At 40.3% G+C, this 123,611-nt stretch overlaps 5 protein-coding genes and 1 non-coding gene across 9 annotated transcripts; 4 read left to right on the plus strand and 2 right to left on the minus strand.

The window, feature by feature from the left end:
• Positions 1–20,663: 20,663 nt before the first annotated feature.
• On the minus strand, positions 20,664–33,269 carry cndp1 (carnosine dipeptidase 1). The gene is made up of 12 exons (XM_044033327.1): positions 33,018–33,269; positions 31,839–31,949; positions 30,758–30,901; positions 29,824–29,986; positions 29,503–29,591; positions 27,239–27,436; positions 27,083–27,167; positions 25,312–25,472; positions 24,987–25,151; positions 23,503–23,644; positions 22,677–22,824; positions 20,664–21,079 (listed from the first exon to the last, which is right to left on the minus strand). The coding sequence occupies exons 1-12, from the start codon at positions 33,156–33,158 to the stop codon at positions 21,001–21,003; spliced, it is 1,626 nt and encodes a 541-aa protein (XP_043889262.1). The 5' UTR covers positions 33,159–33,269; the 3' UTR covers positions 20,664–21,000.
• Positions 33,270–34,791: 1,522 nt separating this feature from the next.
• Positions 34,792–59,634, plus strand: taf2 (TAF2 RNA polymerase II, TATA box binding protein (TBP)-associated factor). Of its 2 annotated transcripts, none has more exons than XM_044033323.1 (27): positions 34,792–35,228; positions 35,979–36,033; positions 36,693–36,853; positions 37,074–37,192; positions 37,304–37,445; positions 37,799–38,030; positions 38,317–38,501; positions 38,658–38,771; positions 41,996–42,095; positions 42,450–42,535; positions 42,627–42,762; positions 42,856–43,010; positions 43,752–43,866; positions 44,109–44,218; positions 44,405–44,470; positions 44,605–44,731; positions 45,407–45,532; positions 48,049–48,189; positions 48,426–48,536; positions 48,694–48,887; positions 49,292–49,431; positions 49,559–49,628; positions 50,959–51,068; positions 54,124–54,353; positions 54,576–54,749; positions 54,911–55,013; positions 56,747–59,634. In XM_044033323.1, exons 1-27 carry the CDS (start codon positions 35,179–35,181, stop codon positions 57,037–57,039), a joined length of 3,645 nt encoding a protein of 1,214 aa, XP_043889258.1. In that variant the 5' UTR covers positions 34,792–35,178; the 3' UTR covers positions 57,040–59,634. The 2 variants fall into 2 exon arrangements, with proteins under 2 accessions (XP_043889258.1, XP_043889259.1); XM_044033324.1 differs by having other exon boundaries at positions 54,576–54,743.
• Positions 59,635–59,669: 35 nt separating this feature from the next.
• Positions 59,670–91,883, plus strand: enpp2 (ectonucleotide pyrophosphatase/phosphodiesterase 2). 2 transcript variants are annotated; one of them, XM_044033325.1, is made up of 27 exons: positions 59,688–59,714; positions 59,794–59,815; positions 59,906–60,177; positions 61,283–61,388; positions 68,125–68,274; positions 69,679–69,804; positions 70,408–70,468; positions 70,587–70,684; positions 70,850–70,929; positions 72,158–72,277; positions 72,422–72,477; positions 74,774–74,839; positions 76,101–76,173; positions 76,308–76,416; positions 77,160–77,285; positions 77,695–77,726; positions 77,832–77,959; positions 80,196–80,271; positions 80,368–80,455; positions 81,446–81,615; positions 84,873–85,008; positions 85,855–85,994; positions 86,857–86,992; positions 88,255–88,332; positions 88,499–88,631; positions 88,980–89,133; positions 91,232–91,883. In XM_044033325.1, exons 3-27 carry the CDS (start codon positions 60,160–60,162, stop codon positions 91,400–91,402), a joined length of 2,631 nt encoding a protein of 876 aa, XP_043889260.1. In that variant the 5' UTR covers positions 59,688–59,714; positions 59,794–59,815; positions 59,906–60,159; the 3' UTR covers positions 91,403–91,883. The 2 variants fall into 2 exon arrangements, with proteins under 2 accessions (XP_043889261.1, XP_043889260.1); XM_044033326.1 differs by having other exon boundaries at positions 59,670–60,177; positions 84,963–85,008.
• A 2,121-nt stretch (positions 91,884–94,004) lies between these two features.
• Positions 94,005–106,107, plus strand: nod1 (nucleotide-binding oligomerization domain containing 1). The gene is made up of 12 exons (XM_044033500.1): positions 94,005–94,216; positions 95,895–96,090; positions 96,270–96,444; positions 97,418–99,230; positions 99,305–99,388; positions 100,338–100,421; positions 100,518–100,601; positions 101,943–102,026; positions 102,105–102,188; positions 102,284–102,367; positions 102,463–102,546; positions 103,607–106,107. The coding sequence occupies exons 2-12, from the start codon at positions 95,920–95,922 to the stop codon at positions 103,677–103,679; spliced, it is 2,820 nt and encodes a 939-aa protein (XP_043889435.1). The 5' UTR covers positions 94,005–94,216; positions 95,895–95,919; the 3' UTR covers positions 103,680–106,107.
• trnar-ccu lies at positions 105,464–105,536 on the plus strand. Its single transcript has one exon. It is a non-coding gene; the product is annotated as a tRNA-Arg (tRNA).
• Positions 106,108–110,488: 4,381 nt separating the features above from the next.
• On the minus strand, positions 110,489–121,261 carry znrf2b (zinc and ring finger 2b). 2 transcript variants are annotated; one of them, XM_044033502.1, is made up of 5 exons: positions 120,324–121,261; positions 114,689–114,784; positions 111,744–111,849; positions 111,281–111,354; positions 110,489–111,183 (listed from the first exon to the last, which is right to left on the minus strand). In XM_044033502.1, exons 1-4 carry the CDS (start codon positions 120,745–120,747, stop codon positions 111,297–111,299), a joined length of 684 nt encoding a protein of 227 aa, XP_043889437.1. In that variant the 5' UTR covers positions 120,748–121,261; the 3' UTR covers positions 110,489–111,183; positions 111,281–111,296. The 2 variants fall into 2 exon arrangements, with proteins under 2 accessions (XP_043889437.1, XP_043889436.1); XM_044033501.1 differs by having other exon boundaries at positions 110,489–111,186; positions 120,324–121,259.
• Between the last annotated feature and the right edge of the window lie 2,350 nt (positions 121,262–123,611).

Genomic DNA, 123,611 nt, shown 5'->3' on the forward strand with positions numbered 1-123,611 from the left:
TCAGTGCCTCCTCCTCCTCCTCCTCCTCAGCTAAATGCAGATTCAATGTATGTAATTCCTTATCATGTGCAGCCGTAAAATGCCTTTGCATATAGGATAGAGGATGGATAGAGAGGGTCCACCTGCTGTGGATCATGCACCTAAAAACACATAATGCCTGGACTTTAAGGTGTAAAAGCTGCAAGCCTTGTTGAACTTTTTCAGGGAACAGAAATAGTGAAATAGTAACAGAAAGTGTTGTGTTCACAGCATAATGGACAGATACAGACCACTATTATGCAGTTAAATGCACAAAATAAGTCAAGAGCTCAACTCCGAAAAGCAGCATCTCATGCGAGGTTTGTGGCAGCTCTAATCCGATCATGCTGATGCCTAAAAAAAACATTTCTCACATATCGTGGGCCATCACAAATATTAGTCAGAACATCAGGACTGTAAACTGTATGACTCTACCTAATAGAATCAAACCTCTAAGTGGTTTAAAAAGTGTTGTGCAGGGGCCTCAAACTCAAATGAGCTGGGGGTCAATCAAGGCCAGAACATTGGGGGGAAAAGATATTGCACACTATTTCAAAATAAAATTATATTTGTTTCTATATGAAACAATAAATAGTTCTTAGAAACATTTATTGTGCAAAATGTATCTATCAATAAAGATATTAAATTGAACCAAAAATAAAATTAATAATAAAAATTGTATATGAAATCCTTTTTGAATTTTATATCTCATAAATGGCCGTAAACCCACATGATAATAATGATGACGATAATGATAATAATCTGAAGGAAAACAATTGGTTCCTCGCACTTTGTGACACTTTTGTCCTCGGGGCCTAATAATGTGATAATATTATATGCATATTGCACCTTTAACTTAAGTGCCCAATCTGATGCCAACAAGCACACCTGCAGCTAGTCACACTGAAATATCATGTTAGTGCTGTCCCCCCCGACACCGTTTTACAGATTACCCCACGCTGTGACGGAGCAGCCATCTCTGTTTGTCACAGGAAACTGCACACGGACAAAGAAACACACGGCTTTTTTACACCTACAGTGTAGGTTCATCTTTTCAAAGAGATGACAAGTTTCTGCAAGATTTTGCGCTAAATAGATTTCACACCACATTTCCTGCAACAGGGGATTTAGGGGCGCTGGCAGGCAAGAGAGCAATATCCGCCACCGGAATGTCAGCACTTTCCAATCCACCGTTTGAGCCACAAAACACCGTAAAACACTGTGCCAGACAGTTGATGGTATTAACCCCCACTCTGCATCATCAAATCCAAAAAAAAAAAGGAGTTTGTAAACCCCTCTGCAGCAGAGGGTTTACACAGAAAAACAACCATGGTGCTAATGTTTGATAAAAGTGGAAATGAGACATAAATGTGGAGTTATATATGAGGTCTCGGGCAATTCTGCTCATAAAAGCTGCAGCCTTTGTGAATTTAAGGAAGTTATTACCACAGCGTCTAATCCCACACACTGTGCCGAGCTACTTAGTAGACGATGAGAGGGACAGAGACAGAGCCGAGGACGGCAGGTACTGTATGTTTAACGCAGATAAAACCAGACGTTCACTGAGTGACGGGTGAATGATGCGGCCCCGCAGTGAGTTCTCCTCCCCCTGTCTCTGCTCAACCCCCTCATTCCTCTAACGAGAATTCCCGCACAATTAAACCACTCTTTTGACTTGTGTACGGCCACGGTTCTCAAACTGTGGTGCGCGAGCTTCCCCTAGTAGTACTTGGAGGAAAATCAGAAATACTGTTCTACACAACAGGAGTTCTACATTATGACAGGAGGAATAATACCATTTAAACTCAGAGAGGCAAAACCATTGACACTTTTTCCATTATACGGTTCTTGCACGGCTCGACTCCACTCACTTTAGTAGATAGTACCTGATACCTGGTGCTTTTTTTGGTACGTGCTCTGGCGATGTTCCAAGTAAGCTGAGCCGATGCTAAAATGGGACGTCAACAAACTGCCGGTCACTGATTGGTCCGAATGTGTCATCACTGGAAGAGCGCGTTTACATGCGTTAATCTCCAACATTTAGCAAAGGAAATGTCTATAATCTCGATATTTAACAGAGGAGTCTGGTGTCAACCTGGCGTCAACCTTATTTCTGTCAAAAGCACCATAAGAATTGACGACTGTGGACGTTTAAATAAATAGAATCATTTAGGTTCAAACCTTTTTTGCCTCTTACTGGTGACAGTTCCAACAAGCCACTTGCAATGCAATGGAGTCACAGTTGAAACATGACTGGACTTTTTCATACCTATGAATTTTGTCAGCACTAATCGACATCATCTATATGCAGATCGAGAAATGAAAAAGCTGCATTTCGGGACATTTCTTTTTCTCTCTACACAGACCGTTTCCATGCAAAAAATGCGATTCATCAAAGTAGTAAAAGAATCCAGAAGGCTTATAGCCTCAAAAACCCAGTCCTTATTCAGCATATTCACGCAAAATCGTGTCTACGGTGGAAATGTTGTTTTACAGGGAAATGTAAGTGTTAGGAGACGGGGTTGCTTTTGCTAAATGTTGGTTCTGTTTGCTGAATTTCATTGAGCCACTGAAGGCTGGAAGGTGAGATGAGGAGAAGCAGGTGTTCACAGTTACATCACAAGCATCAGCTCTGGCTTTCTGAAAACAACATCCTCAGATTCTCAGTTAAAACTGTCTCCTTAAATAGGAAAAAAATAAGATCAGTTATCTTGTGTTAGGCACAGATCAGATAGTAACCAATTAATTCTCACAGAGTCCAGTCAGTTCATCTGGAAACAACTGTGTGTGTGTGTTTGTGTGCAGACTCACTGCTCCTCTTTCTCTTCCAGTCTTTTTTAGGCCACCTGCCCTAATTCCATATCCTCATTTCTTCTTCTGGAGAAGGTGAAGAATTAACACAAAGTACAGCAGTCAGCGTGACTTCACCGTGCACCTTTGAATTACCATCCACCTTAAAGGGACAGTTTAGCTTCACGTCCAACCTGACACACAGACTCTATGCCTTTACTTGAAAACATTGCCGCCAGACACAGCAATTCAACAACAGACTCACCTATAATGAAATCTACACCTGCTTAGGAACATGTTTGCTGCTTCATGTCGCCGTCGGACAGCCTTTTCCAGCTGGAAACCGAAGTTAGTGCTGCTTTGTGAACGAGTCGCTCTCTGTGCCAAAGTCCATAAAGAAAATCAGCGATTTTACATCACAGCACAGAGCGGGTATTGATCCGCTGCTGCCTCCGCCAGTGAGTTAAAATGTGTTATTTGGTGACTTCTGTGTCTGAAGATCTTTGTGGGGATTTATCTGAGTGACTTCAACCTACCAGAACCAGGCAGCAGTGGACCAGCAGCTCCCGTCACTGTCAGCTAAAAACACTGATTTTCTCAATGGAATTTGGTCCATGAGAGGGAGCAGTTTACTAACTTCAGTTTAGCATCTAAAATAAAAAAAAGGGTTAAATCAATTGAAAGTAAACATACAGAACATTCTTAAACATTATTCCTCTCTAACGTCTCCTCCGGTGCCACAGACACCACCGTCCCATCACAGAAGCACAAACATTTAGTGTCCTGTCATGCCCGGATCAATAGTCATCGTCTCTGTTACACACCAACAACCTCTGCCTCCATTGGTCCATGAGGCGGCGGCTGCTTCCTCCTCAGCAAATCAATGCTGATAATCATAGATGAGGGGGATATAGAGCAGGAGCCTCAGGCTGTGAGGCTGCATGATTAATGAGCTTATTATCAACGCAGAGCGGACCTCATCACAGCCACGCGGCTGCGAGACACACCGTCGATAAGGAGGCAGCACAAACACACAAACACACACACACCAGTACTTCTGTCTGTCTGTGTGTAATCACTGACTACACTTATGTGATTTATTACCTTGAATTAAACGAGCCACAATATGCATATATATGTGTGTTTTTGTGAGGAGTCGCCAACTTGTGAAACACGTGGCAATAAGCATTTACTAAAACAAACTCGTCACATGGTGACATGTGCTTCTTCTTCCTGCAGGCGAGTCATCAGAGCTGCAGCCTGGAGTCAGGCGGAGAGGTTTTTGGACCTGTTCACTCACTGTCAACACCAACACCACCTGAAGGAGAACAGGTCAGTTTTATTTCGCTTGTGTCGAGTTCAACACACTCACATGTGGTTTGCTCCTCACATTAGTTAATAAAATAAAATCAAAATCAGTAACTTGATCTGAATCAACTAAACTGCCCAAAAGTGAAAGAATGGACCAAGTATATGATAAAAAGAGAAGCCAGTTTGTGTTGATCTTTTGAAATCTACTGCAACGTCCACTGAGATTAAATTATTACTTCACCATTGCTTTATTTATTTCACCCATTAATTCATAGATTTACTTTTTTATTTTTGCTTAAAATCACTGCCTATCACCCTATGTCAACTGAGATTGGCACAGTTCCCCCCCGTGACCCTCCTGTGGAGGATAAAGCGGTAGAAAATGGATGGATGGATCACTAATATGTTCACCGGGTGTGAAGTAAACCTCTGACATGACCTCTCTCTGCTCTGTAGCCATTGTTATAACCCCAAAAGACCTCAAAGGTTCAGTGTGAAAAATTAGGTAAAACAAGTTTTTCACGTCATGTTTCTATGAATTTTTGTTCATTATTATATACAATTACACTGTAAAAAACATCCTCCAGGCTCTCCTTTGCAAATCTGTGACTGAGCCTTTCCGAATTATTTATAACAAGATGTATCCTCAAGGTTCTTAATTTATTGGCTAAAGTCTAAACACATACATTAAACTTGTTCATAAAGATAAACCTCTGATATCAGATTTTTGTTTCACAGTCATTAGTTTTAGTTCAGGTTTTGATCCAATCTAAAAAATCCTGCCTCTACCTGTTTTTTTGGTTTTTTTTTTTGAGTAGATGACATAATTGCCTAAATTCATTTTTATAATTCCTCTTCTACACTTTGCACATGCAGCCATCTCCCTGCAGATAATCACTTAATCACCGTCTGACTTCATTTTCCCTCCATCATTTTCACGTTAGGATTAAAAGAAATCAAGCTCCGTCCTCTTCACTCGGCTCAAATCGGCTTGGCTACATTTCACTCTTATTACTAGATGCTATCATTTAATGTGTCCAGCCACAGCGCAGCCTAAAGCTACTGTACTTCCCTCTGATTTAAATCATTCTGTAGGGAGGGGGATTAAAAACAGAGACATACTGCGTTCACAGGGACGCTAATTAGAAATAGCAGTAGTTTTATAGGTGCGTGTAATTCTGTCAAAACTCTGGTCTCTCCGACTGGTGCTCATCACGTCCAAAAAATACTTTTATTTTTCATTTTAAATTACATTTAGGCCTCTTTCCACTTCACACAGGCTACAAGGCAAGATAGAGTTGGAACCATACTATGAATTAAATCAGAGAAAATCTGCATTATTCTGATTCTATATAAACTATTTGATGGTTGTAGCTTCCCCCCCGCCCCCACAAAGGCAATAATATTTAAACATACACAGTCAACCAGAGAAATGTATAATAAATGAAACACTGGAAATATGGGTACTACACTGAACCACTGGTTATTTTTTGATTGGTATAGTATAAATTCAAGTTGTTAAACTGAGAAAATCCACAATCCAATTTATAATCCCTTAATTTTGATTTTTAAAACAAGTTAAAGGGTTAAAAAGAGTACAGTACTAAAATGTAAATACATGAAATAATAAAATAGACAAGAAAATAATCACATAACAGCAATCAAATACAGGTTTCCTATACACATAAAGTAACACTCTGGAATAGAAAATAAGAAAGAAAATTATCAAAACAAAATATTTAGAATATCAAAGACAATATAATATGCACATCATAAATAAAAGGACATTATCACACAGACAAATTCACATAGAAGCCATTATTTATCAAAGGCAAATGCGATCATCTTTTATGTAACAGATAAATGTAACATCAGCGCTACGATAAGAACCATTAACACTTCAATTAACATCACCAAAAGAGCAAAAGCATTCAACACTCCATAATCATCATAATCTATATTTAGTCCATAAAATGACACTGGGCGTCACTGCATATTTTAACAGCCCATGATAATCTCAACCGAGAATTTCCCTCTGCATATTTATATACATGTTTAGGAAAGAAGATGATCCGCTCGCTGCAAGTTGACCAGGAGTGAACCAGTGAGTTTGATTTAAAATAACCCTTAAACTGCTCGGGTATACTCCCTTAACTTGAAAATGTTTTGTAATTATGGCTTTGTTGAAAATCTGTGCTTAGCTGTTTGTGAACAAAACCCAGTGAACAGATTTAAGGTGAATTCCCCACTGCAGCGTGTGTTTGTTCATGTATTTTTATCTTTGTGAGGTCCAAAAACTTGCAAACCTCAGATGAATAGCTCCACAAACCCGTGTGTGTTTTTGTATTAGTGGCTTTGTGAGAAAATTGTATTAACCATAAGGAGTGAGGACTTTTTGACTGGTCCTCACATCTATATAGGGCTTTTGGGGGGTTTAAGACCTGGTTCTTGTCAGGACCAGTTAACCTCATGGAGACCAAAACCTGGTCCTAATGAGGCAGAACCTCAATTCTGAGGAACTGATTAAGTTTAGGACTAAAGTGTGGTTCGTTTAAGGTTAGGGTAAGACATTGAGTGGTGATGGTTAAGTGTAAGAATAAGGCATTGTTTAGGCAGTGTCCTCAGAAGAATAGCTGCACAAACCTGTGTGTCTCTGTGTGTTTTTGTATTTGTGGCCTTGTGAGAAAATTGTATAAACCATACAGAGTGAGGACATGTGGGCAAAGTGAGGACATTTTGACTGGTCCCCTCATCTTTAAAGTTCTTTTGGGGGGTTAAGGCCTAGTTTTAGGGTTAGGGTAAAGGTTAGAGTCGTGATGGTTATGGTTAAGGTAAGGGGCTCAGAAATGCATTATGTCTAAGAGGGTCCACACGATGAATGAAGTGCAAAATTGTGTGTGTGTAAAGAGTGATTGCCTCAGTTTTTCTTCCTATTTTTTCTTCTCTTAGATCCATCTTTATCTTGCCCTGAGCCTTTCTCATCTGTCACTCTGCTTTCCCCTGTCATCCTCATTTTCCTCCCTCTCTCTGTCTATCAGTGGTTGCCAGCTGGTTCAGTGGTGCTGCTGCAGTGTGCAGCGCCTGCCAAACATTCAGTCAAAAAGGGGGAAACCAGACTCGAGTCCCTGCCTCACACTTTGTCTCTCTCCTTCCTCCCTCTGCAGCTGTGACACCACATCACTGCATCATTTGCTACTTCCACCGCCTCATCTCACCATTCACTAACACGGCATTTAGTGATATTGTGCGTCTGATTTGCACTCATTTAACTATACAGACACTGTTCATAGACAAATATGTGGTAGCAACAGGCGGTATCATGTCAAGATCTACTGACACAAGTTCACTTCTCTGTCTTGTCCCAGTCAGCTCCAGGTCCACTGCTACAAATCACAGTGTATTTACTATGTAGTGTTACTTTTTATTGTTTAAATTAGATTCAAAACAATTTTTCAATTTAAATGTTTTTATATCGGTGGTTGTCAACCTTTTTTTTTCTTTTCCATGGTTCATGTCGGAAAACAGCTCTGCTCCACTCTCAACCAGATTAGATGTTATCTTGGATTTCATGGTCATGTCGAGTCAAAAATGTAATTATTGATTGTTTCAAGAATAGAATGATGTATAAAATCTAATTAGTTGTGTTCCAAAACTCTATGACAGTGGTTCAACAACTTTTTAAACCAATTACCACCTGAGAGAATATTATTCAGTTCTTGAAGTAACACCATTATCACCATTATTAATCTCTATTCAATAGATAATTTGCTCTCTCATCATCCCCCTCTTCCTCACATATACTTCACACACTGGTATAGTGAAATTAGATTAAGCTGGAGCGAGAGATAAGGTGACTCTAATTATTATTATTTAATTTTTTGTTTTATTTTCTATGCACTCAAGTCAAAATTCCTCAGCTCTACTCCAAAGCAGACAATTCTTGGTTTTTATCATATATCTGATGCATTTTGTTACATTATTACAACAAAAATATTAAACTTTCAACATAGTGAATCAGTGATCTGAGAGACTTGTGTGTTTCTACTCCTGGATCTGTTTAATTATGAGGAAACGTGGCCCACGACGGGAGACATTGACCAATCACAGAGCAGTTCAGAGATAGACCCCGCCTCCTTTTGAATTTATTGGTAACAACTGCCTACACTGCAAAGAAACTTGAATAAAAAAGTATATTCAACAGAATACATGTCAAAGTGGGCGGGTCTATTTGAAGATAGAGAAATAAGGAGGAGCTCAGGATGGAGATGAGACTCAACGATCGACTGTTTTTAAGATCCTACGTACACCAGCTTTAATATATGACTACACTTTTTGTCTACCCTGAAATTCCATTAAATAACGGTCCTTAGTCATTGAGAGTAATTTCAAATATTTTGCAATTGAAAGAGCAAAGACCGACGTGTGTGTGTGTGTCTTCATTTTTGAAGGATTAGTTCTGTGTTCAAACAGCTAGTTAATTTGTTGGGGACTTTTTCAGCAGCAGATTAACACACGCGTTTGGTTCAAGTATGTCTTTGAGGACAGAGACACAGTGTTTGTGTGTGTGTGTGTGTATGTGTGTGTGTTACTCCAGTGGCTCATTGATGTTTTTTTGGAAACAGTAGAGCTCCATGACTTAGAAGAATAAAACACATGAGACCACACAATTCCTCATAGTAGATCAGATCTTTTTTTGGTTTGGTCTTTTTACTGGATTTATGTGTGTGTGTGTGTGTGTGCGTCTGCGTCCTCTAAGCCGCAGAGACTGTGATATTAGCCCATGCAGAGCGCACAGACACAGACCAGTAGCTTCTCCTAATGAGCAGACTGTTGACGTGTTGCCGTGGGGACCCTGCTTCAGGGCCGACACACCCCGCGTGATTTTATGAACTAATTAAGCTCTTAAAAGTTGCCTCCTTCAACTACAAAGTCAAAAATTAAACGCAGCTCTAAGAAAATTACTGTGTGAGGGAAGAAGACCAAAAAAAGAAAAATACTATCATCCCTATCTTTTGTTTGCATTTGGACACAGTTTGTTGTGCAAGTCTCAGACTGGCTCAAGTTTCCACTGTGCAACAGGGAAGAAGAAGAAGAAGAAGAAGTAGAAGTCTTCTATTTATAGACATGAATTACTTGTCTTATTGCTTTTCCACTCTCCTGATGGAACTGAAGATACTGTCATCTTCACTTTAGACAGGAAATGTGGATCAATCCCCTGCTCATTTACAGATATTCCATCTGGAGACACAGCCTGACAAATCAATACCGTTCAAAAAACATGGTTAGGGAACTATACTTTTCAGGTTATTTTCCTCAATTAATCTGGAAATTGTGTACTATTTATGTTTGTCTGAGGAGTAAAATGACATCTTTAAATATTTAATCTCACAAAAAAACAAAGGTATAAAAGATACAATCAATGTATGCTGTTTATGTTCACTGTGTTTCTGCGAACAACATGCTAGCTGTGGTTTTCCTTATTTAAACATTAGTTTTAACCCTTATTTTAGTCATTTTGGCAGAAACTTAATGAGGATAACGATCATGATTTATTGGTTAGGGCTATAGGAAAAAAATGATGTCTCTTCCTGTGCAATGGCATCCCTTCTTTATGTCAAAAAACCACTAAGTTATTAGAATGACAGTAGATGAGATTCTAATTTAATTAACTTATTAAATTCTCACATTGTGGCTCTCACACTGTGGTCTGTTGCTTGGCACATCGACCTCCTCCTACTCCCCCGAGTCAAGTCAGTTTAAAAACTGTACTGTACTAAATTCAAACTTTATTTTTCTGGACAGAAGGTCAAATATATTGCATAATATACCATATCGCACCACATGATTGAATATACCAAGTTCCACTTCTAATCTCTCCCGGTATATGCAGTATAAATGTAGCTGCTTCCTGCTGATATACAGTGCAGTTCTTTGACTTTATGGCGACTTTATTCCACTTGAGCTGCACAGCACTCTTTAAATGAAGCCAGAGAGATGCAGGATTGGCAGGTAGGGCGGCTGTCAGCGTCATCTCTGTCAGCTGCAGCTGCTCCTCCTGTGATAACACTCCAGTTTATTCTGGGGCTGAATGTACTGGACTCAGTGTGGCTGTCGTCAGCCCCATCACTCAGCCTTTTCTGTCTCTCTTTACAAACTCGAGCCCCTTATTCCTCACTGTCACTCAGGCAGGTCACGACCTTGCTTGTAAATGTCCTTTATTAAGTCATCTTTATTTTTTTAACTCATTTTCTTTTGATAATAATATTTTTTGTGCCATTTTCTCCCCCTTGTGTAGCCATGTGCAAATACACATAAATATATAGAATAGAGTTTATCCTAAAGATACTTACAAGTGCAACAGAAAAAATGCCAAGTCAGAATCTGTTTTGCACGTTTCTGTGTTCTTCACTTCTCCGCCATCCGATTTACTCGTGTGTTTCCTCTTCCTCACTTCCTCCGATAATGGATTTCTCTGCGTCTTTTTCATCGGCTGTGCCATGATCAACGTCTAAAATAATATGATTGCTGCCTATAGTGCCGTAAAGCAATTCAGTCCTGATATTGCAAGCCTGGTTTTCCCCCAAAATACACTTTAGTGGGAGTGGAGACAGCCCCCAATCTCCCCACAACAAGATACCATCACAAAGACTCCGAAGTTGTTAAATCAGGGTAAAAATCCTGCATTGTTCCGCTTTAAAGTTGCTATATGTAAGAACTGTATCATGGTAAGACATAAAATGACTCTGATGTGTCATTAGAGATTAAGGAAACATTTTCATTTGTAGGCTGCAAACTTAGCTCATTTTTCGGTTTTCCGTAACACACAAAATGTCAGCAGAGCGAGCAAAGAGCAAATTCTAAACCTAAAAAGCCACGGCGTCCCTCTCAAAAATGTCTCAACCAGAGGAGAAGGACAATGAATGTCTGCACTGGAAACATGTTAAAAGGTAGATCAAGTAGAGAGGAGGTTGATAAGAGACCGCAACAAACGTACCAGGGCGGAAACTTTTACGTATGTCACCTTTAATTCCATTCTACAACGGTGGCACAATATAGAATCAGCTGCGTGAGACAGAAATTATTTCCATGAAAAAATGGTATAAAACATCTGCCAAAGCCATGAAAAGAACTTTAAATAGTGACACACTTTAATCAAAAGAGTCTGATTACACATCGTGCTCTCATTTCACAGACTGATAAAAAAAAATAATGACTTAATGAACGACTGACTGCACAGCTCAGCCACCTTCACCTCCTCGTTTTCCTCCTCCTTACAAAATGAAGAATGCTAAATCAATGATGCCAGTGATGGCGCCATCTGAGTGACTGATCTAAATAAAATGGGCAGAGCTCAGCGAGGAGACAAAAAGGCTTGTGTTTATCCAGCCGTGCACAGACGCGAGCTCGCTCTCTCTCGCCCTCCCTGACTGTGAAGTGCAGAGTAAGCACAGCTGTCTGGAAGCAGCATGACGGATGGACGGCAGGCGATGCGAGATGGAGAGGCGGGGCAGTGCTCACTGGGTGTGGCATCGCCAGCTTCTTCTTCCAGACAAACGTTGCTGTTTTACATTTCTGCAAACAACGGGGAAACGTTTCATTTTGTATCCATCCATCCATCCACCGTGTACCGCTTTATCCTCCACATGAAAGTTGAGGGATTGCTGGTGCCAATAGGGTGAAAGGCGGGTCGCCAGTCAACACGGGTCAAACTTATAGAGACAAACAACCATTCCCTCACACACTTACACCTACTGGCAGTCTAGAGCATTGGTTCTTAAAACGCTGTGTTTCCACCATGTGGTAAATTTTACACACTCGGTCTTGAACATCAAATCACACACTTTGTTATAACCGAGTAAAGTACTCAATCACCCATTGGTTCCCAAGCTCCTTCCTCAAGTTTAATAGTTAATTTTTCGGCTAACTGGAAACTCCAAATTACCCATAAGTGTTGTGTTTGCCCTGCGCTGGACTGGCGAAGCATTAGAGAAAAGATGGATGGATATTTGAAAGCATGGTAGTGGGCCTGATTGTGTACGTCCACCTACACCTGCAACCCTGCACCTATTGCATGGTACTAGCTGTCAACACAGGCCCCAATAAATACTGTACTTAATCTAATTTTCGACTCTATATGGCCATAATTTATTGCGGTAGGCCTGGTGGAACTAGTGGATCAGGACCACAAACCCCCCAGTTTCACCAATGTTATAAATCAAATAAAAAGTAGGCTTTTAGTTTTTCATACACCCCGCAGCAGTTGTCCCTTGATGGCCATTAAAGAGATTACAGGTTTAAAACATTTGCACATTTTGCTTAAGCAGGAAACCACTTTTAAATACAGTATATATTTTATACAGTAAAATAATAACAATAAAGAAAACTGAATCAAGGTTTAAGGTGGTTTAATTCAAGACATTTGTTGTCAGCAATTGACTTGGTTATGTAGAGTAGTTGGTTGAATTTGCTGAAATTACATTAGCTGCCCCCATGTGTCTATACAGTCTTTCAACAAATCACCCAATGTTGCATTTGCAGATGCAAATAAGGGACATATTTTCAAATAAATATCAAATTTAAAAATATAATCAAAGATAACAGAACGCGGTGACATGCAAATAAAGACATACTGGCTGTAGATACAGTATGTAAGACTATAGAAACAAAACAACAAATAAATAAAAGATATAGAGGAATTATGCATGTCGCATGTCACCGGCGTTTTGCAGTGAATATATAAGATAAGCATCGTCGTCACCTTGAGGGAACATGGCCATTCCTCTCCACTGATAAATGAATTCATCCTGAGTGTGTTGTTTTGTGGAGGCATCGTTGCAAAGATGTCTGCTAAGCAAAATATCCTGATGAATGGAAGTGAGATAAAAACCAGCACGGGAGCTGTCAGCTCTGTCTCTCTCACACACAAACACACACATGCACACATTTTATTTTTCCTATTTTAGGAGACAATTTTCACAGAGTGAGAATCTCAGGATTTACCACTTTGTTTGTGCTTTATTCATAGTGGGGATTTACCCCCTTACCCTAACCTTAGCCATCACAACTACATGCTGAACCTTAACCTTTAACCGAACCTTAACCTTAACCTTAACCTAATCACAACTAAAATCTTAAGTGGTTCTTCAGAAATGAGGTTCTGCCTCTTTAGGACCAGGTTTACTGGTCAGTGTTTGTGCCAGAAAAGTACTATCATCAAGTACACACTTTGTGAGTTTCTTAGTCCCTTACCTTAACCTTAACCATCACAACTAAATGTTTAACCTAATCTTGAACTTCAACCCAATTCTAAAAAACAAACAAACCTAAAACTAAATTGTAACCCTTTAAAATGTTCTTTAAAGGTGTGAGGACCGGCCAAAAATGTCCTCACAGGAGCAAAATGTCCAACAGACACTTACACACACAGAGAGAGAGGGGAGTTCAGGCCGAGCAGACTCAAAGTGAGGTTACGTCAGACAATACGAATCATTTCACTGATAAATGTTTGAAAACAATGCGGCTCACTCTGAGAATGGGTTTTCCTCTTTGTAAAACTCCCAAGCTGTTGCGAACACAGTTGTGCCGGTGCCACAAGCAGCAGCCATTTCAAAGACATAAAGTTCCAGCTGTGTCGTGAGTAATCTGCTCCCACAGAGGAGGAAACAAACAGGCAACACTGTGACTCAGTAAAAAATGCTGCAGCAATTTTTTCTTTTCTCTCCACACAAACAAATTTATTCATTTTTTTCTTCTTTTACCTTAAAACAAGTCCACACAGCTGTTAGCTTGTGGCACATTTACTTAGAGATAGAATCAAATTTTACTTTTTTTTCTCCCAATATCTGATTCCCCAGTGATATTGACCATATACTCATAGTGCAGGGGTCTCGATCTCAAAATGAGCATTGAGTCTGGTCTGAAAAGAAAATGAAAATAAAGTCATATTTTGTCAGTTTTAATAATTTATTTGTTACATGCAGCAAAAAATGATTAATAGATTATCAAAACATTTTAAATAAAATAAATATTTAGTAATTATTATCGATTATTAATAATCGAATATTGTTGCAGCCCTACTTGATAGTAGTATAGGGCTGCATGAAATCGACTGGAGGGCCACAAGCCTCAAGTTTAAGACCTCTCGCTCCAGTCATGTTGTTCTCCACAGGTAGCTCTGAGAGTCTGGGTCTGTGATTGCAGGACTCCGACTGCCCCACTTTCCTTCCCGCGGCACCTGCTGCTGTAATTGACTCTCTCTCTCCCTCTTTCTCTCATCTCATTCCATCTCATCGTCTCTGATTCGCTCTCTTAACTGTTCCAGACAGGTGATTCCCCCTGGTTCTGCTCCAGGTTTCTTCTCTGCCAGTGTCCCCAAATGACCTTTTAGTGAATGTCTGTCTTTCTAAATAACAAAAATCCACTCATCTGCTCAGTTTATTAGGCACACCTGTTCAACTATGTGCCGCACAACCTTGCTGAATAAAGGAAGCACGGTGGTTTACGAGACATTGAGTGTGCCATGGTTGTTGGCGCCAGATGGGCTGGTCTGAGTACTGGCATTTTCATGCACAATCATACCAAGGTTTTTAAAGACAATGGTCTGAAAGAGAGAAGATATCAAGTGAGCAGCATTTCTCTGGGCATAAAAAATGCCTTGTTGATGCCGGAGGTTAGAGGAGGAGCATGCCCAGCCTGGTTCCAAATGTCATAGAGAATGTTGAACATTAACACAAAAGACACACACCAATCACTTTATTAGGTACACATATTAGAAGTGGACGAGATAAACCTAGGTGGCAGTCGATAATCCCCCGGGCTCGTTTTGAATAGCACTGACTAAAAACGTCCTTTGCCTCTGACACGAGCTAAATCGCAAGGCCGCCGTTTGGATGGGTTTCCTTCTTTTTTCTTCCCCCAGCCCTCACACTGTGTATTTCTTTCCCTCTTCCCCTCGCTGAAGTGTTTCTATCCTTTATGCGCCGTGACATTCTTTGTCTGAAGGGCACTGGCGTTCAGCCAAGGGCGTCGCTGGTCCGTCCCAACCGTTTAAGTGAAACCGTAAAAGAACTTTCTCTTGGCACAAAAGCCCTCATGTGGGCTTTGTTGCAATTAGATTGACCAGAAAGGCCGGCAGACCTGATAAAAGGGGATTGGGGGAGTAGTGGGATATTATGTGTGACACAGCAACTTGAGGGGGAATTAGTGAGATTCTGACCGGCCGTGGATTGGTCGGGCAGAAGGACAAAGCACTGATTAATGGAGTGGTCAAAGGCTACACTTAAAACCCAATTTCACAAGAGGAGACAACTTGGCAGCAAAGTGGTCCAGTGAACTCCCTCACACAGCCACAGTTCAACACAGCGCTGTGAAACAGCTGGACGCACCTCCATCATAGAAGCCCAGAGGATTGACATGACTTTAAAAACGTGGGAGACCACGATACAATGAATTATGTCGCCGATTTTCAGACTAGACTAGACCAGTGTTGGCCAACCCTGGTACTTGGGGAATACTGCCCCGCATGTTTTAGATTTAGCCCTGCTCCAACACACCTGATTCCGATGAACACCTCGTTATCAGGCTTCTGCAGAGCTTGATGACGAGCTGACCGTTTAAATAAGGTGTGTTGGAGCAGGGCAGTGTTCCCTGAGGACCGGGGATGGCAAACACTGGACTAGAAGGTCTTGTCAACACTTGGGGTTTCATCCCACGATACCAGGGAGGAGATTCCACAGATGCTTTGCACAGGTATAGTTTGTGTTAGCTCAACATAAGGGGACCAGAAACTGTTACTGAAGTCCAGACTTGTTAGGGTTGTGCACATGTCCATAAAAGCTGCTTCAGTCTCCTAAAAAGACCCTGCCCACTTCTGGACAGTGTCAGAGGACAGAGGACGAACAAGTGTCCTGCCTCTACAGGTTCTGGACATTTCCTTGCTCTTGTGAACGTGTTTGACCCCCAGAAATTGTCTCGCTTCTCTCTCTTAATATGAGCGAAAAACATTTCTTTCCATGGTTCACGTCAGAAAACAGCTCAAGTAAAATGTCTCTGCTCGACTCCACTCTCAACCAGATTAGATGTTATCTTGAATTTCATGGTCATGGCAAGTCAGAAATACAATTATTGATTGTTTTGAGAATAGAATAATGGACAGAGTGTATTTGGGTTATGCACAAAAACTCTATGACACTGGTTCTCAAACTTTTTATACCAAGTACCACCTGAGAAAATACTGAACTCTCAAAGTAACACCATTATCGCCAACGTTAAAATACAGTGGTGTAAATAGGTCGAGCAAAGTACCACCAGAGGAACCTCGCGTACCACTGGTGGAACACGTACCACACTTTGAAAACCATGGTTCTACTGTATATGCTAAACTGGACACACAAAAACCTCCTGATGTTCTCCTGTAAAGCCACGTTACTGTGATGTGCTGCTGCTTCAAGGTGGATGAAAAGCTCGAGTTATTCTGAGCCTCATCACGGCTCTGTCCTCAATATCACACTACTTTATAAATAGTATAATGAAATGGAGCAGTGTAACATTAGTAGAGTAGTGTTGAGTCACATTGAGGTTGTGTGAGACGTTAAAGAGAGACAATGATTTACCGTGTTGGGCATAATTGAGCACTTTACAGTGATGTCACAGAGTTTAATGTCGTCTTTTTTTATCACTGAATAGATTTTTGTTTCTGTTTGTCTTCTCTGCTGCAGATTCAGTCGCGGTTCTTTCTCGAGTGGAACGAGAAGAAAGGCCTACACCGGTGGACACATGATGAATTGCACTTCTGCTGCTTTGTCCCAGTTTAACCCAATTTCTTTTTCTTTTTTTTTAAATACACTTTATTTTACTACCATAGCAGTCAGCTTTATGCGAGGGAATAAAGGTTTACTGCAGCAAAGGTGAGTAATATTAGGCCATAATACAAAAAAACTGCTTTTAAATGTAATTTTTTTTGTGTGTGTTGTTGTTGATTTCTGTTTTTAAAAACTTGTGTAACCAGTGGAAGTTCATTTTTCAGTAGATAGTGAAATATTACATTATAATTTTAGTCATGTAGAACCTGGAATTCTTCGATTTGTCTCTGTCTGTACTACTTGTATTACGTTAAAGCTGCAGTGCGTAACTTTTGGTGTCTTCGTGAACAGACACTTTTGTCCATATAGTGTATAAACATCACTAAACATCACCGTGTAGCTGAGATTACATTTTAAATTTAAATTTGTGTCACTTTTGGTGTTTGAAATCCTTCATCCAGATTTACCACAGTGACACAAACTGACCACATGAGGCAGCAGTGGACCAGCAGCAACCGTGTCCCCGCAAGCTAAAATCACACATTTTCCAACAGTTTCCTGTCGGAAAAATCTGTTCACTGCTGTAAACTGTATATTATTGTATAAATTGAATTAACAAAATTGCAGTTATAATCATATGCCCGTTGCCTTTGTTGTCAGGATTGAACTTCGAGCTTTTCATGTTTGAACCCATATTAGTGAACTCAACTACCCTGAGAACAATGACAGTAACGTGTGCCGTCTGAGCCGTGACTGAGTCACTGAAGATGAAGCACTCACCTGCAGCGCCACACTCATCTATGTGTGTGTGTGTGTGTGTGTGGAGGTGAGGAGGGTCAGCTGGTGTTGTGAATCAGGCCGCTGAAGTGTCAGACACGGCTTTTTCACAACACCAGGGTTCCTCCTCACCACTTCCTGCTGGAATACACCACTGCAACATTTCCACTGAGCCTGAAGATTAAAATACGATTAAAATTTGTTCATTTTTACAAGGTGGGATAAGTTTGTCCTTCTGTTTTGTTTTGCATTAAGACACTGGAGTTCATTTTTAAAGATTCCCTAAAACCTAATAAAACTTCATAAGGAAAAAAGTGGAGTTAGAGTTATTTTTTATTCTTCCTTATAATATTATAAGCTTTTAATTCAAACTTTGGTAGAAGTTGAAGTCACTTTTTTTATAATATTAAGTAAATGTCTTAAAGTGTACGACATTTACTGTACTTAAGTATCAAAATGTATTTTTTGATATAAAATGTACTTAAGCTTCAGAAGTGGGGAGTAAGGATTGAGCCATGGTGGCTCGGTGGTAGGGCGAGCTGTCTTTCAATTGGAAGTTTGTGGGTTAAATTCCTGGCTCTGCAAGTCTATATGTGTCCTTGAGCAAGAAGACACTTAGTGTAAAAAAGTAGTGTAAAGCAGCTCTATTAATACAGACCATCACCAACTCTTCCTCTGATTTTATTTGGTAGTAACAAGATAGAAGTATTTGTACTTTGTTGCGTTTCAACACTGGATCCAAATACTGTGTATAAGCTGGAGGCACTATACATATGAGACTGTATTACTTGTTTATCTTCACTGCAACATTCTCACTGAACAATAACGAGCGTATGTCAGATGAACGGTAAAGATTATGCGTTTGCATGAATAGGACTTTGTCTCGGCTGGAGATTTGAGACAATGGCTGGATGCAGTCCAGGAACGGCAGCAGTGCATTTGTGTACGTCTGTATAGTCTAAGCTCTGAAGAGGAGAGACACACAGTGAAAGGTTGACAGCTAAATAAATGTCTCATGACTGAAGCAACAATACGCTTGAGTGTTTGTCACGTTGTTGACGCTCATGCAGCTCCAGGAAGTTGGAAGCAAGAAGTGGCAGTGATGTCACCACCGAGTTGCTACCAATACCAGTCGATAACAATGCTCTTGGTTCTCAAACTGTGGGTACGGGAGCTTCCTCTGGTGGTACTTGGAGGAAAATCTAGAAATACTCTTCAGGGTTTGTGAGAGACCAAACATTGCAGTGTCATCCTGCAGTATTTTAACACGGAATGATCCCGTGTGCTTACGAAGTGATGTGGGGGTTTTTTCTGAAAGGAAAACCAGAAGATTAATCCTGACCACGTTTACCATCATCTTCATTTCAGCTAAAACCACCACATGTGGTTAAAACAGTATCATGTTGATATGCACGTCTGCAGCTCCCGTGCTTTCTTTTACTTTATTTTGGCAAGCCTTGTCTTGTTTTCTTTTTCACTTCCTGTCAAGTTTCCCGCCTCTGTGATTGTCTCCTCCCTCTCTAATGCGATTCACCTGTTTCTCGTTGTCTTCCCGCCTCCCTGTGCTTATAAAGTCAGAGTCTCCTCCTTGTCCTTTGGCAGATCTTTGTTGTTTGTGTGCTTTTATTTCCAAGTGTTTTCCTTGCAACTGTTTTGGCTGTTACCTGTATTTTGAGCTGCTGATACTGGGATGTTTTTTTCTGGGAATTGTCTGATTGTGGAGAAAAATCATTGAACTGTTTTCTTGCCTCAAGTCTGCTGAGAGTCCTTAAACCTACCTTGCCTTCTGAGTCTGAGCTTCATAACATGAGCTCGCACCTAAATGACAACCTGTCACTTTGTTAGCCTTCAGAATCTGAACTCCATTTTGAAGTGTCCAGAAAATGCCATTTGGCTGGCGCCAAACATTATCTGCCATCAGTCACATACTATATGTTAGTGATGGTGAGATGAAGCCTCATGAGGCATTGAACCACTTGAGCCAATTGGTTCGAGAAAGGGTTCATTTCTCGACGCTTCATGTGCACACGAAACCACCTACTGGCCAAGTGTATAATCACAGGCAGCTGTATCTGAACCACATAATGTGTGATGCATTGAATTTTTGTGTCTGTTAGAAATGACTATGAATTACAAAAAATGTATGACCAAATCATTTCTGTACATATGTGTTTAATACATTTTTTTAATGTATTCTGTGTGTGTAAATCTTCCCAAAATGGTAATATCATAATATGGCAGGTTGTGCAATGTTTTTCTGAAAATGGCATGGGCATAATCAGGCAGAGGACAGTGAAAGTGCTTGTGGAACTAGGAAAAGGGCACAGATTATGCTTGTGTAACTTGGACAATGATGAGCCTCGCTGGCTCCATCCTATATCACCTATCCTACTCTCCTCACTCTCCTAAATCTCTCTCTCTCCCTAAACTCTCCAAACTATCTCCAAACTATATAAACGCTATCCAAACTCTAGTATCCAAACTCTCCAAACTCTCCAAACTATCCAAACTCTCTGACAGCAACTCTCCTTCAAAAACCCACATTTTGAATGGAGCCTGAGGGGTCTATATAGCTGTAAAACCTCGCGACAAAATCTGAACCACTTCCCGAAGCAATCACGTGGTACAGCCGGGCAGCGAGGCTTCGGACGCCATCATTTTTGGCTCCTCCCCTAAATGAAGCAAGCCTCGATACGCGCATCACGGAAACGCCCCCTCCCCTACTCGGCATGCGCTTTGAAGCCTTGATACGGGACGTCACATCACTACTATATGTGCTTTACTTCATCATCTATTTGTTCTCTAAATAATGTGCTGTTAAAGAAGACTTCCCTTTAAACAAACATATTTTTTTAACATTCGTCCCTGATGGCTATTAAAAATATTCTTATTTCCTAAATGACGTCACCAGGGAAATCGAAAGACTCTTCACTGTGGTTTGCAGAAACAGCACTGGTGACAAACAGATCTGATCGTGGAGATCTTTATACTGTATAAGTTCTTACATGACACAAAAACAAATACATGCATTGTTGCACTGTAAAGCTTTTACTACATGACACTTAAACACACAGGATTACTGTGGATTACCGTCTGATATTATTATATCCAGAATAAACAAATTCCACATATTCAGTTTGAGCAACTGAAACAGCAACGTGATCCGACTCCGGACATTTTACTCGTATTATCAGCAGACGCACAGATTGAGATTTAGATAAATAAAAACACATGAGTGTTAATATAAAACCAAACGGGGGGGGACCAGGAGAGAACGTTGTCCCTGGAATGTCACAGTGTGTCATCACACAGTCGTCTTCTTAATCTGGGACACTTCGTTCAGGAAGGCGATGAATAACTTGGTTCCCTCAATGTAGTTGTACCTGGAAGAGGAAAACAAGGATGATATAATAATAAAGTACAAATACAGGTTAATGAATCAAACAGCTCTTATAAATACTGTATTTTTCCTTTTAAAAAAGCCCACAATGTCTTGTACTGTTAGTGTGTATATGTCGTTGTACATAATATTACCACAAATTTTCTTTGTTTATTCTATTTCTTTTCTATAGTGTATTTTTTTAACTTTAAATTTCCAATTTAAAAATTTTGCATTTTGCTTCTAACTGTGCTGTATCAATGTGAATTTCATCCGTACGTGTGTACTGTATATATATATAAGTGATGATTAAAGCTAACGTATCCGTCTTGTGTACGAAGACGAGTCTCCTTCACAGATTCAATCACAATTTATGTTCACCACCACAGCAATAGATGGGAGTAATAATAGTACAATTTAAAATTAAATAAATAAATAAATCCGTCCGTCTTCTACCGTTTTATCCTCCACATTAGAGTCATAAGTGAAATATGACAACCTTTCATACATACAGCTACACAGCTCAAAGCAATTCAAAACAGTAACTTTACAAAAACAACATACAAATAACTCATTATAAGCAAAATAAAGAATTTAAATAATGAGTCCATTGAGGAAAGTGCAAGCCTGAGCTGAACTGAATATGAATTAAATACAAACAAGACAAATAGTGCACGTTAGGTACTAAATTATTGTAAACAAATATTGACTGTGCTCATAGGCTGCTTCCCTGCTTTAGTTTGGTGCCGTTAGTGGCAGCAATCAATAAACCGACAGCAGATGATTGCAGTGTCTGTGACGGCAAAGAGTGAACGAGTGAGTCAGCAATGTTAGCCTGGTGCAATTCCAATTAAAGTGCCGTGAATAGAAGAAGGAGAAGCTTAAAATCAATCCTAAATGATACAGGATGTTGTTGTTGTTAACGGCTGAACTGCAGAGTTTTTAAATGATGAGTTTCTCTGTGTTTTTATTTTGTTTTTTCCCCTGGAGGCCAGTAAAGGGTCAATGACAGTAATCAAATCTGCATTAACGAACAGCACTCCTGTGTTTTTTGGCACATTTTTGCATTATAAATTGTACTTAGGTGGCAAACTTTTGCAGAACTGAAACAATTAATCGATTACTAAAGGAATCGTCAATTGATTAATTGGTTTGAAGCTTTTTTCATGATTAAAACAAGATTTCTGATTGTCTTAAATGGGATTATTTTATTTGTTTCTTTGCTCCATATAACATAATTTGTGGACATAATCATTTCCAGGTGTGACAAACGTTGACCGACATTTTTTAACATTACGATAAACACCAAGATTTGTAGCCTCAGATTTAATCCACTGGGTTCATTTTCTTAAATCACACAGTTGAATTTCTCTTTTTTTGTTTTAGCACCGATTAGTGCTGTTTTTTCCTTACTGTAAATTCAATTGATTTATTGCTGAAAGACAGCTCGTAATTGAGTACAGTATTTCATTATTTCAACATCTATTTGTTGTCCAGCTACTGCCACTTCCAGTGGTGTCGTATGTTCATCGTTATTAAAGGCTTCATTTAAAACTAAAAATGTAAAATGAAATAGGACAAAATGACCAGTGGAGTCAAACCTGCTCATTTTTTCATTCTGGGAGTGCAGTCCGTCGTCGAAGCCTCCGATGGGCAGCATGATGAGGCTTTTCCCCGTCACATCCTGGAAGGTTTTAGCGATGGGGATAGTCCCGCCCTCACGGATCAGATCTGGATCCATGTCAAAAACTAAGAGAGAGTGGGGGGGACATTTTGTTTTCCAGAGTCATGGGCATGAACAGAATGAACCAGCAGGATTATTTATATTAATTATGCGTCAGTTAAAGCTAACTGCAAGATTTACAGAAGTGCTGATACATGACTGAGTTGAAAAACAACAGTAGAGGATGACAAATGAAATTAGAGTCATGTAGACACAGGAACACTCTTCACAAAACCCCCTAAATAATTCACTTAAACGTGAGAAGAACACATGGTATTTTCAAATATACTGTGAAAGTATAACGTTGGTCATATAGATTCATATTGTTTGGTTTTGTGTCTTTTAATTGACCCGTATCACCTCCCTGAGGTCAAAAGGTCAAGCCGGTGAAGGCCACTGGGGGTGAGAAGAGTCTGAGATGATGTTATATGATGACAGGTCTAAAAAACATCAGTTTTGTAAGTGTCCGTGAAAGTGTATGACCTTGTTTAAGAGCATTTCATCACTCAGTTGATATATCAGCAGCTATATGAAAACCATGAATTCTCCCACACACATACTGTATATAAAAATTCCATATAATATATAAGACTTGACACTGCTAGTATACTTTTATTGTTTCTTTTACAGTGTGTTCATGATTTTTACAGTTACACTCTGTGCCGTGTGTCTGAGTAAAGTGCGCTGACAGAATGATGGCGTACCTCTCTTGACGGCAGCTTTCCCGGCCTCGTAAAGAGGATGCTGAGTGTTCGCCAGCCAAGGCTTCGCTCCAATCACCATAGTAACTTTGAGTCTGTTAGGACTTTTCCTCTTGGCAAACACTGAGTGAAGGTAATCCGTCACCTAAAGCGTCAAAAACGTGGAGACAAAGAGCAGAGGTAGTGGAAGAGGAAGCCATTTATTTAACACGGAGAAGGAAAAATCAATGTGTTATTTTATAGGTCGAGTGTGAGTAACATCGAGGAGCGTTCTAGCGCTATCCGACCTGACTCGACTCTGACTCTTTTCCATGATAACACCTGGTGCTTTTTTTGGTACCTGATGCTAAAATGTGACGTTGACAGACTGTTGGCCACTGATTGGTCAGCGAGCATCGTCAGTGGAAGAGTCACGAGCACGCACGACGTCCGACACAAGAATCAAATCGAACAATGCCGAACTGTAGATCAGTTAAAAAGTCTTAAAAATCCTGAAAACATGCGTTAATCTCAAACATTTAGCAAGTCACCGCTAAATACCGGCGATCGTGAGCCAAATCACAACCCGTTGCGCTGTATTTCAGTTCAGTGACTGTGTCAGATGGAGTCTGCTGTGCTCAACTAATCTTTTTAATTGACTGATTCTAGTGATTCAGTACATCGAAAATAACTGCTTCGCCCATCACTAGTTCTTGTGTTTGTGTCGCGTATAAAACGACGTCACGGCAGTTTCATGCAGTCGCGCCATGACGACCCCACCCACGCCGAGGAGGTTCTATAGTAATGGAAAATGACGAGGCTAATACCAAACCAGGTAGAGTAGAGCTGAGTCGTGCTGGAACTGTATAATGGAAAAGCGCCATAAGGCCACCTTCATCTTCTGCCTGTCGTCTTAACAGCAAACTGAGCATGTTTTAAAGTGGCCAATTTTTAAGCGACTGACACATTTCCAGTGACGGACCAAATTATGCGAACGACGATTGGACGTGTAGTGTGACATAATTGAAGAACAGAGAATTTGGCTTCTGTGAAACTCCACAACAACGAGTCTGTCTAGTCTGACGTCTCCTACGACGTTGACCAACAGGATAACAGAGTGCTCTGATGTGCACTGTAACGCACAGACATAAACGTGGTGAAGAGGAAGAGGGATGCTGATGCTGCTGCTGTAATGGTGGGATAATGACGCGTCAAACTTTTCTGCCTCTTTGACGTCTACTCAAGGGACGACCGTGACAAAGTGGAAAAACAAAAACGATCCACCGCCCCACCTCCCTGGTGACCTATGAACTTGCGCAGTGTCGTGAATGATGATGTCACAAATGATGATTGGTCTGGGACAACAAAAGAAGAAAAACAACATCCTTCATGGCCACTGTAGTTCCCTGACGCACTTCTTCTCCTCAGTTACGATCTACTGTCTCACCATTAGAGGTCACTAATTCTCACACACTGGACGTTTTAAAGTGCTCGCATCCCCGTTTTACCTGTTTCTTGACTACTGCAGGGTCCATGTCGGGAACTTGTCTGATGGAGAATTTGCCAATAACCTTAGCCGGGATGACGGTCTTTGTGCCAGGGTCAGAGAAAGCCCCCTCAATGCCGTGGATGGTGACTGTGGGGTAGCGCCACAAGTGGGCCAACAAGTCCACCTACACGGGAAACACAGAGTGGACGATCAGCTTTTTGTATCTTTCTACAAAATAACCCTTGTCTGTTTTGCTTTTTCTTCATTTGTATCCCTCACTCACATTCCAGTCACATGACGTTACTCTTGCGTGACCCCAAATGAATGTCACTTTTGAATCTCACCTTGTTGCTGTACATGAGCTGGTCGATGCCGATCTTGTTCTTGTAGTTGTCCATGTCAAACTGGATGTCTTGGTACATCCTCCATTCATCGTCAGAGAGAGGAGCCACAGCCTCCCTGATCCCAGGAACCAGGATCTTACCACTGGGGCTGATCAGTGAGTCTGAAGAGCGGAAATACAACAGAATGTACGAAGTCGGCACAAGATAGAAACAGAGTTCACTTCATCAATTAAACAGAATATACGGCACTTTTCAAACAAATCAAATGTCTTTTTTTCATGTCTTTTAGACATTTTAATGGTACCTGTCATTATATTTAATGCTGTCTTTTAATTTTAGTATTTCTCTCTTCTTTTTAATATTGTTCTGCATGTTAGATGAGTGTAAAATGTACTTTGTGTTTTTTATTCTGTCTTCAGTATGACTATAACATCTGTCCACATGGAAAACAGCCTATTGTCTAATTCTGCCGCATTCACAAGAACGTTTATTAATGTGCACTGTCCCTATTAATGAAACTAATAAGAAAGAAGGCACTGACAATAACATGGGATGTTAAAATCTGATATTAGAGTTTGATATTACTGGTATATTAGGAAATATAACCAATCATTCAAGTAACATACTTTGATTTGATTAAAATAAGTAATAAGGTCAAAATAACATTTGTAATAAAACCAGATTAATATGTGTATGTGTGTGAGTGTCTAGGGCTGCAACAATTATTTGATTAATCGATTATTAATGATTACTAAATCAATTGTCAACTATTTTCATAATTAATTATTCAATTTTAGAGCGTTTTTTAATGATTCCAACAAAAGTTTCAGATTTTCAGCCTCCTAAATGATCATTGTTTTTTGTAGTTTTTCTACTCCATATTAAATCATTAAAACTAAAACCAAAACAAGGTTTTTTTCAGTTTCAGTTCCTTTATAAGCATAAGAATTATACCTGCAGCACTCCTGAATGTTTTTGTACTAATAAAACCTTGAGTAATCTGCAGACGAGCCAGCAAGTTTTCCATCTTTATCATAAAAAAGAAGAAACTTTGTGCACTTTGTATTCACAGTGTCAAAGGAAACTGTGTGAAAACAGGAACTAAAGAGACTCACTCTTTGGCATCTACTCTACTACGCTGAAGTAGAAGTCCATAAAACTGGTATAATATACTGTCAACATGGTGAACCAGGCCTCGCGCGCTGCTCCAAAACAAGGCTGCGTTCATTAGTGTCTGTAACTGCAATAAAATGAATAGATCACATAAATATCATTTAGTAATGTCTGTCTGGCTTTGCATATTCAGTGGCTGTCATTGTGTAATCTGGTTGTTCCCACATATTCATTCATTCATTCATTCATTCATTATGTGGAAATAAAGTAAAAAAAGAAAATGCTGACAGGATCGCATCATTAATGCAGAGCCTTCACCCTGAGAGTAATTGTGTACAAATGCTATATTTATGTATAAACAAGATTCAAATTACGATATATACATATTTACACAAGGTTAAAGTCAAGGAGACGAGCTTGAAGTCAGAGTCAAACTAGAGGATAATTTACGACGGTTTATGCGATGTGAAGTTCCTTCATTCTTGCACTTTTACCCTGGTATGTTTTCTGACATTTTTATGTGCTAAATCTATGGTTCACAATCTGTGGTACGTGTCCCACCAGCGGTACGCGAGCCAGTGTAGATGTAAGGAAGAACATAACGTGTTAGATAAAGGCAAAATAAGAGCAGAATGAATGACTGATGTTCCACGCTTACCAAGAACGCCAATGAGGTCAATCATTGGTTCAATCACGGCGCCCCCATACACTCCAGAGTGTAAATCCTGTTTGGGTCCATCCACCTGCAAACAAACACACCACATGACACAGCAGAACACAGGTGCGTATGAGCTGAGTGTCAAAGTTCATGAACCTCGGCAAAGAAGTAGCAGTTGCCTCTGGTGCCGTAGGTGAGGGCCGGCCGTCTGCTGAGCCAGCCACAGTCTGAGATGATGATGTAATCCACGTCAGAGAAGAAGGTGTCTCGCTGGGCCAGGATCATGGCGTCCAGGCCGTTGGAGCCCGTCTCCTCCATGCCCTCGATGACGAACTTCACATTCACCGGCAGCTCCTGGTGGACAAAAGTGCAAGCAGTGCCGTGTGAAAAGCAACGGTCGGAGAAATGTGTCAACGGAAAGCAGCGGATTTGTGGACGAAAAACAACAACAACAACGACAAGAAAAAAGGCTTTTTGAAGTTGAAATGGTGTTCTCTGCAGGTTGTGCAGACCGTCAAGTGGAGCCATTAGCTTTCTTTTTAAAAGCAGTCAAATCCTACACAGACCCGTTTGATGTGCACTGCATATTCAGCTGCGTCGCTTTCTCTTGCGAGACAAAGTCACGGACGAGGCCGATGGCAACTATAGGAAGAAAGACTGCTGCAGTGACTTTGCAGAAAAAGAGCAGTGACTTTGCAATCAGTTTTCTTTCTCGCCAGGCCCGAGGCTACTCCTCCGTTTGTTCCCACTAAATGTGTGGAGTATTTTACTCAACTGAAAACAGTCCACTCAAATAAATGGGTGTTATCTTCTGAGTCTGTCTTGCCTGAGGCGCCAATCTCTCTCTCTGCTTCCCTCTCTTTATATTCTAAGTGTTTTCCAAGACAAAGATGAGCTGCAAATATGAGCTGTAATTTGTCCTTTGGCTGCCTCGGCTCCCATTACCTTGCACATTTCATTCTGCTCATCTTTGGCAAGGGAAATGGTGAATGCTCTGCATTTATATAGCATTTATCCAGACTTCCTGACCAAAGAAAGCACTTTACCCGACAGCCATGGTTCTTTAACTGTGATACGTGTACCACCAGTGGTGCGCAGGAGGAAAATTAGAAATAGCAGGCTAATGAAATATACTAATCAATAAAAACATGCAATACATCAGCTGCAGTGTATGCAATCCTCTACATCCTTGGTGGTACATTTAGCACCAGTGGTAGACAAGCTTTCTCTGGTGGTACTTAGCCCTTTAACACCAAGCGCATCGCGGATGACTACCGCAATTACGCAACGGTTTGTGCTATCGGAGAAATTCCAACTGTTTCTGAAGGCTTAGAAGTTGCACGTCAAAGCAAAGCCGGTAATTTCACTCATGCTCTTGCATTTTTTGCATATTTTTGGACATTGAGACAAAAACTAAAATTTTTTTCATTTAAATATTTTTTTTTAACATGCAAAATCTGGTGTTCAGATGGTGTACAGACTTTTTTTTAAATAAATAATAATTAATATATATAATATATATATATTAACAGTATTACAATTGCAAATAACTGCCAGATATTGAACGTTATTCTGGAATAATGGGCAAAAGCACTTAGTTGCATTTTTCTGGCCCTTTTATGGTTAAAATAAGTAAAAATCAGGAAATACCAGAGTATGTGATCGGAGCGAAGATGAGGTAGTCGAGAAATGTAGACGCACCCTAGCGGTGAGGAATTAGAGTAGAAAATGAAACAAATCAAAATGAATTAAACAATAATACCTTATCTCTCGCTCCATGTGTATGTGTTTATATAGCTTATGATTTACACTGCTGTATTTTAACGTTGGATTAACTTTGTACGGTTTAAAACCATGGTTTAAAAATGTTAATAAAACACTGCTCTACGGTCACAATCTACACTCACACCCTGCCAGCACAGCCACTTGGGGAATCTTGGGGGTAAGTGTCTTGCTCTTGTTGAGCTACGACCACCCCCCAAAAAATAAACCCTATCCAATATGAGGGCCTTTGCGCACTGGGTGTGTTTTTCTTGCAATTTTCTATTTGCACGTTAAAGCTGCTGTCAGTGAAATATTATAGTTATTCCACCAAACTTTGCCTAATTAGGAGCCAAGTGGTTTGTCAGTGAATAATGACAAAAAGATGCTAAATATGGAATATTTCAAAACTGTATCCAGTAAATCCGAGTTTTTATATCAGCGACAGGATTTAATTGAGTAAGTTAGCCATTTTTTCCCCCACACACATCTCACAAATGTGAGTTATTGACAACTTGGAATTTAGAATATTCCAATGAAAGAATGAACAATTTTAAGTTTTTAGGGAAGTCCTGTTTGTTTGTCAACCAGTCCAGTTGTGTGCATGTAAATAGCGCCCTGCCTTTCCCATTATGTGATGTACAGTGGAGTCCTATTACCATGTTGAGAGCTTGATAAGCCTCCACAGCATGAATCCAGGCTAAAACTGGCGCTTTGTTATCTGATGCTCCTCTTCCATACAGGTTACCTAAAGGTGAAAAATTACAGGAAGATGCATTTTTAGAAATGATTACATGTACATAAGGTGACATAAGGAAGAGGGAGGGGAATGCCAACTGCAGAAAACACACAAGGTACCATTAGATAGAAATAACCCAGAGATCTTGCACAGAATTGTATACACAAATCCGGCCTTGAAAACCACTAACACAATTTAAACAGAGTCTGGCCGCACAACAGTTTAATATAAAGGCTTTTACCATTAATGTCAGTCAGGTTGTAGGGGTCGGTTGCCCAGCCGTCTTCTCGCTTCGCCGGCTGCACGTCCACGTGACCGTACACACACACGGTGTGTTTGTCGGCGTCACTGCCGAACCGAGCTGTCACCACTTTAGGCAACGCCAACATCTGGCCATTAGGAAGCTGCGAACATTAGCATGCACTGTGACACATGCTTCGTTTTCTAACCATCAGCCATAAGGTGTTGGGACTTTGTAGTGCATGGTGTACTTTAGTTATGTGGGTTGCCACAGGGATGTCTGTCACACTCGCGGATGATCCAGGGGCCCAAAAGCTCAGGGGGCCCCAAAGCCCAAGCTACTATCCTGATATCTTATACATCCCGATACACTGATGTCTTTTAGGGGCCCCTTAGGCTATGTTCTCCACTCCTGACGTCTTGACAGGGCCCTCTGTCAAATAACAAAGCTAAAGCTATGGGATAAGTCTAATAGGAGTCAAGGATTCAAGGTGCTTTATTGTCATCCCAACATGCAGACGTGAAAGAATGAAATTTAGAACTCAAGGACCCAGAGAAACACAATAAATGAATAAATAAACAGAATAAATGGAGACAAAACAAAAGAAGATTCACAGGGAGCTCAGGGCCCCTCAATCATATTGTTATTTTTATTATTATTAACTAGGTGTTGCCTGACAAAAAAAGCATATTTAACTAGAAGTAGGCCTTAACTGTGAGATACTGGGATTCCTTACATGACAACCAAACAGTATAGCTATGGATAAGTGTGTGAGTGTGGGTTAGGGTCACACTAACTGAATTAGCTACACATTGTGTGCAACTTAAATTTGTGTGTATATAATAAACATTAAATTTAACATTTAACACTGACCTCCCTCATGAGCCCAAACTAATCATTAGCTATGCTTATCAGTGCTGTCTTTGTCACTGACCTCTTGTTCTCCGACGTCCACCAGCTCCACAGCTCCTCCCATCAGCCTCAGCTTCTGGGCCACCAGCTCCATCATGCGGTGCAGGTCGGGTCTTTTCTGGACATTGCTGGAGTCGCTTTCAATGGCAACCCAGTCCCGCAGAGCCTGGAACACACACACACACACACACATACACACGTAATATAAAAGGACCACAAGCAACACAGATTTATTTGCTCTTAAATAAAACAAATTATGTCGCAAAATGTTTTAATTATGTTGCCATACTGCCATCTTTCAGTCAAGACTGGCTTTGCTTTCCCTGAGAAGTCAGCAATAAAACATTCTGTATGTAGAAAGTATCAACTCTGATGATTTAAGAGCTGTATATCTTCAAAATTCTGATCTGCCATATTTTACAGCTTTTCTTTATGTGTGTACATTTTACTGTAAGCAGTGCCGGCCCAAGTCTTTATAGGGCCCTAGGCTTCCACCACCTTTACCTGTACTGGACTATTATTAAATGTAACACTTTAAATTGTGTTAATTATAGTTGTGTTATTTTCACCAAACCAGTGTCACTCTTGTTTTTTTAACTTTAGAGGGCAGTAAAAATCACAAAAGTGGTCTATTATTAATTTGCACTTTCCTATTCAAAGAGAAGCACTAAAGTGTGGTGATACTGAACTTGAATTAAACATGTAACTTTGAACAGATGTGCAAATGTACACGAAAGGAGCAAATCTTCAAGTCCAAAATAAAACCAAACAACTTCAGCTCAACACTTTTAAGATATCTAAATATATCTAAAAAAAATCTACATTTCTTTAATATGAAGACAGGTGGCTTATTGGTGGCTCTGACTTTATGTCTTTGGATTTTCAAAATAATTTATGCCCAGCTATGCAGAATTAATGAAGAGCAATAGCACCACCTAGTGTCTAAAACGTTTAGGCCCCCTCTCTCCTGCCACAGTTTCCCAGACTGTGAACACGTCAACTGTAACACTGAGTCTGGCATAGTATGTTCATATTATTTGTTTTTTCTTCAACGATTATATCTGCTATTTTTTTACATAGTCATGTTAAAAGAAGTTCTTTACCTCGACATATTCTTCTTGGTGATTGTCAATATGTTGCGCCAGCTCCGTGTACTGGAAAGCATGTGCCGTCGATGAGAGCAGCAGGACAAAGAGCACAAATGGAAAAGTCATCTGTTGGCACAGGAAATCACGCAGAAGAATAAAAGGAGAGCACTTCATCAAGGGAGAGCTGGAAGAATTAACAACAACTATTTTTTTTACTAATCTAATCATTTCAGCTTCTTAAATGTAAATATATTCTGGTTTACTTGCCCCTCTCTGTTAAATGAAACATACTTTGTTACTCAATGACATTTAAGGTCATTTCTGCCATTTTGGTAAAGACGGATCGACATTTTCTGCCATTTTCGGACAACAAATAGGAACTACTTAACTGATTCATCGTAAAAAAAACATGCAGACCATGTCTTGGAAACACTCGTTATATGCTGGGGCATAAATGTGGTGGTTGAAATATGTCCAAAAATGCCCCCCCCCCAAAAAAAGGGTTAGGGTTATTGCATACAATTTTTTCATCATCATATATCAATTAAGTTTGCAGCATTTTTCCCAGCTTTTAACCAAACATGTACATGCATATGTTTTGAATAACATTCTTAAAATTGAAATATCAAATCTCTTGGAAATGAGAGCACCAGCTGAGGGAGTCACACACTAACAGATTCATTGCAGAGCAGCAGTGGGTATGCCATTTTGAGTTAATGAGCTGGTTAAGGGGTGTAAGTTGCAATGTTTGAAGTTGCGTTTGTTAAATTAAATGCGTTTAAAGCCATTTGAGTACACAATTGAACACAATGTTATGGATTGTAAAGACTTGCCTTGATGAATTAATTGCAATTGTGCTAATTGTGAAATTGTTAGACTTTACTTTAAAATTGTATTTACTTATGCACTTAAAGTGATGTTTGTGTGTGTGTTTACAGGTTTTTCACCTGACCAGTTTTCACAAAGAAAAAAAACATGCACCTTGCAACAGTGAGGGACCACTTGACAGTTATTGAATTGGCTAGGAAAAAAAATAGTCTGAAACCTAATATTATGCACAGAATTGTGCCAGTTTATATGCATTTATGTTGTGAACTGGGTCACAATAGTGTAACACAAAATAAGGCTTATTATATTGTTATTAATAAGTAAATAAAACAGTGAATAATTTGTAATAAGTGAAACTAGTCTTACCTTCCCTCTGCTTGCTCTCTGTGTGTGTGTGACAGTCTCTTCAGGCAGGCAGGCAGACTTTAGCACTGTGTGGTTGTCCTGATATTTATACACCCCCCCTAACATCACACTAATGGACCCTGGGGTCAAATAGTCAAACATTTCCTAAAACACAGCCAAGACAGCTGACAAATTACATTTTTTTTTTCCAGCTGACAGGTACAAGAATTACACTCAATCTATTGATCTTGCTCCAAGAATGCACACAGCAGGCGCAAAAGCAGCATGTTGAAATGAACTAACTCCTGGTGCTTGGTGCTTTGAAATCTCAGACAAAAGCAGCTGTTCTTGATCTGCATTGTAGGCCGGTGGGCTGCTGAGCTGAGCGCTGAGCTACTTGTGAGCATTCTTAATGTTAGATAATCACGCTTAACAGTTGGCCTGAGCATAGTAAATTCCCCATTACCTCTTGATGTTAATTGGATAAATTGTACACGGTCAAAACTTCCTGAGTTTTTTCTGAGTGTCCCAGTGTGAGTCTGAGCCTTCAACACGCTCATTTTTCATTTTCCATTAAGGCTTACATCAATTCAAATATATCATTCCAAATCCATCATGTCCATGTCCTTATGTTTTATAATCCAGTTGCACAGTGTAATGACCTTGTACTTTATGGAAAAATGACAACTCCATTTATGGTACAAAGGGAGAAAACAACAAGAGAAAAATAACGTGATACACAAAAAAAGAAAAACAAAGATAAAACCTTGGACAGGACACCACTTTGTAGAGAGAGATCTTAGACTCAAGAGGCTGAGAAAACAACATACACTTTTCCTTCCATGTACTAGATCAGTTTGTAACTCTAGCTCTTCTCTCTAACTCTCTAAACGAGATGTTCTTAATATCTTGGGGGCCTTAGATGAGGTTATTGCATTCTCTAATCCTAAATGTTTCCTTCCTGCTGTGGCACATGGAAGGGGTTGTTCATGTGATATTATACTGTACAATGTTCAAACACAAAGTGACAGAGGCCTATAAAATGATTCATGTGAATATTAAACTATGAAACTATAACAGGTCACTCATCCCATGTGCAATAAGTACAATATGCATATACAATATATCATGTTCAATCCTTCTTCAAGCCCCTACTGTATGTATTCTGTGTTGGTCCTTTTGTTTTTCTATAAATGTAAAGAATAAGAATTGAAATATTTTGGTATGTGTTCATATGATGCAATACAATAGGATTGAACATGATATTGAACATGATATATTGTATATGTATAATCATATATGAATTAATTCATGTTATGATTAATTATATACGATATATGTTGTTATTATTATGCCTTTATGTGTCGGTTTCTTTTGCCTTTTACATGTTCAACTTTCAAATCAAATCAATAGTTTATGCAATAACGTTTTTTTTAAAAAAAACCCATAGATTTAAATGTCAATTTTTAATACACATTTGCAGATTCCAGTATATTCCAGATTTTATTCTATTTCTAGGACACTTGATTCATGCTGTTCCTGTGCGCGCTCCCGTGGAACGTACACGCGCGGAAGTCCGTTCAGCTAGTACCCGCCCCCTCTGACGTAGCCAAAACGTATTTTCAATTTTTGGAGATATTAATAAATTATATTATTCTACTTTAACATGTAAACTATTGTGTGTTGCTTGTAATGGGTGCGCTACGGAATTTAGTGAATTCCCTGTGTATATTTAAATATATCAGTGACTTTTTTGTTGTCTTTTTTACGCGGGAGGTCAGAGGTTAATAGAAAACAAAATGGCGGAACCCATACAGAGCGCAATGTTTTGATACGCGTTAACTGCTGCATTAAGTCAACCCGTGGACGTGGACGCGTTGTCTTCTCCGCGACACCGGCTGCTAATCGCGAACAAATCGCGTGTCCTGTCACGTCCACAGTGGGTGCAGTGAAAACGCCGCACGGCGTCTGTGACGAAACAACGTGCCGCTGCAACAGCCGTCAAAGAGAAGCCATCCTTTCTTTTACACGTAACGTGTTTCACGGTACTTGACAGGACACGTTAAAGCTCTCCTGCATGGGAAGTTAGCAGCAGCAACAGCTCGGCTGTGAAGAGCGAACAGACCTGCAGCAGCGGTACAGCATGTTCTAACTGACTGTGAATACATAACCAGGAACGAAGATGAACAGGAAGAAGGATAAAGGATTCGAGAGCCCGCGCCCTTTCAAATTATAAGTCCCTCTTCTTATCACTATCACTGTTCATAGCTAGGTTATAATGCATCTACACTGTTTGCAGACACGCTTTGTTATGCTAAATGTACGCTAACCTAGCTAACGTGTTGTTAGCAAACATACAGTAACCTTTGCTATCACATCATGCTGTCTCTGCCCAGGGTTATCAAACTGTGGTACGTGTACCACCAGTGAGTGCTACGCAAACTTCCTCTGGTGGTGCTTAAAGGGAAATTAGAAATATACTGTAATACTGTATGTATTTACTAGGGATGCACAATATCCGTATAGGCAGATATTGGCTTTAAAATGTAATGTAATGTAAAATGTATTACAGTATATGTCGCAAACATGTCTGCCGTTGTGACTGTTGTCGTTGACATTAGGCTAAATAGATTGTTACCTCCTTGACGTCTATGCTGGCTTACGTTTGTTTAGTTTGCTACGAGGAATTTGTATTTTTTCTACATCTGCTGCAACAGGAGTGTGAACAATACTCTGTTAATTTCACTACAGAAGATGCTGTTTGAATGAGGGAGATTATAGTTTATAACAGGGTTGGCAATAATGCACTTGCTACTAACAAGAATGTAACACATTATTAGAATTGTAATCACAGTTTTACTTAAAGACATATTTTCGTATTCATATTTTATAGTATAGTCCTCTCCCAAACAAAGTATATATATGTGTCAGTGTTTTTGAGGTTTTACTTCATATATTGAATTTTTTTTTGTCTACCTTTACGACCCACCAGGTGGTGTGCATCAACAACGTCAACTTCCAGAGGAAGTCTGTCATTGTAAGTACAGCATAAAATATACTGTACAGTTGTGCAACAGATTCCAAAACGTTTATAGCACAGTTTAGTTACACACATCAGTGGTGGTGGTAATTTGATGTCCTATAAGCTTATATAACTGTGGTACCTTGGGAACAGTAAAGTTAGTTTTATAATTAATAATTTATATTTGTTAGATATAATGTTAATACCACGTAACAGACTTAGACCTGTTATATTTTCCAGCCTTGAATACTTTTGTTAAACGTATGAGGACATGGAACTACTATTCATAATGTGAACTGCATTTAAATACAGTCTAGCATTTAAAATAATAGCACAAACTCATGCATGGAAGTCACACCTTTTGGTTGTTGTGATTTAGACACTGACATTTTTGCTTTTACTTGGTCAGATCTTGGACAAAGAAAATGTAAAATCATGTGTGATGTTTATGCAGATGTGGGAAAACAGCAGAGTGTAATGTTGATAATCTAATGCTGGCTAGTCTAGGTGTTAACCTATAACATTGCAGTTAACGTTGTAGTTGGAGCTGTATTGGACTGATTTTGTGTAGGACATGAAAAAGTGACATTGTGACATATCGTACTGAAACATCATGTCAACTAATGATTACGATTTTTACCAACTTCTTTGTGTTTTTCTGTCTTTTTTTTCAGGGCTTTGTTGAGCTGACCATTTTCCCCACAGTGGTGAACCTGAACAGGATCAAGCTTAACAGCAAACAGTGTCGCATTTACAGGGTTCGAGTCAATGAACTCGAAGCCCCATTCATTTACAATGACCCCACACTGGAGGTTTGCCACAATGAGTCGAAACAGTGAGTACATCAGTTGTGCTGTTCTTATCTATTATTTGCTGAACGGGATGTTTGGAAACCTGGTTATACTGTACATCCAGTTCTGATGGGGTTAGGGGGAGAAAAGAGAAATATTATTATTTATCATCAAATGCTGGAAATATATCGCTTCTGATGCGTGTCTTCTTTTAAATGTATGCCCAGATTATTTTGTGTAAATGGTTTATGTGTCTATTTATAGGAGGAACCTCAACTATTTCTCTAGTGCCTATGCAGCAGCAGTGAGTGCTGTGGACCCTGATGCAGGACATGGAGAGCTGATCATCAAAGTTCCTTCTGAACTTTGGAAACAAGGGGATGGTAAGAGGCAAATTAATAAAGTGTAAAGGCCAGTGTAGTCTTTTCGTTATTACAAAAGTCTACATTTTAACCATAACTATGTGCTAATGTTCATGTGTTTTTCCTCTCCAGATTTAAAAGTTCTAAAGGTTTACATAGAATTTTCCCTGGACCAGCCGAAAGGGGGTCTCCACTTTGTTGTTCCTGATGTGGAGGGCAGCATGGCAGAGAGAGGAGCTCATGTGTTTTCCTTTGGATACCAGAACTCCACCAGGTAACAGGAAATGTGCTTATGTAATTGCACCCCTTTATTGTAGAAGATTTCAAATACATGGACAATGGAAGATTTGAACTGTTCATTTGTATTATTGACTTCCAAAAAAAATTAATATTAGGACCCGGATAAATGGTCAGAATTTGTTTGATACTGTTTAAAATATTTTTCTGTCTACATTAGGGCGTAGTGCTTACTCCCAAATGTTACACACATAAATACAGGAAAAGTAACATACAAACTAAGTATATGTGAGGATACTCAGACATACAGCTGGATATACAGTTATATAAAGCTGTAATCATTCCATTTTTTATGTGTGAAGCTTCTATTAAGTTTAACTTCTCTTCCAGATTCTGGTTCCCCTGCGTGGATTCTTACTCCGAGCTCTGTACGTGGAAGCTTGAGTTCACCGTCGATGCTTCCATGGTGGCAGTGTCCTGTGGTGATCTCGTGGAGACCATCTATACTCATGACATGAGGAAGAAGACTTTCCACTATGTCCTCCCCATTCCCACTGCAGCCCCTAACATCTCACTGTCTGTGGGTCCCTTTGAAATCCTTGTGGACCCCTACATGCATGAGGTGGGTTTCTAGTCACTTTACAATACAAAAAAACCAGGGGTGTAAATCATGGCACATCTGATTTTTTACTGGCTGCAAATCTGTTGTAACCTGGTAATATTTGTTGTAATCTTTGCATGTAATGACTACTAAATGTTCATAAACAGAAGGTGGCAGTATTGACTAAAAGCCTTCTGGTACTCCACATATTGCATACATGTCATTTTGGTGCACTATACAGATGGCATACATACTAACAAAAATATATAATATATAAGTAATGTTTTCTGCTCTTGTTCCCTTTCAGGTGACCCACTTCTGTCTGCCCCAGCTCTTACCGCTGCTCAAACACACAATGTCTTACCTGCATGAGATTTTTGAGTTCTATGAAGAGATCCTGACATGCCGCTACCCTTACTCCTGCTTCAAGACTGTGTTTGTAGACGAAGCCTATGTAGAAGTATCCTCCTATGCTTCTATGAGCATCTTTAGGTAATCATGAAAATGTGTAAAAGCAGTGTTTTCCCTGCTATTCTTTCCTTTTCAGTCATGATTAGTTTGGTACTTTTCTGGCCTCATACACTTAATCAGCTATAGAAATTATAGTTGAACTGTAGTCAAACTTCAACTGTCGCCTTTGTCTTTCAGCACCAACCTGCTTCACAGTGCTATGATCATAGACCAGACACCACAGACTCGTCGCTGTTTGGCTCAGGCCTTGGCTCAGCAGTTCTTTGGCTGTTTCATCTCCAGGATGACATGGTAAGTAGTGAAGCAAACTTTTAGGATGAGTGGAGTCATCACATGTGTCTGATACACAGGTTTCTTTGCTAGTTTCAGATTGACAGAGTTTTTTTTTCCCTCCAGCACCAACGCTGTTTAAATTGCAAATGTATTTTTTTTTGGAAAATGAGGTGTGGTCAGGTACTGTTGTATTCATATTTTGTGACCACAGAAAGCTGCATGTTACATTTGTCTGTTAATTTATGGGTTCATTATCAAGAGGGTAGACTAATAAGCAGCAGTTAGAGCCTTCAGGTTGGTTATGAAGGTTCCTGTGTCAGACTGAGATGCCATGCAGAACAATGAGTGAGTCACATCTAGCAAGAGAGAGAACAAATTATGTAATGGCTGGGAAATGCCAATTCCAACATCTCTGGCTCACCAAAGAAAATTACAAAGACTGGCTTTGACCAAGATCCCAAGGACAATCACTTGTCCAGATGCAGAGTCTGCTGTGGCTCTTACAAGTTTCCCTCCTATCTTAAGCTGTGTCAACATTCGGTCCTTGAATTTTTGGGAATTGGTCCTTGAAAGTCATTGAAAAGTCATTGAATTTGGTGTCAACCATGGTGTGGCAATCCTGGCTTGTGTGGGAGAGTGTGTGCGTGAATCAGTGCAACACCGTTTGTGTAATCCATCACATCCATTTCACTCTCCATGACAGCAGACTTCCTTTGAATGTAGTAACACAGAACAGGTACACTGACTCGTTTGAAGCGGTCTCTGTCTTTGAGTATCACACGAAGAGGTGATATGAGTTCAGCCGTGCACAGACCACTGTGAGACTCAAAGGCCAGATATGTATGTAATGGAAAAGTGCTGTCATTACTGTTTGGAAGCGTACTCGCATTTTCAGAGCGCCGGCCTTACTCGTCATTGTATTCAGGGTCTTTTTGAGAAGTGTGGTATCACTTAGCCTCAGACCTTTTATTATAATGCTGGTGATGAGAGATTTACTGCAGAGCTCTGCTGCTCTGTCAGTCCTAGGTCACAAGATGGGCCAGCACTGTGTGATGGATCGCTGTGTTACTGCCTGGATACTCGGCCAGTGCGGTTGGTGTGTGAGAGACTGATGGAATAACTCAGTGGGACACGCTCGTGTTTAAACTGCAGTAGGCAGGATCATTTTGAAAAATTGTTGAGTTTTTGAGAAAAAAATTAAACCCTAAATAATGCTGTAAAATGCTTCACTGCACATACATAGGGGCGGGAATCACCAGAGATACCACTGTATGATGACGTCATGTGATTTAATTCGCAATATACTATCACGATATTGCGATATACTGAGTATTTGCGAATGTAATTGCAATGTACTCGCTACAGCTCAAGTAAGAGTGAGCACTTGGCACCATCTAGTGGACTGAAATGTCAATTGATGTTATTTTTAATGCTAATCCATCAAACGATTAATGTTTGTTTGTAACCTCAGTTAAAAAAAAAAAGTCTCCCTTAAGTGTCATTGATCAAAGTCTCCTGGCAGATAGAGGAGTTTTTAAAGCCTGTACAATTTAAATGCAAGGACTGTATTGCATCTTTATTTCTGGGAGAATTGCATGGGAAATATTACTTAAAGAGATGCTTTCACTCTCTCTCACATTGCATTGCCTCTAGTACTGTTGAAAAATAATTTGATTTGTTGATTGAGAAACATAAACATCTTCACATTCTGACGCTCTCCTCCGTTATCCTCTCTGACCTCTAAACACACATCAGATGTGGGTCCTTGGTTTGCTTTTGTTGTTGAGCTGAGCTGGCTGGTGTGTAAGAAAAGACCTCAGGAAGGCTGGTCACATCTCTTTGATTTTAGCAAAGCGTGGCGAAGCCTGCTAGCAATTAATCAGCGAGGGGGTTAACTGTTGGCGGTAATTGAAACCAGGCAGTGCTCGGTAGACTGTCAGACATTTAAAAGAGTAGCCGCTCTCTTGACAAATGCATGAAACTGAAAGGAGGTTTGTGTTTGAATTGTGAAGTTGACACCTTGGTGTGTTTCATGCGCCTAACGGTAAAAATAACAAGTTTGCTTCTTGAAGCTCCGCTTGTGTAAAGAAAGACTTACAGCTTCTGAAGTGTGCATCCTGTCATATGTGTTGCAATTTGCATCTGTCCAAACCTTGAAACGTTTCTGTGAAATGGAGATCAAGACGGAAAGGAAATTGAGCGCTGCAGAGTTTACGGTCCTCATAGTAACATAAGGATAACACAATCAATATCCCTACGTCAGTGGTTCTCAAACTTTTCATACCAAGTACCACCTGAGAAAATAGTGAGCTCTTGAAGTAACGGCATGACCAACGTTAAAATACAGTGGTGTAAATAGTATTATAGTATAGTATATACTATTGGTCTAAGAGTGGCAGACTTTTCACAGGAGTTAGAATTATTCCCAATAAGATAATTTACTTTCTTATCATCCTTCTCTTCCTCACACACTGGTATAGTGAAATTAGATTAAGATGGAGCGAGAGAAAAGGTGACTCTAATTGTTATTATTTAATTTATTCTACATTATATTATACCGTACAGTATAATTTCCTCCAAGTACCACCACACGTACCACAGTTTGAGAACCCTGTTGAGACCCAAGAGTGTATCATATTTTTTAAAATAGTATGCTTGTATTGACAATGATGACGAGACACATATAAAATCATTAAATAAACCAGAATGGAGTCCGTTCAGCATCAAACCACCAGTGTTGAATCAGCGTGCTCCATCTCCTTATTTTCTTTTTTCTTCTTATTACAAGCTTTTAAATCCAGGTTGGTAAATTTACGGAGGTTGTGATTACGTTGTCAAGTTTCTTCCAAGCAATCTTGAGGTCAAAAATCATGACACACTGATGAGGCAACTCCAGTGTGGCCTTCGCTGCCTTCATCGAGGTTTTCCACTTTGAAAGAGCCCCTGGACAATATGGGCAAAAATTTACTATAGCTCATAAAGGGGTTTGAGTGTGGAGCTCTGTTTCAGTGTCATTTATCATGGAAGTTGCTTGGTTAGATTCACATTTCCAGGTTGCCATAAATCTCATGTTAAACAGAGCCTTCACAAGGATGAATCTAATGATTATGAATCTGAGTTGCAGTTTATTTGCTACTGATCATTCTGGATCATTTCTGGAAAGTCAGTTGTCCTCAGAATTTTGTAATATGTTGTGTTTTTGTGAGCTTTCATTGCAGTGATGGGTGTTGTTGCTTCTGTAGGGCTGATGAGTGGGTGTTGAAGGGGATCTCGGGTTACATCTATGGCCTCTACCTGAAGAAAACCTTTGGCGTCAATGAGTATCGGCACTGGATAAAAGAGGTAAAGCCTTTATCTTTAGATGTTTATCCACAGTTTACTTCTTTAGTCAGAGCTGATACGAGCAGCTTGACTGCTGCAGTCAGGTGAAAGAGCTTTGTTTTTCAACTGACATTTTAAGCTCTGCACATTAACTCACAAGTAACGACACTGTAATCAAGTGTTGAATCCACTAGGGTTTTTTTCAATAAGATATTGTCCTCTTACTTGGCAATACAGTGTGCCTGCTTACTTTCTCTGAATCTAATAATAATAATAATGATTGCTATCCTCTGGTACTACTAAATGAATCATCACCTACTTTGATAATCAATTAATCAGTTTGAGTTCTTCTAATGTTCTTCTGTTGTTACGCAGGAGCTGGATACGATTGTGGACTATGAGCTGAAGATGGGAGGCGTTCTCCTGCACCCAATCTTCAGTGGAGTCAAAGAAAAAGACAAGTAATTCACTGCTGTGTCTCGTTTTATTGATTTAACTTCATTTTTTAAAATTTCATTTAATTACAGTGAGCTTTTTTTTTTCTCTTCTCAGTCCAACCCCCCATCTTCACTTCTCAGTCAAGCACCCACACACGTTGTCCTGGGAGTACTACAAGATGTTCCAGTGCAAGGCCCACCTGGTGATGAGGTTGATCGAGAACAGGATCAGCATGGAGTTCATGTTGCAGGTTAGTCACAGCCACAAGTTATCATTTGTCCATGTTAAAAGTGATTTGAGTAAATGTCTTCACTTCTTTTCTTGCTGTTTTGCCCTCTTTTAGGTTTTCAACAAGCTCTTGAGTTTGGCCAGTACAGCGTCATCGCAGAAATATCAGAGTCACATGTGGAGTCAGATGCTCGTGTCTACTCACGCTTTCCTCAAATCCATCTCCAATGTGTCTGGCAAAGACATTGGCCCGGTCATCAAGCAATGGGTGTATCCTTTTTTTTTTCTGGAAAGGTTCACAGTTTGAAAACAAGCTGTTGGTGTGACCGAGTCCTCAGTCACAGACAGACAGACAGACAGACGACTTTATTGATCCCTTTGGGAGGTTCCCTCGGGGAAATTAACAGTCACCTCCCTGACCAGGACCTTAGGTTTAAACTCAAAGTTTTACTGAAGGTTTTATTTATTATGAGTTGTGCAGTCCATAAAGAGTCTGAAAATGGTGAACAATTACAGAATCCTGAAGTTTAAATTGTCAGACAAGCAAAGAAGACGTAATATATTCACATTTATGTAGCTGAAATGTAATAAAATAGAGGTAAAAGGAATTGTGAATTGTTGAGAAACTCTACAATTAATTCTTATATACACACACTTACAGGGTCAATGTGCTCATTGAAATAAAATAAACACGGTGTGTGGTGATAATAATATAGAAAGCACCTAAATGTTTGATGAATAATGACAAATCTGCTACTATTATCAATGATTCTTACTGATTTGACAAGACATTAATCAAAATGTAATATTTTACAACTAAAAACATCAAGGAAAATGTTTAACAATCTTTTAAAGACACTTTAGACATTGGAATTAAGCTTCTTTAGATAAAAGAGACTTTTGTATTGTACTATTGTAAATTAAGCATCTCTGCACCACCTGTACCTGTAACTCTCTCTCTGCTGGTATTGCTCTTGGCTGTCTGCTTATGCCTTAACGTTGGCTATCCAGAGACCAGAGTGCGGTGGTGAAGTTCTTTGGAAGTTTTGCCTTCAACAGGAAGAGGAACGTGCTGGAGCTGGAGATCCGTCAGGACTATACATCATCTGGAACTCAGAAATATGTGGTGAGCCTTATGATGCAGTATGTGGAATGAGGCTGTTTATGTTCAGAGCAAAATCCAGGACTTAGAAGGTGTGTAACGCCAGCAATGTGCCCGAATTCAAGTCTGAAAGGTGCTAAAAGACCTGTAGAATGTATATTTTATTTAGGCTGACCCACTATATTGCCTCACAGCATGGGATATCATTTTTGTTTTTTGTTAAATTGTAGCGAATGTTTAACAGAAATGGGAATATTTCATTGCAGGGTCCTATCAAGGTGACTGTGCAGGAGCTGGACGGGTCCTTTAACCACACACTGCAGATAGAGGAAAACAGCCTCAAACACGACATTCCCTGCCATTCCAAGAGCAGACGGCAAGTAGTTGATTCTCTCAACATGGCTGCAAGTGGGGAAAAAATAAAAAACAAATTTTAGCCACTTAACAGAAGGCTGACCTGATAAAATCCACCCCTGCTTACATGTAAAATAGAATAACAGCCAAACTATGTCCAACTTACTGATCATCTAATTTTCTTGCTTATCTTGTTTTCTATCCCCAGAAACAAGAAAAAGAAGATCCCTCTGATGAATGGAGAGGAGGTTGACATGGACTTGTCTGCCATGGAGTAAGACAACATTTGTTGGTTGTGATAGAGGGTTAAGATGTATTCGTTTTATCCACTTGATTCATTACTGGTATGTATGAAAACCTTGTTACAGGAACCAAAGTCTTTCTTTTGTTTTCTGTTTTCCTCTGCAGTGCTGACTCTCCCCTGCTCTGGATCCGGATCGACCCGGACATGTCCATTCTGAGGAAGGTGGAGTTTGAGCAGGCTGATTTCATGTGGCAGTATCAACTGCGCTATGAGAGGGATGTCGTTGCACAGGTGGGCTGTTGGAAAGAGCGCCGTTTTCTACAGTGGCTTATGGTTTTTACATAATTAAAATGGACTCAACTAACTGGCCTTTGTCTACATACACTCTATATTACATCAATATTATTTGTCTAGCCCAAATCCACGTATCAGTTTACCTCAATGAGCTTTACATTTTCCACACTGTAACATACTCTGTCCTTAGAGCTTTGGGAAAGGAAATATCTACCTTTATAAACCCCTTTAACAGGGGACAAAAACAAAAGAAACTTAAGTGTGTGGTCATACGTTTATTCAGTTTCATTCAGTCCAGTAAAGTTTAAATCTTCCCACCAGTTAATGAAACCCTGGTGTTCTACTATCTGATGGCAGCACTGGTGTACTGGTGTCTGCGTAACCTCAGACTTTCCACTTTAATGCTGCATGTAACAAGGGTACAGTTTTTCTCATTTTTGCTCGGTTGTGTCTCTCTCGTGCTTTATTCTCTGCCTCCATGGTCGAAAATGAATCCATTCAATTTTATAGTCAAAATATCGTGTGATACTGTGACAACCCTACATCTGTTTTATTACTTTGTTTGTCATGTGCAGGAATGGGTTCAAAAAGCTGGTTCCATTATAGGCCCAATTATGTGTTAGTCTGATTCTTCGATCAATGAAAGCTGAAAAAATGTTACTTCTCCATTAGGAGGAGTCCATCTCAGCACTGGAAAAGTTTCCAACGCCAGCCTCCAGACTGGCTTTGACTGACATCCTGGAGCAAGAACAGTGTTTCTACAAAGTCCGCATGCAGGCCTGCTTCTGTTTATCCAGGGTAAGTGTACATGTGTGTGTCAGTGTGACGTAGCTGTACAAACTTTAATGCTGCAACTACACTTCAAACGATTGGGCCATTCACTCACTTAGTTACACAGAAATATGAGTGAAATATTGTATCCAAATGCTGGCTCGTGTCCTTTTACTTAACCAGGTAAAGTCTCATTGAGATTAAAACCTCTTTTTGCAAGAGATACATGACCAAGAATTACAATTTTTAATATGATAATCATGAAAACAAACAAAAACAAGTATCACACACCATGAAAGTATTTTATCCCAAGATGCTGGAGAGCAGCGAAGTTAATAAATCCTGTGAAAATGTTTTTGTTATATGGAGCAAAGAAACCTGAAAATATTCACATTTAAGAAGCTGAAAAATCAGAAACACTTGTTTTAATTCTTTAAAAAACACTCAAACTAATTAATGGATGATCAAAATAGTTTAACAATTAACTTTTTAATCAATTAATAATCAATTGCAGTCCCCAGTTTCAAACCACCAATTTTGCTGTTAGTGGATCACGCACCAATAGTGTTGGTTATTGCCTATTGCTCATATCTTAGGTGTAAATTCAGGCTCAAACATTTCAATATCTGCTTTAAATGCGTGTGATATAATCTGAAATTTAGTGAACACAGTTTATACTGTGTAAAAGATAGGGGAGATGGAAGAAAATGGTGGTTAAGTAGAAGAATGACTCGTAGTAAAAAAGATATAAAGAGAAACACACCGTCATTATACAACATAACACTCAAACTAGTGTAAGTCAACTCTGATTTTAGTTTGTCCAAATTTTTTCCACAAAATATTAAGTGCAAACTGTATTGTGAAAAGGCTACACTATGATATCGACGTATAACTTCCCAGATTGCAGGGCCACCCACTAGTGGAGTTGACTGAATAATCCTATTCTGTGGCTGCAGGAAATACTCCATTCTCTGGATTTGGTCTGTTCCAACTTTAACCCCACTGGATTTCTGCCATTCAAGTTCCACCTGAACCAATATTTTCCCAACATGATAAACTGAGTGGAGGCTGAAATTGCAGCACTTCACTTCTTTCATTGGCCTTTGGTATAAACGACTACTACTACTACTGCTGCTACACACACAGTCACCCACACGCTCTTAACATGCACATAAATACATGCACTCACAGACTTACATACCCACAATAACCACAAAGTGCAATATGACTGACTTTAACTCAAAGATGAATTTGGCTGCATCGTGATTGGCTGGAATGACATTTACTTGCATGTTTTTGTTAGGGAAAATGTGGTTGGTAATAAGAAACAGTCCGGGGCTGAAATTCCGACAAGAAAACACACGAAAACAGACAAATGCATGGACGTGATGTGCAAAAAAAATGCATGCACGCTTACAGGAACATTCGGGTGTTCATTCCATCCTTTATTTATCTAGCCAAATGAAAACATCCTGTGCTGGTGACCCTTAGCCCCTTTATTACCACATTAACATAAATTCCCAAATATCCTGTTAGAACTCAAAGACCACTGGAGCCACTGGTCTTCATACCTGTGGAAACCCCTTGATCTGTTTATGTGTGTGCTCACATTTGCCTTTGAGGTTGTAGTTCACTTATTATCATAGCAATTCTCATTTTTGTCCCATTCATCATTTCACAAATAACTGCTTTAACTTTTATTCATCTTCTATGATTAGCAGAAGTCTCAAAACAACCTTATTGCAATAATATTTGTCCAAACATATGCTTCTTTTTTTTTGTCACTGCAAAATATGAGTAAAATGGAAACCGATACATTTTTTTAACTGTTAATGAAATGGTGTTTACCAACTGTAATATTCCTGTTGGTACATTGGTTCCTGTACTTTGGTACATTTATACCTATATTTGTATGTATGTTTACCAGACACACCAACATCTAGTAATGGTTTAAGGCCACCTGAGAAAATATTGAGCCCTCAAAGTGACACAATTATCACTAACATTAAAATATAGTGGCGTAAATAGGTCGAGCAAAGCCAGCTACAGACTTTTTACAGGAGGTAGGTTTATTCCCAATAAGATAATATGCTCTCTCATCATGCTCCTCTTCCTCACATACGCTTCAGACACTGGTATGGTGACATTAGGTTAAGATGGAGAGAGAGATACGGTGACTATAATTATTAATATTTAATTAGATGTATTATTATTTGTTTTCTACGCACTCTGATCAAAATTCCTCAGCTCCACTCTGATCACATACCCTGGTATACAGCAATTATATGATTTTCCTTATACTCGTGGTTCGTGTACCACCAGTGGGACGTAAGCTTCCTCTGGTGGTACATGAACCACGAGTATAAGGTGAACAGAAAAGGTTAAAAATCAGTTATAGGCAGACTGAGCAACCCAGTTGCTTGGATTACATGTGGCAACATTTTCCAGATACTGTATGTGTGATACAAATACATACATACTAGTTAATGTAATTGATCAAGGTGAATTGACTGTTCAAACTGTGTCATACAATCAATTTGCAGATAGCAAATTCGATGGTGAGCACGTGGCAGGGCCCACCAGCCATGAAGTCACTGTTTACCCGAATGTTCTGCTGTAAGAGCTGCCCCAACATTGTCAAGACGAACAACTTCATCAACTTCCAGAGCTACTTTCTACAAAAGGTACAGCAAACAGAATTCACTCATAGACGTACAGCTGAACATACACTTGTTATGATAAAGGTTTCAAGACTACACCCACACTATTTGGTTTTAATTTTAAAATGAAAACATAATAGTGTGGGTGTAGCTTTGAACCTTTTATCGCTATTGCTGCATCTTGAACATTCTGCTCTATAGTATATTGTAGTAGATGGACAGTTGCATTAATGTTGTTTCATGCTTGCTTTCTCTGTCAGACGATGCCGGTTGCCATGGCGTTACTCAGAGATGTCCAGAACCTCTGTCCCAAAGATGTCCTCAACTTTATACTTGACCTCATCAAGTATAATGACAACAGAAAAAACAAAGTAAAATTTCACATGTTGTTTTTTAATCTTAAGGCACATTTTACAGATGCCAGCAATAACTGTTTGACTCCATCGTGAAACAAAGATGAATTTTTAAGTTCTCCTCTCATTCTTTGTCTCTTCCTTCTGTTCTCTTCTCCTTCTTCTCCACCTTTAGTTTTCAGATAACTATTATCGTGCGGATCTGATCGAAGCGCTGACCAACTCCCTGACCCCGGCCATCAGCATCAACAACGAGGTGCGCACAGTGGACAATTTAAATGCTGACGTCCGTCTCATCTTAGAGGAGATCACCCGATATCTCAACATGGAGAAACTGCTGCCAAGCTTCAGGAACACCATCACTGTTAGGTACAAAACAAACTGTGCACTGTTTTCTAATTATTTTCATAATCGATTAATCCGGCAATTATTTTCCCGATTAATCAAGTACTTGTTTAGTCCATAATACGTCAGAAAATGTTGAAAAATGTTGATCAAACCTAGAAATGTTAACGCACAAACAAGCATTATTCAGTTTTAATGATTTCTTTATGATAGAGAGCTGAACACTTGTTCTGATTCTTTAAAAAGCACTCAAACTTGATTAATTGATTATCAAAATAGTTACGATTAATTCAGTAGTTCATAAAGTAGTTGTTTCAGCCCTAATTTAGATATGGTCTGTGTCAAGCAGACCTTCTCTCTGTATTATATTGATCTAGGAAAATACCCATCGAGCATTGATTTGTCTTTTTTTCTGAATATCTACATAGTTGCCTGAAAGCTATTCGTCACCTCCAGAAGAACGGTCATATTCCCAGTGACCCATCACTGTTCAAGTCCTACGCCGAGTACGGACACTTTGTAGACGTTCGCGTTGCTGCTCTGGAAGCGCTGGTGGACTACACAAGAGGTATGGCTCATGTGGAGTGATAGATGCTGTATTTTTTGTTTTTTCCAGGTTCTTCTACTGAGGCAGATTGTGTTTTCTTTGTCCTCCGTGCTTGATGTTATTTTATCTTTATTCTTTTGTCCAACAGTGGAGAGAAGTGCAACAGAGCTGCAGTGGCTGCTCATGATGGTCCAGGAAGACCCGTCTCATTATGTCAGGTCAGCTAACACTTAGCACATGCATGTAGCTAGCGCAAATCTACACTCTGTTAGAAACACACATTTATTCTATACATTGCGTACGTACGGAAGAGGATTAAGGCCACATGTATGGAAATAAAAAAATTTAAAAAGTAAAGGATAAAAGATTAATTCTGACTTTTATCTCAGAATTGACTTCAGTCTCAGAATTTTGGCTGTTTTCTCAGAATTATTTTCAGTAATGAGTTAAAAACCTAATATAATTGAATACAGCTTCAAATGGGCTAAACATGTTGCCACTATTATCACAGTATAAAACTGTACAGAGAGATAAAGCATAGCCCTCATTATTAAACTTTGTTTTTATGAGCCTCTTGATCCAAATACTGGAGCATATTCTACAGATACTTGGATCAATAATGAGATGACTGTCAGTTCAGTGTGGTGGTGACAGAGAGAAAAGGTCTCTCAGCCTTTTTAGTGTTGAAGAAACACTGGTTGTACAGCATCGCTAAAGATTTGTTTTTGTGTTTTTTTTTTTTTACCAAATAATGACAACACTGAGGAGACACACAAACCCAGAGCAGCTTAGCTTAATTAATGGCAGCTGAAATGATGGACTGCTGACGTTTGTTATTTCAATGACGACAACGGCGTTCAATAACCGGCTTGAATGAGAGGCTGCAACTGAAGGTTTTTCTTCAGTGATCTGGTTATGGTTATTATTATGGTTGGAGCTCAGTTAATGTGTCTTTCCAACCTCGGTTTATGAACTCAGTCACTCAGCACTGAGACATTAAAATATTTCACGTACACATGCTTTCACCAGTTATTGCAGAAAGATACTGCACTGCAGATTATAAAATAAATGAAAACAAATGTAAAAAAGCCAAATAACTCATATTCTGACTCACATGAGGTTCAGTGGTGATTATTGATGTTCATGATGGACATTCATTTGTTTGTAGGCACAAAGCAAATATTACAAGTTAAAGCAGGGATTGTTGCCTCTAGTGTAGCATACATATGCTGGGAAAACATTAGCATTTCCACTCAATTAATGTCAATAATTATCATGATAAATACTAAATGATTAATGTTGGTTTTGGCTACTGAGTGAATGTTTTATCAACAGAAAAACAACAAAACTGTTGTTTAAACAGAGAACCCTATCTCATATTTGAGGTAAAACATTAAAAAAGAAAAGTTAAAATATCTATCAAAGTGTGTTTGTGCAATACACTGGAATATTGTTACATATTAAATATTTGTTATATTGCTTTTAAAGAGATTATATTGCATAAATGTTGTTTTTCTTGCCTGATCTTTTTTTTTGCCCTTTAATCAGACACAGTATCCTGGGCTTGCTGAGTAAGAATCCGCCTTTCACAAAAACATCAGACTCTGGGCTGTGTAATGAAGCACTGGTTGACCAACTGTGGAAGCTCATGAACTCAGGTAAAATCTCACTCTCTCTCTCAATGCTAACCCTGCCCTGAACTTAAACCTTAATCAAAACAAAAAAACCCAGAGCTGTAGTAATCTAAAGGCCCAATGTAAGTTTTGATAATTTGAGCACGGATTCATGACCCTAAGCATGTGTGAATGCTTCAACGTACTCGAATTGTACTTGGACCACCTCGGGAGGTGGATTTGGGTTTGTGAACAGAAAGCTTGTCAGGCTCGCTTCATCCTTTACCATAATATTGTGGAGAAGAAGAAGAAGAAGAAGAGGGAGAAGAAAAAGTATTTGGGCCTTTATGCCACTTACTGCCTGGGCTCTAAGTTACTTTTCAACAAACGTGGGGAAAATGACCCATAACACAATGCTTTAATTCCTTTCTGTGACAGGGAAGTCATTTAAAACCAGATTGTGGATTTTATTGATAATTAAAACAAACTCCTTGATTTTTCATCCTTAGACCTTGAGATTTCCTAGTTTCTTCGCTCAGGTTTTGGGAAACACTTTATGGCGTTTTATGGACCAAACTAATGAATTAAGAAAATAATCGTCAGTTGCAGCCCTAAAAAACACACAGCCTTAATTTCTTTTTGTATACGTTTGACTCACCAACTTCTGTCAGACGGCTAAACCAGTCACATGGGGTCAATAACGTTCCTTCTGGTGCTGCATAAACACATCTTTGTTAACAGTTAGTTCCAATATGACCACTTGCTTATTAGAGTCTAATGATATCACCATATCGAGATGAAGCAAAGTGGTGTTTTGTCGGAACTCGAGCTGCCTTCCATGGTCAGCTCGGAGAGCCCACCAGTGGAGCTTGACTGGTGAATCTCTTCTCCTGCTCTGTAAAAAACATATTGATTTATTAAAATAACATATTTCATGGCATGATTTTGCATGGATACGGGCTGCAAGGATTGATTATTATTCGATTACTAAAGCCAATGTCAGCTATTTTGAGAATTGATTAATTGGGTTGAGTGTTTCTTTAGTAACTGAAACAGTAATTATTCAGCTTCGTAAATGTGAATATTTTGTGTTTTCTTTTCCTTGATATAACAAAGAAATCAGTAAAACTGTATGCCTTTGAGTTGTTTGAATGGAACAAGACAATTGAAAACATCCTCATTTTGGGGTTTTGGGAAACGCCAATCAACATTTTCTGACATTTTATGGGCCAAACAAGTAACTGATTGATTGATCATGAAAGTAACTGTTAGAAGCTCACCTTAGTATTGACTCTTTGAAACGTTACATAGATATGTGTGAAATATTCTTGATGGTGGTTTTCTGACAGTAGTTTTGCCTCCTCCGATGCTAATAAGCATCAGACTTTCTGGGACAAGGAAATCTGTGTATTGTTTATGCATATAAAAGAAAAATGCAATATTACACCCTGCCAATACACGGCCCAAGTTCTTTCCTTTCCTTTGTCCTTTCAATCTCTGAGGTTACAGACCAATTACAGACGACAAAACGGCACTGATTACACTAAAAACAAGACCTTTAACCACAAAAATAGCACATCAAAAAATGTTTTAATTACAGTACATTTTAAAACAAGTGAAAAGTTAAGCAGTTCAACTGAACATCTGTGGGTTGGTCACTTTGTCATATTGCTATTAAAAGAGATTATATTGCAATAATTATATGGAATCTAATACGGAATTAATCGTTTGTTGTTACAGAAATAGTATTTTGAATGCAAATATTTCTCGTTTGCCATTCCATATATGTCTGTTCTTAATGGAGTTCAGATTAGCTGCATAGATTAATCTTATTTCTTGTTCCTCTTACAAATAAGTGCTTACTCTCCCACCCATTCATTTTGCTGTGAAAAGGTACAGTATTGTAGCGTGATTCTTGACAAAATATGCTCCACAACTATTGTGGTGGGTCATCATTTTGATTATGGATTATCAATGTCTTCGCATATTTTCGTTCATTGGCTGAGTGGGCGCTTTCATGAAAAGCACCCTGTGTATTCAGGTTTCATTGTTTTTTTTCTTCCTTTTCCAGGGGGGTCTTGCGTGTCTCTCAGCTCGCTTGCCGGGCCAATTTAAATACACAAAAACCTACAAACCCAAACAAAAGTACAGTATACATTCTCTGTGCCATACTCCTAAAGACTGGTGGGCTCCCTCTGTCTTGCAACATGTTATTTAATTTATTGACGAACAGAAAAACACGGCCGGTCATTACTTCCACGGTGAACTTTTGTTTGTCGGTCAGACTGCGTGGCTTGCTGTGGGACAGCCCGACTCACTCTGCTGCCAGTTTAAATACGCAGTGACCAGAATGTGGGGACCTTGAGTACTGTTATGAAAATGTGTTGGTTTTATTCTTCTCCCCCTAATAACCCACAGGCCTCCCACGTGTTACACCCCACACTCTCGCCGGATGATGTTTCACTGGCTGAAGGTCAGCGCTGTGAGAACACAAACTCAAAGTTCTTTATGTTGCCGTTAGGGTAAATTATATCAATTTTCTGCCAAAGCCACAGTCCACCCCCCATGTTAGGCGCCTGGCCTTTAGTTTCAGCGATATATGGTGTTCAATTCAGTCCAATTATCCACACTGCTGCTCAAATAACCCGTATAATGATGCTTTTGGTAGCACTCGTGCCACTGAGAGCTAATTATCTTGCATTTACTCATTGTCTCTGTGGGAATTTTAAATAAAATGCTCATTAAAGGACATGTGGTGCAGACATCAGCACAGGATTGTTGTTGAATCTGGAAATGAGTTTCCTTCCAATGCTCTATTTATTTTCCATGCTTGTTCCTCACTCTATTTCCTCTACTTTTTGTCAATTTCTTTTAATTTTTACTGCCTCCACAAATGGTAGTTTCTCTCCAGTTGATGCAATCTTTATGTTTTTGTATTTTTGCACTGTTGTTTCAATTTTACAGTTGACATATTAACCAATTTGTGTGTTTTGCCATCTAGAAGAGCTGCCACGAATGGATAGAGAACAACACATCACTAAAAGTGATGCAAACCCCAGATCACAACTTAATGTGTTGTTGTTTTTTTTCTACTTCTCAGGCACGTCACACGATTGGCGGCTCCGCTGCGATGCAGTAAACCTCTACTACACCTTGTTTGGTCTGACCCGTCCATCGTGCCTGCCACTGCCAGAACTGGGCCTTGTGCTTAACCTGAAGGAGAAGAAGGCTGTGCTTAACCCAACCATCAAGCCTGAGTCCGGAATCAGTGCTGGTATGGACACTGCTGCCAGTATAGGTATCCATGGTGTCGGCATGAGCTACACAGCCGTAAGTGGTGGTCTTTTTTTATTTTTATATATATGTGTGTGTGTGTATATATGTATATATATATGTATATATGTGTGTGTATATATATATATACAGTATATATATATATTTGTCTTTCTTCCTTTCACTTCTCTGTCTTACTATTGAGATAAATTAGCGTTTCATACACCCCCTCATTGATTTGTCTTTGTGTGTGTGTGTGTGTGTGTGTGTGTGTGACAGGTGGATGAAGAGCCAGACCCTGTTTCATTGGGGGTGTGTGGTGTGGGTCAGCCACCTCAGGGTTTGAAGAGGAGGGCTGAGACTCCGCTGGGCTCCCCTCCTGAACCAGGACAGATACTGCAGCAACAGGAGGAGGAGAACAGAGGACCAGGGCGCTACAAGATCAGGGTAAAGGTGACCTCTTTGATATCTAAAGCTGTGTGTAGCTGTGTTGACTAATTCCCTGTTCTTTTAAAATCTTTAGTTTGTGGGTGTTTTTGAGAATATTATTCCGCGGTTATTATGTGTGTCTTTATTTTACAAAGGTATTAATGTATTGTTATGCTCTGTTGAAGTTTAACACCATGGAAGAGGAAGATATTGACATGGAGACTGTTCATGATAGTCAGGCCTTCATTCACCAGCATCTCAACTTGTTAGAGAGACCGTCTACACCAGGTAAACACATTTACACACACACACACACACACACATACACAGGTTCGCACAGCTGTCCTTTTAAGAACTCTTACATTGATAACCATTAATTTGGACAGCCTAACCAAAGTATTATTCCGAACCTTAACCTAACCACAATATAAATCTTAGCCATAAACTTAACCATTTCCTCAGAAATTAGGTTCTGCCTCATAAGTACCGGGTTTTGGGCCTCACAAGGTCAGTGTTTATGCCAAAATAGGTCCACAAGTACAAATACTAGTACACACACAAAATGCCACTTCTCCAATAACCTCCCACTGCCCTGACAGACCAGGGTCTCATAAAAGAGGCAACATATGCTATCGCGAGCAGCTCCAGGTGTTATTAATATTTGGCCATGGTTGTAAAAACGCAGCAGTAGCAAGAGCAGGCTAAAGATGAAGGGTCTTTTCCTCAGTGCCTGTGTTGTGCTGTAATAAGCAGCCCAGCTGTGAAAAACACCTCTAATGCAAATGTGCATCCCCACAACAGAGGGTGTTTTTCACAGCTGGGCTGCTTATTATGCCACAACACAGGCTCCAGAGAAAGTTTCCAGCATCACTTTGGAGATAAGGGAGGAGAAGAAAGAAGTATGTACACTGTAGAGGTAAATAGAAGTTTTCACAGTGTTGTACTGAATCTCCTCCCTATAGAAGACACGGTCCTGATGTGAATAAAAAACAACCGTTCATACTTGATTGCACACTAAAAACACCGTCAGTATTATTATTTTATGGTCCATTTGTGTCAAACAGATATAATTTTACCTAAATCTTACACACTGGTCCTTTAAGTGTGCAGCCTGGCCACTGTCAAAGACACAAAACAAGCGTTACATTTCCAATTTGAACAAATGATCTTGACTTAAATATATGGTAGTATTAATGTGTCGGCCAGTGTTAGGCCAGATGTTGTTTTTGAAGCCTCAACCTTTGGAGGCTTTCTCTGTCAGTGTGTGTCCTTCCAAGTTTCATTCACAAAACTGAGCGACCTTTAGCTGCTGTAAGAAGTCTGGACATTTATTAAGTAAGTGACCAAATGTATTCAAAAGTCACTCCGGATGTTTTGTGGAACTTTGCTGCCAGCTCCCAAGTCAGAATTCCAGGTAATGTCCAAGTTCCGGATAACTCACAGTGATTGAGTGAGTGAGTGAGTGGGTGAGTGTTCTACTTTTGGAAAATGTCCTGGATTCTATTTTCAGACGTTTTCCAAAATCAGTGTCTGAAAACTTCAATTTGGCCGCTCCACCTGCCATTTCCGTCACTGAGGTAAACACTGTTCCTGTTTTGGTCCAGGAATGGGTCACACAGTTCCTTTGTACTGGAAAACGAGTCATTATTTTTCCAGAAAAACCTTGTTCTGGTAACAAAGAGAATAACATTGTGAAAGCAAGGCATATAGGACTTTAGACTTTATTGGTGCCACATTGGAGAAATTAACTTGGTTCAGCAGCAAAAGGGTCCTAGAATAGGATAACATAAGCTATAAAAAAGGGGCAAATAATAAATAAATAAACGGCATAAAAGTACAAATGCAAACCTTAAAATAGAATAATCTAGAATAACCAGAAAGTGTTAAAGAGAACACGAAAAGACACTTCAGAGCTGCCAAATAACATCATAATGACAAGTTTAAAACCAAATATTGTGTATTTCAGCTTTAAGTATTTAAAAAAACAAAAAACAAAACACTAATACTCTTCTTCTTTTCAGGTAAAGAGCCACTGTCCGTGGAACAGTCCATACTCTCCATGCCCGCCACGCCAGTGCCTACGTTCACAAAAGAGCCCACCTCGTCGTCCTCGAAGCACGGCGGTGAGCACGGCCACCACCATCACCACCACCACCACGAGCACAAGAAGAAGAAGAAAAAGCACAAGCACAAACACAAGCACAAGCACAAGCACGAAAGCAAGGACAAGGAAAAGGAGCGGGACAACTTGCACACGTACAGCAACAGCCCGGCCAGCGGCAGGTCCCTGCGCTCGCCGTCCATGTCCGACTGAGCGCTCGCGGTTAACTGGATAACAGCCAGTTTGGAGTCAGAAGCCTGGATCCCTGTGAGGACAGTGACACAAAATGGGAACTGAATGCGTTCAGATGTTATTGGAAAATGGAAAGTCTGAATTCCTCAGCAGATACATTTGTGTATGTGAAATATCAGGAAGAAGTCTCATCATGAACACTCACAATGCTACGTTTGAAAAAAAAAACCCATCACAACTGCTGCAGCTGTGCCTACTTGTAGCACTCTGAGGAATGATCTTAAAATGTTTCCCGTACACGTCATCATTTGAAGAAACCTCTTCATAAACGAAATGACTAATCACTGCAGTTTATGTCAGCCCTGTGCGTGGCGCTGCAATACTGCCATGGACAAACACCAAAAATGAAGACGCATAAAGCTTGTGAGCTGCGTAAAGCTATGACCTGACATCATTTTTACAAAACTACAAAATAATGTTTTAGGATTCTCAAAACGCCGGCCTTGTGTGGATAAAAAAAATACTAAACTTTTTTTTGGGCAATCTCCTAAATTGATTCCCATGTTTACAGGCCCCCTTTTTGTCAGTAAGGAGGGAAAAACCTTTTTGAATGATGATGATGCAGTTACACGCGTCCTCTCCTGCTTGTCTCCAAAAGACCCGTTGACACGTCACACCTCGATATCAGAAATCTCTGCTGTTACTCACTACTATATTGCGGAGTACAAAAACATGCCTCATTATCTTGTGGCAGATTTTTCTCTTTTTTTTAAGGTCCAGTGTGTGAGATTTAGGAGGGGTTTATTGAAAGAAATTGAAAATATGACCCATAAGTACATTCGTTCAAGTGTATAATCGCTTTAAAATAGAGAAAAGGGTAATGGAGTGTTCCATTTATGTCGGAATTCAGAGTTCCAGTTGAGAATTCAGTGATTTTGCTATTGTTGCGAGTGGCAGCCATCTTACAATCCTATGTCAGGGTTTGTGGACCACAACCACAACCTTTGTGTTCTTAAGGCAAGGGCCTTGCCTTACGCAGGCGGCCATTTTGTGCTTTTTGAAGCACGTGTGACATCTTTTCTTATATACAAAGGTCACCGTATTACCCTGACTGGAAGGAAGAGGAGAGTGCAGGGGTCTCACCATCAGCTGAGCTCTAAATTTTACACACTGGCCCTTTTAAAAATGCTACTTAACAAAGAAAACAAAGTGGTGTGGATTTTGCCTCAGTGTCAGGCCACACTCTCGCTCACACACACACACACACACACACACACACACACACACACACACACACTTTCTTTGGACTTTTAACGCTGCCTCCAAACCGTCTTGGGCATGCAAACCACACACACACACACACCCCTTTTCCATCCAAGAGTTGGATAAATAAATAAATGAAGTCTTCTTCACCTCACACTCGCCGCCGCTCCCCCGCTGCACAGACACCACTCTGGTGCGCCTCATCCCCACAAATCAACCCCGGCTTTCAGTGCGTGGCTTCTGAGGGGAAACCAGATAGTTAGTGAGTGTGGATTTAACCGTCCGTCCTGCCTGGGCTGGACATTTCCCCATCTCCTCACAGATGATGAACCTTAATCAGGATTTTTACTATATATTTTTTTTTTTTTTTACTGGACTGTACAATTAAAATCAAGTAATACTAGTTTGTTTTATTTTTAAATACTTTTTTATTTCCTGTCATTATTGATAAAAAATGCTTTTGTATCCGCAAATGTTTAGATTAGATCAAGTCCACCTCCACAAAGGCAGTCGCGCCAGGTTTACTCTGGCTCTGTTACCTGGGGCTGATTAGGCGGTTTTTGGAACGATGGAAAATGTGCATACTTCAGTTTTCAACAATCAGATGATGTTGAAACTGTTATTCATGTGGTTAAACATGTTTGTTTTTTTGATACAATCTGCCTTCCACTTTCAACATGTGTTCCCTAAATAAGACAAAACCCATAGTTTTGGTAAATCCCAGTCAGCATTTCATCCCATTAGGTCCACGTTATTGATTATAGACTGAAAGCCTTGAGACAATGTTGGTTACAGTCGATGCAAAGTGGAAATGACAGAAATAACCGATTGAGGCTTCACTTAGCAAAACCAGACTTCATATTTTCCTACATTGTAATTTGTTTTTAAAACAAGTTTAATAAAATTATCCCTTTTTTATATGTATATATATATATATATTTGTTTTCATTCTCTTGTTTGCCTTTGCTGTGGATTTGCTGATCTCAGCATTGGTGTCCAGTGTCGTTGCTACACACGGGCATAGAGTTGTAATAGGAAGGATGTTTTGTTTTAAATACTTTTTGTCCACCTTATTCCCTTGAGGCGCCACTGGAGACACAGTTAGGCGTGGAACTTCCGGAGCCGAAGCGGAAGGAGCGGTGCTGTTCCTGAAGGATGGTGCTGTTGCTGTAATGCATGAGTATCCTGCAGTTTCAACAAAGTGCAAAAAGATAATTCCTTTTGAGTTTTCTTCTTAGTTGGTCAGAAAACAACTAAGTAGTTCAGATAAAAAAGAATGAATGCCCTAATCACTGCACTCTGAAGTCTTTTGTTAAAATGTCTGTCTGTCTGGATAGGATCCATTGTGCCCCACACAGGGGCACAATGGATCCTATCCAGACAGACAGACATTTTAACTGAACCTGCTTTTGAGCACCACTGCTCTAGAGAAGGTACAAAAGTCCCAATTCTCCCTCGGATCAATTGGTTTAAAATATGCTGAAATGTTTAGAAACATGTTTCCTTCCTCAGCTTCCACATACTGCACTTCACAGTGAGCGTACTTTTTTGTTATAAATCTATTTTCCATGATAAGTTTGTCACCTGTTGCTCTTATGTGTCTCTGTCCTGGTTTGACCCTCAGTGTGTCCACTGCGCGCCTGACGGAGGTGACATCTGTGGCATATCTCTCCTCCCATTCTGCCTCACTTGTTCTCCTCTGTGTGTCATCCACACCCTGGGTGAAAGCCTCGACTACCTCCTCCTCCAGTAAAAACACCCCCCACGTCCTTCCCTCCAACGGCCCTCCTCTCCGGTGGTCCTTGCACTTTCACACTCAGCATCAGTCACTCTCCCTTCTTCAACACCGGACGACAGTCATAGGAGCGACAGAGGAACATGTTGCTGCACAAACTGGTACGGTAAGAGTCCGCGTTTCTGTCCGTGAACGCAGACGAGCCGCGGCCGCTGTGCGTAAAACCTGTGCGTAATTGCTGCACGTAGATCGACAGTGCGTATTATTCCTTACGGCCTAAAAAAAATAGACGCTTTCGTGATGTTCTGAGCTTTTCTTTTTCTTTCCTTCTTTCTCTCAGAGTTGCCTCGCCTTCCCGCTGTGAAACATTTGCAGAACAATCGTAGATCCGTCAGTCATTTCCCAAACCTTTGGTCACAGTGCCGGGATATTGTTATGCGGCTGCGGGTGGTCCTTTCTTTTACTTTGAAGCAGACAGAGACGCAGGAGCTGCTGCGCTCAGTGGAAACACATCTTATGAATATGTGCTTTATTTAAGTGTCAACATGTGCGCGTGTAACGCTTCGCAAACTTGGAAAAAGCCCTTTAACGCTGACTTTATGGGCTGTGAACTACACACGCGGCTGCTGTGACAGTTAGTATAAACATGAATAAGTCAAACCTTAGAAAAAGCTAACCTAAGTGTGTTCATTTATACCTTTACAGGCTGGATTCATAGTGTGAGATTTAGATTAAATTTTACTGAACTTTTATGCATTATTTTACTTCCACCTACCTTTTTTTTTCAAAACTTTAAAAGTCAAAAAGTAGGAGATTACTTTGGTGGAAGTTAAAGTCGCATGTTACTTGGGTGAAAAGTCTTAAAGTAAAGTTATGTTTACTGTACTTGTCATGAAATGTACTTAAATGTTGAAAGTAAAATAGTTAATGTCCTTAATCATTTAGGCTTTGGAGACCTTTGTTTATGTTTTTACATTTATACAATATACTTTCAGTGCTTTGAGTACTACATTTCATAGTACTAGAAAGCCTCGTCTGAGTAAAGTAACTCAGTATAAAATGACTTTGATAGAAGTTAAAGTCGCCTGTCAGAGTACTACTTTGGTGAAAAGTCTACAGTCATATTTACTGTACTTCTAAATCTTCTTAAAGACTGAAAGTAAAAGAGTTAATGTCCCTAATCCTAGTCTTTGGAGACTTTGTGTACAGTATGTTTTCATCTAATGAAGAATCATGATGTGTTGTTGTTTTTGTTGTTTGTCTCAGTTTGTTTGGATCCTCTCAGTCGTCTGTGGCACCGAGGTGGGTTTGGGATTCGTTTACGATCGTCCCAGACGCTCCAGAGAAGACGGGACCTCGGCCAGGACCGAGTGTGAGTATGATCCTCTTTGTTCCTGGGAAAAAAACGGACAGAGCATCTTTGAACGGCTTGAATCTGATCCAGTAAACCTTAAGACGGGGGGGTTCAAAGTTTGACGCCTGTCAAGTGAACCGTTGGACAGTTATGTGACGAACAGGCCTCACGATATGATAAGCGATACATGGTCCACGATACCAATCACGACACAGCAATACATCGCAAAATAGAGAACAAAGTGCATAAAGTGTAAATGTATTGAATGTGGATGGAGCATCTCTTAACGTAGCTTTCTCCGGCGTTATCCCGATGTAAACTCCCTCTTCCTCAACTAGGTAACTTCCACACAAGTTTACCTCTTTCAATTGAGCAGCGCCACCGTGAGAAGGCGTGAAGTAGTGACGCTTGATGTTTACCCTAGAGTGCCTTCATTTATTAATTAGAAATTTGCTCCGGCTCATCAATTCTTGTATTGCACGCGCAAGGACGACGATATATGACCAAATCGAAATTTTGTCTCACCCCAAACGGTCAGACATTCCTTGTATTGATACAGATTGTCATTTAAATGCACTGCATTTGTATGTGACATAATCATAGTCTTAAGTATTACATGAGTGGCAGTTGGGCCTCAGGTAGTTTTGGATTATCAAAGTTTGGCCACCGCTGCCTTAACACAACAAGTGACAAGTCGCCCAACGCTGTGTTGTTTATTCCTGTTTTAGAATCTGAAACAACCACAAAACAACAACTTAGTTCTTGCTCCCTTCCTTTACTCCTCCCTCTCTCTCTCTCTCTCTCTCCCTCTCTCTCTCTAATTGAGTCTTGCAGGAGGAGCCAGGTTTTGAATTTTGTGTTTGCAAACAGCAGTGGACAAATCCTGCACAGTGTCGCTGTGATTCAGCTGCTGCTCAGCACACGGGACAGTGTGAGACCCACCTGGTCTCCAAGAAAAACCTTGCTATTTTAATTTTCTGCAAACCAAGGGAAATGTCGCATTTGTACACTCTGTACTACAGCACAACTTCAAACTTCAAACTTCAGGGATTCAAGGCCTGTAGGGAAGGAATGTAGCAAACATGACCAGTAAAATAATCATTGTGACAATATTGACAAAAAATAATTGAGAACTGAGAAGCCCTGTTTACATGCCCACAACTAAAAGTGCCACACCATATTTTCTTAGACATAACTTCAGCTGTATTATGTTTAAATTAATTTGGCCAATTTCAGGCCGCCAACCTGTCATACCTCTGAGTAAAGATCACATGACATGGATGTATTGTAAGAACTGGAACTTGCAGCTAATTTTTAAGAAGCACACGACACAAGCGAAGGGAAACAGCTTTGTATACTTGAATTACAGCTGAAAACATCAAGAAGCGCCAATGAAAGGTTTAAGAAATATATTCTTCCTGGATGTTCAGTAGGATTTCACAACTGTTTTTAATCGTGATCACAATTTTGCCCTTTTTTTCACTACAATAGAGCACAAAGCAGTTCTAATGCTCTCTAAAAAACTGCCTGCATGTGCCAAACAAGACACGGCTGCTGCTGCTGCTGCTGCTGCTGTTCCTTCAAAACACAGCTCCAAGTTCCCTGGATGAAGTCTAAACTTCATCCAGGGGAAGTAAAGTAACACTGAAGAACCACAGAAGAAAAATCTAATGTGCAACAGAAAGGTAGAGCTGTCTCTGCAGGTGTGGTAATAGAATTAAATCACAATTCTCGGTCTCATATTGTCTATTTCCCCAAAATCGTTTTACCAGCCCACTCTAAAACTGTACGTCCCCAACGTACATGCGTATGTTTTTTGTAAACCACAGACATGTGTGAGCTCACTTCACTGAACCAAAAATGACTTAACTTTTTTCACATGTCAACAAACCGCTTTAACGTCTTCACCACTTGTGGTGCTTTTGGCAGAGGTTGTTGAGTAGGGGTTCACCATTTCCTGGTTCTGAATATGGTTTTAGGCAAAAAAAGATTGTGGTTTTTTTAAACTTCCACTGGGTATGAAATCATTCTGACGTTTGTTTCTGAACTGGTCGTGATCTGTAGTTCATCTGCAACCACACAGTTTAATCGAGCTAAGGCCATAGTCTGAGACCAGTCCGATATACAGTACATACAGAGGAGAAAATCGATTTATTGAGTTATTTATTGATTTATCTGTAAGATAGTGCCTATTGAATCAGTTTCCTGTTGACCTTTACGTCACAGAAAAACAGACCGCAAACGTTGAGATGGACCGTGCCGTGGTTCTGTATGTTTTGGACTATGAATCACACAATCCAGGTATGTTAGTCCGACTAAGACTCAAGTCTGACTAAGTGTATACATACAGGAGTAATCGGACTATGAATCGCATGATCCAGGTATGTTAGTGCGACTAACACTAGCCTGATTTTAGTAGGACTAACTTGTTTTCATGACATTAAGAAAACCGAATTATCCAACTAAAATTTGACTTTTAACATACATGTAAACGCACTGAGGAACTCATTTGACAATTGTGGCCGACATTTGTTTATATGTAAAAGCGACGTACTACAGCTTTAAATACTTTAAGATATTTACACACTCGATAAGAACAAAAAAATCGAATTAATTGCAGACTATTGCGTCATTTAAAAATACAGATTTGAGAATGATTGATTGCTCCGTCCCTATCGTTAACGCATGTTTCCAACAGATGCATATACATATGTCACATGTAAATAAATAAATAAATATATATGTATGTATATGTATGTATATATATATATATGTATATACATATATATATATATATATATATATGTATGTGTGTATATACATCAAAACAAAACACAACAAATATTGAACCCAGTCTGAGCTTCAAGCGCAATCAATCACCGTGACGTCAAACAGAGTGACGCACATCTGTGACCCACAGAACATGAGAGGAACACATTTCTTCAGCAGCTGCAGTGGAATTTCTCCCACTGCGTTTGTTTGCCGGCTTATTTTCTATATGACTTGTCTGCCAGTGGATATGAAATGAGTGAGTGTGGACAGTGGATCACTGTGACCCAGCGCCGTCCTGGTTGGACAGCTCGAGAGTGTTTTTCAGGAGAGACAGACACAGAGAGAGAGCGAGTCAGAGTGTGTTTGTGTTGCTTTACCTTGAGTCAATATTAAGAGAGAGCGTTGGAGCATATTCCTGCTCCACACTCAGCTTCTCCACTTCTCCACCGTGCGTTATTCACCCCGAGATCATTTGCGGCTGTCTCGTCTTCATCGAGGTGTCATCTGAAGTGGTTTGTGTTTCTCTGAGGGTCATAAATCAGTCGTGACACTTTAAGAAAGCACCGTAAACACAAAATGGTGATCCACTTATTTATCAGATTTGCTTCCAGTGTATGAACCATGGAGAACTCTGGTCACCCAAAACTTTCTGTTATTATGGTCCTCGTCTTTGGAACTGTGTCCCTGAAGAAAATGTTCCTATTGTTCAAAAACAAACTTAAGACCCCTCCTTTTTAACCTGTCTTTTACCAGAATTGTATTATTTATTTGTCCTATATTAGTTTATTCTATCCTTTAATGTCCTTTAAACCAATTTTAAATTGTCTGTTTTACTGCACAAGACAATTTACTGCAACTAGTTGAGCAATTCGTTGAGTTCCATGATAGTTCCATCATGATCCTCACTTCATCACTTCCTTTTCTTCCTCCCTTTCCTCACTTCCTTCTCTTCCCCACTTCTTTACTTCTCCATTGATGTTTTTAATACCAGCTGTATGCTGGTGGGTTGCTTTCTTTGCATTGCCTTTTATGAAAAATGCATAACGTTTGATCGATCGATTGATTGATTTGATGAGGCACAATCGACCAGATTGAAGAGACGTCCATCAAGCAGCAGACCTCGGTTCAAGGCCAAATATCTGCTCTTTCTTTGCCGATTGTTGCAGTGATGCGAGGACATTCTGGTGTGTTTTTAATGGCGGGTGAAGACACTCGCCACACAGGATGTTCTGGTGTGTTTTTATGAAGTCCACCAAGCAGCAGACCACCACAGTCAGAGAAATAACCACGACCTTTTTCCTGAGCTCTAACCGGGAACTTTTTGTGCCTAAACCCAAACACATTAAAAAACCAGGAAATGTCGTCATCCCCCTCATTTACTGTGTGAGGTACTGTATGCATGTATTGTGTTCCTATGTAGGGTTCTATGCTTTTTCAGCCATTATCAGACGTGAAGGCCACAAAATGTCCAAAATATTGGGTTTGGACGTCTTTTGAATCATGTACGCAGCAGGAGATGGATTGTTTGAATTAGACGTGTTTCCAAAAGTAGAAGAATTTCCAGATGATCCAGGCAAAGAAGACAGGCTTGAGCTTTCAGGACATTCACTAGATGTATTCTCAAATGAGCAGACTTGAACGTTGTTCGGACAAGGGAACGTCCAATAAGTGACATCATGTAGTTTTCAGAAAATATGGTCTTTACAAAATGTAGATCCGTCATATGGGGACATATGTTCAAATACGATATTTTCAGTAAATTATCATATACAATCCAAAAACAATCATTTCAACCCATCGATGTTGTCAAATGTCTTCAATCTCTTATCATGAGACCTTTGCTCTGATATTTTAACCCTGGTTACTTTTCAGGACTCAAAAACATTCACACTTGCATTACAAAATGAGTAAACTAACAAACAAAGTTTTATTTTTAACCTTAAACCTTTAGGGTCGTCTCAATTAAATCCCCGCCTGTGATTCAGGTGATGTTTTGCTTTATTATTGTTTGCACTCACTAATGAGCTGGAAGGATCTCATACTGCAGCTCAGGAGCCAAAAATGAGCCACTAACGTTCGGGGCCTTTGAGGACAAGAGCGACTTTGTGTCGACGGGAACTCGAGTGTCCCCCAGCGAGACAGAATTACCACAGTTCAGTTCCCATGAGCGGATTTAAAGTTTACTAACTGCTGAGTTTGGCACATTTTACACATATTTTGTTATGACATGTGAAGTCATATATAATATTTCTGTCGAGTCTTTTCGGTTTCTATTCTCACTTTTTTGACAAAGTAGTACATGTTACTAATATGTAATATAGTGACATATTTATTGTGCAGCTTTTCACTGACTTTTGTTGTCGTACACAGGCATTTTTTAAAAATATATTCTCTTCTCATTTTATTGACGTGTCCAGTGGCTGAATGCCAAAAGGAGATTTAAAGGAAAGTGTGTACACGCCGGTTAAAAGAATCGATGCCAAAGGAGTTCTCAGTGTTTATATGCGGGCGATTCATCAGCGTTTGAAAGTAAACGTGTTACAGGTTCAGCACCATTTGTGTCCTTAACAAAACAAAATGTGAACACGCGCTTCATACTAGTGTTTGAGTTATGACAGATCCATGTAAATGATTACTGACGCAGGTAAAAGAAAATAGAAAAGTGAAGAACAGTCGTACACCGTGGTAAACGCTCTTTATTTATGTTACAAATTGCTTTACATACAGTTTTGACATTCACTCATTCATACTAACACACACCCACATATACTATAGTATAGTGCAGGACAATATAGTAGACTATAACGTATATAATATAATATATTACAGTATAGCACAGTCCATCGCAGTATAATATAGTACAATCCAGTGTAGTACACTATAATATAGTATAGTGTACTACACTGTATATATTACAGTGTAGTATAATATACTACAGTATAGTACAGTATAGTTTACTGCAGTTTACTTAGTCTAGTGTAGTCTAGTAGTATAGCACAGTGTTGTGTGAAGTGTACCATAGTGTAGTATTTGTACTACAGTAAAGTGTACTGTAGTGTAGTATATATACTACAGTGTACTATACTGTAGTGTAGTATACAGTATACACTACAGTATAGTATAGTGCAGTATAGTGTGTAATATAACGTAGTGTAATATACTGCATTATAATGTAGTATAGTGTAGTATACTGTAGTATAACGTAGTGTAGTGCAGTGTACTGTAGTATAATGTAGTGTAACGTAGAGTAGTGTAGTATACTTTAGTATAACGTTGTGTAGTAGAGTATACTGGAGTATAACGTAGTATACTGTAGTGTATTAGAGTATACTGTAGTGCATTTCATAATCATGAATGAAGTATAATATAGTCCAGTGCAAATTAATGTGGTACTGTATGGTATGATGCAATATATTATAGTATAGTGTATTGTGCAGTGTAGTATAATACAGTACAGTGTAGTATAGTGTATTGTGCAGTATAGTTTAATACAGTACAATGTAGTATAGTGTACTGTGCAGTATAGTTTAATACAGTACAGTGTAGTATAGTGTATTGTGCAGTATAGTTTAATACAGTACAGTGTAGTATAGTGTATTGAGCAGTATAGTTTAATACAGTACAGTGTAGTATAGTGTACTGTGCAGTATAGCTTAATACAGTACAGTGTAGTATAGTGTATTGAGCAGTATATTTTAATACAGTACAGTGCAGTATAGTGTATTATGTGCAGCATATTCACAGAGCTGTCAGGAGGACATGTGGACTATATGATGAAGGTGCAGTGGACAACCCACTCTACCTCCCTGATCCACACAGCTGCTTATTTCAGCAGTTTAAAGACACTTGGGAATCATGTTGTGTTCTTGAAGTGAAGATTGTTTTCATGTTCAGCAGTGTTTATAAATTACAAAGCTCTTCCGTGCAATGTGGACCTGAAACTTACAAAGGTCTCTTCTCTGTCCTTCTCTGTGTCCCTCAGCTCGTCCTGTGTACGTTCCGACCTCCGGCTCCTGCAGGAACAGGTGTTTCGAGCTGGTCGAGCTTGACCCACCCAACTGTCGCTGTGACAACCTCTGTAAGACCTACAACAGCTGCTGCTCTGACTTTGACCAACTCTGCCTCAGGACAGGTGCTCACTCACTCACTCACTCACTCACTCACTCACTCACTCGCTCACTCCATCGTCCTTCCCTCTGACGTCCTCACACACTGTCCTTTACTTCTGTTTTCATGCTTCTGGAGCTAGAGACTCCTTAAACTATTTCTTAGGGGACAGGACACTCACTTGTTCTTTTTTAAACTTCCAAATACTTCCCAATGTTCAGTCTATTGTTACATTAGTTCAGTCAAATACTATCTGGACATGTGACCAGGGAGCTGGCAGGAGAAGTTCAAAAAAAAAAAGAGTCATAATTTCACTGAGAATTCAGAGCCTTTAGTCTGAATTTTTTTATTAAAGCCAAAATGTGTGTCAAATATCATTGAAATGGATGAATTAATGTCATTTTCATCATATGTTTTTCTGACCGAAAATGAGAATAAGGATGTAAAAATGACCATTCCCTCTGATATTGTGAATCATATCTTGTCAAAATAATCCCAGTTAGATATTTGTTCAAAATCGTTTTTTGTTACATTTCATTCTCTGCAGTTTTAGCTTGGATGAAGGGTTTCAAACACTGAAGTCACCAAATCATTAGATTTTAGGGATGGAGGCAGCAGTGGATCAAATGCTTGTGTGTGTTCAGAATAACATGGATGAATAATGATAGACGTCTATATTTGTACTTTTACTTCAAAAAGAGTCTGAATCCGGTTTACGTTGTCGATTGATCAGTCGATCTGTCCCATGATACATAGCCAGCAACTAATTATTGTGAATCTACCAAAAACTACATATTTCTCTTCTATTTTGTTGATATTTGTTGCCTTTATTATTACTTTGAAATAAAAAAAGGGTCTTTTAATCAAGTATGTTGACAGTATGTTGTGCAGCCTGATTGTACAGCTGCACAGTTGGTCGTACTTTCTGGGCGTGCGCCATCACTTTAATGTCCCCGCACTTGACACGTGGGAGTAAAATGGCTTTTATTGGTTTTTGTGTGGGCTGTCGGTCGTTATTTCTCTCTGTTGAAGCGTCGCGGTGATTCTGTGCCTCCGTCAGCATTTCCCCCCCTGCTACTTCATAGTATTGGTGGTCTGGATTTATGGTCTTGTCTTCAGCCTGGTGGTCTTTGGCTCACCACAGCCCTGCCACTGAAACCCTCCCCATGTAAGAAAAACGATGATATACTTGCTTTTATGCTTGTTCTTAGGTCTTTGCCCGCACGCTGTCGAGTCCTACTTTGAGTTATGGCTTTTTCGTGTTTTTTTCTGGTGCTCTCATGTGAATCATTTGTTGGTCCCAGTTTTCTTTTTCAGTTTCTTGTGGTTTTGCTTCTTATTCCCTCAGTGATTCTCTTCAAAAAACATGTTGTTGTTTTTTTTTATTCTTTGAACTTATGCACCCTGTCTGTTCTCCCCGCAAACACAGAGGGGGGATACGAGTGTCGTAAGGATCGATGTGGGGAGACTCGAAATGAGCAGCACGCCTGTCACTGCTCTGATGACTGTCTGGCCAGAGGAGACTGTTGTACCAACTACAGGTCACTGTGTAAAGGTTAGTTATATTAATATACAGTATGTATATAACAAGTGCAATCCTGCTTTACTATACAGCCCATACTGTATATATTCTTACTATTTAATATCTACTATCTACTGTATAGTCTGTTTCCCATATTTCTCAAACTGTGGTACGTGTATCACCAGTGGTACGCAAGCTGTATATGCCAGGGGTATGTGATCGGAGTGGAGTTGAGGAATTTTGAGTGTGTAGAAAATATGCTCACATTATTAAAATCCGGGGAGCAATTATTAAATGTATTTAATTAGCCCTTTTTTATCATTAAAACAAGTTTTTCAGATTTTTCAGCTTCTTAAATGTGAGTATTTTATGGTTTATTTGCGCCATATAACAAAGAAATCATTAAAACTGAATCATTTTGGCTTGTGGACACACTGATCAACATTTGACTATTAGTTAGTATGATTAGTAGATCATTAAACCTGTTGTATTTCATCCGGAGGAGGACATGCAGTAAATGTCACATCCATCCAAAACATGTGGTGACTCCAACAAAGTCAGTGAGAGAAAAAAAGTTCACCTAACAAACCCTTAGCAGCTGCTGTCAGAAAAGCTAACAATGCATCCGTCTTTAAGGGGACACTTCATGGCTGCAGGACGAGTGTGACGAGATCAAGACTTCTGAATGTCCAGCTGGGTATGTTTACATCTGACCACTAAAGAAAATAGTAATAATATAGTGATCATTTTATGATCGCTGACCAGTGCGCTAAAGTGTTGCACTGTAATGCCATTTGTTTTTCTTGTGTGTGCAGGTTTGTGCGTCCACCGCTCATCATCCTGTCCGTGGATGGATTCAGAGCATCTTACGTGAAGAGAGGAAACACCGTCATACCCAACATCGACAAACTCAGTAAGGCCTGGACCAGGTTTAGCTACATGTCCTTTGAAAGTGACACATTTTTGCTTCTTTAATTGTGGAAAAGGAAAGCGTTGTTGAGGTGCACTGGGTAAAAAGTGAGGTTTGTAGAAGAATGTGCTCAATGAGATGTTTGTCCTGTTCTGTTCTTCTTCTCAGGAACGTGTGGAACCCATGCTCCATACATGAGACCTGTCTATCCGTCCAAAACCTTTCCCAACCTCTACTCCCTGGCTACGGTAAGGAACAAAGAAGAAGAAGATCATGTAGAGAAACTGGTAGTTGTTTCTGATCTCACACTGTATTTGGGTTTCGGAAGTTATTTGAGTGGTGTCTTTTGTGGTCGAATTTCTAGAAGCAGTTACACCGAGTTTTCATTCTCGCACTACTTGGAACTGAGTATTGTGGGTTATTTCCGTGGTTCCTTCTTGTGGCATCTACACCAGCTTTGCAAAGTGGGTGTCAACTATTGTGAAGTGCACTCGGTCCAACAAACGGAGGAGAACAGCCTTGTTTGGTTGTTGTTGTTTTTTAACTGTAGAAGTGATTTGATTGACTGGTGCTTGCTCTGCCATCTGGGAGGTTTATCTCATTTCAACTTCTGTCACATTCAGTGCCAGCAAAGCAAAGCAAGAAACTGTTTTGCAACACTTCCCCATTGGAAATGAATAGGCAGTGTTTTCAAGTCAAGTCAACTTTATCTCTAGAGCACATTTTAAAACAGCCAAGGCTGAGTTAAAGGCACAGCAACATAAAACAGTAAAATAGTGAAATAGTAAAATCTAGATAAGTGTCCGGGTTGACTATTCTTATCCTGAAGTGACGGCCAAGGAGAAGAAGTGGGTCTTTAAAAACCGATCGGCCTGGGTTTGGGTCTGGATTTTGGTGCATGTAAAAGCCACAAGAGGTAAGATGGTGCCAAACCATTAAAAACCACCAATACAATTTTAAAATCCTAAAACAAATAGGAAGCCAGTGGAGGGAGGAGCAACACAGGTGTGATGTGGTCTTTTCTTTTTTCTTCTGAAAAGGCGAGCAGTGGCGTTCTGGACTAGCTGGACAGATGACTGATCTAAACCAACATACAGAGGATTACAGTAATCCAGCCAAAATGTTATGAAAGCACGGATCAGTGTCTCTAAGACTTTGCGAGGGAGATAGTCCTTCACTTAGGTTTCAGTTGAAGCCTCCACTGCACTCTATTTTGCTTTGTGTCAAACACTATCCTGTCACATAAATTGGAGGTGTTGTACTCTCAAACTAAAACAGACTGCCCCTTTGTTGCCGTGATAATCATTTTATTTGTGTTGCACTGAAACGGATGAATCGCGAACCCCGCTGCGGGTCCTGACCCCTAGTGTGGAAACCGCTGCTTTCATAATAATGGTTTGGTATGCGGCGCAGAGCGAAGAGGGCAGACATTAATGTCACGAGCAATAACGTTCATTTTCAATGGCACGATTTCAGGGCCTCTATCCAGAGTCTCATGGTATCATTGGCAACTCCATGTATGACCCAGTGTTTGACGCCACCTTCACCCTGAGGAGCCGAGAGAAACTCAATCATCGCTGGTGGGGAGGACAGCCGGTTAGTTTACTTCTCTTCTCTTTGTAATTCTTTGGCATAAACTCTGTTCCCATCTACAGCTACAGTTGGACAATGTTAGAAAATGACCTTGGCTTTCTAACAAAGCTGTGACAGGATAATGAAATAATGACTGTTTTCTCCTAGATCTGGATCACGGCACTCAAACAGGGACTGAAGGCTGCCACTTTCTTCTGGCCTGTGTAAGTCCATGCACACACACTAAGAGTCTTAACCCTCAGATAGTCCTTTAAAGTTGTGAGAACCAACCAAAATGACCAATCCATAACCAGTCAATGCCTAAATTCAACCTTAATCTAATCACAATTCAAATCTTAGCATTAAACCCATCCAGATCTTCAGAAATGGGGTTCATTAGGACCAGGTTCTGGTGACAAATGGTCCTAAAGAGGTAATAAATGTTGTAAACATATGAAAAACTCCCATTTCGCGATTTGTCCATCGTCATTTTGTTGTTTTTATAAACAGGGAGGAACCATATTTATGAAAGGGTAAACGTTGGATGATTTGTGGCTAGAGCAACAATATTAACACTAATCATTACACAATTTGTCTTTTTCCTAATGGTTAAAATCTGATTATCGCAGCATGTTTTCTCTCTACTGGTCACAAGGTCAAGTCAGATTCAGTAACATGTGATCCCAGGACCTACATCCAGGTTTCATGTCAGTACCAGGTGTTTTACTTCCCACATGTGACCCGCTATAACCAGACCTGAACATCAGGTCATGCCCCGTCATGTCCCCCTTCTCTGGTCACCTTACTGCACCTGGAGCCGGCGCAAACACAAAGCAACCCACATTTATCAGCACAGTGGCGGCTTTGATGCACTGGGAGGCAGATCTCAGCGGGGATGACGTTGGGGCTGTTTTTACAGCAATTTGTGCAAATGGGCCAGTTCACGCTCTGCAGGATTCCTCTGTGAGCGAGGGGGTCACAGACGTGCCACTCTGCAGAGGCAGTGTGCGGTTTACAGTGCTTTTCTTGCACTTGGCACTGACAGAGGTGTGTGAGAAATAAACACAGAAGACAGAGAAAGAGACAGGAGTGTGTGTGTGTGTGTGTGTGTGTGTTTGGCAGGAAGGCAGAGACTGCAGGTCTGCGCTGAGGTTTGTGTGTGGCTAAGAAAGCCTTTATATACAACACATTACACAGTTTAGTGTTATACCAGCACTGTATGGATTGGCATGGTAATGGGGACCAGGGATTGTTGCTATGGTGGAAGCTGTGTGTTGGGCTCCTCCTGGGAGGTCCCCTCTGCCCCCACCAGAAGCAGAGAACTAGAAGAGTAGAGGGTAGAAAGAAGAGAGAAGAATGGGACGAGGAAATATGAAGTATGAACATGTGGCACCTTCAAATGGGACTCATTAACTCCTGTGTTTACATCACAGGAAGTTCTGAACATAGCATTTATGATGAAGTTTATCACAGGTAATGTTATTGTAAAAACTCTTCTCCAACTAAGACGTTTTAACTTCTTCAGTGTTTCCATTTTTGAGAAATTCAATGCAAAAGCTCAGTCAGAGCTATTCAGTATCTTTCTGCTCACAATTGTTTATATGACATGGGGCAAAAAGTAAAGTCAGAGGCTTAAATGCAAGAAAATTCTGCATCCAAACAATTTCGCAGTTTTCAAAAATGTGGATCTAAGCAAAGAGCAGTTTTTAGTGTAAACTGTGTCTTTTACAGCGTCTCTTATTTCTATTTCTTGTTTTATGACTACCTCATATTTAATTTTAACTATGTACTGTATTTATTACTTCCTATAGGTCCCCTTTTAAGATTTCACTTGGTATAAAAAGTTTGTATTAGAAGTAAAACTGCAGTATACACCTGTAAGAAGACAAGAAAAGGTGAAACTGACACAGCAGCACTTTTTCATTTGAAGCTGATAAGAACCAACCAGGAAGCAAATGAAACATATCATTTCCGAAAGTCACTAGTCAGTGCCCGTCCAGAATAAAACACACCTCTGGAGCATAACACATTTTGGTGACTCTAAAACGCTCTATCTAGAGCAGTGTTAATGTGTTTAAAAACAAAAAGGAGTAGTGGGGATGTTTTGGTTTTTTTTGGGAGCAGGAGGCTCCTCCATGACACCCACCACTGCCTCATACATCAAGCCCCATTCAGGGCCTCGATCCTGGGCTTGATGGTTGACAGCTGTGAACTGTATGACAGCCAGCAGCTCGGTTGGTGGCCTCATCACTTACACACAGTCGGCCTTTGACTCTCAGACACTTGTCACAGTCACACGTCTCTAAATGTGCTACACTCGACAACCCTCACTTTTACGAGGCTCTTTGAGAGTTAAAGGAACAGTTTAGAGTTTAACGGTCGACGAGGGCAGCAGAGGATACGGTCCTTTCCAGTAAACTCCGTGTGTGTGTGTGTGTGTGTGTTTCCATCTCATTCACATCTTTCCTCAAGTCGTTACCACTCGTTAATCTGCTTGTTTGTGTGTCTTGTGTGTTGCAGTGGCATCTCATTAGAGAGGAGGATACTCACCATGTTGCAGTGGCTGCACCTTCCTGAAGGTGAAAGGTGAATTCGCATCTACATATTATACCTCTCCTGTTTTCTTATTCTCTGTCAAGCCTCGGTGTCAGTTTCACTACGTCTCATAGTCGTTATATTGGTGTTCCTGTACTGCAACTGGGTAAAATTAAAAAGACGTCTGAGCTTTTCACAAAACACGTCTGAGCATCAGAGGAGCAGAGACGGCAGGCTGGAGTGTGGGGGCGGAGCACGTGGGAGGTTTTTGGAAGGTTATGTGAGGATTTTATTGGATCCACCGTGGAACAGGGAGCCAGTAAAGATGATGTTCCATGAGCTGTTTTCAAACATGAACATTGGAACACGTCCAGGAGATTGGTTTGGGACATTTTCAGGAGGCAGCAGGACACTCACTCACTTTCTCTCTGTGAGTCTTTTCTGCTGTGCACTCACTTGGACGTTATCCAGAGATTTGACAGGAGAACGTCTGTGGATGTCAGCATTCTCACACACGTTTTCAGGACAATCTTTGGAGAGCTGGACGTCATTCATGTAAAAAGTGTCTTTTCACCTTTTATACAACTCCACAGTCACACTGTGAGGTGCGTGTCAGATTGTTGGTTTAAAAACAACAAAAGCACAGCCAACGCAAGATCTCGCACTCTGATCATTGATACATTTTCTTTTTCAATACAGCTCCCAATCTAAAATATCAAACTATATAAAGATTCTCATCAGATATACTGTATATAAAAAGCAAAGTCCATCATAGTCAGTAACTTGTGGGAATTGTAGTGTAGCCAGGTGAAGGAGAAGAGGAGAAGATTGAAGCCAGGTGTGGATGATCAGGAGAGAGAGAGGAGTCGCCCCTTTTGCAGCTATAACAGCTTCCACTCTTCTTGGAAGACTTTCCTCCAGATTGTTGAAGTGTTTCTATGTGAATTTGTGCCCGTTCATGTCTGTAGAGGATTTATGAGGTCAGACACTGATGTTGGACGAGAAGACCTGGCTCACCATCTCTGTTCCAGTTCATGGGGTTGAGGTCAGGGCTCTATGCAGTTCTTCCACACCAAACTCAAAGTCAAACCGTGTCTTTTACAGTCGTCTCTTTGTGCACTGAGACACCATCATGTTGGAATAGAAAAGGGTTTTCCTCAAGCGTGGTGTGCTCTCCTATCTTAAGCTGTGTCAACACATTTTGGTTCTTAAATTTGATGAAATTGGGAATTGGGAAAGTCCTTGAATTTGATGTCAACCAAGGTGTGGGAACCTCGTATTACTAACACATGTCCACGACGTCCTGTTTCAGGCCCTATGTTTACGCCATGCACTCTGAACAGCCGGACACATTCGGACACAAAATGGGCCCCATGAGCGCAGACGTAAGTACTGTGTATTTACGTGTGTTAGCACTGTAAAATTGAGAATGTATGTATTTATTCATACACAGCACAGAATGGGATGTTTGTGTTTGTGTGTCTGCTAACGTCTTGTGTCTCCATTTCACGTCCTCCAGCTGAACAGTCCTCTGAGGTTCATTGACAGAATCGTTGGTCAGCTCATGGACGGACTGAAGCAGATGAAACTGCACCGCTGTGTCAACATCATCCTGGTGGGCGATCATGGTACAGACACACACACCAGCACAAACACACACTTTGGTATAAAACTATTAGACATTTATCTATTAGCTAACCCGGTAGACGCAACTAAAGGCAACACAATGCATGATTTGTTTACCAAAGAGTCCTCAGCTATAGATATGTGTGACAACACTACAGTAGGTTACTTATTTACATGTCTACACATGTGAATATCAATGTGGTTGTGTTTTAACTGCTTGTTGCACATTTGGGTGAGTGTAACGAAGGAGTTGTTCTTGTTCTTGTTTTTACTGTCGTTGGCGTCTGTAGTGTTACATTGCTGCCTCCTTTTCTTATTTTCTTATCCTTATGAATGTGGTTGATGGTTAGTTGTTGTTTTTTTCCTTCATAGAATCAACATCCTCTCATTAAAGACACACCAGAATGTCCTCATTACGCCGCAACAACAACACACAAATCATCCGACTTCAGCCTTGCTTTATTACACACTACACCCATCAATATTTTCCTCAAAAGACTTATATCTCACTGTTTTTCCTCTATACAAATTTAACTTTTCCCATTGTTTACACATTATATAGCCACATTTTTGAGAGACCACGCTGACTTAGCACCTGAAACTCTGCCCTGAAAACAGTATATACTGTAATTGTGGTCCGTTACACAGAAGTAATCAAACGTCTGATTTTACTGTGGTGTGCAAATCAAGCAAAAGTCACATTGTGCTGCTCGGACACTTAAGTAATCTGTCAGTGTTTTCTCAGGTATGGAGGAGGCTCACTGTGATCGCACCGAGTTCCTCAGTAACTACCTGAACAACGTTGACGACATCATCCTCGTCCCCGGCTCCCTCGGCAGAATTCGCTCCAGAAACCCCAACAACCCTAAATGTAAGAGACATAGACGTGTAAAGGACTAAGAGAAAACGTTTTTGCAAAGGTGTTCTATCGTCTTTTACGTAACGCCGCACATGAATCCTCATTTGTTTTTGATTTTAAGAGGCAGCAGACAACCTCTGTGTCTCTAATAGTTCCTGATCGCAGAGCACTTGAAATGTTTTATGATTTCTGACCGTTTATTCGTGGTGTCTAAACATGTCTGAGGGGGCGCCAGAGATCACATGGGGGGGTGTGTGAAGCTTTGTGTATTCTGAGGTTGTGAGGTTATTAAAATTATATTTTATATGTACATGAAAATTCCAATCTCACACTCTTGGAAAATTAGATTATTAAGCGATTTGTTAGCAACACCTCTGTGACCTCTTATCTTAAGCTCTCTGACCGCTGCTCTATTTTTCAGATGACCCCAAGGCTGTCGTTGCAAACTTAACAGTAAGTGTAAGACTTGCATAAACAAAAAGACTTGAGGGTTGTATGAAATTTAAAAGAAAAGAAAGAGAATTGTACAAATGTAGGGGTGGTGATTTTGTCTTTCAGTGTAAGAAAGCAGACCAGCACTTTAAGCCGTACTTGAAGCAGCACCTTCCCAAGAGATTGCACTACGCTCACAATCGACGCATTGAAGATATTCATTTGCTGGTGGAGAGGAAGTGGCACATCGCCAGGTATGGTTCCACCGCCACAACAGGAAGTGCAAATCATATGTATTTATGTTATATATATATGATTTAAGTGTGAGTGTTTGCAGGCTGAACCGGACTGAACTGTCAAACTCACTCTCACAACTTTGTAAAATGCCAAATGGGGATACAGTGTAAGTAGTCACACTGTGGAACTTTAATCAGCAGTTTTGTGCTTTTATCCTCAGCTTTCATCCTCAATAATTTAATGTATATGAAGTAATCCAGGTTTTATGTACATCTGCACTCATGCTTCGGCAATACAATACAACAATAACAAACATCCCCTTGTGTTGACAGCGCTGTTTTCACCTTAAATGTCTTCTTAAACTCAAAATGTTACATCTATGTAGATTAAAATCATTTTATGATTTACACTCTGCAGTGTCATTGTGGGGGGTGATTGTATTCAGAACCAAACTAATTAGCCTGTAGGTGGTAGAGAAGGAGTTCTCGGTGACTTAGTTTTAATTTGCGGCTGCGTCGACTCAAAAACAAACCTCTCAAACGTGGCGTACAGTCAGATCTGGCGTTTCTTCAGCCCACCCATCTGCGAAACATCTTGAATGACTTAAAAACACATTTCATGCTGACATGGGCTGCTGTTGATGCATCGTTAACACGTGCGGCGCTGAGGCGGGGGGGTGGTGGGGGTGGGGGGTTTGAGGAGTTGTCCCGGGTCACTCTCCGCCTTTGCCGCTGGAACGGTCACGGTCGGCTGGAATCAGCTGACAAGCTTCTGATGGAAACCAGCGACGGGTTTCACTGCAGCGATTCAGTGACAAAGTAAACCATGAAGTCACCGCGACAGTGAAAACAAACCCCTACAGTGAACACTGTGTGTACTTGTAACTGTTACCTTTGAATACCTGTTACTACCTTTAATACCTTTGAAAATGAATTAGTGTAGTTAAAGTTAGGACAAAGATGTGATTGGTTAACTAACTAGGTTATGGCATGGACTGGTCATAGTTCAGGGGTTAGGTATAAGGTTGTTCATCGTGTTGGCAGCTATCCTTCTTAAGGCCTTGTGCTGTAAACTGTATACCTTTATTTATTTGGACAGCCTAAACTAGGATTATTCCTAACCTTAACCATAATAAGTTAATGCCCTAACCTTAACCTTAGTGCTGTCTTTAACCAGTTCCTCAGAAATGATGTTCTGCCTCACCAGGATCAAGTTTTGGCTTCCATGAGGACAGTGTTTTTAACAGAAAGGTTCCTAAAGAGCTATCAAATATAAGTGTACACACACACAGAGGACATTGCATTGACTTACATTCATTTCCTGGAGACTTACTCTCACCTTAACCATAATTACGACTGGCCTAAATCCCTAACCCTTAACCTCAGCCTAACTTTAAAACATGTCTTCGCCTTAAAATGTAGTCATTTACTTTATGGGGTCTTGATTTTGGTCAACAAGTCCCCACAATCGGACTGTGTAAACAGATTTAGGTCCCCACAACGTTAGGAATACCAGGCACACACACAAACACACACACGTGTGAGGCTGCTGCTAAGTGAAAGAAATCTTTGAGGTTTGAGTGCAGCTCAGAGGAGACAGAGCAGCTAATCATTGGCAGTGGAGCTGTGAGCCGAGGCACAACACACAGGCGCGTACATCAGCCGATGTAAGCGTGTGAATCCCAAATTACTGAGTCAAATACACCGAGTTTGTCTTGTTCTGTCGTCATTTACATTTGCAGCGCGCTTGTGGGATACACACGCACACACACACTACAGTGTATAACTGGGGGTAGTATTTTAATGGACACTTAATAAAAAGTGGCTGGTTTACAATGTAAGGACTGTGGCTGGAGTTGTGTGAAGGAGCTGCTTTTCTGGGCTGGACTTACTGAGTGTGTAAACACACGCCAGCAAAGACGGCACCAAGAGCCCGGAATTCCTTTCCCGTCAACATGCACATGTTATGAGTCTGGAAGAAAATCGTGGAGAGTGATTGTTGTGTTGGAACAAAACTGAATAAAAATTGGGGCGATAATTCTCTGTATTGAATCACAACATTCTGACAAATAATGCTGAGTATGTGCTATTGTGATTAAGTATGGACCTGAATGCACTGAATGTGCTATCATGTGCAATATCATGTGCTTATTTTAACTCCAAAATGCACTTTATACAGCTGCAGCCCTTATGTCTTTATGTCCTTATGTGGAGCAGCCAGATTTTGACGTGTGATATTTACTCCTAATTCCAGGAAAGTTCCTGAAGGGAAGAGACACTGTGGCTTCGCTGGTGACCATGGATATGACAATAAGATCAACAGCATGCAGGTAAGCCTGATCGTCTGCAGTGGTTCAGAGTGGTCAGTCGTATCTCTGCTTCACGTGATAAGTGTTATTTATTGTAATATCAACCTGTGTTTCCAGACCATTTTCTTGGGATATGGACCCATGTTCAGATTCAAGACTAAAGTTCCAGCCTTTGAAAACGTTGAGCTGTATAATGTCATGTGTGGTAAGGAAGGATTTCACGTTCTCTTGTGTGTTTGGGTGCGTTAGGGTCCCTCCATATTTCCCACATTCCATGTCCTCAGAGAATCGCTTCACATTTTGAACTTGAGCGTACGAAGCCCAGATTCTGTTCATGCTAAAATGAAGGTCTGTGTTAGTCCTGCATTATATGCATGCATACTCAAACTGACATTTGTATGTCCTTGTATTCTTTCTGTGATAAGTTGTACCTTATTGACCTCATTACATATCCTCAAGCATGTATCTATAGTTGTGTTTCCTTGGTTTGGTTTGGTACAGTGTGCTATGTTGGGTTCCATGTTATGGCACCTTTCTCTTGGGGTACCAGAGTAAAATGGTACAGTAAATTCAGGGAGTCAGCTGATTGGGCAACAGAAAAAAAAACATCGTTGACGAAAGCTTGACGTCTCGTTGAGACAAACGGCCACAAACGGAGCAGGAACTGGTACGAAGTCACGCTACACGGCCATTAGCACAGCTCACGCCCCGCCTACCAAGTAAAGGTCCAAATGCAGGCCTGACCCAGAGCTCTACCATTCCAAACCGTACCATGATGGAAACACAACATTTGGTATCCATTTCGTCATTGATGATGTAGTGGACACAAGATCAGAAAATGTCAAATGATGGCATATGTCTGTATAAGTTGTGTGCGGACCAAAGTAGACTAGGGCAGATGACAAATTTAAAGGGCTTATATTGGGCTTTTACAGTTCTAGCACTTTTCGGCTCGACTCAACTCTACTTCTTTTCTTTTTGCTTTTCCATTAGGGATAGTACCTGGTAACTTTTTTTTACTACCTGCATTTGCAAGGTTCCAAGCGAGCTGAGCAGATACTTAAAGTACAGACGTTCCTTATTGTTGTTGTGTATTTGAGAAAGTATGAGAGCATGAGAGTACACGACTGACATCTTAAAAGTTTTCATGTTGTGAATCAATAACCCGTATGAAATTGACTGCTCTCACCGTCAGATCTGCTGGGATTGAAACCAGCACCCAATAACGGGACCCATGGCAGTCTGAACCACCTGCTGAGGAGTCCCGTCTACAGACCCGCCATGCCAGAGGAGGTTTCCAGACCACTAGTCACTGATCTTGTTCCTGCGGGAGCAGATGACCTGGGCTGCAACTGTGATGACAAGGTCAGCTGTGATGACTCAGCAGCAAACCCCCGGCCCAGGCTTTCTCTAGACTGCTAAAAGTTTTTTTTTGGAGTTTGGCCTGTCTGTCAGCTCGATCATATCAGTGATGGCAACAGTGAAAGCTAAATTATCCTCAGCCATGATTACTCATTAGGTAGTTTTAAAACCAGTGAAGTGAATTTCAATTCCAGAAATGTTTGCAAAATGGACTTCTTGATCAACAATCCCTAAATGATGTCATGTAAACTCCCAGTTTATTGAAATAGACTTTGGTGTGGAGGAGTGAGGGCTTTACAGAGCAACACAAATATCAGCTTCCAGTCAGAAAAGGCTGTTTTACTGTTTTAACAGTGAAATAAGGCAGTGAATTAAGCCGGCATAGATTTTACGAGCTAAGCCTTATGCTAAATGGCTAACATCTGTTTTTCCTGGTTGCCTCGTGGCCGTCGCCTGCCTCCGTGTCTTAGGATGGTTCTTGGTGCAGAGGGTGCACAGCACAGTCAACACTGACAACGTGTCAGTGCCATGTACAACCACACTTCAAAAAGACCTGCACTAGAGACGTGTTTTAGCAGCTGCACGGACACGTATTAGGTAATTAGTGCTTGTTTTGTCAGATAGATCTGTAGGCATCATTGCACAACACTATTTAAAATGAGTTCCTGTCATGAATGTTCTGTAAAAAATATTTACTCAATGAGCTGATACTGTCTCGTTGATTTTACAGTCCACAGAACATGGAGTTAAAGGTCAGCTTTGATGATGAAAAGCCGAATTGTCTTCATACAAACACAAAGATAATTGTCCCCAAATATAGTTTCATATGAAGTGTTTGCCATGACATGCTGAACTAATGAAGCTAGAATTCGGAAAGCCTTTGTTGTTGTTGTGCAGCCTGTGTACAACAAGATGTTGGGAGCTTCCCCAGATCAGTGTGTTGTAAAAGTAAATTATTCAGTCGTTCATTCATCATCTACCACTTTTATCCTCCACATGAGGGTTGCCGGGCTGCTGGTGCCAATCCCAGCTGAGTCTATTGCGGTAAAAGTAAATGAATTAATTACGAATGGCAAGTAAAAAAAGATGAGACACATGCACGTATGACCAAGTAATAATAAAGGACAGAAACACATTAAAGAACAAATATTGACTGAGCATATGTATATAGTCACACATGAGTTCAGGGCTGTTTTTACAACTCTCTTTTGAATGTTTACATCACTTATAGGTCTGTTGACAAACACACCAATCTCCAAAAATGATGATGTCATCTGTTAATGTGATGATTGATGATGATGATGATGATGATGATGATGAGCGTAGCCTGACTGTTTTACTGAAGCGTTGTGTGGTTGGTTGTGTGTCATGATGAAAAGCATCATTCTGCACACACCAACACTTCTGTCACTGGACCAATCAGGAAGCAGGGTCTCAAACAGTGCCCTATGTATCACACCTACTGGGATGCATCTATATTGCCTATTAACTGAGTCCAGCAGACAAAATGACTCTCTTTAAAGGTCCCGTCTGTGGAATTTAGGAGGCTTTATTTGCAGAAAAATAGATTTAGACTCTTCTATATACTTTAGGCAATGTTTCTACAGCAGCCCAAACCAGCTATAATCTGTATTTTACATTTTGAAACAGAAGCTTTTTTACACAAATAAAGAGAAAGGACATCTTTTCTGGTATGTGTAGGCCACCGTAGTTCCCTACACACTGCTGTTTCAGAGGCCAGTTATTCACATTCCCTCCATTCTTTCAACGGGAGGCAATTTAATTTGACTGTTGGTTCAGCGAGGTAAACGTTTTAAGTGTACATGCCACTTAAAATTCCATCTGCAGCCTCCGAATTACAGCATATTTATTTAGTTAGGTTCTCATATTACAGATATGAGGGGAGTTACTGTGGAAGGGAACAACCCACCTTAACAGGAGCCGTCACAAATCGTCTCTGTTCGGTCCCAAGACTCAACTCAGAGTGAAGTCAGTCTCTGCACTGAGATGACACGAGAACGGTGTGAAATGGAAGTGATCTCTGTCATCGATCATCTAATCTGAGTTTTGTCAGATTATGTCAAATCACGTGTCAAAGGAACGTGTACATTGATCTACAGGGAATCTTAAAAATTGCTTTAATCCCAGTTGCATGCACCAGTGGACACATCAGACTGATGATGTGAAATGCTCAGGTTATCTGCAGCAGACTGTGACTCTTGAAAAGCTCAGCTGTGTGTTTTTACACCAAATTCCAAACACAAGCACTTTCTCACACAACTAACCTGGATTCTCAATTCCATTTCACAAGGAGTGTGTTTTAATGACACAGTTAAGCAGTAGACTACGCTTTGCCAACCAAATGTTCTAAGATGTTTCTGTTTCCAAAAACAACACTAATCATATTATTTTTTTGCCTAAATCGAACCACAGTTTGTGTTTTCAGCAGTAACGCAACCCTGGCTTAAACCTTAGTGCTCATGCAGCGCAGATAGTGATATAAAGTAGCAATAATTGTGCAGAAGTCACAGTTTTTCTTTTCTTTTTGTTCATAAAAACGAGCCAAGTGAACTTTAAACTGTGACATGTTTCCAAATTTCACAAATTCAAACCGATTTTAAACATTTTTGAGTACTTCTTGCTCAGGTTTTTCATCCAATTGCCTTAGTTCTGCTGGGAAAAACAAGAAGGACAAATTGGAAAAAAGCAACCAAAATGCTCTGTGTTCTAAGGGTTAAAATGTGTTCCTTATGACATGTAATTGAGAATTTAGCTGTGCTGGAAATGCAGTTTTCAGGACATGAGTTTGTGCATCCACAGTAAAAGTTAATCTCTTCTTGACTCATCTCTGTTCTAGATCAGTCAAACGTGTCTTTTTTTACACAGCACAGTAAACAAGACTCCTCTGCATGGGCTCATCAGCAATGATGATGTACTCGTGTGCCTGCTTGACTTGACGTGTGAAAATATACCTGTTTTTATTCAGTTTTCCTCAAAACTGAAATGAGCTTGTTGCCTCTTTGCTTTCTGCAGCAGAGCTGGAGTCAGTCCACCTTCGTTTCCATTCGTTATTCGGTCTCAAACTAAACGTTTAATTCACTCGCTGAATAAGAAGACGACCAAAATTTCGACGACCCAGGTGTAACGAGACCCAGCCCTGCTGCACACTGACTGTTTTCACCTAATCTACTCTTGTGTTTTGTGATTCCCATGTGAAGATCTCTGGCAAGAGATTGTTTCAATCTCCGATCTTTTTGCAGTTGCGTGTAAAAAGTAGGGGCCAGAGAGGTTTGAAAGTGACCCTTGTACGAGGCTATAACCTGGAGTCACTCTGGCTCTGTCTCTTACAGAACAAAGTGGAGGAGCTAAACCAGCGACTGAGGCAAGCTATTGATGGTCAGTCTTTCACCGTTCTGTTGAAAACGTGGCTGTTAATTCAGTCTTCCACCATAAGTAGAGCTGCAAATAATGATGATTATGTTTGATAGTGCAGGCATTTAATTGACACTAACCAGTCTTGTATAAAGTACCTAAAAGGGATACTTGAGTTTTTAAATATTAAGTGAAGTAATTATGTAAAAGTCAAAGTATATGACATTGACTGTACTTACTGTAAGTGTATCAAAAAGTTTTAGTAGTAAAAGTATTTAGAAGTGGTAGTTGGAAGGGTGTGGGTTCAATTCCTGCAGCTCATCAAGACTAGAAAAGCGCTATATAAATACAGACTGTTACCAACTCTTATTCTTCTGATTTTATTAGTAACAAAGAGTAACTAAGACCGTTCTGGGAAATGTATCTGGGAATACTCAAGACAATTACAGCTGTAGAAGGCAGGAAAAATTTAAAATAATTAAAGTTTTGTTTGCAGATAATTAAAATACTGTTATAGATTACATGGACACGTCATTTTTAGAGACTGAATATGCAAATTTGCAGAACGTATTCCAGCCTTTAATTTGGATTTCTTAAATAACACTTGCATACAATGAAGAAATTAAGAAAATATTCACATTTAAGAAGCTGGAAAATCAGAAAGCTTGTTTCAATTTTTGAAAACAACTCTCAAAGTAATTATTGCAGCCCTATTGTCAAAGCGCAGTTCCATACTGTGATATATACAATCATATCAGGAGCAATAAACCACCTTGTGTCATCAGTATCACATATTTCTGCAAAGAGTACAAGATCATTTGACTGTTTGAAAAATGCTCTAATCCTCTCCGCTCCTCCTCCTCTTCTCAGACAACAGGAACCTGCCGTACGGTCGACCCGCTGTGCTCTTCCGTACCAAATACTCCATCCTCCACCACAGCGACTACATCAGCGGCTACAGTGAATCTCTGTCTATGCCCCTGTGGACGTCGTTCACTATCAGCAGACAGGTACAGTACGTCAGCACCTGTATGTACCTCAGTTCAAAATATTACGCGACTGTTATTGAAGTTGTTGAAGAAAAAGGTCATAAAAGGACCAAAAACTATAATTTTTCTCAACAATATCCTCAAATTAGCAGCTGCGTTTTTAGTGTTTAGTGTTTTTTAGTGTTAAATGCATGGCAGTTCAGTAGACCTAATGGTTCTCAAACTGTGGTACGTGTACCACGAGTGGTACGCGAGCTTCCTCTGGTGGTACTTGGAGGAAAATCAGAAAATACTGCTCAACTGTATATACCAGGGTGACAAGCTTAAAATTATATAATAATTTTTTGTCACAATATTCCACATCATTTCAAAATAAAGGTGTTTATTATTAAATGGAACGGTATTCTGTTCACAATAATAAAAAAAGTGTATTTATGATGCAAAATTAATCTGTAAATTAAAAAATAAAAAATACATACAAAAAAGTACTTAATTATTACTTGATATTGAGTGGGCCGCATGACGTTGATTGGGGGGCCGCATATGGACCACGGGCTGCATGTTGGAGCCCTCTCTGCATTAGACTAAAGAATTTGGAACAGATTTCTAAAATATTACTGTTTCAACACTTGTTTCTATTATTTAATTAAGAAAAATGCGTTATGGACACTTCATAATATTCTGGTTAAGTGGTTGTCACGTTCCTACTATGGATTGTTTGGGAGAAGTTTTTAAGACATAAAAACTGAATTGAGACATATTTTTCTGTTTACATTCCACCGAAAAATGACAATAGTGTGTGTGTGTGTGTGTGTGTGTGTGTGTGTGTGTGTGTGCGTGTGTGTGTGTGTGTGTGTGTGTGTGTGTGTGTGTGGTCCATCAGGTGGAGTCGTCTCCTCTGCCAGACGCTCTGTCCAACTGTGTGAAGCCTGACAGCAGAGTTCCTCCAGCCTACAGTCAGTCGTGCACCAACTACAGAGCAAACAAACACATCAGCTACGTCTTCCTGTTCCCACCACGTGAGTTCAGCAGCAACACAGACAATACTTCATTACACTGCGTCAACACAAATCTGTGACCTTCAATTCACAGAAACTGAATTTTATATGATTTCTTTTTGTCTTTTTTTTTCATGATCACAGTCATTTTAGACCACCATGATTTTACAATTATTTTTTTTTTATTGACAAAGCTGTTCAACATCCTGTGCATAGTTTGCATAAATGTTCTGCTTCAAAATATGAAATGCAGCTTCATTCATTCATTCATTCATTCATTCCAGCTGCTGTCGAAAAATTTTGGCGTGAGAACAGGGAGCTCATTCTCATATTCCTCATATTAAGTCAATATATTCAAAGTCAAAGGGAAAACCAAATTATTTGTATTTAAAATCGATTATACGCTTCAGGGTCGTGTATTCAATTTCTGCCAGTAAACCGTTGGAAATGCTCCACACTGGACTTTTGAGAGCATTTAGTAAGAAAATATCAGACACTGAAATTTACATTAATTCTCTTACCTTTTGCGCCCAAGTTGTGATCAAATGCCTCCACTTTGCTTTATATAACGTGTACAATTTATTTTTCTCCTTTCTTTCTTTTCTTTCTTTTTTTTTTTACAAGCTTTGTCATTTTTGGTGTGTAGAAATTCAAGATCTGAGCCCTTTTAATGATGTTTTATGTGTATACAGTGCTTAACTCATGTATTAGTTCACCTGTCGTAAAAACAAGAAAACATGAATTTCAAAAATGTATTTATTTTGCAAATAACAAACTGAATTCACCTTTTACGCACCAATTTCAGCTGGCTCACTGGGCTTATGTATATATGTATATATATATATGTATACATATATATATATATATATATATATATATATGTATATATGTGTATATATATGTATATATATATATATGTATGTAGTTGACTTATCCATGCACTTAGGCAAATAAAATGTTTCATGGATTTTAAATAATTTAATTGTTAATTAATAAATTTCATTTGATTTATGTTTCATAATTAGTTTTTATACCGTCTGTTTTTAATGCTGTGTGTCTGTAATGCTTTTATTTTGTAAAGCCCTTTGGTCATCTGTGGGTTGTTGTAAAAGACTATAGAAATAATTACATTTTATCATCAGTTAATAATTCAGAATGTACCTAGTGTACATTCTGAACCAATTTTAACATTTCAGCGCTTTAAAAAGTCTGTGTGTATCTTTATATTCATCTTTAACTCAGTTTTTTTGTCAACTTCACCACCTTTTTGTTTCTATTCACAGAATTATCCTCAACAATAGATAAAAAATATGATGCTGTTCTCATCACCAACACAGTCCCCATGTATCCTGCTTTCAAGAGTAGGTCAAACATCTTGTGTCGTATGATTTTTTTTTTTATTGTATGTTTCCGGGCAGATTCCGTAACCTCCTTGCTGTTTTTCCTTTCCTCTTCTATCACATCTTGTTGTCATCTTATCCTTCCTGTCCATCACCTCGTCCTCTCATCCCACATTTCCCCTCTCAGGAATATGGAGCTACTTCCAGCGAGCGCTGGTGAAGAAATACGCCACCGAGAGGAACGGCGTGAACGTACTCATCGGGCCCATATTTGACTACAACCATGACGGCGTCAGAGACTCAGCAGAGAAAATTAAAGAGTGAGAATAGTCATTGTACCTAAATACAAACACATTTTCTTTTCAGAATTCAGTCCAAACTAGGACACTAATCTCTGCATTAAAACTGGGTTAGGAAACTTCTTTTTTTGGCATCATTCATCAATAATTCAATATTAACCTAGACTTTGTTTTACAGCCATTAGAAACTGACCAGTCACAGGGTAGTTTAGAGGTAGAGGGCGCCCCCCTACTGGCTGCTATGCAACCTAAGAAAATGAAAACAGTGTAAAATGTTAAAAATATAAAAAAGATAACAACATTAATGAACTAGCAGCTCTTGATTTCTCTTTGATTTCCCCTCGTTATGTGCCATCGTCTCTGTTGCAGGTACATAAGTGGAACGATTCCCATCCCCACTCACTATTTTGTGGTGCTGACCAGCTGCTTGGACTTCACGCAGGCGGCGGACTCGTGCAGCGGCCCGCTCAGCAGCGCCGCGTTCATCCTGCCGCACCGAGCCAGCAACGACGAAACCTGCAATGTAAGGAACAGCACGCCGGCCGTCCAGTTATGCTGTATATCCACGCACACAACTCAGAGGGAATGTGTCCTTTCTGTCAAGTTTGTATAATAACGTCTTTGTAAAGATGTCACTGACTGAGATCTTAGATTGTTGTGAGACAGCAGGTGAGATCATACAAATATCTGCCTCCTCCTCCTGGTTTCTCCACTGAGAGGCGCTGCAAGACTTGAAGACACAAGAGCAGCTGTTTTTTTTTATGATGAAGAGCATAAGAATTATGCCTCATTTCTAAGTCGACTGTCGACAACTCACATGAGTTGACAAACGCACATTCACATAAACTCTATAACCGTTTGTAGAAACATCAAAACCTTTGTGGTTAATTTTCCCTCGCCAGAGTCACACAAGATGCTTATTCCAAACTTCGGGGCGCCATTTTGAAATCTGAAGAGGTTCACACCCAAACCTTACATCAACACATGAGACCCTTCTTATCAATTGACACATGTACTGCATGTGGTTGTTACAGCTGAGCTCCATGTCATATTTAAAAGGTCCAGCCTCACAACAAAGTGCATAATTATCGACATAAATAAACATTTTTCAAATTAAAATGAGCAAATTAGCATTGAGTGCAAAAAGGCCTGACCGGCTGACACTGGATAATCATACAATATTGCTATATATGTATATTTTACCTGCTATACTAGGTCAGATAAAAGTAAAATAACACATTATTTTAACGCCATGAATTTGTTTTATTCCACATAAGTATTTCTTAAAAATCGATAGTACATATTTTACTGCATTTTAAATTTTGTTTTCACAACTGAAAATTAAAAAAAAAAAAAAAAAATATTTATTTCTATTTAATAAGCTTTCACGACCCCACCTGCAGTACCGTCACAGCCCACACAGCTGCAGCACACTCTCTGTTTGGCACAAACCACCACAACAGACTGGCAATGTAAAGAAAGGTTGTGGGCCCACTGAAAAGTTAGTGTTTTAATTTAACACGTTTACTTAATCTCTGGTGTGTCATGCATGTCTTAATACAGTACATGTCTTCACAGAATGTTGACAAATATCACCTCTGACTTACTCACAGGAAAATGTCTGAATTAACAACCTTAACAATCTTTTTTTCTAAATGCTTGGTGAGTGTTTCCACTGGAGGAGCCGACGGATTATAAATATACACGCTCCGGTATCAAACTGTTTGTTTGACAAACATGTGGAGCGGTGACATTGTCGCCATTTTAATGACATACTTTAGTAACATACTGTACCGTCCATAAACACAGAGCTGGTTCAGCCGCATTCCTGCTCTCTTCATCTATCAGTGGTACCTGCAGCCTCACAGCAGGACAGTCTGCTCTTCTTCTCCTCTACGTCATTCACTCATGTGTCGGAGTTGAGAATAAAGTGGCAGCGCTTTTTCTGTGTGTTTTTGCGTCAAGATAAAACACATTCTTTTCAGGACAAACATCTCAGTTAGACGGCAAACGAAAGGCGGTGGTGTAGATGCAGGTGCAGTCACTCAGTGAACAGATGATTAAGTAGTAGTGGATTATTTAAAACAATATATACATACATATATATCCATTAAAAAACAACAACTAATTAATCCCACAATTTTCTGTATTTTCTGTGTATCATTAATTGTGAAACAGATATTTATTATATAGATGAAATAAGCAGCAGCAGAAACTAATAATGCGAAAGTGGACAACACAATGATTTCATTTACTTATTTGAAAAGAAGAACTTATTTCAAGTCCCACCACTTCTCCATAAATTATGAACAATTATTGATCTTCCTCTTCCATTACTCTTTTCTTTCTTCTTTATATTTTTGTTACCAAAAAAATACAAATAAATAGATAAATAAATAAAATAGAACAACAGTGAACACCTGGTGATCATCCCTATAGCTTTTGAAAATCTTTTATATATATATAAAAGATATATGTATATATATATATATATATATATACACACATTCTTATAGAGTTTTCTTTGAAATTTGAAATCAAATCTTTGCCTTAAAATATAACCCTTAATTCTGAATATTTCCTGGTAGTAGATTATTTTCTGTCTATAATTCTCCACACAGAGCTCAGAGGAGGAGGCCCGCTGGGTGGAGGACCTGATGAAGATGCACACAGCTCGGGTCAGAGATGTGGAGATCCTGACGGGCCTGGACCTTTACCGCAGAACCACCCGCAGCTACGCCGAAATCCTCTCGCTCAAGACCTACATGCACACGTACGAGAGCGAGATCTGACTCTCCCCGTGTCGCCGAGCTTCTTCAACCTGTGGTGGATGTTATGTGGTATGAGCATGAGAGATGTGAGCAGACGTCTCTGTTACACTGACTTACGCTAGCTTTGGCCTCCAGGTGGCACTGTGGCTGCCACCTGCAGTATGTTGTCGTACCCCTTTGCTGAGCGTTTTTGGTTTAGTCTCATTCATTTAAAGACACAGCTTTAACACTACTGAGCACCAACGCTGAGGTACCGCCCACTATAGTTTAACACATTTCCTCCTCGCGCTGTTATTGGTTCATGCTCGTCATTTTAGGCACCAGTGTGTGGGATTTAGTGGCATCTAATGGTGATGTTGCATATGGCAACAAGAGACTATGGTGGCCTTGAAAAAGCCTCGTCTAGAGCCACTGGGCTACTGTACAAACATGATGGACTAATGTAATATTAAGGGGCTGATTCCAAGGAAATAACGCATTAAAGCAGAACTTTGCAGCAGAATTCTGGAGCTCCCCCTTGTGTCCACCCCTTTATCACTCACTGTCGTAAAAACTCACCACTGACACGCCTCCCTCCTTTCCCCTCTCCAGTCTGATGTTTACTCATGTGTAGCCCCTCACTAAGTCAAAAGTCATTCCCTCTGCGATAAAGTTTTTCTCTGCTTCTTTTCCGCCAGCTCTGCCATGAATAAATAACGCTAACACTGCCCTTTTAGACCATACCTGGCTGAGACCTCTGATTTCGGGCCAAAGGTCATGACTGGTTTTCCGCTATCAGACAGTGGGGGTGGAGACAGCTGCCCATCCTCCCTGTAACAAGACATCACAAGACATTGAATCAAGCTATGGCCTTAGTCTGATTAAGAGATTAAGACGGACAACTTGCTAAGTCTGAGTACACCAGCGGAGGAGAAAATCGATTTATTTGCCGTGACTCCGCCTCCGTAGGTGGCACTGCATCTCTCTATAAGCTAGTGCGTATTGAATCAGTTTCCTGGAAGTAAACCGAAAAACAAACAGCTAGTGAGATGGACTGTGCTGTGGTTCAGTGTGTTTATTACTTGCTGCATCGTCAGTCCAAAAGTGTGTCTTCTCCTCAGCTTCCCGCTCTCGCAGACACCTTTGTGTTGTTCTTTTTTGGCAACAGTACCACCAGTTTATACTCCTTCTACTTCCGGGTCAAAGGCCACCGAGAAAATGTTGGTGCACGCGCAGAACGCGAAGTCCAACTTCAGGCTACTAAGCGTATACATGCGGGAGTAATCGGACTATGAAGCGCATAATCCAGGTATGTTAATCAGATTTACTAAAATTAGCTCGATTGTAGTCGGACTAACGTGTTAACATGACATTAAGAAAACCAAATTTTCACATGCATGTATATACACTGAGTGACTCTAAAGCTGTTACTTAAGCTTAAAAATCCTGCATAGTTCTGCTTTAATGAAGACACAATTATAATAGTTGTTTTCAATTTTTGTCGATAGTCCCTCCCCCAAATACTACACACTGGCCCTATAAATTACAATAACAGTAAATGGAAAGAAACCTTGGCAGCACAACAAATTGTAGCACAATATAAGCTAAATGAAAATAAAATAACAATAACAATGATAATTTTGATACACATGCCCAAATTCACAAGTCCTGTTTATACAAGCTATAATATTTCTTATTACCAAATATTTACATTCCAGTCACCTTTTAAAGCACATTTTTTCCTGTGTGAAGTCATTTTAAATCCTCACTACAAGGGTAAGATCATTAAAGTAGTGCAATAAGCACATTCATGACATTAACCCACTCTGACATTAGGTTTACTCATTTTTCTATGTCTGCATTCAGCTGCCTTCATTTATTATTTAAATGAAAAATAATGCAAATTGTTTGTGTGTTTGTGTCCAATTCAAGATATTTGTTGTTTTGTTTATTTGTATCTGTGTTTTTTTTTGTTCCGTGCACAATAACATGTTTGTCAATGCTAATGATTTAAGATTATGATGTGTTGTCATTTTTTTGTTGTCCTCTAAAACATTTACCACCTGTGAGACTGTTCTATTTATGCTTTATGTGAATTTCAACCAAAATAAACATGTTTTTACAACGTCAGCTGTGATGCAGTGAAACCCAGTACCAGTGGGTGCGTCCTGCGTGTCCTCGCCTCTCTTAAAGTGACAGGATACAACAATAATAATAATAGTAATAATAATAATAATAATAATAATAGCACTTTGAGAGTGGGGGTCTATGTTCTGATCTCCTCTCATCGGATAAACATAGCCTGATGGACTTATTTAATTCTATTTCATATGTGACCAGCTGACCACCTCTGCCGATATTGACATGTTGTATTGTGATTTTAGACGTGTCGTTGTTGTAGAAGAGCCAAAAAGGGAACTTGGCTTGTAACCAAAGGGTTGCCAGTTAAAGTCCCCACCAGGTCAAATACCCCTCCCAGTCCCCGTTGCTCATTGTTAAGTGGGGTCTTAAACCCAAATGAGCTTCAATTTGTGACTTTCAAAATAAAAGGTCACTTAATGTGACCTGTACCGCGTCCAGTCAGCAGAGGGCGTAGTTTCACTTGGGGCGTTGTTTTCGGTGAGTTCTGTAGCTAAGTATCTGCTAATGTACCGTCTTTAACGTAAAATAACTGGTGTGTGTTGTGTTTCACATTTCCGCGGGTGCGTGAATGCACCACAGGTTGAGAAACAGTGGAGGAGAAATGACGCGTAGATGCTGAAATAGTATCACTTCCTTCAACAACAAACTGCCTTTTCACAGTGAATTAAGCTCAAGTATTCACACGTAGCGCTGTGGAGACAACGTTAAGCTATGGTAAGTGTTATTTATTTAAAACTACAACGCTGTACTGTTAGTTTGTCTCTGCTCACAACAACCACTCTCTGTCTTGGCCCAGTCAATGCTACTAACTCAACAAAAGCCGTTATTTCACCGCTTTTAGTTTTGGTTTAGCTGCTGATTTTTCCGCTCACACCCTTATATACTAAATGAGACTTTAATGTTGACACCATCTCAGCTTAAAAGTGTCATAGCAGCGTTATTAATAAGTAAACAGGAATGAATTATAGAAATACGAGTCAGAATATTCATCATAAAATCCTGTAAACAGGTTATTTCTGTCGATTATTTTCTCAATTAATCGAACACTTGTTTGGTCCGTAAATTGTTGGGAAGTGTGATGCAGTTTTAGAAGATTTCTTTGTTATGTGGACCAAAGAAACCAGAAAGTACAGTATTCACATTTAAGAAGCTGAAAACCTGAACTCAAATCGATTATGAAAATAGTCCACGATTAATTTAGTAACCAATTAATAAGTGATAAATCAGATAATCATTGCAGCCCATAATTTGTTACCTCTTTAGGTCAGGACCAGTAGTACAAAACGTGATCCTAATGAGGCCGAACCTAATGTCAGAGGAATTGTGTAAGTTAAAGTAACTGTAAAGCTATAGTGTGTAACTTTTTCAATGTAAACAAATGCTGAAAACATGATCTCTTCCTTTAAACACAGCATCAGCTGCTAGAGAGGTCATGAAATATAGACTATATAGAATATAATACTAAATATATTTGCTAGCAATATTTTTTATAATAGTAATAATAATGCATTTGGTTAAAATACTTTCATCATTTAATTACATTGGCCCCCAGGTCATTTGAGTTTGACACCCCACTCTAGAGCTTTAATTGGTTATGGTTAAGGTTAGCGATAATTGAATTGAATTGAATTGAATGACTTTATTCCTCCCCCAGGGGGGAAACACACATTCACAACAGCTCAGTTAAGGTGAGAATCGAATAAAAGAAAAAAAATAAGAATAAAAATAAAAATAAGATAAAATAAAAATACAATACAATACAATAGTAGGACAAAATTACCAAAAGATAAAAAGTAAAAAGATAAAATTGAAATTACACTCTAATATAGAGTATTATCAGGGAAAGTGAGTGGACATTTAAGAGGAGTTAAATATCCGAACAGCAGTGGGGATGAAGGACTTTCGGTAGCGCTCTGTCATGCCATGTTTGGGATTTTAAAATCAATAGATGTCAATGCAGTGTCCTAAGAAGAATAGCTATGCAAACAAGTGTGTCTATATGTCACCTTGTGGTAAAAACTCAGTAGTCCAGTAGGACTGAGAATCTTATAAGGATCTCATTAGGAGGAGACTAATCGATAACTGCAATTATTTTGAGTTAATTAATCGTCAGCTGAATTTCAATATAATAATCATAATAATAATAATAATACATCGTATTTTTATAGCGCTTTTCAAACACTCAAAGACGCTTATAATATTGTGACAATGCCATTTCTTTCATCCCCCACATGAAGGTTGAGGTCGCTGGAGCCAATCCCAGCTGATATAGGGTGAAAAGGCGGGGTCCATTGCTGGGCCAGCATACAGAGACGAACAACCACTGCCCTATTTGTTTATGCAAAATGGACGTGAACAGTTTATAGTGTATTATACCTCTGTTATCCCACAGAAGTGACGGTGTTGTGCAGTAAACAATGGATTCGACGCAAAAGGCCAAATGCGTGCACATGCTCACCCACCACAGAGAGCTGCTGGTGTCCAGGCTGAGGAGCATTCAGTGCATCCTGGACAACCTGCTGGCCAGCGGCTTCCTCTGTGAAGAGGACGTAGAGATCGTACGGCGGACTGTCACCAAGATGGATCAGGTAGGAAAACCATCATTTCATACCACACTCTCATACTTGTGGGTTTCAGTACATAAATAAATAGTTATAATGCATTTTGCTTTTTTTTTACTACAAGGGTGTGATCAACATGTTTGACCTTCTCAAGTTCACAGATAAAAGATACTGCAATATTGTATGCAACTGTTATTATTTTCCAGGTGCGCAAAATCTTGGAGCTTGTCCAGTGCAAAGGGGAGGAGGCCTGTGAATACTTTCTCTTTATCATATACAAAGTATGTGATGCATACATAGACCTCCAGCCATGGCTGAAAGAGATAAACTTCAACCCAAGGAGTCACATAGCAGCGATGAAAGTGGTGAACACGGATCCCAGTAAGTTTTACACCCACCCACACTAAGCTTTGTGTTTGTGTCACTGAAAAGGTCTCACTGCGCAAGACGAGTGTGAAGAGTTAAGGCACAGCTTTAGGAGACGTACAAATATCCCTCTCCTTCATTCTAATTATTTCTAGTTCCAGTTCCTCTGAATAAACTGTGGATTGCATTTTTTTTGTTTTGAATATGAAATGGCGGAGCAGTCGCCTGCAGTCACATTTACGCAAGTGTTTCACTCCTACATGTTGTCACTGCAATGTTCTCCAGGCCTCTGTCGTTCTTATGAACAATAGCGCTCCTTTACTTGTGTTGTGAAATGTTGTTTTAGATAACACTCCCTCCATTGTGTTTGTGCACCTGTCTGCAACTTCTGCAACTTCTGCAAGCTCTAAATCCAAACAGAGATTATCCCTCTTTGCATTACTTTACATACAGTAGTAAGGTCAAATATCATAAAATGTTGATCAAACCTGGAAATGATGATGTTCTCAAATGTCTTTGAGAACCAATCTAAAAAATATTCAGTTTAAATAATTTCTTTGTTACATGGAGCAAATAAACCAGAACATATTCAGATTTAATAAGATGAAAAGTCAGAAAGATTGCTTTGCTTCTTTAAAAAAAGAGCACTCACACCGATAGTTTGAGACTATCAGTCTAAGACTAATCTTTTAATAATCAAGTAATTGATTCAGCCCTAGTCAAGACCATACACTATTACTTAGCTATTATTAATAACCAAGTACACATGCATAAACCAAGCAAGAGAGAGGCTTAAAAATCCAAACCCTCTGTGTTTTATGGGCTTCCTCTCCCTCCTCATCAAAATTAAGCTTTAATTAAGTGCTTTAATCTATTTCCCCTTATTGTGTCACATCACATGTCACATTTTCTCTGTGTGTGCGTGATTGCCCCCTAACTGTCAGTACTGCCTTCCATATTGCACTCACTCACATGTATTTGCTCTTAGTCAGCAGATATAGTGAGAAGCTGAGGCAGGAAATGAGCCGGGACACCTGTTTCATCATGTCTTATGGACAGCATGACGAGACTCGTCTGGAGGATCTTTACACCGACACCCTGATGGAGCTGTTCAATGACTGCAATGAAAGTCTGGGCTTCATGGAGAGCCTGGACCAGCTCCTGGGAGACCACGCAGTCTTCAATCCCCAAGGTGAAATCACCTATGTGATGGGGGACGCCGGTGTGGGAAAATCCATCCTCCTGCAAAAGCTCCAGAACCTCTGGTCCAAGAAAGAGCTGCAGACGGACGCTGTCTTTTTATTTAAGTTCCGCTGTAGGATGTTCAGTGTTTTCAAGAAGACTGAACAGATTTCCCTCAGAGACCTTCTGTTCAATTACAACTGCCACCCGGATCATGATCCAGACAATGAGGTGTTTGATTACATCCTACGCTTCCCTGAAAAGGTTCTTTTTACATTCGATGGTTATGATGAGATTCATGAGGATCTAGACCTGTTGAATGTGCCGGAAGTTGTGTCGCCAGAACACAAGGCCCACCCTCTCCAGCTGCTTGTGAGCTTGCTCTGTGGAAAACTACTGAAGGGCTCCCAGAAGGTTCTGACAACTCGGACGGGGATCGAGATCCAGAGCAGAGTGATCCGAAAGAAGGTGGCTCTGCGAGGGTTCTCGCCAACTCATCTGAAGACCTACATTAACTTGCACTTTCAGGAGCAGGAGCACAGAGAGCTGGTGTCAGTCCAGTTGGATGCTAGCCCCCACCTCTGCGGCCTTTGCTCCACCCCTCTCTTCAGCTGGATTGTTTTCAAGAGCTTCAAGCACCTGCACACAATACATGATAGTTTTCATCTGCCCGATACATGCGTCACGCTCACTGACATCTTCCTCCTGCTCTCCGAGGTGTTTCTCAGCCACTCAACTTCAACCGCTTCGTCTCAGCTGAAGAAAAGCACCCGCTGTGCCTCACAGACGTTCAAATCGAGGCTCAGGCCTCTCGCTGCTTTTGCCAAACTGGCACTACAGGGTATGGAGGGCGGCACCTTCATTTGTGACCAGGAGGAAATCACCGCATGTGGTCTCAGAGAGGAGGACCTGTCGCTGGGCTTTCTCAGACCTGTCAGCGAGTATGACGCCAGAGGAAGCTCTGCAAACTTTGAATTCCTCCACATTACCCTGCAGTCTTTCTTGGCGGCGTTTGCTCTTGTGTTGGATGAGCAGGCTCCAGCTAACTCCATTCGGAAGTTCTTCACAGAGTGCAGCAGGCAGAGGGAACCCTCCTGCCTGCTCTTTGACTCGTGTATCAATAACTCCTCAAAGCACAGTGAAAAGAACCCATTTGTGACCAATGAGCACCTTCAGTTCACTAATCTCTTCCTGTGCGGGCTGCTGTCCAAGGCTCACAATGACCTCATGGGGCATCTGGTTTCCCCTGTGTTACTCAAGAAAAAACGGGCCTTGCTGAAATCCTACCTGTCCACTAGTGTTAAGTCCCACTTGCATGGCTTACCCCACTACGCCAGCGAAGGAGGCAACAAAGTCCACGTTCTGCCAAACTTTCTGTGGATGCTGAGGTGCATCTTTGAGACCGGGAGCCAAGACATCGCTCAGATGACGGCGAAAAGCATCACAGCGAACTTAATCAAGCTGGGTCACTGCAATGTGTACTCGGGGGACTGCACCGCCATTAACTTTGTCCTGCAACACCATCAGAAACTCCTGGGTGTCGACATGGACAACAACAACATCAGCGATTATGGCGTGAAGCAGCTGAAGCCTTCGTTCTGTAAGATGACAGTCGTGAGGTAAGAGGTCCAACTGCCGCCGAGCGTTACTGAGAGTCAACTCGCAGCACTAACACTGTGCTGCTTGTTTTCAGATTGTGCGTCAATCACCTGTCAGACAGTAGCATCGAGGTGCTCGCGGAGGAGCTGTGTAAACACAAAGTGGTGGAGGTCTTGGGGTAAGTGAACATTTACTTATTTCCAGACCTTGACAAGTTTTGAATTCTGTGTAAAAGACTTGGAAAAAGTCTGGGAAAAAAGTTTGGGAACATGTCTGGACTTCAAACTATCGTGCACACTGAAAGTCCCGTTGTTTTTTTTGTCGGTGTGAGTTGAGAAGTTATGGTTATGGAGTGAGGATGTGAGAGGAAAATTGGAAAACACTGTGGTTCCAGTGGTTGAGCAGGAGATCTGCACTTCTGCTTCATGGATTGAACACTCAATATTAAGGTGAAAGTTTCTTTTTCGTATAAGTGAAAAGAAAGTAAAACAAATTTTAAGGGGTTTCCCCTCGGGGTAATCCGTCACAATAATAAGTGTACAAATGTTGCGACCGCTGCTTATGTCATTGTCATGGCTTGCATATATCTTTTTGTTTATGGTGCAATAATTATTTGTGGTGGGCTACAGGCTGTGAGATTTAGTTTTGTTCCTGTGTTGATTTGTTGTACTATTTCAGCTTGACTGTTTCTTTTACCAGTGTCAGTAACTGTTCATTTCCCCTTTTTTTTATTTGGATCTAAATCTTAAAAGTGACAGTCAAATATGTTTAGTGTAGAGTATACAAACAAAGTAGTTTTCTAGTTTGTAAATAAAGGGTGTTTTTCCTCCTGTATTCTGCTCATAGCTACAGGTTAATATCATGCGTAACAGGATGACATTCATATCTATATCCATATTTATTTCATAGTTTAAAGCAGGGTTTAAATCCTGGTCCTGGGGACCCACTACCCTGCATGTTTTAGATGTTTCCCTGCTCCAACACGCCTGAATCAGGTGTGTTGGAGCAGGGAAAACATCTAAAACATTCAGTGTCCTGGGGTTCCCGAGGTTGGGGATATGATTACAAAAACGTGCTTACCCTTTTTTAAGCTAATCTCATCTGTGTGTTTTTTTTTTCATCCACAGACTTTACAACAACCACATCACAGATGTTGGCGCAAAGCTCGTCGCTCAGATAGTTGAAGAGTGTCCAAAGTTGCGGGTTCTCAAGTACGTTTCTAACTTGTACCAAAGACATCATGGTCCCGGTCTTATCAGATATTATTCAGTCTTCATGGAATGTTGTCTGATCACCTTTGTCCTCAGGATTGGTAAGAACAACATCACTAGTGTTGGTGGGAAGTATCTGGCCAGTGCAATTCAGAAGAGCAACTCTATATTTGATGTGGGGTAAGAATTAAACCAAGTACTGTAACAAATATGTCAACTGTTTCATCTTTATATGCATTCTAATCAATTGGATTATTCTTCTGTACAATTCTACTAAATTAATAGTCAACTATTTTTTCATTGATTATTCCATTTGAAAGTTTTTTGGTTATTTTAATAAATAAAACAAGTTTTCTGATTTTTCAGCTTCTGAAATTTGAGTATTTTCTGGTTTATTAAAACTGATTTGTTGACATCATTTCCAGGGTTGTTAAACACCCTTTTATGGACCAAACAAAGACTCAATTAAAGAAAATATTCAACAAATGAATCGATTATGTAAATAATCATTATTTGACATTGCAATGGCAGGATGACATTGAGTTATTCATTGTTGAAAACCATGTATTAACTTTCATTTTCTGGCATGAAAACCAGCTTGAAGACGAGTAGGAGGCAGGGTTGGGTGTGTGGAGCCTGTCACATATTAAATTGCATCATCAGCAAAAAGACATCGACTCTAACGTAATACATTTAGTCACGACAGTGTGATTCACAGGTCACAGCACTGACAGCTACTGTTACTCTTCCTCGTTCTACCAACTGGGAAGGTAAAAAGTGGGTCATCCTTCACTGTGGATATAGGATAAAGGGATAAAGAATGGTTACACTTTCACTTTTATTCATAAAACCTTGTTTGTAAACTCTCATTTTAGAGTCTAAAGCAGAGCTGTCATTGGCAAAAAGGTTAGACCAATAAATCAATGAATTCTCAATTGATCGAGTACTTGTTTGGTCCATGAAATGAGGTAAGGATTTTCTCTTGTGTTTGTTATATGGAGCAAAGAAACCAGAAAATATTCACGTGGATACGTTTGTGACGTCCGCTTCTCAGTGCCATAACTCCTAAATGGTTAATAATAACTGACAGATATCGAGAGTGAAAGTTATGTTGGAAAAAGGGGCAGAAGCACTCACTCTTCAAATCTGAAAGCGTGTTTTAAATGATGATCAAAACAGTCGAGCTGCAGCAACTTCTGTCATCTCAGCAGCTCCCAGGTTTTGGTCGATTAGTAACGATGACGGGACAGAAGCACAAACCCAACAACAGCTTTCCTTGTAGTTCTATAAAAATCAGACCTTCAGTTTATTAACACACTCTCTTTAATCATTCATTCCATTTTCATGAATGAATATTTACTGAGCTAAGGTTGAGGAAGTGGCTTATGTGGTAGGGTTAGGTTTAGTGCAGTAATAATTATACTGTTATAAGGTTCTTGCACGAGGTTCCCTTATAGGAGACTGCTGGTAAACAGACGGTGTTTTAAGTGATTCCGCTCAGATGAAGCTTGTCATTTTCAGAATGTGGGGGAACAGCATCGGTGACGAGGGAGCAGAAGCATTCGCGAAGGCTTTGCGGCACCACCCCAATCTCACCAACCTCAGGTGAGAGGACAACAAGCCACAATGAAAACCTGTTTGTTGATATTATTTTAAATATGTATAAATATGTCTGTGTTGTAGCCTGTCGGCCAATGGCATCACATCGACGGGAGGGAAGTTTCTGGCAGAGGCTCTGAAAGAGAACAGCGTCCTCAGGATATTCTGGTGGGTAAATCCACTTCACCTCCTCGGAGCCGAGTGACGTTAGCGGCCATTTAACGAAGCACGATGACGACGTTGGTGTCTGTGTCCTGTTGTAGGTTGGTGCAGAATGAGTTGGCGGATGACGCGGCCCCACACTTGGCTGAGCTGGTCGAAGCGAACACAGGTTTAAGTCACCTCTGGTACGGACACACAAGACACAGATACTCACATGATGTCACCATGGAGCTCATGGTGGCGCTGTTCAAACAATGGCTGACTCTGTGTTTGTCTGTAGGTTAATCAACAACAAGTTCACTGCGCACGGGCTCAAACACCTCGCCGAGGCCTTGACTCACAACACAGCACTCAAAGAGATATGGTGAGGTTATAACACACGCACACTGAACAGTGATTTTAGTGGTTTGAGGTACAGACACAGTCAGTACTGGCCGCACTCATAGCAGCCAAATCATGGCTCTCAGTGGGGAAACCAAGATTTTAGACAAAAGGCTCATCTGATATGATCGACTCCAGCTTCCCAAATTCCTGAAACTATCAATTTTTCTCACCCCAAAGGATCGCATTTTTGAGATTTTAAACGTTGGTTAAAACAGAAGAAAATTGGCACGCAAGTTAGAACTTATGAAAACTTGTGAAATAAGGAAACATACATAAAAGTGATGCAAGTAGCACAAATAGCACCCCCAAAGGTGAAACTCGGTAGGACAAAGCCGGAACTAAGTTGCACCAAATTTCACCAAACTTCGTGGAAACATGTCACAGCCCGAGATGAAGAAAAAGGTCTATTGGGACCATGGGACTAACTCAACAGGAAGTCCAACATTTACGGAATGGACGACTTTTGTTCAGTTGAGACCACGGTCCCGATAGTCTGAGCATGTTAATCATAAGGAACATTAAATAAACGCGTCAATTTGTACTCATTTAGGATTGGGTTCCCTTCTGTGTCTCATTGTAAATCTGCTCACTCTCCTGCACCAAAGCCCATTGAGAAAACCAGTGATTTTACCTCACGGCACACTGCCTCCATCAGTGAGTTCAAACGTGTTATTTTGTGACTTAGGTGTTTGATATCCTTTGTTTGGACTTCCCTATCTAACACTGATTTAGTCAGCAGTAGACCAGCAGTTAAGTAAAGACTGTTTAGACTTTGGTGCAGCAGGTGCATCATCATCATTCCTCCCTGTCAACCCACTGGACGAGTTGGTGGCATCACATCTGTGCCAAAGCTTTGTGTGAAGCCAGAACACTGTTGACTGTAGCAGACTTCATTTTTGTGTTGGCTTCTGTCACAGAGGCTGGGCTTTTTTATGAAAGGGATTTACTCACTGTAGTGCTCGTGTAGTTACATCTGCCGTATCAGGTGTTTTCAACGAACGTGTGTTGATGATGAATGACGTCTGCTCGTGTTCTTACAGTGTGAAAGGAAACCAGCTCTCTGCAGAGGAAGAGAATCAGTTTGAGGCAGAGAAAAGGCTGCGCTTCCACTGACCGGGCCTCTCCTGTCCAACTGGCACATGTTGAGGACTGTATCTTGACATTATCCTGACACGCGTATGGCGCTTTACGGTAAAGTGTGTAACAATTAGTGACATCTAGTGGTGAGACTGCATATTGTAACAAACCTTTCGCCAAGAGAGCCAGGGAACTAGTGGCCTTCGTAAGTTCAGAAAGGATGTCACGCTCCTCCGTTTGTGTCCTAAGCTTCCACAGGCGTAGAATCATGGCGTCACAAGATGGAGGCCTCTGTAAAGCAAAGCCTGAAGTGCACTCGACAACAGTTTCAACAACCACATTGCAAATGTTTTTGCTCCACCTTGATCTTCACATTCAAATCATATTACACATACAGCAGGCACCCGATTCATTTAATTCAAGCCCATATGCAATCACCCATGTATTAACACATTATTACCACAACATGTACTTGTTGGGAGACACTTCCTCCTTGTTGAGGTTGTGGAGAGTTTGTGTCCTTAATCTGTAGCTGTAGTATTACAGGGGTGTCTGTCCTGAGTTGGAGTTTGGCTGTAATACTCTCCATCAAAAATACATTTTTTACTCTTACAACAGGCATAGTTTTTAAGGGGGAACCTGTCAGTGTGTCAGTTTTTATATTAGTCCACGTCTCCTCAGTGCCCATGCGGAGGAAGTGGAAGCAGCTGTGTAGCCTTCACTTCATCAAAACTCAAAAATGTCCACTGTGGGCTACTGTAAAAGCAAAATAGCAGCTTGATATAACTATAAAAGGCAATTTGTTTAGGGGTAATGAGGTTAATTATTTTAAAAAATGTGCATGATTTCACCTTAATTTTACACATTGGTCCTTTTAAATCATCAATCTATCAGATTTTTGGAGAATTAGGTCTTTTTTGTATACAATATCTCATACATTTGACTTCAGTTCATGGAAAATGGGAGTAAAATGGAAGCGTGTGGAGGTGAATGTGTGCAATCAGTGTCAGGTGTGTTGATTTGACACAGCTGCCGCTCGTTTGTAATCATGCTCACCCTTGAAATGCAGTGGCAGTGAGTGACTGCTGCACACACGAGGACAAACACACGAGACACGTCCACCAGAGCAGCCAGGACACTCTGAGAGTGTGTGTCTCAAAAAAGGTCCACACTCAGACAAGGAAGAAAGGGAATTATACACGTGTTTGTGTGAAGTCTCTGTCACACACTGGACATTTAAAGACATTTCCCGTCCTTGTGATGAACCTGTTCAGTGTCCACTGACACTTTGTTTTCAAACCTGTGTCAGTTTTAAACGACTGCGGTGGGAAAAAAAAGGAAGTGGTATCAACAGTCGGGCAACTTCCTTCACGACGAGCCTTCGCTCGTGTCCGTTTATAACAACCCCTTATTTTGTTCCGTATGAATATTCAGTGTGTCTTAAAAAAAAAGAAGAAGCAAACTTCAATATTTATTTCAATGTATTAAAATATATATTGAACCCACAGCTAGTGGAATGGTTTGATGTGGATGAGTGAATGAGAGATGAAACTTGACTAGTCATGAGAGGTTATCGGACGCCCTCTTGTGGTGGAATCACAGAACAACAACAGCAGTCAACATTACTACATTATACACAAGTGTGTGGTAGTACACGGTTAATACACGAGCACTCAGGAGGCATTATTTCATGAGTATGTGGTAGTCATTGTTATATTACTACACACACACACCTGTGACTTATTTGACCTTGTTTTTAAATGAGTGTGTGATAGTCGAGTATGAGTCATTCCGGCACCCCTAATGTTTCTTGCCGGTGAGCCCCAGTGGCCTAATGGATAAGGCACTGGCCTCCTAAGCCAGGGATTGTGGGTTCGAGTCCCATCTGGGGTGAAAGGTTTTGGGCAGCCCTGGTGCCCCTGAGCCCCCTTTGTTCTCTGGGGGCAGATTAGTGCCCTGTGTGTGTTTGAAGGATTAGTTAATTCTGTGTGTGTGTGTGAGAAAATGACAGATAAGTACCTGGGAGTCATGTTACATGAGAACGTGTTAGTCATGATAGTTTTTATTTTGGATCATTATTTAATTTGTATTAGTGCATGAGCACCATTACTGCATTAAACACAAGTGTGTTTATGTGGAAGTCATTACTACGCTGTTACATGAGAATGCAGAAGTTATTAAAAGTTATTGCTTCATACTAATAAATGGGCCCATCATTCTTTATTGATCATACGTACAGTGCTTGACAAATGTAAGGTTTATGCCACAGCATTGGTATTTATCCAAATCATTATTTGATGTTTCTGTAACAGTTCATATCACCAGTATGTGGAAGCTCTTTAACCAAACTGATATTTTCTTAGTTTTTTAATGCTGAAATAGAATTATTATTATTATCATCCATGAATTTTCAAATTGACTGGTTTACAAAAAAAACCCAATAAAGCACATGATTCTTTCTTAATTACTATGTCAAATTATAGTTATTTAACTTGCATTCCTGAACAGAAGCATTTGTTTTAGTGGTTGAATGTTACGCTTGACCAGTGATTTGGCTCAAATTTGGTTATGAAAAGGTGAATTCAGTTTGTTATTTGCCAAATAAAGTTTTTAGTTTTAAGAAAGTTTATGAAAGATTTCTAAAGCATTTGTTTTCTCCTTTTTATATTCATTCTATTTCAACAAACCCAGTCTTTCTTTACTCAAACAGAGTCAATGAGCTGATTTATCACTGAGCACCACACCGGACATGTTTTTATTATTAATTAATTAATATTTATAATTGTTATTATTATTATTATTATTAATAAAAAAGAATAAAAGCACACATGACACGAGCTGATACAAAGGTTTTATTTAAAAACTCTGATTAGCTCCAAACACAAAAATACATGAGAGAATAAGACAAAACAAAATATGCAGTAACTAAACCAGGATGACTGGTATTGAAATGATTCACTCTCAATTACTTTACTTTACACAGTTTATTTTACGTAAATGTACACTGTTTATTTTACGTAAAATAAATATTTGAGTTATTTTGTGTTTTGATTATCAGTTTTTTGTCAGCACACACACACACACACTCTCTGTTCTGTTATAGCAAGGTCATTCTTGTTGGGGCTCAGAAGTGGCAAAGAAATAAATTATAAAAAAAGAAAAAGTGCTTTGCTGATTCTACAGCAGGGGTCTCAAACTCAAGACGACCCAGGGGCCAAAAATGAGCTTAAAATCACATCACAATATTCCATCGCGATAAAGTAATCACAGAATTTCAAAGTAAAAGTGTTTCTTCTGATATGGAACGATGCGATAAAAACAAATGTATATAATTTCACGTTAAATACATGTAAAAGTGTAATTCATACAACCTTAATCTGAAAATATTGCTTACTGTTCATGACAATAGCTAAAAACCCTTTATCACAGGGGGGGCCAGATAAAAGTGAGTGGGAGGGGCCACATTTGGCCCACGGACCGCGAGTTTGAGACCTCTGTTCTATAGTATCTCACATGAGGCTTCTTGTCGGACAGTCAGTACCTTCATACACACAGTACTCATGATACATACACAGAAAACCTTCAGGAGCCACGACGACACGGTTTCTTTCCTTCAACTCACAACATCAATGGTTTCATATTTAATCTCCCCGGGAATATTCTCACACCACAGGATTATTCAATTTGAGAGCTGGCCGTCGTCATGTTTCACTCATCTGCCAACAAATGACGTTCCCACACAAACACACGCTGGGTTATCATCCTCATTTCTGCCAAAAGCACCACAGGAAGTTAACAAACTAACATAGAAATGTGTCGACTTGACAGGAAATGGCGTAGATTGAAGGTTCTTTCAAATTAAGATCGATATTAATTGAAAACAATCCATTTTTCTGAACTACAGTTTGTTTGTGTGAGGGAATGTCATCATTCAACGTCAAGAGTGTCATCATTATCTATTAAGGCCAGACCTGAAGCACCCCACCCCCACATTCACTGAACCCTGTTTCACGATCGTGAAAATGAGAATAAATAAGTGTTTGGTACAGTCTGATTCTGTGACGTGTCAAACAATTACAAACACGCTATCGCTAATAATAAAAGTCCACACAGAGGATCTACACGACTCTGTAGCACCTCCGTGTGGTAAATCAGGGCGTTGAAGTCATAATCAGTGGATCCCAAAACTCCCAAAAAGCTGACAGGGTTCATTCTCTGTTATCCCCACCAGAGGGCAGCAGAGCATGAATACATGGCAAGTTATTGTTGCATAATGATATTTAAAGGGACATTCCTGTAATTTCATATTGCACTTTCATAAAGTAGTAAGGGGAGTCATAGTGAACAGGTAAAAAAAGTTGAGAGTGGAATTTTATGATCCTGTGTTTACATGATTCAGATTAAAGGAGTAAATGGAGATTTTCATAGACGAGCACGAGGCTATGAGTCATAGACGGGGAAACGGGATCACACATTCGAAAAGAAACAGAGTCGGAGTTTTGGTATCCACAATGATGATCTCGTCAGTGAAATCACAAATCAGTTTCTGACTGGCAACCACACAATCAGACCGGACCTAGTTTACTTTGGTTGTATAAATTTAAACCACTTTGATTGTTGTATTACGTTGCCTCTAATGTCCCAAACTCAACAATTAATAGCAGGGTTCCCACACCTCGGTTGACACCAAATTCAAGGACTTTTCAAGGACTGATTCCCATCAAATTCAAGGACAGAATGTGCTGACACGGCTTAAGATGGGAGGGCAACTTGTAAGGAGCCTCTTCGCCGATGATGGCGTCCACTCTTATTGATTTGCTGCACACTGCATCTGGACAAGTGATTGTCCTTTTTGGAATCTTGGGTCAAAGTCAGTCTTTGTCATTTTCTTTGGTGAGACTAATTTCCCAGGCATCACGTTGTCATTTGCTCTCTCTTGCTTCGCTTTACTCGCTCATTGTTCTGCATGGAATCTCACGTTTCTGCGTAGTCTACGTACATCAAGCAATGCAGGGCCTGAAGCAGTAGGTGGCGTCGTCACAAAACAATATCAACTTAAATTCTTTCTTGCACAAAATCCAAGCATTTTCAATGACCCCATGTCTATCTTGGACGATTTTCAAAACTTTTCAAGGACCTGTGGGAACCCTGTAAATAGGCACATATTATTTTTAACCTGGTGCGTTTAAACCAGTAGTTTTTTTTTGATCACTTCTTGTTATGAGATTTTCAAGTAATCACAACTAATAAAGCTAAGCACCTAAATATTCTTATTTTTTTAAAAAAAGAAAAAAAAAGGGTTCTTGTCATTCTCTTTTTGTACGACATTTAACAATTACATTAAATCAGCATTTAAATAAGAAACTTCACTTCACATTTTCAAATATTCATGTTGTTATTTCCTGTTTTACTTAATAATTCTGCTCTCCTCTAGTTTCGGGCAGCTCCACTTCCTGCCCCCACGTGTCCTGCTGCCACCCTGATCACCTGCGCCGTCCATAATGTGATTGACCCGTGTCCTCTCGTCTTTTTTAATCAGTGTGCTTCCCTCACTTTGCCGTCAGTCTGTATCAATCTTTTTTGTCCTCAAGTGCTTCAGTGTACGACGTGAATTATTATCCAGTTTTTTTGACCCTGTCTTTGTGCTTCAGGATTCCTTGCGAGTTGTCGCTTTGACATTGTTTGGAGTCCGGAGTCTGAGCCCCGGCCTCGTCTAACACGAGCTGTTCTGAAGAGAGACCAACGTAAGCTGTGGTTTTATTATCGCATTGATTAAAAAAAAAAAAGAAAAAGAAAAAAATCACATTTTGTTTGTCACAGTGGCAACAAAGCGCCGCCATACATTCAGGTTGGGGGTAGGGTTTGTTTTTTTGCAACTCAAGACCTCCACTCTACGTTGATAATAAAGGCAATGATCAGACTGCAGGCAATTCAGATTTTCTTTTCCTCTGAAATTTGATCTTTCCATGGAGACTGTCCACACAGGTCATTTCCAAAAGGTCAAATTGGATTTGTGTGTCCAGGCATGGGGTTGCTTTGGTAACGATGTAGGTGCTCCCACGTTTGTGACGCCGCTTTTAAAAACAAAGACGCAGGGGAAGAAAATGGAGGTGCGTCATCTCGCTCTTCAAACAATTGACACGTCGCGTTGCAGTGCGATGTTTAGTGAACACTCGTCGTGTGATTTGAGCGGCCAGTGTGTTCAGACTGAGATGCATCTGTAGAAACTGTCGAGGACTTCAAACCAACTCTAAATCCGGTTTGAATCAGATTTAAAGAACCCCCATGACATCGCTCTCTGCCTTCCGCACATTTTATGTATATCCAGTTCAAAAAGTGCTGCATTGAGATGAGCCAATAGCACCACTGCAGCTCCAACACAGCATGAAGACACAGCTAAAGTCTCTCTGCTGTGGAGGGGCTTCACACCACCACCACCACCTGAACTGAAGAGGAAGCTGAGAGTGACATTTCTGAAGAAGAAGACGATGATGAGGAGGAGGAGGAAATGTCTGGAGTGAGGCCATAAATGTTTAGCTGCTACGTGATGATGAGCTGCTGAGGATGGAGAGCGAACAGAGAGACGCAGGTCGGGTCAGCACAGTGCTTGAGGATGAGTCATCCTATGTAAATATGTGGAAACTCTGAATGAGTGCTCTGAGAGCCATGTCATGGGGTCTTAAATCTTTTTTTTTTTGGCTCTCCACAATTTCCAAAACTACTCTCTGGATAAGCAAAAACTCTGGTGTTTGGTTTTTTTGGGCATTTTGAAGAAAGCCAAGGATCACTGGTTATGTATGTGTGTTTTTGTGTGTGCGCGCCTGTATTTTTGTGATTTTTAGTGTGTGTGTGTGTGTGTGTGTGTTGGCACCATTGTTGCAGCAGCTGTAGCAGCCTCAGTTCTGAACGTGTCCGTGCTGCTGATTCTGTGTCTGGCTTGTTTCTCCTGGAACTGGCAGAAATGCAGTTTTTGCTGTGAGATGGCGGTGCAGGTCCGACCAGTTAGTCCATTCATCTCCGCTGATGGTTTTTGACTCCTCTGTGCCGCCCTGCTGTGGCCGGACGTCACTACAACAAGGCACTGGTGGACACTGATGCTGAAGGAGGAGGGGGCAGGGGAGGGCCCGGGGGGGAGGAAAGAAGGGGAGGGGTAATCCACCCCCTCCCCTCCCCTGCACCCGGTCGCTGCCTGCAGGCCCATGGTCCACCTCCTCCAGTGTCCTGGTGTACAATCCGCTGACAGCTGCTCTCCAGTGGCCTCGGGAAGAAGCGCCCTGCCCCGTCGTAGCGCTGAACATCAGGGCTGCAGAAGTGAGGTGGAGATCAGCTGCTCCAGTCTACACCGAGTGTATGGATGTGCAACTCAAACACGAACATGAAGTCTAAATCCCTGAAGATAGTTGAAATGACATTTGGCACACCACGGTAGTACATTATCTCTCGGGGATGGGGGTGGATGACTGATCACAGTGGTCACAGTGGTGACAGCAGCCTCCCAGGATCCACACTTTAAGAAAGTAGATCACTCTTTGAGGGGAACCTGCTGTTATACACACAACACATAATATACCGTTTGCTTAAACATTCATTAATTGTTGAATTTTTTTTAATTTGTAAAGAAAGCAAAAACACGTCACCTGTGCAAAAAAAGCGCTAATCTGACGGATGCTCCGGACACGACCTGTTCACTTCAAACCACTCGTCGATGCAGCTGGAAAACGAGTCGCACAAGAAACGTTAATCTTCATCACCATTTTCTGTTCTGTTTGTGGAAGTGAATGCTGTGTTGCCATAGCAACAGCGACCACAATGTAAACAGAGAGGCCAGTTAATATTTTCTGCGTCCTTGTTTACTGACATAAATGTCGGCATCCGTCCGTGTCTGTGACGGCGCACACAGACACACGCAGGCATCCGCGTTCAGTCTAAACATTTGTGACTGCGTGAACCATATGCACATATGCATCTATTGCACATGCTCCATGTGGGACTAGAGATCAGGAACCCGTGTGTGAAACACCCGACAGACGCAGAACATCATATTTAATAAGAATTGAACATTCAGAATGGAGAGTGAACAAAGTGACATTAACTTCATACCCTTTGTGATAAATGCAGAGGCAGGGCAGACGAGCAATGGTGTCTCCCTGTACGAGCTCCTCCAGGCAGATCGCACACTCTCCTGCATCCTTAGTGAGGACGTCCTCTGGAAGATAACACACACACACACACACACGTCACAACAGATCAAATCACATCTCATCATACACGAGTCAAAACCCCACACTTCAGTATCAGTCTGATAATATTCCAAATAAATGGAAGTCACTGTGTTGCAGAAGAACAGATGTGAGTGTGTGTGTTCACTCTGAGCAGTATTCTTCCTTTACACTGCATTGGACCAGGAAGTGGAAGTCATCATGTGCGCCATTAAACCCATCACCTGCAGCAACACACACTGGGTCATTGGGACTGGCCTTATGTAACTGGATTAACCCACATGGGGCCTGGAAAAGCCACTTATTATGGGCTGTGCCACATGACGCCCAGCAGACAGTGCCAGTCGGTCTTTCACACGGTCCAGACACAGACAGAAAGGAGAGTTAAATCTAAGTGTGTTTCATGCATTTGCAGTTCTCCTTCAATAACTCAGTGAATGATAAAGTGAGATTGAGGCTTTATTTGTTTACTGCTCTATTGTGCTTACAAACAAGAGACAGGAAGAAAATGATCATGATATCTTACAGTGATCAATATATACAGTAATTGTCATTCATACACCATGAAGACCAGCACTGATTTTGTGACATAAACTGGCTCAAATTGTATGGTGCTGGTGCAGAATTGGTGCAGACCAATGAACGAGGAAGGATTATTGGGTTTTATTTTGCAGGGTAGCAAAGAGTAGACAAACAGGGAGAGAACTTTACAGAAACAGAAGTGAGAGGAACAGCTACAAGATGCATTCAAGGAGCACCGTAACTCTCGCCACGGTTACTGCCTGTTGCTGCTGCCATCCTGAGGTGATGAAAGTAAAGATAGGGTAGTGGTAGTCGTCAGTGCAGTGGAAAAGTATGCACTTTATTTTCTGCAATGATTAACGCTAAAGTCATCGATAAAACATGGATTTGTATTGTATTGCAGGCGCTGCACTTATCTCAATGTCATGACTGCATTTAAATTCAAACTAAACTAAAACTTATTTTCTCTCTGTGCATTCTCTCTATGTCAAAATCCTTCCAGCTTGAAATTCCAACTATCCAAAAGGTCATCAAGACATTAGAATTCAGTTTACCCTGGGCAGAGAGGGCCCCACATCACAGTAAAGGAGATTCAGGGAGGTTTAGCTGATGCAGGATGGCAGTGCAGAATTCAGACATCAGAGGTCAATGCATCAAGTCTGGGTGAGCCAAATTTGTAGTGCTGTGCAGTGGTTGCTTCCATTTTAAAAATCCTCATCTGTAACAGATTTCACTTCCTTTTCAGACCTATTTACACTCTCTCATGTTATGCAATGTTAGACATTCTGGCTGTAAGTGGAACTACTGCATTTGACAATAAACCGTCACATGTTTCAAGGTAAAAGCATTTGGGCAGCTCTAACAATAACAAAAACTGTTAGAAATAGCTTTGCTCTCTAAAGACACAAGCATTTAGAAGAGAGTGGAAGAGGTGCAGCAGCAGCAGGTTGACCTCTGGCGTGGCTGTGATGGTGTGTGATCCATCAGAGTCACATACAGCAGGGTTTTTTTAATCAGAAATGAGGTCAGAGACACACACGGGAGCTGCGATGCTAGAAACATGTGACAGCTGCTGACTGCTGTGTCTGTAACCACGAGTGTGGGCCGCGACTTTCCAATGACAGCAGGCTAAGTTTATGAAGTCATGAGAGGGGAAAAATACACATGTTTATATACCATATAATGTTCAGTTGATAGCTGACCAACACATAGAATTACATATATCGTGAGTACACATTGCTCACATGACATTGTTTGCAAATCATCATTTGCTTGATATATTGCGTGTGGTGTTTACATTTTATTTGGTCTGTCCCTGAATAGAGAAAGCAAACAACGGAAGACGGACAACAAACATACTGATTACTGAGGCTCTGCATGTGTGTGTGTGTGTATACTGTATGCATGCAGACAGTGAGAAGGACTGAGCAGCTGATTATCCAATTAAAGGACCACAAATACCATAGAGCAGCTGTGATTCCCAGGGTCAGTGACCATGTCACACACACTAGTTAGTGGATAATCAAACCCCAAGGGTCAGACAACTGTTTTGAAATCATATTCAGGTTCAGGTACTGAAAAAATCACTTGATTAATCGGTTATTAAAACAAGTTCTGATTTTTCAGCTTTTGGTGCAATTTTCTTTGGTCCATATGACAAAGAAAGCGTTAAAACTGGAAATGGAAATATTGAACATCAACATTCGATTATGAAAATAATTGTTTGTTGCAGCTCTAGTAGCATCGTATATGTTTCCATTTTATATATAAAGCATGGGGGCATAGTGGCTAACACAGCAAAAAGACTGTGTTCCCCCATGTTTTGTTTTTGTTATTCCAGTTTCCTCGCACAGTCCAAAAACATGCAGAGGATAACAAGACACTCTAAATTGACCATAGGTGTGTATGTGAGTGTGATGGACTGGCGGTCTGTCCACTGTGTACCCCCCACCTTTTGCCCTGTGTCAGCTGGGATTGCCTCCAGGGGCCCTGCCACCCTCATGTAGAGTAGTAGTAGTAGATGTATATTCAGTAGAAAATGAATATACAGCATGTGCAAAGTGACTGTCATTAAAGCTGCATGTGTTTTGTAAACGGGGGAAACAAGCACCAAGTGGAAATTACAAATCAGGGAGAGGGTACTGCAAATTTAAGTTTACAGTGACTGCATGAGGTTCAGGTCCAGTTTGGACACAAAAAGGTTTGGGTACTTAGCTTTCAGAGCATATGTAGTATATGCAGTTATATGTAATAACAACTGATTGTGTACAGTACACACATTAAACGTGAGGATTTGTTGCCTACCATTGTATGTCACTCTGGGTTTGGTTAAACACAAAACCAGATGAAGATCCATCTCATCCGAGGACACAAACTTGGAGCACACGGGGCACTTGAAGCCTGGAAGAAAACAGGATCACACAAGATACAATTATAGAGAATGGGTGGATAATGTGCAGATAACAACATTGAATGAAATCACCAGTCAACCTTAATGATGCCATCAACTGTGAGACCAGCATTTTTCATTTTGACAAACATATATGTTCTTGGTTTCACTTTCACATTCACAAGAAACTGTAGACCAATGTCACACATCGAGTAAAGATTCACCATGACAGGGACAGCTGAACAAAAGATTCTCGGCCAAAGCTTGAACATTTTAAACACTGTTGACCACAATTCTTCATGGTTTATCTGCTCCCAATCACATCTGCTTCTTGGCAACCATCCCAGAGAGTTGTGTTCACTCAGCTCTCCTCCAACCCCTGACTCGGCACATTCTGGATTTCATGGGATTTATGAATCATTACTTTATTGATCAGGGTTCAGTGATCATTGACTCCCCTTTTACTCTCCCATGTGCAGTTTGAGGAATGCGGAGAACATTCAGGCTACTCTTCAGGAGAGGAAACCGAGTTTTACTGTACAGTGGGAACACGCTGTACAGTAAAGTCACAAGACAAGGTTAAAGACGAGGTTAAAAGCCCCGCACCCTCCATGTGAGGAGATGGAAGTGTCACCAGAAGCCATGAGAAATGCATTGTTGATGCCAGAGGTCAGAGGACAATGACCACACTGGTTCCAAATAAAAAATAGTAACCCAAGAAGACATTGGGTGCCACTCCTGACACATTAGTGGTCATCAAGACTAGAAAAGCTCGACATACTGTAAATACAGACTACTCAAGATACTGGAATCAAATGTCATGAATAGCTATGAGGCCTTAGATCCCGAGGTCTGTGTCACTGAAGTGGCAGATAGTCAATACAGGAGACAACTCAGGGTTGTCCTATTGACAGCTGGGAAAGTGTTTGGCACTCTGATGCCTATTAAATTCACATTACTCGCACCTGCATTTCATGGGACTTGGATAAAGTAACTACAAAATTGGAGAGGAGTGAAGAGGGGAAAGCAGGAAGTGAGGCTAGAAGAGGGCAATGACAAGAGAACTAAAAATAAAGATGTTTTTCAGCTGCTGGGAAATGGGTAGGGTAAATGATGAGGACTTCCTTCTGTCATGCTAATACAGCCCTGTCGTCTACCAGGTCAGTCCATCTCTCAATCTGTCAATATTAGCATCACCCACAAACGCCCCAGAGGAAACGGCGGAGATACCAAAATATCTCGCCCAGAAAATAATAACACTGTCACCTCAAAATGACCCCAATTTTTTTCCCAGAGTTCTCAAAATGAAGTAGCAGTGTATCAAGTACACTGTGCGGATGTTCTTTTTCTCATGGTCACTCAATGGTCTTATTTTTTACCACGTAGTAAAACATCCTGTAGGAAGATTCCAGATTCTCAAACAATCAATTCCAAAGCTTTAAGTACTCAAGTAAAAGTTGGGAGGGGTTTACTTCGGTTTAAAATGTTGTTAAAACAATGTCATGACATTAAAAGGGACTGCACAGTAAAATGGTGAAAGAAAAACAACACCATTATCTCTTTTATTAGTCCCCTGAAAATCTTGCTTTCACTATTTTACTCTCTTTGCTTCAGGTACAATTTATGGCACAAAGGAAGTGTGTACACCGTTGTGTAACCAAAACAATGAAAATAATATCATTATTCCAAAATCTATCCCCAGTGATAGAAATAGCAGATAGTGGAACTGCTAAATTACCTAAAACAACCATTTAATAGAAGGCAAAGGCAGTCAAGGAAAGAGATTCATGAAAAGAGATAACCTCATGCAAGGGTTCATTCCACGTCCAAACTTTGGGACTTAAGAGGCTTCAGAAAGTTTGAAAATATGGCTGTTTTTCCCTTAAGGACAGACAAACCACACTCATGCAGATGTTTAACCACTATTTATTTGTAACTGGCAAATACCGTGAAATCTACAATAAACATTTTAAAAACCTGAAAAACACAACATTTTCAGTGGATAATAATCATAAAAGCATGCACTGTATGTGTGCCTTCTGGCTGTTGTCTGCTTTGGACAAGAACCAGGCTGCTAGCTTTGGCATGATGCTACTGCTGCAGCTAGTCAACGCTCGGAGCAAGAAAACATCGTAGGAGGACGGAGGCTTTCAGTCCTCCATATCTGGCAACTCTTGTTAGAAGTCATTCACAGAAGTAGGCTAAAACTACAACGATACTGATTTTGTGTACATTTCTGTTCAGTATATAATACGAGGGCACTTCAAGAAAGTTTTATACGTCACACAGAAAATATCACAGGGAAAAAGACTGGGTGTTCAAGCTTAGCCATGCCTTTGTGGAAGAAGGTCACATCTTCAGCCTCCAGACACTCAACAACAAAGATGACTTCATCATCACTGATGATAGCGACAACAAAAGTGGGATTTCAGTTTGGGAAACCAATAATAATGCCAGCTTTGGTGAGTAAGGTTCATGGGGCAACAGTTTAAAGCCACATGTAGCTGCTTCTGCAACCCCTTGTCCTAATCATTTTCAAAAAGACACAAATGGAAAAGAAATTACAACAGCAAGAAAAATAGACAGACCAAAATCAAATGTCCAGTATGTGACACAGTAAGTTCCCCCTGCTGTCATTAAATCTAAGGTAACTAATTAACTGTATTAACTTTAACATAAATAAGTTACCTCTTAACCTCATGAATACATCTGTACCTGAGTCAGCACAATAACATGTGGAGCTGCTTTCAGTGACAGGGACCAAATTCATTGGTAACCTTTGTCACTGTAAGTGTTGGTTTTATTGAAAGTAAAATGACTTCAGTTAATACACAACTAGTTTCCATCAAGAATGAGCTCCCAAATGACTGCTAAAAACACGCTCAACTTTATTTTTTTAGGCAGCAATGGGGAGATTAAAATCTCTTTTACGAGCCTGCAAATAGCGACAATAAACAGTAGAAAACAACAAGTTTAAAAAGAAGAGACGAATAAGAACAAAGCAGAATTAATTAGGCATTGATTTATCTGTTAATTAAAGCAACTGCAGCTCTCGGTAACTACTTTATTTTTTTCCCTGCATTTAAAATAATTGAAACCAAATTAAGATCTTGGAGTTTGGACTGAAGATCGTTCGAGGTAACAACAGGTGCAAGTTGAGTTTCTTTTACAGATTTAATGAGCGTGAGCTCCCAGTAGTCAGTTAACTCGTCTAATTTCAAGTCTTATTACATTTACATTACAATTACCAAATAAAACGTACTCTTCTTTTTTCAAAAAAGAAATGTGTAATGTATCGGTGCGCAATATGACTCATTGGGTTATTTATTTTTTATTTTTTTTGGTTTTTAAGTGCCAGACTGATCAGCTCACAGAGCAGCAGGAGACTGACAGAATGGGAAGAGAGAGAATGGGACTGGCACCTCACCAGCTTCCACACAGTTATCTCTCTCTCTCGCTCTCTGTACACAAACTAGCCTGCATGTTTGAACAAGATGACAAGAGATGAGGTGTAAAATGTGTAGGAAGTGGAGCCACAGTTACGAGTCTACATCCACACAAACACATCTTCGTTCATCCAGACGAGTGTTTCACCTCCGCATCAACTGTTAGGAAGAGACACCGGCAAAAAAAGTGCCAATGCATGTAAATTGTATCAATACAACAACGCTGTGAAGCCAAATGTGTGAAAAAGATAACAAGTAAAAAAAGACACGCAGGCAATCCAGCCATCTTCACACAATGATTGTGTGCACATATGAGGGAGCAGAAGCAGTCCCAAAAGCCAGTTTCTTTAGAAACCAGAGTGACATCACAGCTGCTCAGTCCAAGCAGCGAGACAGCAGCACTGCAACAAGTGCTGCAGGATTCAAATGAAGACTCAGCAGCAGAGATTAAGATAGAGCAGATTAGGCATCACTGCCTCATCCCATTAAGGTAGATTTAACCTCGAATGAACTCCTGAAAACTCTCACTGACTTGTGGACATAATTCTCAGTAGCAGAGAGTGTGTGCGTTTTGATCGTGACAACGAAATACCTGGTCAACACCATATCAAGTTTTTTTGTTTTTTTAAACCAGAATGTGTCTGCCTGCTGCCTTTTCTTATCTTATCTCCACTCTCTCTGTTGATGCACTGAGCCTTGGTTTACCATTATCCCCCCTTTCCTTAAGAGGACTTTTCCTTTCAGTGATGCGATCGTGCAATTGTGGACATAATACGATGGCAAAATTGTGGTACTGCAGTATCCGTGACAGTCCAAGTGAGAAGCCTCTTGGCTATTTGGACTCTGGCTTCAGCTTAACTGATCAACAGAATGAGCATCAAACACACTGTTGCTTTCCAGATGGACGACCAACTGAAGCCAGTGAACAGTCTAAAAGGTAAAAACTGCCTCCTGGAATTAAATTACTGCACTGTGAAGAAAGGTGATAATTTTGGCTTTTTAATGGCCCAACCTCAAGTCACACAGCTGATGAAATTTAGAGACACGGTTCTCAAACTGTCATACGTGTACCACCAGTGGTACAAAACTTCCTCTGGTGGTACTCTGGTGGTGCAAGTGATCGGAGTGAAGCTGAGGAAAGTGTGTAGAAAATAAAATAAATAACACAAATAAATGAATAAGTAACAATAATTGGAGGTCCATCTTATGTCACTAGTGTGTGAAGTATATGTGAGGAAGAGAAGAATGAGAGGGCAAATTATCTTAATAAGAACAAATCTACTGTGAAAAGTATGTAACTGACACCTGCTCGGCCTATTTACACCCCTGTATTATAACATTGGTGATAATGGTGTTACCTCAAGAGCTCAATATTTTCTTGGTAGTAATGGTTTGGAGAATCTTTAAAATGCTTTCCATCTAATGGCTTTTTCCCCATAATAATTTTGTAAATGATGCCCCTCTCAAAAAGACACTTCTCACTTCTTCTTAGTCTGAAGTGCAGAGGAGGTTAACATTAGTAGCAGCTTAACTCAGAACACATCCTCACTCGACCTTCTTCTATTTTTCCATGGAATCAAATTAAATATAAAAATGTCTCTGAGAAAAGGGTCATGATCTCATTTCGAGATACGTGGTCCATTATTGACTTTTTCCCTGCAGATTCTGCCTTACATGGATTTGTACTCAGACCTCTGTTCATGGTGTTGTGATAACACACGGGAAATAAGGTGGTCTTCTGTAATTTGATTTAATTTCTGCCGTTGTACAGAATATTCCAGTATTAGCTTACTGCATGTCTGAATGAGTTTGTCCTGTATGATGTATGATACATTTGTTCATGTGTAATAAATGACTGAAGTGAATGTTTTACATCATAAAAGTTTGTTTACTTTGGCCTCATCCTGTGGCACTGTCATGACAGTTCTGTGAGTGTAATTAATCTATAGTTGCTCATGTATAGACATACAACATGAAAGATGCTGGTAATAGTTTGTAATCAATGGTACAGCCCTAATAATAAATGATTTAATAAGTTGTTTGTTTTGGGGCGGACTCCTGTGCCTCTACAGTTCAGTGAGTCTGGCTTTAACCTTAATCTTACCTCCAAACAGATTAGGGGAGAGATGAGCTGGTAATGATCCTATCAGCAGCCTGGGACCTTCATGCTCCCTCTCCGCCGCCGCTGCTGCTGCTGCCGCCGCCTCCTCCGGGCTACTGCCCTCGGATTCCGGGGAACTGTAGACTCCGCTGCTGTTCGGAATGTTGATGCCGGACCGAGATCTGGTCCTCGATCCCCCTGAGGCACCTGCAGACCTGCCTCCTCTGGCTCCTATGTCCTGGCTGGTGCTGGACGAGGCTCCGGGCGCACTGTACCCATGGTACCTGCTGCCACCTCCGGCGGTGCTTCTGCTGACATGACCGCCGCCGCCGCTGGACGTGCTGGACGGCAGGTCCGAGCCCGAGTAGGCTCGGGTCCGTCCGTTGGCAGCTGGATCAGCAGGCGGGCTGCTCTGCTTTGCCCCCATGTTGACCTCCACGGATGTCGGGTTTAAAATATTAAAGAGCCACTACGGGGCCGACAGTGCGCCAGATTTACCCCGGGGGGGCAGATGGCTTTTTACCGGACAAGAACACAGGAGCAAAACAAACTCTGCACGGTCGCTATGATCCCATCGAGACTAACAAAATCCCAGTTAACGGAAAGTTGAGCTGGACATCAGTGACAACAGCTTCTTCACATATGACGGAAACTTTACTCCAGGTCACCATTGTGTTCCCGTCAGTTACAGTTGCGGTCGTGCCGTTTGCAGATAACGTGGACCGACCGTTGTCTGAACCGCCGCCGCTGTGGACCCGCTGCTGCTGAAGTGCTCCGGTCGCTGCTTCCTCCCCTTCAGTGTCCGCTCCTCCATGGCTCCCGAGCGGCGCGAAGGAGCATATAGCCGCGCTTCGCGCGCTTCCCTGTCGGCCAACACATAGCTTCGTACAGTAGGAAGTGATGGACTCCTGCGTGAAACCGTTTAATTAGTAGCAGCAAGGAGATCGCGCAGGCTAGCGGTCAAGCTAGCGGAGGTGACAGGTGCTTCCGGTAATGATTTTCAACATAAAAGCACTGCAGGGTTTACGACTCAAAGGTGCACCTGGATACCGTACACCACTACTACTACTACTACTACTACTATCCTTTCACTGTTGGTATACTTTATGACGTTTCCTTTGTGGGCGGAGCAAACGTGAAGGCAAAGCTAACGCTAGCAAGCACGCTGTTGATTTTTTAAACTTATCAGTTAATAAAGTAATGTATCTATTGTAATGCAATTCTTGAAGAAATACGTACTTGCGCTTAATGGGGTTATAGCATCCACCGCCATTTCTAAGTTTAAACAACTGTCAATCAAAGCGATGTCATCGCGCAGTAACAGGTGAGTCTCTTAATCTTCAGTACAGATGTGCTAGAACACACCTGTCCACGAGACTGCAGGTGATTTTTCCTCCCCGATGACTACACCTCAAATAAACAGGTGAGTCTGATCTGTTTTACGGTCACGGAAGACGGTTAAACGAAACGGTTAATCGCATGGGGGAAATAAGAAATAAGCAGTCATCGAAACCATAGCAGTTTTAGTGATATACATTGTTTTTGAAAACTCTGGATTGTTTTTGTTTTTTTGGTCACTTGTTCTACGTAATAATGCCAATTATTATTATGTAATATTTCCACAATATTACATTTTGCCTTCCCCTGTTTTACCTGACAGGCATCATGTGGAACTATTTGGTTTTAGTTGTGTTTCCCTGTTGTCCGTTTTTGTGGGTGCACACTGCACCTGTGTCTTTTTCAACCTTTCAATTTTTGTGTTGTTGCTTCCTTATTTATCTATTTTTGTTATGTTTTCTTGCCATATGTAAACTTATTTGTTGTTATTTAATGTCTTTATGGCCTCTACTTTCTGCCAAGTATGGATTGTGTTCTTTTGTTATGTGCCTTTTCTGCTGTGATACACCAGGGAAGAGTTGTACTACTTTTTTAGGACTATAATTGACTATGTTTTATGCTGTGGCATCTATATTTATGTATTTATCTATGTTTTCTTGTCATATGTAAACTTATTTTTTTATTATTTAGTTTGTTTAATGTACTTTTTGTACAGTAGTAAATGGACACTGCCTCCATTTAGAGTTTGCGGTGTGGCCTTGACTTCTTTTACTCAACTCAACATAGACCTCATTAAAGTAATCAACATGCTTGCTGCAGTCACAGTGTATATGTTGGGATTTGTTTTGCATTAAAATCTAAGTTTATTCGTACTGTTTTGATCAGCTTAATGCAGTTTTCTCATACGCTTTTAAAATTCCTTTTGAGGTTTGAGGAACAAACATTTTGGGAGCATGTGGTTGCAGTGGGACACATTCATTTTTAATGAATTACTATTTAACTGTGACGTGTTCAACTTCTTTCTGGTTGTAGGTGACAAAGAAACATCTACCTGGTCCTTCTGCCATCAACATTCCCATCAACTCTATCATGAGGAGAAGGTGAGTTTCCATGTTAAATGCAAACCAGAATGTTCCTCATCAACACTCTTTATTATTCTCAGCGTAAAACTCCATTCAGTGCGTTCCAATTTATGCTGCAATCAAAGGTCATATAAAGGTTATAATTTGGCTGCCTGCAGCCTCTTTTCTCTTGTGTTTGTTAATGCATCAGAACACCAAAGCAATTTTTCTATGTTTGTTAAAAATCCCACTTTGCAATAAAGCAGAATCTTATTCTGAAAACATCTCCAAACATAAAGATATAAGGCGTGAAAAACACAATAATACCAGTATGTTTGTCTCTGGATGCTTTCTTTTGAAAAAGCTCACCAAAGGAATCTAAAAAAGTTGGTGAATCTAACAACATGGGCTTTAAATTTGGCAACACTGTCGGGAAATCATGACATAATCCGAAGTGTTAAGTGTGACGTCACTCGCTGAGCTGCAGACAATCACAAAAGCAGAGTCCTGCTGCTGCAGTCCAGTGTAAGAGGAGGTAACTCACTCAGCAGCCGCAGCAGCAGCAGCAGCAGCTTGTGTTTACAGAAAACACGAGAGGACAGTCAGTCCCCTGGTAGTGTTCTTCACCCCCACTGTGACAAGGAAAGTCAACCCACTCTCCAGGATCATATGATGTTTTGTACATTTCCAGTTTTACACAATAACATGTTACTCGGTTATATATCACTGTGCCCAATAATGAGTAGTGAAATTGTTGATGATATTACATGATATTACAGTTACTAAGCCAAGTAACTCTAACGTTGATTACAGTTAGGTTTTTTTGTCCTTTAGAGGCTGTCCTATGAAGTCATATGGTGTGTATATACGTACATGGGAGGTCATGGCACAT

This window comes from Solea senegalensis, linkage group LG9, assembly GCF_019176455.1.
Source record: "Solea senegalensis isolate Sse05_10M linkage group LG9, IFAPA_SoseM_1, whole genome shotgun sequence".
NCBI lineage: Eukaryota > Metazoa > Chordata > Actinopteri > Pleuronectiformes > Soleidae > Solea > Solea senegalensis.

Bases quoted from the DNA above. Each gene is read 5' to 3' on its own strand.
- taf2 (XM_044033323.1), top strand. From the start codon at position 35,179: ATGAACAGGAAGAAGGATAAAGGATTCGAGAGCCCGCGCCCTTTCAAA. The intron at 35,229-35,978 runs ATAAGTCCCTCT...GTCTACCTTTAC, and splicing joins AGCCCGCGCCCTTTCAAATT to GACCCACCAGGTGGTGTGCA. The intron at 43,011-43,751 runs GTATCCTTTTTT...TTGGCTATCCAG, and splicing joins CCGGTCATCAAGCAATGGGT to AGACCAGAGTGCGGTGGTGA.
- nod1 (XM_044033500.1), top strand. From the start codon at position 95,920: ATGGATTCGACGCAAAAGGCCAAATGCGTGCACATGCTCACCCACCAC. The intron at 96,091-96,269 runs GTAGGAAAACCA...ATTATTTTCCAG, and splicing joins CTGTCACCAAGATGGATCAG to GTGCGCAAAATCTTGGAGCT. The intron at 102,027-102,104 runs GTGAGAGGACAA...TCTGTGTTGTAG, and splicing joins CCCAATCTCACCAACCTCAG to CCTGTCGGCCAATGGCATCA.
- znrf2b (XM_044033502.1), bottom strand. From the start codon at position 120,747: ATGGGGGCAAAGCAGAGCAGCCCGCCTGCTGATCCAGCTGCCAACGGA. The intron at 114,785-120,323 runs GTAAGATTAAGG...GTTTTCTTCCAG, and splicing joins CTCCCCTAATCTGTTTGGAG to GCTTCAAGTGCCCCGTGTGC. The intron at 111,355-111,743 runs GTATGAAGTTAA...CTCGTTTTCCAG, and splicing joins CTCTGCATTTATCACAAAGG to CTGCATCGACGAGTGGTTTG.
- enpp2 (XM_044033325.1), top strand. The intron at 70,930-72,157 runs GTAAGGAACAAA...GCACGATTTCAG, and splicing joins ACCTCTACTCCCTGGCTACG to GGCCTCTATCCAGAGTCTCA. The intron at 80,272-80,367 runs GTAAGCCTGATC...CTGTGTTTCCAG, and splicing joins ATAAGATCAACAGCATGCAG to ACCATTTTCTTGGGATATGG.
- cndp1 (XM_044033327.1), bottom strand. From the start codon at position 33,158: ATGTTTGACTATTTGACCCCAGGGTCCATTAGTGTGATGTTAGGGGGG. The intron at 27,437-29,502 runs GTAATAGGACTC...TTTGTCCACCAG, and splicing joins CTTATCAAGCTCTCAACATG to GAGCTGCCGGTGAATGTGAA. The intron at 21,080-22,676 runs GTTTGACTCCAC...TTCCTCTTCCAG, and splicing joins CAGAATGAAAAAATGAGCAG to GTACAACTACATTGAGGGAA.